This window comes from Oncorhynchus gorbuscha, linkage group LG24 (genome assembly GCF_021184085.1).
Source record: "Oncorhynchus gorbuscha isolate QuinsamMale2020 ecotype Even-year linkage group LG24, OgorEven_v1.0, whole genome shotgun sequence".
Classification (NCBI taxonomy): domain Eukaryota; kingdom Metazoa; phylum Chordata; class Actinopteri; order Salmoniformes; family Salmonidae; genus Oncorhynchus; species Oncorhynchus gorbuscha.
In genome coordinates, this window is record NC_060196.1 from 12,896,813 (window position 1) to 13,040,991 (window position 144,179).

General features: G+C 43.3%; 8 protein-coding genes and 4 pseudogenes across 9 annotated transcripts in view; 4 read left to right on the forward strand and 8 right to left on the reverse strand.

Annotated features, from left to right (window-relative positions):
* Positions 1 to 5,545, reverse strand: part of LOC124013039 (palmitoyltransferase ZDHHC5-A-like) — a 39,076-nt gene extending 33,531 nt beyond the window's left edge. The window contains exon 1 of one of the 2 annotated variants that reach the window (XR_006834807.1): positions 5,144 to 5,545. The gene's annotated coding sequence lies outside the window, so the exon portion shown is untranslated. The remainder of the gene's footprint in view (positions 1 to 5,143) is intronic. The other variant, XM_046327159.1, reaches the window with a different exon arrangement.
* A 6,732-nt stretch (positions 5,546 to 12,277) lies between these two features.
* Positions 12,278 to 33,852, forward strand: LOC124013334 (choline transporter-like protein 1). Its single transcript, XM_046327610.1, has 16 exons — positions 12,278 to 12,500; positions 12,910 to 12,999; positions 13,969 to 14,111; positions 15,522 to 15,658; positions 15,773 to 15,866; positions 15,962 to 16,131; positions 16,849 to 16,938; positions 17,375 to 17,523; positions 24,977 to 25,163; positions 27,490 to 27,658; positions 27,951 to 28,107; positions 31,094 to 31,177; positions 31,341 to 31,478; positions 31,632 to 31,868; positions 32,844 to 32,924; positions 33,056 to 33,852. Exons 1-16 carry the CDS (start codon positions 12,477 to 12,479, stop codon positions 33,080 to 33,082), a joined length of 1,977 nt encoding a protein of 658 aa, XP_046183566.1. The 5' UTR covers positions 12,278 to 12,476; the 3' UTR covers positions 33,083 to 33,852.
* A 10,479-nt stretch (positions 33,853 to 44,331) lies between these two features.
* Positions 44,332 to 46,775, reverse strand: LOC124013337 (annotated as a pseudogene).
* A 14,997-nt stretch (positions 46,776 to 61,772) lies between these two features.
* Positions 61,773 to 63,751, reverse strand: LOC124013335 (zinc finger protein RFP-like). The gene has a single exon (XM_046327611.1). It carries the CDS (start codon positions 63,621 to 63,623, stop codon positions 61,992 to 61,994), a length of 1,632 nt encoding a protein of 543 aa, XP_046183567.1. The 5' UTR covers positions 63,624 to 63,751; the 3' UTR covers positions 61,773 to 61,991.
* A 701-nt stretch (positions 63,752 to 64,452) lies between these two features.
* LOC124013336 lies at positions 64,453 to 67,939 on the reverse strand (annotated as a pseudogene).
* Positions 67,940 to 68,772: 833 nt separating this feature from the next.
* On the reverse strand, positions 68,773 to 77,386 carry LOC124013299 (annotated as a pseudogene).
* A 7,757-nt stretch (positions 77,387 to 85,143) lies between these two features.
* LOC124013282 (nucleolin 1-like) lies at positions 85,144 to 88,657 on the forward strand. The gene is made up of 2 exons (XM_046327547.1): positions 85,144 to 87,516; positions 87,610 to 88,657. Exon 1 carries the CDS (start codon positions 86,116 to 86,118, stop codon positions 87,193 to 87,195), a length of 1,080 nt encoding a protein of 359 aa, XP_046183503.1. The 5' UTR covers positions 85,144 to 86,115; the 3' UTR covers positions 87,196 to 87,516; positions 87,610 to 88,657.
* A 3,077-nt stretch (positions 88,658 to 91,734) lies between these two features.
* LOC124012915 (E3 ubiquitin-protein ligase TRIM21-like) lies at positions 91,735 to 94,259 on the reverse strand. Its single transcript, XM_046326971.1, has 2 exons — positions 94,089 to 94,259; positions 91,735 to 93,816 (listed from the first exon to the last, which is right to left on the reverse strand). Exons 1-2 carry the CDS (start codon positions 94,174 to 94,176, stop codon positions 92,183 to 92,185), a joined length of 1,722 nt encoding a protein of 573 aa, XP_046182927.1. The 5' UTR covers positions 94,177 to 94,259; the 3' UTR covers positions 91,735 to 92,182.
* A 10,235-nt stretch (positions 94,260 to 104,494) lies between these two features.
* LOC124013036 (pleiotropic regulator 1-like) lies at positions 104,495 to 110,532 on the reverse strand. The gene is made up of 15 exons (XM_046327155.1): positions 110,381 to 110,532; positions 109,972 to 110,078; positions 109,276 to 109,406; positions 109,106 to 109,159; positions 108,670 to 108,763; positions 108,309 to 108,402; positions 108,092 to 108,193; positions 107,737 to 107,829; positions 107,028 to 107,177; positions 106,782 to 106,883; positions 106,575 to 106,677; positions 106,170 to 106,278; positions 105,865 to 106,004; positions 105,279 to 105,472; positions 104,495 to 105,049 (listed from the first exon to the last, which is right to left on the reverse strand). The coding sequence occupies exons 1-15, from the start codon at positions 110,387 to 110,389 to the stop codon at positions 104,990 to 104,992; spliced, it is 1,542 nt and encodes a 513-aa protein (XP_046183111.1). The 5' UTR covers positions 110,390 to 110,532; the 3' UTR covers positions 104,495 to 104,989.
* Positions 110,533 to 115,754: 5,222 nt separating this feature from the next.
* On the reverse strand, positions 115,755 to 121,853 carry LOC124013272 (fibrinogen gamma chain-like). The gene is made up of 9 exons (XM_046327532.1): positions 121,704 to 121,853; positions 121,531 to 121,578; positions 120,855 to 121,038; positions 120,361 to 120,445; positions 119,815 to 119,945; positions 119,050 to 119,183; positions 118,603 to 118,787; positions 117,379 to 117,656; positions 115,755 to 117,086 (listed from the first exon to the last, which is right to left on the reverse strand). The coding sequence occupies exons 1-9, from the start codon at positions 121,764 to 121,766 to the stop codon at positions 116,896 to 116,898; spliced, it is 1,299 nt and encodes a 432-aa protein (XP_046183488.1). The 5' UTR covers positions 121,767 to 121,853; the 3' UTR covers positions 115,755 to 116,895.
* Positions 121,854 to 140,843: 18,990 nt separating this feature from the next.
* LOC124013001 (lecithin retinol acyltransferase-like) lies at positions 140,844 to 142,827 on the forward strand. The gene is made up of 2 exons (XM_046327105.1): positions 140,844 to 141,439; positions 142,062 to 142,827. The coding sequence occupies exons 1-2, from the start codon at positions 140,882 to 140,884 to the stop codon at positions 142,212 to 142,214; spliced, it is 711 nt and encodes a 236-aa protein (XP_046183061.1). The 5' UTR covers positions 140,844 to 140,881; the 3' UTR covers positions 142,215 to 142,827.
* LOC124013301 overlaps positions 142,495 to 144,179 on the forward strand; it is a 4,384-nt pseudogene continuing 2,699 nt past the window's right edge.

A 144,179-nucleotide genomic window follows, 5' to 3' on the forward strand; every position in this document is an offset into this window, starting at 1 on the left:
CACGGTTACCCGGCCGTCTCGTCTCCAGTCAGCTGTTCGTAAAATATAAAATATATATATATATATATATATATATATATATATATGCTTATTTTACAGTGAGAATATCCTGCATCTACAACACATTCAGAAAGGTATTACTTCCCCTATCACTTCTTAGGTGTGAGTGAGATCACCACCCTGCCCAAAAGAACTTGGCTTCAATTGGTTTCCATGGAGATGTCTGCCCTCAGCTGACCCGGATGCTGTAGAAAGGGGGCCTCGACACAAAAGTTGACCGATGACAAACAAAACACTGAGGTTAGGTGGAAAGAATGAGTGTCTAATGTGCATTGTATCCCACACAGACCTAATAAAGAAGGCAGTTGAGCACACTCATGAACACAATGAGTGTTTCCTCCTTCCCTCATCAGCCACAGTAGCGCCCAGCTGGCCGCGACCATTGGCACAGGCTACTCTCTTCACTAGCTAGGTTTCCATCCAATTGGCAACCGATGTGAATATTGAAAAATATGCATAGAAACAACATGCGTATTTTCCCCCACCAGCCATAGTGCACATAAAAATAACTTTTCGGTCAAATTCTCATGTACTGAATAAGAAGTACAAGTGAAACGGGTTTCCAATCACATTTTCAACTCTACTCATGGTTGTCGTCACATACGCTCTAGCCCATGTATTCCCAAACTGGGGTACGCGCAATGCCGTCGGGGTTATGCTAAATAAAAATGTGGTTCATATTTTTTAATTTCGCCTTCACATTTTCAAACAGTCCATTTATATTTTCCAACGGGACTATGCATTTGGGTGAGGTTCCCCCCCATGCGCCTGAGTAGCCTCGTTTCACTGCCAAAAATAAAATTAAACCATCAAGTATTAAGCAAAATAACAACACAATGTAAAAAAATACAGGTAGCCTAGTCAAATAATTGACATCCAATCACATTAACCATTACTCTCTCGCGGGAAACCTTCACTCTTGCACGGACACTTAGAAACAAAACATGACCATTTGAAAACTAAGCCACGGGAGTTTTTTTTGTGCGAGAATAAAGACGACTTTCAAGTAGTAAGACAGGTATAAAAGCAACAGTATATGGTGAGCTACCGAGTGGCTAGGACAGGCAATCCCCATACTATTGTGGAGGACTTAATTCTTCCTGCTGCCACAGATATGGCTGGGGGGAAAAGCCCCCCAAAAAAATATACAGACAATGTCTTCATCAAATAACATTGTTTCACGACGCATCAGTGACATGGCAGGAGATGTTTTGAAGCAATTACTGCTTTGCATACAAGCCAGTGAATTATATGCATTACAGCTGGAAGGGTCAACAGACGTGATGGGAATGGCACAGCTCCTGGTATATGTCTGTTACGTTTATGGGGCGGGGGGGTCAATTAAGGAAGACATCCTCTTCTGCAAACCAGGACAACATGAGAGGATATTTTTAAAGTACTGGACAGCTTTGTGACATCAAATGGACTTGGGGTTAAGATGTGTTGGCATCTGTACTGATGGCGCAAAAGCCATGACAGGAAGACACAGGAGTGGTAACGCGCGTGCAAGCAGTTGCTCCCGACGCCACTTGGGTAAACTGCAGCATCCACAGAGAGGCTCTCACTGCCAAGGGAATGCCTGACAGCTTGAAATATCTTTTGGACACTACGGTGATAATGGTTAAATTTGTTAAAGTAAGGCCCCTGAACTCTCGTGTATTTTCTGCATTACGCAATGATATGGGCAGTGACTATGTAATGCTTTTACAACATTCAGAAGTGCGCTGTTATCAAGAGGCAAGTATTGACACGTTTTTTTAATTGAGTGACGAGCTTAAATTTTTCTTTACTGACCATAATTTTCACGTTTGACCACTTGCCTGATGACTTGTTTCTCACCCGACTGGCTAATCTGGGTGATGTTTTTTCTCACCTGAATGATCTGAATCTAGGATTACAGGGACTCTCCACAACTATATTCAATGTGCGGGACAAAAATTGAGGCTATGATTAAGAAGTTGCAGCTCTTCTCTGTCTGCATTAACAAGGACAACACACAGGTCTTTCCGTCATTTAAATGATTTTTGTTGTGTGCAAATGAACTCAAGCTTACAGACCATGTCAAATGTGATATAACTAAGCACCTGAGTGAGTTGGGTGCGCAATTACACAGGTACTTTCCCGAAACAGACAAAACAAACAACTGGATTCATTATCCCTTTCATGCCCTGCCTCCAGTCCACTTACAAGACAAGAGAGCCTCATCGAAATTGCAACAAGGCAAGTGGTTCTGTGAACATCGGATTTAATCAGAAGCCACTGCCAAATTTCTGGATTGGGCTGGGCTCAGAGTATCCTGCCTTGGTAAATCGTGCTGTTAAGACACCGATTCCCTTTGCAACCACGTACCTATGAGAGAGTGGATTCTGGGCCCTCACAAACATGAAAGCTGAATACAGGCACAGACTGTGTGGAAAATGATTTCAGATGGAGACTCTCTCCAATACAACCCAACAATGCAGAGTTATGTGCATTCTTTCAAGCACACCCTTCTCATTAACCTGTGGTGAGTTATTCACAATTTTTGAGGAACTAATATGTAAGATGGTTCAAAAAAGACCAAAATGATTATTATTACTATTATTACTTGTGCCCTGTTCCTATAAGAGCTCTTTGTCACTTCCCTCGAGCCGGGTTGTGACAAAATCTCACACTCATTCTTATGTTTAATGAATGTATTGTATCGTGTGTGTGTGTGTGTGTGTGTGTGTGTGTGTGTGTGTGTGTGTGTGTGTGTGTGTGTGTGTGTGTGTGTGTGTGTGTGTGTGTGTGTGTGTGTGTGTGTGTGTGTGTGTGTGTGTGTGTGTGTGTGTGTGTGTGTGTGTGTGTGTGTGTGTGTGTCAGGCTTACAATGATGGCAAAAAAACAAACATTTGAGAGTGCGCTGACCCCGGTGCGAGAGGGTGTACGCAGCTGGAGGTTGAATGTTTGAAGGGGTACGGGACTATAAAAAGTTTGGGAACCACTTGGTCTACATGATGAGATTATTATGGACAAAATAGTGAGATTATTGATATTTTTCCAACGGTAACGAAGCATCAATCAAGTCAGCAGAATAAGACAGCAAAAGAAAATTGTTTGGAAAGGAGCATCAAGCTCATCACGTGCAACACCCTGTGAAGTTCATAACTCATTTCATCTGTAACCTAATAAACTGCATTCTTCCCCGAGTCCTAGCAGGAGGATCAAACAAAATATCACCACGTGACTCCAGATTTACTTCCATATGGATATATGAATAGTTCTGCGTAAATGTATTTCCACCGCCATTTCGTACATAATTAATTTTACCTACACAAAATGATATTTTGTTTTGGTCGGCATTTGGAAAGTTTACTGACAAATTTGCTGTTCCCATCAGGCCTGTAGTGACATGTTTTATCCAACATGTACTTCACTCGCATAAAAAGGGTTGGATGAAAACCTGGTTACCGTAATACATTAAAATCACCACCACTAACAACTTCTCCTGGACCAGGGGACAGCGGAGGAGGAGTGCATACATTTGCATTAAAATGGACTCTGCGTGGACTCTGCGTGCGTATCATGATCGATGAGGTGGCAGAGAGGTCTCTCCCTGAGAGTGTATCATTCAGTCCCCATTCATCAGAACGGAGGTGAGGATCAGATGTGTCCCATTTTCCTTTTGTTCGACACATGAGCAGAGTTGTAGAGAAGTCATTAGCTTCTATATCCATAGTCATAAACCCCACCCATTCCTACAATTTATCTTCTTCAAATTATATTTTAAACCTAACCCCACTGCTAACATTATGCTTAACCCCGACCTTAAATTAAGACACATGTGGAATCTGACTGCTAGTGGAAACCAAATACTCCTGAATAGCTTCCTCTCATCGTCTCCTTTTTGTTTGATTCGTGTACCTTCTATATTCCCTCTCTGAATTATAATTTCCTTCCTTTACAGGGAGGATCTTAATGTGACCTCATTGCTCATTTGCATCTTATTCACCACCCACTCTTCATCCTGCAAACTTCACAGGTTTCAAGGTGGACCCTGCCTGCAGGAACACACCATCTAAATAGCTGACAATCATGTGTTCGGTCCTCAACAGGATCACCTGTCAAGTGTTACCACAGAAGCTATGCAGGCATGTGCTGCTAGGGCTAGTCAACACCCTCACCCAAAACTACAGGTTGGTGTCTGGTCTGCCAAGGGATAGGCCTTAGTGCAGCATGTGATTTGACATTATGGGGGGACATCATTCATGTAGTCTGACAAATGGTTGGATAATCTAAAATGGTCAGGTAGGCTATATACAATTCTACCTTTATACTAAATCTGTAATACCGAAGCATCGTCAATCGATCGAAAAGGTTAGTTTGCGGTCACGTTCAGTGAAAAAAAAAGCGTTATGATTTGAACCCTTTCTCATTCTCTTCGACAAACCCCATTCCGCCTGTAATATTTTTTGGGTGTGTATCGCTGCGGTTCCACTCTGTCACTCTTCTGTATAGGCCTCAAAACTCATCCCCGAACTCACTCTTGTCTAGGTTGAGAAAAGATACCTTCAAAACTGGGGTCGACGCAGCGGCACAGCCCGATGTGTTCTGACGGCCCGGCCTTTTGCTCGAATCGAGATGTCACACTAAACCACACTCGTTACAGGTTAGCGTAATAAATAGGAGTTCGACTCATATCGAGCGAGGCATGGTTGGCTGTATGGACGTTGACTCCGATTCAACAACTTAGCCCCGAAAATACAGACATTAACGTTACTGTCAACCGGTGAAAGTCGGTTATGGGAACATTTGCGAACTATGAATTGACTAGCGTTACTAGTCTATGACTAGCTAAAGCCCCCCTTGTAAAATGTAACTCGCTTCAGTGGTACGGAATGGAGTAGATATTTTGCAAGCCAGTTAGCCATTTCTGGTGGCTAACTTCTAGCTAGCTAGCTTGGAAACTGTGCTAGCTTGGTGGCAACACCTGAGCGTTTGAGCTACTTAGCCAGCTAACGTTTGGATACCACCTTTAGCCTGCAAAGCTACAGTAACATTAAGTTAGCTTCTAGGTTTCATTTTCACAACAGCATTTTGTCAAACCTGGCTAACCATTTACCTGTAGCTATGTGGATTCACACCGGCTCCTTGAGTGAATAAATCCCAAAACGGTTGAATGTCCCCCGTTGAAAGATTAGATTTGATAACCGTTTTAATCTCCATACGAAGGTTTGGTGTTGGGTCCTCTGTGTTAGCAATTTGGCTAGATAGCTACATTTTCCTTATCCATTACGGTACAGTACACGCCTAAAAGATAAGTATCTAAAGCTGTTCGTTATCACTGGTCGATGGCTTCGTTGCATGTGTTTACATAACTAGGGCTAGTTACTTTTTTTTAATCGAAGACACGAACTATTGCAGCAGGTAGATTGTACTGAGATGCCCGAAGCCGATACATATTTTCAGGACCAACCAAGCGCAGATGTCCACGAACCTCTCTCCGAGAAGATATTGAAGTCCCGCCTCCTTCCTTGCTATTGGAAAGTTTATCTGTCAACCAAGAAGTTGAGTTTCTCGTGTACATTATGTGGGTATGTGGCCAATATACGACATACAGCTAGGACTGTTCTTACGCATCGCAGAGTGCCTGGACGCAGCCCTTAGCCGTGGTTTATTGGCCATACCACAAACCCCCGAGGTGCCTTATTGCTATTTTAAACTAGTTACCAATGTAAATAGAGCAGTAAAAATAAATGTTTTGTCACACCCGTGGTATACGGTCTGATATACCACGGCTGTGTGCCAATCAGCATGCAGGGCTCGAACCACCCAGTTTATAACGGACCCTATACCATGGGTATGACAAAACATGTATTTTTTACTGCTCTAATTACATTGGTAACTAGTTTATAATAGCAGTAAGGCACCTCAGGTGTTTGTGGTATATTGCCAATGTACCACTTCTAAGGGCTGTATCCAGGCACTAGTGGCATATTGGCCAAATACCACACCTCCTAAAATGATTGATTGATTAGACCATTTCATTGATCCTTAAATTAAATCTCCACACAGGGGACACCGGGCCATGCAAAACGAACTTGCCCACTCATCAGTAGAGATCAAGACCAATACATCATGTCATGTGCTTTTACTTTGTTGATCATGATGTCCATACAAGATACCCTTCCAAAATAAATAACCTTATTTTGACTCCCAACACTCTAATACAATCAGGTATGTATTGGGTAAGTGGTTTTAGCCTGGCTAGTCCTACTCCATGATTGACAGGTAGGCCTTGACTGAAAGGGGGGTGTTTAAAAACCCTCTGACACACTGACATACTAAATACTGTGTGTTTTGCGTGTGTGTACTGTCTCGGCGTGTGTGTGGGCCCGTAAACACACACACACGCCAGTGGGATTAAAGCGACAGCAGGAGTTTTGGATAAGCCCACCCTACCCCTCCTCTCCACACACACATATTCCCACAAAGCTCACATACATATATACACTAAGTTGACCAACATCTGCTGCAGCACCACCAGACATAATGAACAAATCTGAATCGCACTAATGAAATCACACACAATGGCATACAGTGTTTCCCCTAGGATTTTGTATGCAGCGGTGGCATGGTTAGTGTGGGGGGTCCCTCCTCTTTGCCTTAGAGACAAAATATTGCTTTTTTAAAGTAACTTCCCAGTGTTTCCAGATTTCTATGAAATATGACCTATAATTACTTACATTAAGAGTGAAATAATTCCCATTTTTTGGAATGAAAACTAAGTTAAAAAGCAGCTTTTCTGTGTTGGAATGGTGTGGGCATATCCCAACAACAGAATGGTGTGGACTATACCGGTCATAAAAAATATTAATGCAAGTAGAATGCTGATTGGCTAGCTCATCCTCCTCTATACCGCTAATTACCAGGACCCCAGTGTCCGGTCTGGAGTTTGAAGTCACGAGCTCCGCTGGTCAGCAACTGCGTACAACCTAAAGGTGCCAAAAGCCCTGTAATTATGATCGTCAGAACGGCCCAACATTTTTTTAGACAGCTGTTTTGGGCTCTAATATGTGTTTATTCGATCACCATGATGAGTTACTTAAAAGTTTGCTACAAACCGAGATAAGTAATTAAATAATGATCATGCTGAAGACTACAGGACCACGTGCTGACACAGACCAATCACGGATGGGCAGGCTACAAGAAGGCTCGCATCCTCATACACACTCTTTGCACTTGGTATTCACACCGATGTCACATCGAGCAGCATTGGGTTGACTGTCTCAAGCAGGATGAAAACGACGACATCAACTGTGATACTTTGCTAGTTACGGACACTTTCACCATGATCCTTAGTGATGCTTTGGTGCCGTTCAGCCCCATTCAGCAATATGGCACGCTTCAAATTAAAATACTACCAGCTTCACGCGCCATCGGGAGTTTTCCATAGGAATATGTGGATGATGTCAGCGCTGTCACTAGCTACTGGTTTTAATGTTAAGGGGTATTACAGCATACTCTGAAGAAATAGCTAACTTTAAAAAAAAGTTTGATGTGAGGTTTTTGAAGTAATTTTTCTCAAATGCATGCTTTGGCCACAAAACAAGTATAGGACTAGTCAACAACATTTTTGTATGAGTTAACAGAATATTAACTTTTAAAAGTGGGGTTTTCACTTTACATTTACTTTCAAACCTAGTTTCCTGCAATTCTATACATTTTCTCATGGGGCTGAGAGAGAAAAATTGCAGTTTTAAAGCTGATTTCCTGTAATTCTACACATTTTGCAATAGCATAAGAACATCACATAAGCCATCTGAGAGACTCAAACTTTAGCAAAATCAATGGGGACCCCATGCCATGACATTTTTGGAATTTTAGATTCTCCCTGACTGTCTATTGTTTTTTTATATACAGTTGAAGTCAGAAGTTTACATACACTTAGGTTGGAGTCATTAAAATTGTTTTTTCAACAACTCCACAAATGTCTTGTTACAAACTATAGTTTTGGAAAGTCGGTTAGGACATCTACTGTAAGTCGCTCTGGATAAGAGCGTCTGCTAAATGACTTAAATGTAATGTAAATGTACTTCGTGCATGACACAGATATTTTTCCAACATTTGTTTACAGACAGATTATTTAACTTATAATTCACTGTACCACAATTCCAGTGGGTTGGAAGTTTACATACACTAAGTTGACTGTGCCTTTAAACAGCTTGGAAAATTCCAGAAAATTATGTCATGGCTTTAGAAGCTTCTGATAGGATAATTAACATCATTTGAGTCAATTGGAGGTGTACCTGTGGATGTATTTCAAGGCCTACCTTCAAACTCAGTGCCTCTTTGCTTGACATCATGGGAAAATCAAAAGAAATCAGCCAAGACCTCAGAAAAAAATTGCAGACCTCCACAAGTCTGGTTCATCCTTGGGAGCAATATCCAAACACCTGAAGGTACCTCGTTCATCTGTACAAACAATAGTAGGCAAGTGTGTTCACTAATTGCTCCAATACATAACTTTATATTAGAAGATAAACAATATGCATGAAGAAGACATGCATGTGAAAACGCTACAATGTCTGTTATCTATTCCACTTTTGAAGAAACACAGACCCGTGGTTCGGATCACGGTGTCAGTGCAGGTGCCTGCTCGAGCATTGGAGTCCCGTTTCAGAGATGCTTGCTGCGATCCTGTGGTTCGAAACAGAATCGTGGCCACGACCGCTACAGAAGCCTTTCTGCTGCAATGTCACAACATTGCTATGTAATTGTAGCACTGCAGTTTCAGGGAACCCATCAAGTTAATGTCGTCTCAGCTTTTTCGCAAGATATCTGACTGTGTGGGGACACCAAAGGGAATTCCGGATAGCCTTCATAAAGTAGCCTGTGTTCATGATTTGATTTGATGTTTGCATTATCCTTAGAGATGATTATGAACAGTTCGTAGACAGCTTTTCTGATTATTCACTAAGAACCGTGGCTGACATAACAACCATCACGGGGCAGAGGTACATTTTATTACGGCTCATACCGGAGTATGTTAGCCCAATAATGGACTAAGGGAACCTAACGTTAGTCCTTATGGTCCAAGGACCTTGCATGTTCTGTTTTGAAGTGAATTGGCTCTGGAAGCCAAAAAAAGCCAAATGCAGTACGGTTGTAGAAAGATAAAGCCCTCTACTTTCACATCACATCAAAATCATTTCACAAATGCAAAATATACACTTACTGTACACTTTTTGAAACCGGGTTTTAACACAGTTGCGGCCGACAGTATTTTTCAGTGACATGTTTGTGCCCTCTGTCTTTTGCTATTGTGAGCTTCGATTTGTCACTCGTGTCGCAAAATCGCAGAGGATTCGAATAAAGTTCAGCTTTCCCCAACTTTAGTCCCGCCCTGTTCTGCTCCCTTGCACCATGCTCGCAGCGGCCCATTCCACTTCTCTCACTTTCCCTCCATGGAATATGAATTGCTTCCAGTGTTTCACAGAGCAATGCTGCTTCCTAGTGTAAATGTCCCACTCTGGGCCTCGACCCGCTTGAATACATTATGCCATTGAATACAGCCTGTCACAGTGACTAGATATACCCCCCCCCCCAAGATGTCGAAAGTATTCCACAGGTATGCTGGCCCATGTTAACTCCAATGCTTCCCACAGTTGTGTCAAGTTAGCTGGATGTCCTTTGGGGAGTGGACCATTGATACACACAGGAAACTGTTGAGAATGAAAAATCCAGCAGCATTGCAGTTCTTGATACACTCAATCCAGTGTGCCAGGCACCTACTACCTACCATACACTGTTCAAAGGCACTTAAATCTTTTGTCTTGCCTATTCACCCTCTGAATGGAACGCATACACAATCCATGTCTCAACTGTCTCCATTAAAAATAATTATATAACTTGTCTCCTCCCATTCATCAACACTGATTGAAGTGGATTTAACAAGTGACAGGATCAGAGCTTTGAGCATCTGGAAAAGCGCTATACTTTGCTATACAACCTGTCAATTATTCTCTCTCAGAATAACTTTACAGTGTACAGTTTATGAGAATAAACATACCAATAAGAATCCTAAATTCACTCAAATGTATAGTTTTTTTAATCAGAAAGAATAAAAAGTACTTTTTTTATTACATTTTTTTTGCATTCAGATGACAGTTGCAAAATGCATTTTAAAGTTCACAAAAACTTAAAACATCAGCTAAACTGCGACTTTACGTCAAGAGTGTCTTACTTGCTGCTGGTTTCCCGGACACAAACTACTGAGTGGGCTTGATCTGGGTGGGAAACAGACCCACAATCTCATAAATGTAGCCAACTCTTATCTGGTGTCGGGGTGCTCTCCAAATTAACCCCTCGGGAAGTATTACCCAAATTATATACATCAAAAGCATTATTATGGCCAGGAAAGTACTTACATTTATCATAGATATTCATAGTATTTATTCACGCCCATAGTATCCCTGTCTTTACAAGTCTCCAAGATGCATTAAGATATCCTAATGATATTTGTTTGTGTGTGTAGGGCAGACAATTGACTACTTGTATTCCAAATTGTTGTTGCAATATTGGATTACATCAGTTTTGTGGCCCATTCCCCCCCTCAGGAAGACATTTTCTGCACTTTTTGAGTTTAAGGGGCTCACAGTCTCACAGTGTCTATCAATTTAACAACTTGCAGTATAATATTTTTACACAACCATCCATTTCATAAATGAGAGACATTATAGATGTGAAAAATGCGGTTGTGTTTTGTTTTTCTAAACAAATCGAAACATTTTGCGGGCCTTGCCACTAGCCTACAGGTCATTGCAAAATAGGATATGCTGTTCTAGATCTGTGAATAAGAGGTTGATAAATTGAGCAAGTAGATTGAGTGTTAGTTTGTATTCTATTTGGTGACAAAGCATCCTTCACTCATACTGCTTAACATACCCTCATAAAATGGACTGTCCTACCGATTCTTGACTTCGGCGATGTCATTTACAAAATAGTCTCCAACACTCTACTCAGCAAATTGGATGCAGTCGATCACAGTGCCATCAGTTTTGTCACCAAAGCCCCATATACTACCCACCATTGCAAAAAATCACTAAATCTGGAGACTCATATCTCCCTCACTAACTTCAAGCATCAGCTGTCAGAGCAGCTCACAGATCATTGCACCTGTACATAGCCCATCGGTAAATAGCCCATCCAACTACCTCATATTGTTATTTATTTATTTTGCTCCTTGGCACCCCAGTATCTCTACTTGCACATTAATCTGATGCACATCTATCACTGCAGTGTTTAATTGCTAAATTGGAATTACTTCACCACTACAGCCTATTTATTGCCTTACCTCCCTAATCTTACCTCATTTGCACACGCTGTATATAATTTTTTTCTATTGTGTTATCGACTGTACGTTTGTTTATTCTATGTTTGTGTTGCACTGCTTTGCTTTATCTTGGCCAGGTCTCAGTTGTAAATGAAAAAAAAATGTCACCATGTTTGTTTTAGTCTGGATACCAGTCTTTTTAGCTAACATTCCACTCCTTGACATTCCTGCCATTTGCCAAAGAGACTGGCCTTTCGGAAATCTTCAAATATTAACATTCATAGCAGAACGGAGACAGCAACCAGGCGATGTTTCTGTGTGAATCATTAGCGATTAGTGTTATGCTTCAGAATGAAATCATGAGATGATGTCATCACTCAGGGCAGTGGGATTAGAATTCCCTTTCACACTGAATTGTCAGTTGACTTTGATACGCTCATTACAAATGGCTCTGGATGGTCAGTGCCATTGTCACTGAGGTTCTGGTGGAAGTTTATGGTGCTTTTGTTATGCCCTGTAGTAGCTGAAAGATTTTATTGGCCAAAATAAACAAAAGCACATTTGTTTCTTGGATAACAAAAGTCTGTGTCCACCAACACCCTAACATGAAAAAAAAAAGTTTTATTTAAAGCCGTTAGCAAATTCTGCAACTTGTATTCATGTCAAAAGAACATGAATTTGAATAGAAACATGTATTTCCATAAGTGGAATGTCTGCAATAAGCTCTGGGGTTTTCACAGTTTTAATGTATATGGGTTTTCAGTGGGGGTACCATTGCGTCCAACGAAAAGCCGACAGTGAAAGAGTATTCAGTGCCACAAAATAATATTATAAAAAACGTGTGATTGCAGCGACACTTCCGCCTCGGTCACAAGGAAAGTTGAACTCTTCCTGCTTTTTACCTGCAGAAAAAAAGTAGGATATACATATACATCCTTGCGAAGTATTCCATATTATAAATAGAGGCCATGGATGCAGCTGAGGGGAAGAGTTTGCTAAACAACTAATCTGTTTAGAAGCGCAGTGTAATATACAGCCAAGGAAGTGAGGCGGGCACTTGAAACTTAAACGATTGTTGTGTTTTGGGAGTTCCAGTCACTCCACAAATCGCCTGTTAACAATGGGATGCTGTGGCAGTTCAGAGGTAATCGGGGTTCGGGATATTTAAGCCAAAACTAACTAGCTAGACATTTTTGGATTTGCCAGATAAGTTGCTAACATTATCGGTTTGGGATATCCATTTAGCTACGAACACGTACACGTTGTTGTCGACTGCAGATCTTTCGAGGCGTTGTCTGTACTATATGTAGTTAGCCATAGTTGCTTACGTTTTAAACAACGGGCTACTTCCGTGTGTAAAAAGACGCTTGCGTGTTAATTTGGGTGAAAGTAAATTATTTACTCAATTACAGTACAGTAGTTGCTGTGTGTGAAACTGATTTTGAGGTTGTTGTTGTTTTTTTTAGAAAGCACGCCAGGTTAAAACAGTTTCGCGCATGCACCAGGTGTTCACAGTTGACCATTTTTGATTGTTTGTCATTTTTATTTGTTAGCAAAAGCAGCGCGAGTGGAAACCATTGGAGGATCGAAGCTGCACGGATATTCCATGGCTCATCATATTCGCATTGTTCTGTATCGGAATGGTGAGTTTGACTGTGGTTTCTTTGTAGATGACCATGGGCGCGTTCGAGCGGATCGCTTTTGTCAAGACGTTAACTAACCCTGGTCACGTTATTATAAAAAGTGTCCGATTTGGGACTGCATGTAGACTGCATGACTTTTACAACAACCATGTCATGAACTTTCGACTGCAGTCGACTGGACATTTTTTCAGTTGCGCCTCACCACAGATTATCCATTATATTGACCAGATACTCCAGTGGCGGCTCTAATGAAAATTACATGTCTTCAAAAATGGAAAGTAGTCAAGAGGAGGCAAGATCAGGTGGGACCATTCTAGCCAATGAGGGGGCAGATACGCGTGTGAATGGGCACTAGTTACCACAGCCACAAAGTGTATCGTAAAAATGAATGAAGACAAACATTTGTATTTCTGTCTTAATTTAAGGATTAGGGTTGGGCATAAGGTTAGCAGTGTGGTTAAGGATGAGGTTTAAAATCACATTTGAAGAAGATAAATTGTAGAAATAGGCAGGGTTTATGACTTTGTGTCTGTGTTAATTAGTGACTACCAGACACGACTCTTAATAGTTGCCGGGATGTAACGTGGCCTCATTATAGAAGTGCATTCATAACAACCTAATTATTACAAAACGTATATTCGAGCAAATAAGACATGTAGCAAATAAGACATGTAGCAAATAAGCCATAACATTTTTGTTCATGACATTTGACACAAGTTACATGCTGGAGAAGACAGACTTTGGGTCCCCCTCGCTTTGCCTCTTCCTCTCTGTCCTCACCAACTGCAACTTGAATTTGGAACAGAAGCATTGTGGGAGACAACCTTCTGTTTTTTTTTAAAAAGCAAAAGGCACTACATACTGATTATTGTATTTACCAGCATAGTTCAGTGCTACCCCAATATTTTATTTGGTGCATTGTCATGATGGTGACGATATCGTTATTAATGGAAGCTGCTTCCCCTGTAGGCCTGTATCGCTGGTTTCTCCATTTCCACGGGAGCTGCATCCAGGCTCATCTCTGGCTACGACAGCTACGGTAACACCTGCGGTCAGAAGAATAGCAAGATCGAGGGGGTCGAGCTTAGTGGCCGGGATCAGACCGACAACAAGTAAGTTGCGTTGGAAATGTGGAACATCTCGAGATGGGTGCTTACCAGTTATTAGCCTATCATGTAATTGCAAAGTAATAACAATGTTTTGGTTGAGCTGTCCACCCCATGACAATGTAGGCTCAGCAGGTTATGACTCCTCTCTCCTAGCCTGGTTAAACCAGACAGAATGTGGCCTTCGCCATTTTTCAGTGTGATTTAACCAGGCTAAATCTCTCCCCCTTCCTCCCCACAATCGACAAGCCTTTTTGTGGTAGTTTAACGCGCGCCATTTAACATTACCAGTGCACAAACACGGATTTCATAATTTGGTAATCCAGTTTGCCACTTATACTTTCTTGCTCATCTGATGCTAGGCCTGTTAAAGCCTGGATGCTCATTTGTTTTGTTGATGGGTTAACCAGTGAGATCAGTGGGTTACAGAGGATTATAAACTGGGGGGTTCGAGCCCTGAATGCTGATTTACCACGGGTATGACAAAACATTACATTTTTACTGCTCTAATTACGTTGGTAATCGGTTTATAATAGCAATAAGGCACCTCGGGGGTTTGTGGTATATGGCCAATATACCATTTCTCCAGGCACTCTGTTGTCGTGTGATAGAACAGCCCTTAGCCGTGGTATATTGGCCATATACCACGTCCCATCGTGCCTTATTGCTTAATTAACTTGCTAGCACAGGGTGTTACTGTAAGACACTTTACTCTAACTCTTACTATACTCACTTCTTGTTACCTGTGGTCAGAAAAGACTGATGTGGGTCTGAAATGGCACCCTATTCTCTATATAGTGCACTCTTTTTGACCAGAGCTGGTGTCAATAATAGTGCACTAGGTTATAGGGTGCCATTTCACATGCAGCCTGAGTGCAGCAGTGTTCTGCATTAATTCACGCCAGTGTTCTTTTTCTTTTTTTTGAATATATTCGAATAAATTATTCAAACACGATTCAACTTTTTTTTGGAGCTGCTCGTCCAGTAAGTTTCCACTCCAGCAGTCTCGAGGAACAGTTTCAATGAGACAATGGGCTTTGTTTCATAAGCTGGGCTGGTATGCCCATTGACGTTTTGAGTGAGGGGCAGCAGGGGCGTTTTGGCTACAGAGATTTGACTGTTTGATAAGCTGTGTCCCACATCACATTTTACTCAACCTACAACCTACATCACAAAGTCTACTATGAAAATATACTTAGGAAAATGTGCACTTTATTGTATCGCAAGATGGAAGTGAACATTCAAGGATGTTACTCAAATGTGCAGATGTTTAGTTCTGTCAGACTTGACTTGGGCCCTTGGCTTCCTTCAAGGAGCATGTGCCATTGACAGATGCTCTCCATCTCGCTCTCTTTTCAGGATGTTTCTCTACTTCCCTCCATCCTTATTGGAATCCTGTTCTTTGTCCTTTTCCAGGTATGTCTTCTTCCTAGACCCTTGCAACATTGACATCCTGAACAGGAAGATCAAGTCCATGGCCCTCTGTGTGTCCAGGTGTCCAGACATAGAGCTCAAGACGTACACTGACGTCAAAAAGTTTGCACTGCAAAATGGTGAGCGTTCCTCCTGCTCTCATCCGTACTTTATGCATGTATTCATTGGTCATTTCCGCAGTGTGGATGAATGAATTACACAATGTTTATTTCCCATTTCTCCTCTTGACATAGGGTCGGAGCTCTGCTCGTACGACATCCCAGTCTCCAAGTATCCAAGCCACGGAGAGAGATCCAAAAAGTGCCCCAAACTCCCCGTGCCACCAAGGTACGGCCCTTTTTTGTCGAGTCGACAGCGAGTAAATATAATGACACTAGCGAGACTATGCTGATGATATCACCTCATCCTCTGCCCTTGTGCAGTAATTCTCTCCCGGTGTTCCACCGCTGCACTCCCGTGGACATCTCCTGCTATGCCCAGTTCGCTGAGGCCTTCGTCACCTTCGTCAGTGACAACAGCATGCTGCACAGGGTCATCGCCGGGGTGATGGCCAGCAAGGAGATCATCATGGGCCTGTGCGTGCTGGCTCTAGGTACTGTACATCCTAAAGTGGTGTTTTATGTTCTAGCTGTCTGTGTAGCCTCGTTAAGCATTATAGTGTATGTCCTAAATGACTTCTCTCTCTGTATAACTGCCTGATTCAATTGTGCCAAAGAGGCCTCTGCTCTCCACCTAGAAAGTTGTGTTTCCTGGGACAGGGTCAGGAAATGATAGCAGGAAATTTCTCCAGGAGAGCTGACGGCATCCAGGGCTCTACGCTAACCTTTTAAAAAGAAAATAAGTAAAATGAAACACACAGAAATTTAGGAGAAAGATTTAGGAGCACACGTATAAATGTAGGAGCACAATGGAGAATATTTGAGGTAACAAGCTGTTTTCTTTGTAGTAATGGTGCAAGCATGACAGTCATGAATCTGCACTCGGGCTGCAGTGCCGTGAAGTAGCCTAATTATTGCAACGATTATCACCTGGGTGATTTTCATTCTAGGCGCACTGGTGCTCCTAAATGAAAATACCAGGTCAGACAGCAAAATATTTAAGCACATATACGAGTAAGAAGGTTGCACTGTAGAGCACTGGCATCCAAAAGAAGTAGTCGTGCCGTGCCGCCCCGCCCTTAAACGTACATGAAACATCACACAATTATGCCTTATGTTTCAATAAATATAGCCGTTATACAATAATAAGGCATTTTTTGTCATGACAATGGCATCGTTTCATTTATTTTATTTATATCCTCTGTCTGTAGTCCTCTCCATAATCCTGATGGTGGTGATTCGCTACATCTCTGTCGTGCTGGTCTGGATCCTCACCGCCCTCGTGGTTCTGGGCTCTATAGGTAATCTTCCTGTTCATTTTGCTCTCAAACGTCTCTTCCTTCATTCTGTAGTGCTTAAAAATGTATGAAGAAGCATGTATTATAGCACATTTCTATTGTAAAGCCTAAAATGTCACCAACCATGAGGTCAGATTGTGAAATGTGAGTTCAAATAAATTTTACATCACGAAATTAGATTGCTTACAAAAACACACTGCAAAAACTGAGCATGGACCAGAATGAGCCTCTCTCCTCACAATCCATTGTCCCTGCAGTGAGGAATTACTATCTGCAGATAATGTTTTACAACTGCCTCTCCGGATAATGTGTTTTTTCAACTGCTCTCCGGATAATGTGTTTTTTCAACTGCTCTCCGGATAATCATTGTAGGGAGCTCAAGTAAGAAGTAGTAGTAGCAGTATGAAAATCAGGGAGCCAAATGAACTGTGTGTTTCAGGTGGGACCGGGGTTCTGTGGTGGCTCTACGTGGACCACAGGACGAATCTGACCGACCAGACTGGTACCTCCCCAACACCCCAACAGCAGGTGGCCACAGACAACGTCCAAGCTCTGCTGGTCTACGCCATCTTTGCCACTGTCTTCACGGTACGTGTGTGTGCTTGTTGCCATGTGTGCTTGTTGCCATGTGTGCTTGTTGCCATGTGTGCTTGTTGCCATGTGTGCTTGTTGCCATGTGTGCTTGTTGCCATGTGTGCTTGTTGCCATGTGTGCTTGTTGCCATGTGTGCTTGTTGCCATGTGTGCTTGTTGCCATGTGTGCTTGTTGCCATGTGTGCTTGTTGCCATGTGTGCTTGTTGCCATGTGTGCTTGTTGCCATGTGTGCTTGTTGCCATGTGTGATTCCTGTTTTATATGGGTACGGTGTGTTGTGAGAGTGCATGTACTGTGTTATCAAGTATTTGCTCTTTCAGTAACAAGAAAAAGCCTGATGTTGACAGACAGGCAAGCTTTAAGTCTGGAAAACTGGAAAACATGACCAACGCTTTTGCAAAAATGTGTCTTGATTCTGCAACTATAAAAGCCATAGTTTCTTCTGTAATACAGACAGAAATGACCTGACCCACATTTACATTTTAGACATTTGGCAGACACTCTTACAGATTTTTCACATAGTGGGCTCGGGGATATTGAACCAGCGACCTTTCGGTTACTGGCCAAATGCTCTTACCCGCGCGCCTACCTGCTGCCCCACCATTCCGAATCAGTGTTTTCCACAACATTTACATTTAAGTCATTTAGCAGACGCTCTTATCCAGAGCGACTTACAAACAAGTACCTGAAGTAGCCAGACAAATAGAAAATGTACCCACACCTCCACGCTGACATGTTTTACAAGGAGCCCACAATTAAATTATTTGAAGAAGAGTGTTTTATGATAAAAAATGACTCTAAAGTTTATGAATAAAAGGTTTTTGGGGTGTTCCATGCTCAATTTAGTACAATCAATGTACCCTCTAATATATGACTCACATCTGAGACAAACATTTTCAGCTGCCACTTTAAGGGGCAGCTTTTACCGTGGTAATGTTGGGATTCACATTTTGTCTGAGAGCTAAGATTCTCCAACATCCTTTTGCTAGTAGCAGTTGAACAACCTAGTGTATGTGAACGAAACGATGTAAATAGCCCAAAAACACGAGGACAAAGTCACACTAGTACATTTTTGGGTAAATTCAACCAACTTCTGTGCACTTCTAAAAATGAATATTTCAGAACTTCACTCAGTGTGCACAGCACTCCAGGCACTGTTGATGTGGTCCAGGCACTGTTGCTGTGTGCGAGGTGGGATATTTCTACAGTGGCTTGTGAAAGTATTCACCCCCTTGGCATTTTTCTTATTTTGTTGCCTTACAACCTGTAAATAAAATATATATATATTTTTTTTTTTTTTGGGGGGGGGGGGGTTGTGTCATTTGATTTACACAACATGCCTACCACTTTGAAGATGCAAAATATTTGTTATTGTGACACAAATAAGACGGAGCATAACTGTCCCCCCCCCCCCCCCCCAAGTCAATACTTTGTGGAGCCACCTTTTCAGCAATTACAGCTGCTAGTCTCTTGGGGTATGTCTCTATAAGCTTGGCACATCTAGCCACTGGGAGTTTTGCCATTCTTCAAGGCAAAACTGCTCCAGTTCCTTCAAGTTGGATGGGTTCCGCTGGTGTACAGCAATCTTTAAGTCATAGCATAGATTCTCAATTGGATTGAGGTCTGGGCTTTCACTAGGCTATTCCAAGACATTTAAATGTTTCCCCATAAACAACTCGAGTGTTGCTTTAGCAGTATGCTTAGGGTCATTGTCCTGCTGGAAGGTGAACCTCCGTCCCAGTGTCTAATCTCTGGAAGACTGAAACAGGTTTCCCTCAAGAACTTCTGACCAGTTTCCCAGTCCCTGCCGATGGGGAAAAACTTCCCACAGTGATGGTGTTCTTAGGGTGATGAGAAGTGTTGTGTTTGTGCCAGACAGCATTTTCCTTGATGGCCAGTTTTAGTCTCATCTGTCCAGAGTACTTTCTTCTATATGTTTGGGGAGTCTCCCACATGCCTTTTGGTAAACACCAAATGTGTTTGCTTATTATTTTCTTTAAGCAATGGCCTTTCTCTGGTCATTCTTCCTTAAAGCCCAGCTCTGTGGAGTGTATGGCTTAAAGTGGTCCTGTGGACAGATACTCCAATCTCCGCTGTGGAGCTTTGCAGCTCCTTCAGGGTTGTCTTTGGTCTCTTTGTTCCCTCTGATTAATGCCCTCCTTGTCTGGTCTGTGAGTTTTGGTGGGCGGCCCTCTCTTGGCAGGTTTGTTGTGGGGCCATATTCTTTCCATTTATTTTATAATGGATTTAATGGTGCTCTGTGGGATGTTCAAAGTTTCTGATATTTTTTATAACCCTGCTCTGTACTTCTCCACAACTTTATCCCTGACCTGTTTGGAGAGCTCCTTGGTCTTCATGGTGCCCCTTGCTTAGTGGTGTTGCAGACTCTTTCAGAACAGATGTATATTGTGTGTTTTGTGTGTGTGTGTGTGTATATATATATATATTACACACACTGAGATCATGACAAAACTTAGCTTAAATATGCACACACCACTTTTCCATATTTCTATTATTTGAAACAAGTTTTTTTTTTTTTTTTCACTTCACCAATTGGAACTATTTTGTTTGTTTATTACATGAAATTCAAATACAAATCCATTTAAGTTACAGGTTGTAATGCAACAAAATAGGAAATGCCAAGGGGGATGAATAATTTTGCAAGGCACTGTATGTATTTCTTTACATGGTAGTAAGATGTATGGTTCTTTGTGTGATTAGCTGTCAGCTATGAAACAAAATGACAATACTCTTGAGTGTAGCTACAGCAGGAATGTGCTCATGCTTTACTTTTTCACTTCACTCATCTATTTATAGGTGCACATGCCAGTAAAATGGTCACACTCTAGAGCCCCGAAATGAACTCGCAGACCATAAAGAAGCATCACCCAATCCTCCATGTAAAGGAATTTGACTGCAAACATCCACAGCGCACACAAATCGTACTAACCACACGTACCGGGAGGCGGGACTGACAGCAGACTGTCACAACGTAACTTCCGTGTCAGACTGTACCTGCCATCAGTGTTTCTCTGTGTCTGTCCCATCAATAGGAAACTAGAAGATGCATATTGTTTATTCTAGTGAGCGAGGGCTTGACAGACTTTCTGACTGAAGTCAGAAAAATTCTGACTAGCAAATTGAAAAGTAATAATAATAAATAATATATGCCATTTAGCAGACGCTTTTATCCAAAGCGACTTACAGTCATGTGTGCATACATTCTACGTATGGGTGGTCCCGGGAATCGAACCCACTACCCTGGCGTTACAAGCGCCATGCTCTACCAACTGAGCTACAGAAGGACCACCATTGTGAATTTAAGTGGAAAAAGTAGCCGGCTGAAAATGAGTCTGTAATCTGATTTTAGCATACGGTCGGCACTAGTGGAAAACACTTAATTCCTACATACTCCTCTTCATTTGAAATGTATTCACAACCCTATCCTATAGCTGATAACCAGCATACAGTGCATTCTGAAGGTATTCAGACCGCTTGACTTTTTTTCACATTTTGTTACGTTACAGCCTTTATTCTAAAATTGATTTTTTTTAAATGGTCCCTCATCAATCTACCCACAATACCCCATAATGACAAAGCAAAAACAGATTTTTAGAAATGTTTGCACGTAAAAAAATATATATAAAAAAATGAAATATCACATTTACACGGGTCTTCATTTGTAAATCGGGAGGTGCCGGAACAAAAAGTGAGCACAAGGGGGGTGAACTGGGGAGCTCGGAGGTACTATTTTGCTTTTTAATAAAGCATTGAATGCTTATCGCATTTGCGTAATGGCATAGAGCAGTAGAGTAGAGGTACTTACAGAAGGTGCACACATTGGGAACATTTTTCCCAAACCCTAGGCTACTAAAAATCTGCCTTTTTATAAACTAATTTCATGCAATTCTACGTCATTTTACATGACTGGAGACTTTGGTAGAATATTGTATTGAATCCATCATTAGCCTAGGCCTAGGGGTGTAGAGACATTGTAGGCTACAATGTGAGGAAGAAATTATAGTCCTAAAAATGCTTTCCAGTTTCACTGACTTGCCCCATGATGCACAGCTCCCTCGCTGGTGATGGCAGAGATGCGCTTGTGCCAAAAGCCTCTCGCTCTCTCTCTTTTTTAAAACAATATTTGGAAGTTACCCAATACTTTGGTAGCCTTCAGGATAGTCTTCTCTTTTCAGCAGGAGCCATTTGCTTTCCAACCTGCATTTTGCCTCGATTGTATTTCAAATACCGCGATAGGCCTGTTTTGTCTGGCATGCTGTTTTTTCACTGACAGATTTGCTGCGTGTTCCCGACGGTAGGCTATTCCTTGTTATTGGGCTACAATCCACAGCTAGACAATTAAAAAAAATAAGTTATTGATCCTTTGTGACTAAATTTGAGGCCTTTTCATGGTGTAGTAGGCTATTCTGAATGATTTCCTTTGTTTCTGACAGACTGCAGTAATTCTATAACTTTTGGCTAATTTATTTCAATTTATCAAGGCTGCCGAAATGATGAAGTGCAACAATGGAGAGATGAGTTGCAGGCTCGTGTCTATCAGAACAGAGTGGGAGGGATCATAAAATGTTAATTTCATTGTAGTTATGTGAGGGACATTGGCGCTCTTCTCACACGGCCACGCGTTGGTCTCCAACAGGTTACAGTGTTGCGCAAACCATAAACCAGGATCGGCCGAACCTGAATCAACTCTTAGAATATTAGGCCCGGGCTGAAAAATGAACTTTTTAGCATTTAGTTTTTTTTGTGGGGGCAGAAGAATTAACAAATATTTAACTTGAATTAACTTGCAGTGGGACAAAAGTATTTAGTCATTCACCAATTGTGCAAGTTCGCCCACTTAAAAAGATGAGAGGCCTGTAATTTTAATCATAGGTACACTTCAACTATGACAGAAAATTTTGGGGGAAAAAATCCAGAAAATCACATTAAAATTAACATTTTAATTAATTTATTTGCAAATTATGGTGGAACATAAGTATTTGGTCACCTACAAACAAGCAAGATTGACCACTGATAATCTCCCTCGATCTGGGGCTCCACGCAAGATCTCACCCCGTGGGGTCAAAATGATCACAAGAACGGTGAGCAAAAATCCAGGAACCACACAGGGGGACCTAGTGAATGACCTGCAGAGAGCTGGGACCAAAGTAACAAAGCCTACCATCAGTAACACACTACGCCGCCAGGGACTCAAATCCTGCAGTGCCAGATGTGTCCCCCTGCTTAAGCCAGTACATGTCCAGACCCGTCTGAAGTTTGCTAGAGAGCATTTGGATGATCCAGAAGAAGATTGGGAGAATGTCATATGGTCAGATGAAACCAAAATATAACTTTTTGGTAAAAACTCAACTCGTCGTGTTTGGAGGACAAAGAATGCTGAGTTTCATCCAAAGAACACCATACCTACTGTGAAGCATGGGGGTGGAAACATCATGCTTTGGGGCTGTTCTTCTGCAAAGGGACCAGGACGACTGATCCGTGTAAAGGAAAGAATGAATGGGGCCATGTATCATGAGATTTTGAGTGAAAACCTCCTTCCATCAGCAAGGGCATTGAAGATGAAACATGGCTGGGACTTTCAGCATGACAATGATCCCAAACACACCGCCCGGGCAAAAAAATGAGTGGCTTCGTAAGAAGCATTTCAAGGTCCTGGAGTGGCCTTGCCAGTCTCCAGATCTCAACCCCATAGAAAATCTTTGGAAGGAGTTGAAAGTCCGTGTTGCCCAGCAACAGCCCCAAAACATCACTGCTCTAGAGGAGATCTGCATGGGGAAATGGGCAGTGTGTGAAGACTTACAGAAAACGTTTGACCTCTGTCATTGCCAACAAAGGGTATATAACAAAGTATTGAGAAACTTTTGTTATTGACCAAATACTTATTTTCCACCATAATTTGCAAATAAATTCATAAAAAATCCTACAATGTGATTTTCTGGATTTTTTTTTTTTCTTCTCATTTTGTCTGTCACACTAGATTTCTGAACTTTTGGTATTGTGCAAGTTTGAAACTGGGAAAAAATTGAACAAGAAAAGGAACATAATGGCAAGGATAAAGGAGAACACAAATTGATAAAAATTAAAGGCCTCATCTTTTTAAGTGGGAGAACTTGCACAATTGGTGGCTGACTAAATACTTTTCATTGCAAAAAGTGGAGAGAACAAAATAGTCCAAAACGGAGATGTGCCAAATCCAGATTAAATTAAGCACTGCATTTACATAAGTATTCAGACCCTTTACTCAGTACTTTGTTGAAGTACCTTTGGCAGAGATTACTGCCTCGAGTCTTTTTGGGTATGAGGCTACAAGCCTGGCACACCTGTATTTGGGGAGTTACTCCCATTCTTCTCTGCAGATCCTCAAGCTCTGTCAGGTTGGATGGGGAGCATCGTTGCACAGCTATTTTCAGGTCTCTCCAGAGATGTTTGATTGGGTTCAAGTCTGGGCTCTGGCTGGGCCACTCAGGGAAATTGTCCCGACACCACTCCTGGGTTTTCCTGACTGTGTGCTTAGGGTCGTTGTCTGCTCTGGAGCAGGTTTTCATCAAGGAGCTCTGTACTTTGCTTCGTTCATCTTTCCTTTGATTCTGACTAGTCTCCCAGTCCCTGCCACTGAAAAACATCCCCACCTCATGATGCTGCCACCACCATGCTTCTCCATAGGGATGGTGCCAGGTTTCCACCAGATGTGACGCTTGGCATTCAGTCCAAAGAGTTCAGTCTTGGTTTCTTCAGACCAGAAAATCTTGTTTCTCATGGTCTGAGAGTCTTTAGGTTCCTTTTGGCAAACTCCAAGCTGGCTGTCATGTGCCTTTTTACTGAGGAGTTGCTTCCGTCTGGCCACTACCAAGGCCTGATTGCTGGAGTGCTGCAGAGATGGTTGGGTGGCCAGCTCTAGGAAGAGTCTTGGTGGTTCCAAACTTCTTCCATTTAAGAATGATGGAAGCGACTGTGTTCTTGGGGACTTTCAATGTTGCAGAAATGTTTTGGTACCCTTCCCCAGTTCTGTGCCTCAACATAATCCTGTCTCGGAGCTCTACAGACAATGTCTTCGACCTCATGGCTTGGTTTTTGCAAGTGTGGGACCTTATATAGACGTGTGTGTGTGTGTGCCTTTCCAAATCATCTACAATCAAGTTGAAGAAACATCTCAAGGCTGACCAATGGAAACAGACTTGAGCTAAATAAAAAAATCTCATAGCAAAGGGTCTGAATACTTCTGTAAATAAGGGATTTCTGTTTTATTTATTTTTAAACATTTCTAAAAACCTGTTTTTGCTTTGTCACCATGGGGGATTGTGTGTAGATTGAGGATTTTTTTTATTTAAACCATTTTAGAATATGGCTGTAACATAACAAAATGTGGAAAAAGTGAAGGGACCTGAATACTTTCTGACTCCATTATATCGTGTAATTACCATTTTCAGGTGATCCTGCTGCTGCTGCTGTTCTTCATGAGGAAGCGCGTGGCACTGACCATCACCCTGTTCCATGTAGCGGGCAAGGTGTTCACTCACCTGCCTCTGCTGGCCCTGCAGCCCTTCTGGACCTTCCTCAGCCTCATGCTCTTCTGGGTGTCCTGGCTCGGTGTGCTCCTCTTCCTCGGAACCGCAGGTCAGAATAGAATACAACTTTGTCACGTTGTGAAGGACATTTTTGTTAATGTCTTTATTTTCTCCTTTTCAACAAGATATTTACATCTAAATGGACCGTTTTGGTGAGGATACCACATATTTATTTTCAGATTAGTTCCAATTATTTTATGCCCTGTAAAAGATTAAGGAAGTGGACTTGCGTCACTATTGAAAGTTTGGATACTGTACGTATGGAGTGTTTGGTTCACTTCATCCTGCTAATGATGTGGTGATTAACCATGTAGATCCTATTCAATTACTTAATGGGCTATGTCATGAACCCTCAAAGTTCCATAATGGGGTGAAAATGGCAGCCAACTTGGTCAGGGAGAAATCCAAAACCAGTTTAATGATGCATTTCCTGACTTTTACTTATGCAGGAAAGTAAAAGTAAGGTATGTGATGCATCAGATATTGTGGAATGGAATTATCGTCAACCAACAATATTGTCATATAAATAGAATTTCTAAGTGTTTTATACACAGTCTGTTCAAATAGCCTCTCAAATATATGTAAATGGACCATAAATGTCTGATTTTGTTTTCTTAGAGTGATATTATGAGTACATGTACATGCACACTAAATAATTGAATATTAAACAGATTACGGCAGTAGGCAGAGTATGGACATAAGCAGAGTAAGGTGTTTTTTTTACCTTTATTTAACTAGGCAAGTTAGTTAAGAACAAATTCTTATTTTCAATTACGGCCTGGGTTAACTGCCTGTTCAGGGGCAGAACAACAGATTTGTACCTTGTCAGCTCGGGGATTTGAACTTGCAGCCTTCCGGTTTCTAGTCCAACACTCTAACCACTAGACTACCCTGCCGCCCCACGTTTACATGACTATCTTGATTCTCCATACGCACAAAAAGCTTATTTCTCAAAAATGTTGTGCACAAATTTGTTTACATCCCTGTTAGTGAGCATTTCATCTTTGCCAAGATAATCCATCCACATGACAGGTGTGGTATATCAAGAAGCTGATTAAACAGCATGATCATTACACAGGTGCACCTTGTGCTGGGGTCAATAAAAGGCCACTCTAAAATGTGCAGTTTTGTCACTATACACAATTCCACAGACATCTCAAGATTTGATGGAGTGTGCAATTGACATGCTGACTGCCGGAATGTCCATCAGAGCTGTTGTCAGAGAATTTAATGTTAATTTCTCTACCATAAACCGCCACCAACGTTGTTTTAGAGAATTTGGCAGTACTTCCAACCGGCTTCACAACCGTAGACCACGTTTAACCACGCCAGCCTGCCCAGACATGTGAAATCCATACATTAGGGCCTAATGAATTTATTTAAATTGCCTGATTTCCTTATTTGAACTGTAACTCAGTAAAATCATTGTAATTGTTGTGCTTATATTTTTGTTCACTGCATTAATCTGTCCAACATAATCATCTTATTGTGTGCCTGTAACCATGCCCAATATCAGTACTTGTTGCGTTTACAACTTGTCTAAGGCCCATCATCAACTGATTTGAGCCAGTGTAGGACTGTGGATTGACATCATTGTTTGAATGGAATGTTGGCATATTGTCAGTTAATTAGAAACATTTATGGAAACATTCTTCTACCTACTGTCTGGCTAGCTAACACGCATACAGTGCAGATAAATTCCTCACATGCATTTTTTTACACACTATCTTATCACAGTGATGGCAAACCATGGTTGACCAACATAAGGTTTATGTCCATCCTAATTCTAGGTGATTAACACACTCATGGGACATTTTTGAACTGGAGGCGCATGGCTAGAAGTGGCATGACTCGACGCCAACTCTTATTTAGATTCTTGGGTCAGTCTGGTGCTGTGGGTGGCAGCTCGGGCGCACAGTCAAAGACCAAGTCTCTGAAATATACCCACTACATTCACGATCTCCCTCATCAACAAGACCACCACCAGAGAAGCCTCAATTACAACAAAGCGTCATGTTTTTGTCAGATTTGTCTGTCTACTATTTCACTCTGCCTGCCCTTTTATCTGTTTCTGGATGTTATTCAGATTAGAGTTCGACAAACTAGATCACTTTAAAGAGGGTCCATCAAACTCCTCCGTGCTGCAGTGTTTGTTGTTGCAAAATGGTGTCTTGCTGTCTTATATTTGATTCCACTTTATGAGTTAAAATATTTTTCCCCCCAAAAAATCTACCAGGAGCTTTCCAGGAACAAAATCGTTATCTGTGAATGCCTGGCAGATCAGAGGAGATCAGCCTACCCCTAAACCTGGCTGTAGGGAACCCTGTAAAGAACGAGAAGGTTGACCCCTGACCTTAGCTGTGTGCCCCTTACAGGTAGCCCAGTGCAGAGTGGAGAGGCAGGGCTGGTGGAGTATCGTATATCAGGCCCACTCCAGTACATGGTGTGGTACCACGCTGTGGGCCTCATCTGGATCAGTCAGTTCATCCTGGCCTGCCAGCAGATGACCGTGGCCGGAGCTGTGGTCACCTACTACTTCACAAGGTCAGGAGAGAGTGTTGTGATGAAATGTAGTAGATGTAACGGCATGCTTGTGATGTGTTTGAAAAGATTCTGTCAAATACATTAGCTGCACTTAATTGAGCTTGCCTGGTGCATTTGAACCAATGGAATTGTCCCAAAAGTGCAAAGTACATCAATCTTAGCTTCAGTACAGTGCCTGCTTTATTGGTCCATTTGTACGGATAATACTATTTAAACCCAAGTCTGTCCTGTATCAGTTAATTTGACTATTTCCAACTCTTCTTCTTTTCCTCTGTCCCGCGGTTGACATCAGGAATAAATCTGATCTGCCCATGACCCCCATCGTGTCATCTATGCTGTGTCTGACTCGCTACCACCTGGGCACCGTGGCCAAAGGCTCCTTCATCATCACCTTGGTGGAGATCCCTCGCCTCATCCTCACCTACATCCACAACCAGCTGAAAGGAAAAGTACGTCCTTTATCTCATTCAGCCCAGTCCCCTACGTCCACAATCATTCATTTTTTTTTTCATACTGAGACTAGGGTCTCTTTTACAGATGATTCCTGCATAAATACGTCAAACATATACAACATTACAAAACATATGAAGAAAAACATTTCATGCTTAAAACCAGCAAATCAAATTGTTTGAGTACAGACTTGGTGGAGACAACTGAGCACTGAAGGTGATCCTTGGTAAAGATTGCCACTCCACCACCTTTGGAAGATCTGTCTTGCCGAAAAAGGTTACAACCAGAAAGGTTAACATCAGTATTCAAAACACTCTTCCTTTAACCACGTCTCAGTAGTGAGCAACACATCTGGATTGGAGCTGTGAACCCACACTTTCAATTGATCCATTTTAGGTAATAAGCTTCTAGTCTTAACGTGCAGAAAACCCAGGTTTTTACGAGAGCAGAAATCAGTGAAGCAGATATCAGAGCACAAGTCAGAATTTGTCATTATGGGGAATTGTGTATAGATGGGTGAAATAAATTATATATTTAAACCATTTCAATTCAGGCTGTAACAACAAAATGTGGAGTAAGTCAAAGGTATGAATATTTTCTGAAGGCGCACTATGTAGATATGAATAATCAAAGCAACAACTTTTCATATTTCTTATTGAATTTAATTCCAGTTGAGTCTTGATTTTCAGTAAATACAAGCATGTATTATTGATGTTAGGGTGTACAGAACATTTCAGAGGACAATCTGGATATTCTAATCAATCTGACAAAATACGCTCATTTGATGATTTTGTAAATGGTCTGTTGCAAAAAAGCAGTTACCTCATCCTTTAATCAGTCTGGGTGATTGACATGAGGGGCTGAGTTTTTACCATCAGTATTATTACAGGATTCAAGGAATGGAAAGAGTTTCTCTTTAAAGGCTCAGTGAGTGGAAGAGTAGATATGAGACTTGGCCTCCACATCATAAAAGGAAACCCTCCTCATACTCCACAAACAACCCCACCTTCTGGGGCTTCTCTCTCAGGGAGAGGACGACTGTGGAACACAGCCAGGGTCCATTCTCAGGGCTCAGTGTGAATTTCCCCTTCCCGTCAAAGGACTCTGGCCACTCCTACATCCCAGTCAGTCTTCCCCTTAACCGTCCTTTTCAAGGGTCATGGCATAACAAACCTTTTTTGTATTGTCTGGAAGTTTCTGTGGTGTCTCCACGTCTTACTTGTTTCCCATCTTCAGACAGGATGAGTTTGTGATGTGCTGTATCAGGGTCCAGAGTCACATCCACTGCATACTGCTGAATCCTCTTCAGTTTGATTTCAGGCAGCTTCTTCATCTCTTTATTCAGGGTCTTCTCCAGCTCACAGTCCCCACACACAGATCGCTGTAAACACTCAGTGATTTCCTGCTCCAGATCTTTAATGAGCCCTTCAGCCTGCCTCTCTACTGCTTTCTGCTTCTCCTCTACTGCTTTCTGCTTCTCCTCAATCACCTCAATCAGTTCAGCCTGGCTTTTCTCAATGGAGCGCAACAGATCAGTGAAGAACTGCGCACACTCTGCTATCTTCCTCTATAGGGACAGTGTCATGATTCTTGTGGTCTGCCTCAGTGCAGAACTGACACACACATGTCTGGTCAGTCCTACAGAGCAGCTCCAGGAGTCTTTCGTGCTTCTTACAGATCCTGTCTTCCAGGTTCTCCACAGGGTCGACCAGTTTGTGTCTCTTTAAGGCTGGGGTAATCTGATGAGTCTCCAGGTGAGTCTGATAGTAAGAGGTTCGACAGAGCAGGCAGGACTTCAGGGCCTTGCACTTCGTCCCAGTGCAGACGTCACAAGGCACTTTTCCGGGTTTGGAAGGGGACCAGTCTTTACCTTTGTTTCTCATCCTTTTAAAATTCTCTACAACCTCTTTGTAGATTGTGTTGACACAAAAGTTAGGTCTGTAGAATTTCTCCTGACTCAGTGGACATTGACACAGGTCCTTGCTATCCCAGTACTTTGTGATACAAACCATGCAGAAGTTGTGTCCACATGAAGTGGTGTTTGGCTCAGAGCACAGGAACTGCTCTTCAGACTGCTTGAGGAAGCCATATCTAGAGAGAGCGCAAAGTCGAAACTGTAAAGAATAGTTTTGTTTTTTACTGCAAACACACTCTGAAATGCTTCCGATCAAAATACTAATAGACTCCAGCTCCAGATTATAATCAATCAAACAATAATGCATTAAATATGAAGGCTCCCGTGTGGTGCAGCGGTCTAAGGCACTGCATCTCAGTGCTAGAGGCGTCACTACAGACACCCTGATTCGATTCCAAGCTGTATCACCACCGGCCGTGATTGGGAGACCCATAGGGCGGCGCACAATTGGCCCAGCGTCGTCCGGGTTTGGCTGTGTAGGCCGTAATTTTAAATAAGAATTTGTTCTTTGCTGACTTGCCTAGTTAAAGAAAGGTTTTAATAAAAAAACATTTTTTAAATTTAAAAAAAAAATATATATATATATAACAGGGCATTTTCTGTAATGACTCCGCTCTCAGTAGTTTTAGTGCCGTTGTCAACAGGGCATTAAGGAATACTAACCAATCTTGATTCAAGCTGTTTAACCCTACAACATAGAGTAGAAATGAGTAAATATACTAAATATATTGCCATAAACTGTACACCAGTAACATTTCTTCACCCATCCCATCCCACCAATCTCTACTCGTCTGTGTAAAAGACTGTGGGCGTGTTTTCAGATTTTTATTTTCCTGTGCTGAAGTATCAAAAAACCACCGGAGAGTCGGGGTCTTTTAGGAGACTTTTCTGAAGAGTTTGAGGGCGTTTACTCGTGTGCACTAGGTATATCCCACCCAGTGCTGCTCTGGAACAGAATGAGCTCTTCACGTGGCTGATGTGCCGTTTTTAAAACATTCTCGCTTTCACTTATACCGACCACCAGTTTGTCAAGCCAGACAACTAAAGCTCAGTGTATTCTCTGTTTGTAGGAAAATGCCTGTGCTCGCTGTATGTTGAAATCCTGCATCTGCTGCTTGTGGTGCCTGAAGAAGTGTCTAATGTACCTGAATCAAGTAAGTGTTCGATCAGAATCAGATTGATTGTCATCTGAGATGTTGATTAGGTCACATCATTGACAACAATCTATTTGACAAGGGAGACTCGTTCCAAGAGGACAGCAGTCACACATTGTTATTGATGATACTTCTTTCTCTTGTTTGTCTGTTTTCACCACAGAACGCGTACACGGCGACAGCGATCAACAGCACCAGTTTCTGTACGTCGGCGCGTGACGCCTTCGTCATCCTGGTAGAGAATGCCCTCAGAGTGGCCACCATCAACACCGTGGGGGATTTTGTCCTCTTCCTGGGAAAGGTAACGGCCGCACAGCAACGCCATTTTAGGATTGTTTATTATCAGTTCATTTTGTGTGTATTTTACAAGCATACTAATACGATTCAATCTGTCTCTTTCCCTCCCTCCTTTCTCTCCATCTGTCTCTTCATCCGTGTGTGTGTGTGTGTCCAGGTACTGATCGTCTCCTGCACTGCGTTCGTCGGCGTATTGTCGCTCAACTACCAGCGGGACTACACGGTGTGGGTGCTGCCCCTGCTCATCGTCTGCCTGTTCTCCTGGCTGGTGGCCCACTGCTTCCTGTCCGTCTTTGAGATCGTGGTGGACGTGCTCTTCCTCTGCTTCGCCGTGGACACCAAGCACAACGACGGCAGCCCCGGCCGAGAGTTCTACATGGACAAGGCCCTCATGGTGAGGAGAAGGGAGGCTGGGTGGGTGGGAGATTATGGGAGATTATGGCTGCGTCCTGATTTTCCACCTGAATGGACTGGTGTAATCACAGATAATCCATTATATTGATCAGATACTCAAGTGGCCGCTCTAACAATGAAAATAAATGTGTTCAAAAAGCAGTCGGGACATAGCAAGATCAGGTGGGACCATACTAGCCAATGAGATAGCAGATACGCGCGTGAACAACAGGCACAACTCTGATATAAAATGTTTTTTCTTGACGTTGTCATGATGTCACGTGTCCCACTTAAATCAGTACAATCGTGACAACCTAAGCGTTACGATACTTCTATTTGATCAAATAATCCTCACGTAGTAAATAAGTCGTTAATTTTCTTGAATTCTACACTCATTGACCTCGTAAAACTCTTAGCTTGATGAGCGACAAAAAAAACACAAAAAAAACGCCATCTGCTGGAGAAGACAAATGTTGGGCCCAGTTATACATCTCACGTCGCCTTTTCCTCTCTAATAATATAATAATAATAATATATGCCATTTAGCAGACGCTTTTATCCAAAGTGACTTACAGTCATGTGTGCATACATTCTACGTATGGGTGGTCCCGGGGATTGAACCCACTACCCTGGCGTTACAAGCGCCATGCTCTACCAACTGAGCTACAGAAGGACCACTCTGCTGTAATCGTTGGCTAGAGGGAGTTTCCACCGTTGTTAAATTCAAACTGTGCCTTTTGGTAGAAGGTGGAGAATCGGTACGTATACGTCTCTGTTCCATTATCCACACTAACATTCCAATGTATCATTCTAACTAGTATGCTAATGTGGCTAATGGAACATAGCCTTTGTTTTTACCCTGTGCTACTTTTGCTACATTTCTATATGGTGAATAGTGATTATGCACGTATTACACCAGACTCGCCTTGTTTTCTCGACACCCAACACAGTCACTCTCTCTCTTCTCCCTCTTTAGGAGTTTGTAGAGAACAGTAAGAATATGGCGGGAAGGGATCGTCCGGATGCAGATGGAGACGGTCGTGAGATGAAGCCTATGGTGAGTTAACCAAACGTTTCCAACAGAGAATACATTCATTTACCTTCCATAATCTAGAGTCATATACCCAAAATGATGGTGCTGATGAAGACAATAGTGAAGTTTAACACTCCATTTGTTTATTGTTGTAGACTCATGGAGGAGGGACTTTAGCTTGACCAAACCAGAAGACGGAAACCAAAAGGCATTCCTAACCGTTTCCATGATATTACTCCAGTCCCACGACTACAATATTTCTGATAACCTGTTTGTTAATTTATGGCACATTTTAACATGAAAGCTTTTTTTTTTTTTCATTTTAAGCACAATATCTTTTTGTTACACATCCATCAAGGATATTGTTAATGTAGTTTTGTGCTATTGTACAGGCTGTAGAGTTGGTGTTCTGTAGTTTAGCTTCTTGTGTGTGGAAGTGTTGTGTGAGAGATTCAAATGCATCATGACATCACTGTATTTTTTTTTAACTACTAATATTGTACAACACAAGTGTTTTTGTATATCAATGTCTTTTTAGGTTTTTGGTAATGAGGATCATGGTCTCTTCTAATGCTGTGTTGGTACATCTAATACAATTGTGACGACTAACTTGCATAACAGATGATCAACAGGCACTTTTCTCTGTGGGAGAACTCTATCCTCTCAATGTATTTTGACCCTGTTGAAAGATTTCCTTTATGGAATAGAAGACATTTTCAAAAAGTTAGCATTTTGGAGAAATCAGAAGCCATCTTCCAATGTTTACCATAACTGAAAATCCCTATGTTGTGGTAATATTGAGTCATTACTCCTGATTTGAGTTTGTAATACTGTATCTATAGAAAAAGTGATTCCCTATAACTGTATCTCTATTCATGAATGTTTTAACCCAGAATGTTTTGGATAATGTTTTTATGCAGAGAAATAAAATGACAACGACAACAAAAATGTCCATCTGTGATTGTGAGAGATGATCAGTTCGAATAGGGACGTGGGTTTGCGTCTGGATGTCATTAAGATATCCACACAGGGAGAAACATTCAAACAAATTACCCATACATGTACACACACAATGCCAGTCAAAAGTTTGAACACACCTACTCATTCAAGAGTTTCTTTATTTGTACTATTTTCTACATTGTAGAATAATTTCTACTATTTTCTACATTGTATAATAATAGTGAATACATCAAAACAATGAAATGGCACTGATGGAATTATGTGTTAAACAAATTAAAATAGATGATATATTCTTCAAAATGGCCTCCCTTCGCCTTGATGACACCTTTGCACACTCTTTCGGATTCTCTCAACCAGCTTCACCTGGAATGCTTGATCGGGTTCCCACGTATGATTAACAGTTGGTGGCTGCTTTTCCTTCACTCTGCGGTCCAACTCATCCCTAACCATCTCGATTGGGTTTAGGTCGGGTGATTTGTGGAGGCTAGGTCATCTGATGCAGCATTCCATTAACTCTCGTTCTTGGTCAAATAGTCCTTACACAGCCTGGAGGTGGGTTGGGTCATTGTCCTGTTTAAAAACAAATGATGGTCCCACTAAGTGCAAACCAGATGGGATGGTGTATCACTGCAGAATGCTGTGGTAGCCATGCTGGTTCAGTATGCCTTGAATTCTAAATAAATCACTGAGCGTCACCAGCAAAGTACCATCACGCCACCACCTCCATGCTTCATGGTGGAAACCACACATGCAGAAATCATCCGTTCATGTGATGTTCTGGATGTTTGTTTTAGATTCCGTCTCACAGTTGAAGTGTACCTATGATACAAATTACAGACCTCTACATGCTTTGTAAGTAGGAAAACCTGCAAAATCAGCAATGTATCAAATACTTGTTCTCCCCAGTGTGTGTGTGTGTGTGTATATATTACTTTATTATCGGATATTGTGTGTAGATGGGTGAAAAATATATATTTTGAATTCGGGCTGTAACACAAAATGTGGAATAAGTCAAGGGGTGTGAGTATTTTCTGAAGACACTGTACAAGCAGGTCAAAATAAAAGTATGCATTTTATCATATTCTGTCACTATCCTAAATCGAAAAACCAGCTCATAGGCACATTACTTCCTATTCCACACACAGTCTTTGATCCACAGCCAGCTGAAAGAAAAAGTATGTCCTTTATCAAAGTACAGAACTGTGGAACCAGGTCAAAGGCTGAGTATGTACTTTACCATATTCACTTATGCAGTAGCAACAATCAGCTTAAGTCCTTTTTCACAATTACCCACATCCAGATCAAAGGAAAAGTAAGTCCTTTATGACATTCACTAACAGTTGAAGTCAGAGGTTTACATACACCTGAGCCAAATACATTTCAACTCAGTTTTTCCACAATTCCTGACATTTTAATCCTGGTAAAAATGTCCTGTTTTAGGTCAGTTAGGATCACCACTTTATTTTAAGAATGTAAAATGTCAGAATAATGGAACTATTTATTTCAGTGTTTATTTCTTTCATCACTTTAATCACATTTTTTCTCATAATGCTGGACTATCGGACCACCATTTTATTACGTTTGCAATCGCAACAAATAATCTGCTCAGACCCCAACCAAGGAGCATCAAAAGTCATGCTATAAATTCTCAGACAACCCAAAGATTCCCAGATGCCCTTCCAGACTCACTCCGCCTACCCAAGGACGTCAGAGAACAAAAATGTGTTAACCACCTAACTGAGGAACTCAATTTAACCTTGCGCAATACCCTAGATGCAGTTGCACCCCTAAAAACATTTGTCATAAGAAACTAGCTCCCTGGTATACAAAAATACCCGAGCTCTGAAGCAAGCTTCCAGAAAATTGGAACGGAAATGGCGCCACACCAAACTGGAAGTCTTCCGACTAGCTTGGAAAGACAGTACCGTGCAGTATCGAAAAGCCCTCACTGCTGCTCGATCATCCTTTTTTTTCTAACCTAATTGAGGAAAATAAGAACAATCCAAAATGTATATTTGATACTGTCGCAAAGCTAACTAATAAGCAGCATTCCCCAAGAGAGGATGGCTTTCACTTCAGCAGTAATACATTCATTAACTTCTTTGAGGAAAAGATCATGATCAATAGAAAGCAAATTAGACTCCTCTTTAAATCTGTGTATTCCTCCAAAGCTCAGTAGTCCTGAGTCTGCGCAACTTTGCCAGGACCTAGGATCAAGGGTGACATTCAAGTGTTTTAGTACTATGTCTCTTGACACAATGATGAAAATAATCATGGCCTCTAAACCTTCAAGCTGCATACTGGTCCCTATTCCAACTAAACTACTGAAAGAGCTGCTTCCTGTGCTTGGCCCTCCTCTGTTGAACATAATAAATGTCTCTCTATCCACCGGATATGTACCAAACTTACTAAAAGTGGCAGTAATAAAGCCTCTCTTGAAATTGCCAAACCTTGACCCAGAAAATATAAAAAACTATCTGCCTATATCGAATCTCCCATTCCTCTCAAAATTTTTTTGAAAAAGCTGTTGCGCAGCTACTCACTGCCTTCCTGAAGACAAACAATGTATACGAAATGCTTCAGTCTGGTTTTAGACCCCATCATAGCACTAAGACTGCACTTGTGAAGGTGGTAAATGACCTTTTAATGGCGTCAGACCGAGGCTCTGCATCTGTCCTCGTGCTCCAAGATCTTAGTGCTGCTTTTGATACCATCGATCACCACATTCTTTTGGAGGGATTGGAAACCCAAATTGGTCTACACGGACAAGTTCTGGCCTGGTTTATATCTTATCTGTCGGAAAGATATCAGTTTTTCTCTGTGAATGGTTTGTCCTCTGACAAATCAACTGTAAATTTTGGTGATCTTCCATGTTCCATTTTAGGACAACTATTGTTTTCACTATATATTTTACCTCTTGGGGATGTCATTCGAAAACAATGTTAACTTTCACTGCTAAGCGGAGTACACACAGCTGTACATTTCAATGAAACATGGTGAAGCCCAAAAATTGCCCTTGCTAGAAACCTGTGTTTCAGACATAAGGAAGTGGATGGCTGCAAACGTTCTACTTTTAAACTCGGACAAAAAAGAGATGCTTGTTTTAGGTCCCAAGAAACAAAGAGATCTTCTGTTGAATCTGACAATTAATCTTGATGGTTGTACAGTTGTCTCAAATAAAACTGTGAAGGACCTCGGCGTTACTCTGGACCCTTGATCACTCTTTTGACGAACATATCAAGAGATTGTTTCAAGGACAGCTTTTTTCCATCTACGTACCATTGCAAATATTCAGAAATGTTCTGTACAAAATTGATGCAGAAAAATTAATCCTTGCTTTTGTTACATCTAGGTTAGACAACTGCAATGCTCTACTTTCCGGCTACCCGGATAAAGCACTGAATAAACTTCAGTTAGTGCTAAATACGGCTGCTAAATAATGGTCTGCCTACCCATGTGAGAGACGCAGACTCGGTCTCAACCTTTGTCTTTATTGAAGACTCATCTCTTCAGTAGGTCCTATTATTGAGTGTAGACTGGCCCAGTAGGGTGAAGGTGAACAGAAGGCACTGAAGCAACGAACCGCCATTGCTGTCTCTGCCTGGCCGGTTCCCCTCTCTCCACTGGGATTCTCTGCCTCTAACCCTATTACAGGGGTTGAGTCACTGGCTTACTGGTGCTCTTCCATGCCGTCCCTATGAGGGGTGCGTCACTTGAGTGGGTTGAGTCACTGACGTGGTCTTCCTCTTTGGGGGGTCGCCCCCCCCCTGGGTTGTGCCGTGGAGGAGGAGATCTTTGTGGGCTATACTCGGCCTTGTCTCAGGATGGTAAGTTGGTGGTTGAAGATATCCCTCTAGTGGTGTGGGGGCTGTGCTTTGGCAAAGTGTGTGAGGTTATATCCTGCCTCTTTGCCCCTGTCTGGGGGTATCATCGGATGGGGCCACTGTGTCTCCTGACCCCTCCTGTCTCAGCCTCCAGTATTTATGCTGCAGTAGTTTATGTGTCGGGGGGCTAGGGGCAGTCTGTTATATCTGGAGTATTTATCCTGTCTTATCCGGTGTCCTGTATGAATTTAAGTATGCACTCTCTAATTCTTTCTTTCTATCTTTCTCTCTCTCGGAGGACCTGAGCCCTCGGAGCATGCCTCAGGACTACCTGGCATGATGACTCCTTGTTGTCCCCAGTTCACCTGGCCGTGCTGCTGCTCCAGTTTCAACTGTTCTGCCTGCGGCTATGGAACCCTGACCTGTTCACCGTGATTACTATTATTGGACCATGCTTTTCATTTATGAACATTTGAACACCTTGGCCATGTTCTGTTATATTCTCCACCCGGCACAGCCAGAAGAAGACTGGCCACCCCTCATAGCCTGGTTCCTCTCTAGGTTTCTTCCTAGGTTTTGGCCTTTCTAGGGAGTTTTTCCTAGCCACCGTGCTTCTACACCTGCATTGCTTGCTGTTTGGGGTTTTAGGCTGTGTTTCTGTACAGCACTTTGACATACAGTGGGCCAAAAAAGTATGTAGTCAGCCACCAATTGTGCAAGTTCTCCCACTTAAAAAGATGAGAGAGGCCTGTAATTATCATCATAGGTACACTTCAACTATGACACAAAATGAGAAAAAAATCCAGAAAATCACATTGTAGGATTTTTAATGAATTTATTTGCAAATTATGGTGGAAAATAAGTATTTGGTCAATAACAAAAGTTTATCTCAATACAATACTGGTTATATACCCTTTGTTGGCAATGACAGAGGTCAAACGTTTTCTGTAAGTCTTCACAAGTTTTTCACACACTGTTGCTGGTATTTTGGCGCATTCCTCCATGTAGATCTCCTCTAGAGCAGGGATGTTTTTGGGGCTGTTGCTGGGCAACACGGACTTTCAACTCCCTCCAAAGATTTTCTATGGGGTTGAGATCTGGAGACTGGCAAGGCCACTCCAGGACCTTGAAATGCTTCTTATGAAGCCACTCCTTCGTTGCCCGGGCGATGTGTTTGGGATCATTGTCATGCTGAAATTCCCAGCCACGTTTCATCTTCAATGCCCTTGCTGATGGAAGGAGGTTTTCACTCAAAATCTCATGATACATGGCCCCATTCATTCTTTCCTTTACACGGATCAGTCGTCCTGGTCCCTTTGCAGAAAAACAGACCCAAAGCATGATGTTTCCACCCCCATGCTTCACAGTAGGTATGGTGTTCTTTGGATGCAACTCAGCATTCTTTGTCCTCCAAACACGACGAGTTGAGTTTTTACCAAAAAGTTATATTTTGGTTTCATCTGACCATATGACATTCTCCCAATCTTCTTCTGGATCATCCAAATGCTCTCTAGCAAACTTCAGATGGGCCTAGACATGTACTGGCTTAAGTAGGGGGACACCTCTGGCACTGCAGGATTTGAGTTCCTGGCGGTGTAGTGTGTTACTGATGGTAGGCTTTGTTACTTTGGTCCCAGCTCTCTGCAGGTCATTCACTAGGTCTCCCCGTTCTGGGATTTTTGCTCACCGTTCTTGTGATCATTTTGACCCCACTGGGTGAGATCTTGCGTGGAGCTCCAGATCGAGGGAGATTATCAGTGGTCTTGTATGTCTTCCATTTCCTAATAATTGCTCCCACAGTTGATTTCTTCAAACCAAGCTGCTTACCTATTGCAGATTCAGTCTTCCCAGCCTGGTGCAGGTCTACAATTTTGTTTCTGGTGTCTTTTGACAGCTCTTTGGTCTTGGCCATAGTGGAGTTTGGAGTGTGACTGTTTGAAGTTGTGGACAGGTGTCTTTTATACTGAGGACAAGTTCAAACAGGTGCCATTAATACAGGTATCGAGTGGAGGACAGAGGAGCCTCTTAAAGAAGAAGTTACAGGTCTGTGAGAGCCAGAAATCTTGCTTGTTTGTAGGTGACCAAATACTTATTTTCCACCATAATTTGCAAATAAATTCATTAAAAATCCTACAATGTGATTTTCTGGAGAAAAAAAATCATTTTGTACCTATGATGAAATTTACAGGCCTCTCTCATCTTTTTAAGGGGGAGAACTTGCACAATTAGTGGCTGACTAAATACATTTTTGCCCCACTGTAGGTGTGCGTTTCTTTTTCTTCTAAATAGTAACTACGAAGGCACCTACCCATTTCCTGATTTAGCCTTTTCACCTGCCCATTTGATTGGGGATGGTTTCCGGAGTTGAGGCTGACCGTGACCCCCAGTCGTTCCATGAAGGTCTTCCAGACACATGAAGTGAACTGAGAACCACAGTCAGACATGTACTCCGGGATCCCATAGTGCCGGAAGATGTGAGAGAAGAGAGCCTTTGCCATAAGTTTGCCATGAGGGAGGTGTCTAGATGTCTTGCTCTGTGCGCAGGTGGAACAGGAAGAGACATAAACCCGGACATCCTGGGCCATGGTGGGCAACCAGTAGTTGGTGGAGAGACAGACGATAGTACGGCTATACCCGGGTGCCCCAACACAGATGCTGTGTGTGCCCAGGCGAAGAGACGGTCTCGCACATCAGAGGGTACGTCCCTCAGTACAGTGGGCAGTTGAGGGCTCCTGTCGCAGGGCTCGACAGATGTCCATGTCAATGAGGGACAGGGGAATAATGGGTGTCACTTTCTCCCTCCAAACCTCTGGGTCATCAACCTGACACAAGGCATCGGTCATGACGTTCGTAGGTCCCGGCCAGTAGGAAAGGGTAAAGTCAAACCTGGTGAAGAATAGGGCCCACCTGGCCTGAAGCGGGTTCAGCCTCTTCGCTGCACGTATATACTCTAGGTTCCGGTGGTCTGTCCAAACCAGGAATGAATCCAGCCAGTGCCGCCATATTTTCAGCGCCTTGACGGCCAGCAACTCACAATCTACCACGACGTAATTCTGCTCTGTGGGAGACAGCTTCCGTGAGTAGAAGGCGCATGGTTGGAGTTTAGGTGGCGATCCAGTGTGTTGGGAGAGAACAGCCCCTACTCCAACCTCGGAGGCATCCACTTCTACGATGAAGGGCAGAGGCGGGTCAGGATGAGCCAGAACAGGTGCGTTCGTAAAACGTTCCTTGAGCGCACGGAAGGCTCCAAAGGCCTCCTCAGTCCAGCGAAGCTGTCGAGGACCTCTCTTCAGGGGGGAGTTGAGAAGGGCTACCACTGTGCTGAAAACCCCTAATGAAGTGCCTGAAACAGAAAACCTAGGAAGCGCTGCACCGCCTTTGTGTTGGATGGAACAAGCCACGACCGTACTGCACTGACTATCTGCTCTTCCATCTCCACTCCCGCGGTGGATATCCGATAGCCCAGGAACGAGTCTGCCTGCTGGAAGAAAAGGCACTTCTCCGCCTTGGCGTATAGGTGATGCTATCAGCTTCTCCAAAACGGACCTGACATGAGAGTTTGTTGGAACCTCTACACCTTGCTGATAATAAAGAATGATTCATTTAAGTTTGAATTTGAGTCCCTGGTGGTCATTTCCACCACACTGCGCCATTTTGTAATTGTTTATTGTCAGTTTGTCATCTGTGTGTATTTTACAAGCATAATATTACTATTCAATCTATCACTGTCTCACTCTTTTTCTCTCTCTTTGTCTCTTTCCTCTGTTTTCCCTTTCCCATCCCCTTTCTCTCTGTCTTTTCCTTCGTATGTGTCTATCCAGGTACTGACCGTCTGCTGCACGGTGTTCGCCGGTGTGTTGGCGCTCAACTACCAGCGGGACAACATGGTGTGGGTGCTGCCCCTGCTCATCGTCTGCCTGTTCCCCTGGCAGGTGACCCACTGCTTCCTGTCTATCCTTGAGATTGTGGTTGACATGCTCTTCCTCTGCTTCGCCGTGGACACAAAGCACAACGACAGCAGCCCCGGCCGAGAATTCTACATGGACAAGTCCCTCATGGTGAGGGGAAGGGAGGCGAGGCTTCATGGGAGGCTATAGGTGCGTCCCGATTCTCCACCTGTCATGGACTTAAAAGCAATGGATTGGTGTAATCATTTTCGAGAGGGAGTTTCCACCATTGTTAAATTAATGTTGTGCTCACTTTGAGAAAGAATCGTGACGCAGCCTTCTATACACTACCGTTCAAAGGTTTGAGGTCACTTAGAAATGTCCTTGTTTTTGAAAGAAAAGCATATTTTTGTCCATTAAAATAACATCAACTTGATCAGAAATACAGTGTAGACATTGTTCATGTTGTAAATGACTATTGTAGATGGAAAAGGTAGATTTTTTTAAATGGAATATCTACATAAGCGTACAGAGGCCCATTATCAGCAACCATCACTCTTGTGTTCCAATGGCACGTTGTGTTAGCTAATCCAAGTTTATCATTTTAAAAGGCAAATTGATCATTAGAAAACCCTTTTGCAATTATGTTAGCACAGCTGAAAACTGTTGTCCTGCTTAAAGAAGCAATAAAACTGGCCTTCTTGAGACTAGTTTAGTATCTGGAGCATCAGCATTTGTGGGTTTGATTACAGGCTCAAAATGGCCAGAAACAAAGACCTTTCTTCTGAAACTCATCAGTCTGTTTTTGTTCTGAGAAATGAAGACTATTACTTGCGAGAAATTGCCAAGAAACTGAAGATCTCATGTAACAGTGTGCACTACTCCCTTCACAGAACAGATTAAACTGGCTCTAACCTGAATGAAAAGAGGAGTTGGAGGCCCCGGTGCACAACTGAGCAGGAGGACAAGTACTTTAGAGTGTCTAGTTTGAGAAACAGACACTTCACAAGTCCTCAACTGGCGACTCCGAGATGCTGGCCTCTATCCAGTGTTAATTTTTTATATTTTCTATTGGCCAGTCTGAGATATAGCTTTTTCTTTGCAACTCTGCCTAGAAGGCCAGCATCCCGGAGTCGCTTCTTCACTGTTGACGTTGAGACTGGTGTTTTGCAGAGTACCAATCCATTTATATATGGCGAATAGCAGTTTTTGCACATTTTTAACAGCGCTCGTTATCTTTTCTCTCTCTCTTTCGGAGTGTGTCGAGAACAGTAAGAATATGGCGGGACGGAATCGGTCCGATGCAGATGGAGTCTGTACTGAGATGAAGTCCATGGTGAGTTAACAAAATTTGTCCAACAGAGAATACATTCATTTACCTCCATAATCTAGAGTCATATACCCAAAATGATGGTGCTGATGAAGACAATAGTAAAGATTAACACTCCATTTGTTTATTGTTGTAGACTCATGGAGGAGGGACTTTTACTTGAAAAACCAAACCTGAAGACAGAAACCAAAGGCATTGCAGAGGTTTTCTTGAATCCATGTGCAATAGGTTTAACATGATATCACTCCAGTCCCAGAGACTACAATATTCATTGATAACCTGTTTACACAGTTTTTTTAAGCACAATGCCTTTTTGTAACAAATATTTTATGAGACATAAGTACATACGTCAATAATATTGTTAGTGTAGTTTGGTGCAATGTTTTTTAGTTAAGCCTCTTCTGGGTCAAAGTATTGTGAGAGAATATTCAAATGCATTCCATGTCACCACTGTTATTTTGTAAACCACCACTACAAGTGTTTTGTATCTCAAATGACTTTTGGGGTTGTGGTAATGATGATCATGGTCACTTCTTGACTTGCATTTGTACATCTAATACAATTTTGAGAAATACAACTGACTAGCATAACAGAAAAGTTCTTACATGGACATGTTTTGAAAGTTAGTGATTTGTGTTCTCCCTCACCTGTTAACAGGATCATTTTACTCATTACTACAGTGGATCAAATAAGAAAGAGGCATTTACTCTGATGATTAAATGTTTATAGTAGTTGAACATATTAAATGCAGGTCCTACAAGTGCTTGGTTTGTCTTATGTCAAAGGCAATGGATGATCATAACTGACAATCCCAAAATGATGGCTTGAGTTTGTAATACTCTGTAGAAAAAGGAATTGCCTGGAAGTGTATATTTATTCATAAATTAAAGCAGAGTTCAACCCAGAATATGTTGTATAACATGTTTATGCAGTGGACTTCATTGATCTCGCCTGATGTGGTTGAACCAATGGAATAGTCCCTAAAGTACAGACCCTGCCCATCTGGCACTCCATACCGGCTCAAAGAAAACAAATACTATTTCAACCCAGGTCTGTAGTGTACCACTTATACTATTTCAAACTCCTCTTTACCTGTACCCTGTGGTGGACATCAGGAATACATCTCAGCTGGCCCTGTCCCATCCTCTATGATGCAACTGTCCCACTAAAACCTGGGCAACGTGGCCAAAGGCTCCTTCATCATCCCCCTGGTGGAGATCCCTGGCCTTATCCTCACCTACATCCACAACCAGCTCAAAGGAAAAGTACGTCCTCTATTACCATTCACTGTCACAAACCAAAAACCAGCTCAAAGGCAAGTACTTTCTCACATTCAACTACATGCACAGTCAGGAGGAAAAGCTTCATTTCCAATATTTCCAAGCGGTGAAAACCATCTGGTTTTGAGACAGGGTGACACCAAAGCTGTGTTGTATTCATTAAGTATACCTTTATATAAATGTTTAAAGATGCATTATGGTACATTACAAGCTCAAAACATTTTTCAACACAAATGACAATTTAGGGCAATAACCGAAAAATGACTCTCTCTCCATTGTTTTATCAGCCTGTGTGATTGACAGGAGAGATGATGAGAGGAGCGGAGTTTTTTCCATCATCATTATTACTGGGGATGAAGAAGGGAAAGAGTTTATCTTTAAAGGTGCAGCCAGTGAAAGAGTAGATATGAGACCTGGCCTCCACATCATAAAAGGAGACCAGACCCTCCTCATAGTCCACAAACACCCCCACCTTCTGGGGCTTCTTTCTCAGGGAGAGGATGACAGGGGGAGGCACAGGCTGTGTATTGATTCCCATCCATTAAGACCACAGTCCAGAGTCCATATTCAGGGCTAGGTGATACAGACCCATTCTTGTCTATGGACTCTCTGGCCACTCCTAAAGTCCACCTAGTCTTACCGTTAACCGTCACCTCATAGTAAAATCTCCCTGAGGAGAAGCCATCCTTTCCAAGGACAATGGCAAAACGATCAAACCTTTTTGGATTGTCAGGAAGATTCTGTGGTATGTCTCCACGTCTTACTTGTTTCCCATCTTCAGACAGGATGAGTTTGTGATGTGCTGTATCAGGGTCCAGAGTCACATCCACTGCATAGAATCATTTCATTTACATCCACTTATGCATACAAATTGGTGCATTCACCTTATGACATCCAGTGGAACAGCCACTTTACAATAGTTCAGATTTTGACTTCAGGCAGCTTCTCCATCTCTTTATTCAGTGTCTCTTCCAGCTGAGACACAGCTCTCATCACAGTCCCCACACACAGATCACAGTGAACACTGATCTCAGACATGTTCTTGGTGGGTGGAGGTTTGCACTCTAGGGATAGGAAGCTCTGGAGAAGTTGGAGGTGGTCCTCAGTCTGTGAGAGCTGCTTCAGATCAGTTCTTCTCCTCTTTAGCTCAATGATTTCCTGCTCTAGATCTTTAATGAGCCCTTCAGCCTGCCTCTCTACTGCTTTCTGCTTCTCCTCAATCACCTCAATCAGCTCAGCCTGGCTTTTCTCAATTGAGCGCACCAGAGCAGTGAAGACCTGTATGCTGTCTGCTATCTCCCTCTCTGCATCTCTCTTGCTGAGATCTACGAAGACTTTGATCTCTTTAGCCTTCTCCAGTCGCTCCTGGATAATCTGCTGCATTTCTGCCTCAGTTTTCTCCAAGTGAGCCTTCCTCTCTCCAAACGCTTCCTCTATAGGGACTGTGTCATGAGTCTTGTGGTCTGCCTCAGTGCAGAACTGACACACACAAGTCTGGTCAGTCCTACAAAACAGCTCCAGGAGTCTGTCATGCTTTTTACAGATCCTGTCTTCCAGGTTCTCCACAGGGTTGATCAGTTTGTGTCTCTTTAAGGCTGGGGCAATCTGATGAGGCTCCAGGTGAGTCTCACAGTAAGAGGTTAGACAGAGCAGGCAGGACTTCATGGCACTGAGCTTCGTCCCAGTGCAGATGTCACAAGGCACTTTTCCGAGTTTAGGAGGGGACTCATCTTTACCTCTGTCTCTCATCTTTTTAAAATTCTCTACAACCTCTCTTAACATTGTGTTGACACGAAGCTCAGGTTGTCTGTAGAATATATCCTGACACAGTGGACATTGACACAGGTCCATTCTATCCCAGTACTTTGTGAGACATGTGATGCAGAAGTTGTGTCCACATGAAGTGGTGACTGGCTCAGTGAACACATCCAGACATATAGAGCACAGGAAATGGTCTTCAGAAAGTAGAATGCTGGAGGAAGCCATATCTAGAGAGAGAGAGAGAGAGAGAGAGAGAGAGAGAGAGAGAGAGAGAGTGAGAGTAAAGTCGAAACTGTAAAGCATAGTTAAAGTTCAACATTTTTATTTAGCAAATTGCAGAAAACCTTCAGATCAAAATAATAATAGACTCCAGCTCTAGATTATAATCAATCAGTCATTAATACAATATATATGTTTTTTCAAATGAGCCCATTTCATTTCCTGGAATGAGTCGGCTATCGATAGTTTCAGTGCCGTTGTCAACACGGCATTAAGGGAAATGAACCAATCTTGATAAAAGTTGTTTAACCGTACTACTTACAGAGCAAATGAGTCAATTTACGAAACATAGTTAAACATAGGTACTGTAGATACAAACAGGAGATTACCATCAAATAAATGCACACAGTCATATTTATTCACCGATCCTTGTGAATCTCTACTCACCCATGTCTGTGTAAAATAGTGTGGGCGTGTCCTCAGATTTCTCTCTAGTATTTACTGTGATTAACCACAGGAGACTGTGTAGCGGTTTAAGAGAGATGTCTGAAGTGTTTTAGAGTTTACTCATGTGTGCAGCATACAGCACGTCTAGCAACTGTAGTTTCACTTTAGCAAAGTGACGTTGTCATGCTCCTCCCCACCCAGTGCTGCTCTGTGCTCTGGAACAGAATTAACCCTTCACATGGCTGATACATTGTTTTACCTCAATACAAACAAGGTTGAACAGTTAAACAAGAGGATTGTAATTGTTTTACTGATCTAGGCAGAATGAGTGTGAATCAGAAATGTGAAACAAGTACCTATTGCAGGTGTATGGAAGGTTTTCAGACATCAACAACAATATAATTCTAATTCCACATTGGGATGAAAAAGTAATTGCTGTCTTGGCAGATTTGACAATTAATTATGAAGCAAGAAATGTCCCAGATTTTGCCTTTAAACATACTCACTTTGACATATACCAACTACCAGTTTATCAAGTCAAGCCAGACAATGGGTGAAAGGAGAAAATGCAGAATTACTTTTCTGTTTGTAGGAAAATGCCTGTGTTCGCTGTACGCTGAAAGCCTGCATCTGCTGCTTGTGGTGCCTGAAGAAGTGTCTAATGAAATGCAGGTCCTACAAATATTGAGGTTGTTTTATGTTAAAGGCAACGCATGATCATAACTGACAATCCCTAAATTGTGGCAATATTGGATCATTACTGCTCATTGAGTTTGTCTCTTTCATATATTCTATTGGAGTTTATAAAACATAAATGCAGGACATGACAAAACATGCCACTTGGTGGCAGACAACCCACACAGCATCCATAAACAACAACAGATAAAACAACGCTGACAGACAATTGACAACAAAAACAAAGAGCAATAATGGTAATACAGTTATGGTCCTTTACGATGCCCAGACTGTGATCCTGAGCTTGGGTTCAAATACAATCAAATAGGTGCATCGTTCTGGACCTGTACAGGACGTACATCCCTGAATCGTGGCAACGTTGGGTCATTACTGCTTACTGAGTTGGTAATTCTGTATTCATAGAAAAAGGGATGTCTAAACTACAAATTCCCCCTTTACGGTGCACATTACCATCATCAGTCAACATGTGTCGGGTTCACCTAGGGGTCATGAAAAGGGTTGTACCAAAATGTTTGATGTATTAGAATAATTGGTTATTCTTATGTTGTATTAATAGAAGGGGAGGGGTTATAAGATCCCTCCCTCCTTACATTTCTAGGGTCCTAGACTACAGATTAACAATATCTATTCATTGTAGAGGTTTAGTATTCCACAATTGTTTTTTTTTAGTTCTCTCTCTCTTTCTTATAAAGTGGCCCCTCTGAGAACGTGACTGTGAAGAAGGAACTCTGCAGGGGAGTGGAGGAGATAAGACTAGTCAAACATTCCACAATAAATCAACTTTGGGGAGTGTACATTTCCTGCTAATTTTTCGATGGCACTAAAAGCCGTTGTTTAAATAGCTTGGTAGGCAGGGTTTTGGTCTCAGGAGTAAAAAGCTAATGACGTAGGTAGTGACGTCACCAGGCTAGACTGAGCGTGTAGCAAAACAACTGGAGACCTTTTTGTTTGATGCAGAACTTACTCGGAAACATGCGTGCTATGTTCTTGATTGTCAACTTCTGTCTGTAATTGCGTTAATAAAGATCTTTGAATGATTTCATTCAATATATTGTCATAATGCTAATTTCACCAATAATGATCAACAAGGACGAAAGGAACGAACCCTAACACATGCTTTGGAGGCATCAGAGAGAATGCTAAAATATAATGTGCGTTAGGTACATATTTCACACACTGTGCATCTCTAGAGTAAGCAGGTGTCCCTCATCCCATTGGTCTAAGTAGGCCTACCGTGCTCCCTGGGAAACCAAGCCGCGTACGCATCGTCTTAGGCACATTCTCATGCTACCTCCCTCTTAATTAAAAGACAACCAACAGGAGCTACAGCCAACTCTGCCAGAATGTCCTTATTTTGCTTGTGTCAACTGCATTCTATCTGGAGGGGAGCAGATGCCATCTCATGTGATGCCGTCATACCAGTGGCACGACCAGGCCCTGGTGAAAAGGATCTTTGATCGTCCCTAAGAAGACAACCTGCCCGTGTGGATGGATATCGAAGGAGGGGTGACTGGGAACATCAACGACGTATAAATATTGCCCTTTGGATCAATCAATCATATATAATGCAGACAGTATTAAGTGATATTGTCCAAAAATGTGTGTAAAATACAATCAATGCACATTAGGCTGAATCAAACACAAATAATTATTTTTAGAAAACAAATAAAAATATTTGAATCACCCATGTGAAGTTCAACATTTCAAACCCAGAGACTTCCAAAACGCTTGCGAAACAGACCAAGTAGACCAGGCCTGGGTTTTGAAAAATCAACAATTCTTCCCTACCTGTCCATTATCTCTAACTCTAAAGACACAACCTCGATTCTAACCAATCTCTTCAGCTATTTTCTTTTGTTTCTTTTCTTCTTTTCTTTTCAGAGTCCTTGACCACTGCGCCACCTTGGAGGCCCCATGTCTTCAGTAGTTTAACATGTTATTAATCCAACCTCGTGAAAGTGACAAATTAACATGTTTTCATTTGTCAAAAACAACTTCATATCGAAGGACTGCCTTTGATTTGACGGCTAGCCAACGTCAACATGACATCGCCAACAAGTGTGACCGGGGATTTCTATTGGAGAAGCAGTTTCTGCCTATCTTCATACTCTACTGTCTTTGCTAACATAGTAAAAGCGTGAAATAATTTGATCAGTGTTATTTCCTGATGGTTTCTGGTTTTAAATACAATCTACACAGGACCTTCTAATCAACAGGTGTTGCATGGGTGGAGTTAATAGACCAATAACAGAGCGTTCCAAACCTCTCGGCCAATAACAGCTAGTTTTCAGGTTACATCTCCCTCCCATTAGGCCCCTCCAATTAGGTCCCTCACTCAGACCACTCCCAGACAGTCCTAGCAAAATTCTTGCCTGTGCAATTGTTTTTTTTGCAAAATATAAATTCAAAAAATATATATTTGTTTTTACCATTTTAATGGAAACTAATTACAGTAATGTTATCAAGCAATGATTTGATATTGAGATGAAAACGGCTACATTGGGCCTTTAAAGGCACAGTACGTCCCTTGTCATATTCAGTGTCTCAGATCCAGAGCCAGCGCAAAGGCTGAGTATGTCCCTTGTCACATTCACTTACGAGTATCAATAACCAGCTTTAAGGCAGAATAAGTCATTTGTCACATTCACCTACATCCACAAACAGTTCAAAAGCTGAGTACGTCTCTAATCATCAACTCGATTCAGCAGCGGGCCATTTTGTTTTGAGTGGATGGTTGAGGGCCAGAACATAATTACACATCATTTCTAGATTGTACATTTTTAGAATGGGTGGCCGGTAATGATCTGGTCCTGATCATCTCTAAAACTAAGAGCATGATATTGGGTTCAAATCATTCCCTAAATTCTAGACTTCCGTTGAATCTGGTAATGAATGGTGTGGCTGTTGAGCAAATTGAGGAGATGAAATGACTTGATGTTAGCTCATGGTAAAAACATATCGATTCAATGGTTGTAAAGATAGGGAGAGGTTTGTTTGTAATAAAGAGATGCTCTGCGTTTAAGATACCACACTCCACAAAGCAAGTCCTGCAGGCTCTAGTTTTATCTTATCTTGATTATTGTCTAGTCATATGGTCAAGTGCTGCAAGGACGGATCTAGTTTAGCTGTAGCTGCTCTTCATTGTAATCAGAGGGCTAGTATTAATACGAGGCATGCCAGTCTCTCTTGGCTAAGAGTTGAGGACAAACTGACTGCATCACTTCTTGTTTTAATAAGAAACATACAGAGCCATGAATGCATGGAGCTCCCTTCCATCTCATTAGCGCAAGGATTGAAGAGCAAAGCTGGTTTCAAAAAACAAATAAAGCAACACCTCGTGACACAATGCCTCTCCCCCATGTGACCTACTTTTTGTGTGTATGTACTGACATGTATATGTAACTGATAGATGCACATTAGATGTTAATATTTTAAATGAATGTACATTTTCAAGTATTTTGTCTGTAATGTATTTTTTGTTATGTGTCGGACTCCAGTAAAACTAGCTGTTGCCATTGACGACGGTTAATGGGGATCCTAATAAACTAAAATCAAACATTACTGCACAAAGCACAAACAGATATCAAATTTGATTTCAAACCTTGCTCACATTTGTATACGATCAAGTTTAAATTATGCATAAGGAATACTTTGGAACAGGTTTCCAAAATTTAAATCAATTGGAGATTATTTCCTGGTGTTTTTACACTCTTTTATGTCCAACACTTGGGGAACCCTGCTTTAAAGTAGAATTTTCCCAAAAACAATTGTGGGTAAATTATATAAATAATCAAAGCAACATAACTTTTGATTTAAATACACATTTGATTTAAATTCATTCCAGTTGATAGTCTTCATTTTCAGCAAATACAAGCATTTATTATCCATGGTTTAGATGTACAAAACAGTTTACAAAACCGTTTCCATTTTCATTTGTTGACACTATATCAGAGGACATTCTAATCGTGTGCCATGTCACCTGAATAAATATACTATTTTGTAAATATTGATGTATTTAATGATTTGTAAGTTAGTTCCATCGTTTAATCAGTGTGTGTGATTGACAGGAGATATGACGAAAGGAGATGAGTTTTTACCATCATCATTATCACAGGGGCTGAAGTATGGGTAGAGCTTCTCAGCGAAGGTGCAGCCAGTGAAAGAGTAGATATGAGACTTGGCTTCCACATCACAAAAGGAGACCTGACCCTCCTCATAGTCCACAAACACCCCCACCTTCTGGGGTTTCTCTCTCAGGGAGAGATACACTTGAGGGGAGGCACAGGCTATGTACTGATTCCAATCCCTCAGGACCACAGTCCAGACTCCATCCTCAGAACTAGGTGATATAATCCCCTTCCTGTCAGTGGACTCTCTGGCAACTCCTAAATCGCAGTCAGTCTTCCCCATAACCGTCACCTCATAGTAAAATCTTCCCGAGGAGAAGCCATCCTTTCCAAGGACAATTCAATACTGATTAAACTTTTTTGGATTGCTAGGAAGATTCTGTGGTATGTTTTGAAGTCTTATATGTTTTCCATCCTCAGACAGATAATAAAAATCCCTCTAAGGTCAGGGCGTGAAAGTGACGTTGACATGCTGCTCCCCACCCAGTGCTGGTTGCTCTGTGCTCTGGAACAGAATTAACCCTTCACATGTCTGATCTCTCTTCATTCTTGATACATTCTTGGTGCAAAAGTGTGAATCAGAAATGCTAAACAAGGAATTACTGCAGATGTAATAAGTTATTTTTAAAGACATCAACTACAATAGAATTCACAGGGGATAAATACATAGGTACACCTCACACACATGGTTATGGGATTAGCAAAAAATAAGACACCTGTACCAGTTCAGATATAGAATTTAAATGTAATCAAGATTGAATTTGCATCCCAATATTACATCACAGAAGACTGAAATATTGCAAAACTGTTTGACATAAAACACCAGAATTTCGGCTATAAAAAAAAGAATGTTTATTCATTCTGAAATTCTGAAAAATATGAATAACATTCCATCCATGAGGCCATTAGGTAATTGGACTGCAGGAAGGGCTACATAAGCAGCAGGAAAAATCCCAGATTGTGCCTAAGGCTTGGGGTCAGTATTCGGAAGTTTGGATGACTGAGGTGCCCAAAGTAAACTGACTGTTACTCAGGGCCAGAAGCTGGGATATACATGTGCATGATAGTATTGGATAGAAAACACTCTAAGGTTTCTAAAATTGTTAACATAATGTCTGTGAGTATAACAGAACTGATTTGGCAGGCGAAGCCCCGAGGACAATCCATCCAGGATTTTTTTTAGGTCATTGAACTTTTCAATGCTTTTCTATGGGAAGGCCTAATTATTAGGACCCAGATTGCAGTTCCTGTGGCTTCCACTAGATGTCAACAGTCTTCAGAAATGTTTAGATGTTATCTTTGTTGAAAAATTTTAAAGTATTCGTATTCTGTCACTCAGAAGGACTCTAGTCTTTTGGTGCACGTGAATGAGTGCACGCTCATCGTTGTTTTTCTCTGGTATTGAAAACAGTTTATTCTGTCTTAAATTGTATTGATTATTTACATACTAGGGTACCTGAGGTTGGATTAGAAATGTTGTTTGAAATGTTTGGACCAAGTTTACAGGTAACCTTTTAGATTCCTTTGTAGGCATGTTGGGCGAGTTGGAACAGGTGTATTTCTGAATCAAACGCACCAGATAAACCACATTTTTGGGATATAAAGAAAGACTTTATCGAACAAAACGACCATTCATTGTGTGACTGGGACCCTTGGGATTGTAAAAAGATGAAGATCTTCAAAGGTAAGCGATTTATTTTATCGCTATTTCTGACTTTCGTGATGCATCTGCTTGGTTGGAAAATGTTTATGACACGCTCCGGTGAGGGCGAGCGCTGGTTATTTATCTCCGTTATTGAATATACTATTTTCCATCTTAAATTTGATAATTTATTTACATATTAGGGTACCCGAGGATTGATTAGGAACGTTGTTTGACATGTTTGGACCAAGTTTATTTGTAACGTTTGGGATTAATTTTGTATGAAATTTGAACGGGGGGAAACAGGTGGATTATTGAATGAAGCACGCCAAATTAACTTACTTTTTTGGGATATAAAGAAGGACTTTATCGAACAAAAGGACCATTTGTTATGTAACTGGGACCCTTGTGATTGCAACCAGATGAAGATCTTCAAAGGTAATGGATTTCGCTATTTCAGACTTTCGCGATGCATCTGCTTGGTTGGAAAATATTTTTAATGCTTTTGTATGCGGGGCGCTGTCCTCAGATAATTGCATGGTATGCTTTCGCCGTAAAGCCTTTTTGAAATATGACAAAGCGGCTGTGTTATGCTGGTGAATGAGGACCCAAAAGCGACTTAACAGAAACAGAGTCTTTATTCCAGTCTATAACAAAAACGATAATCCTGGATATAATCACAGGTAAAGTCAAACAGGAAAACTGAAATCCTCTAGGCAGTAGAGGGGAACAACTGGAGACGCGACCACAGACTGCAGGTCGCTTCGGGAAGGCGCAGGCCGTAGCTGATATAGATACCTGCTCACACGCAGCATCTGAAGAAGGCAGAAACACGACAGGGCGGAACAAGGACACAGAACAGCAAACATCAAACAAGGATCCGACAAGGACAGAAGAGGAAAACAGAGGGAGAAATAGGGGACAGGTGTGAAAGAGTAAATGAGGTAGTTAGGAGAATGAGGAACAGCTGGGAGCAGGAACGGAACGATAGAGAGAGAGAGCGAGAGAGGGAGAGAGGGAGGGGGAGAGAGAGGGATAGAAAGAGGGAAAGAACCTAATAAGACCAGCAGAGGGAAACGAATAGAAGGGGAAGCACAGGGACAAGACATGATAATCAATGACAAAACATGACAGTACCCCCCCCACTCACCGAGCGCCTCCTGGCGCACTCGAGGAGGAACCCTGGCGGCAAGGGAGGAAATCATCAATCAACGAACGGTCCAGCACGTCCCGAGATGGAACCCAACTCCTCTCCTCAGGACCGTAACCCTCCCAATCCACTAAGTACTGGTGACCACGTCCCCGAGAACGCATGTCCATGATCTTCCGTACCTTGTAAATAGGTGACGAACGGGGGCGCGAAGAAAAGGCTTGACACAGGAGACATGGAAGACAGGGTGGACGCGACGAAGATGTCGCGGAAGAAGCAGTCGCACAGCGACAGGATTGACGACCTGAGAGACACGGAACGGACCAATGAACCGCGGAGTCAACTTGCGAGAAGCTGTCGTAAGGGGAAGGTTACGAGTGGAAAGCCACACTCTCTGACCGCGACAATACCTAGGACTCTTAATCCTACGTTTATTGGCGGCTCTCACAGTCTGCGCCCTGTAACGGCAAAGTGCAGACCTGACCCTCCTCCAGGTGCGCTCACAACGTTGGACAAAAGCCTGAGCGGAGGGAACGCTGGACTCGGCGAGCTGGGACGAGAACAGAGGAGGCTGGTACCCAAGACTACTCTGAAACGGAGATAGCCCGGTAGCAGACGAAGGAAGCGAGTTGTGAGCGTATTCTGCCCAGGGGAGCTGTTCTGCCCAAGACGCAGGGTTTCTAAAAGAAAGGCTGCGTAATATGCGACCAATCGTCTGATTGGCCCTTTCTGCTTGACCGTTAGACTGGGGATGAAAACCGGAAGAGAGACTGACGGAAGCACCAATCAAACGACAGAACTCCCTCCAAAACTGTGACGTGAATTGCGGGCCTCTGTCTGAAACGGCGTCTAACGGGAGGCCATGAATTCTGAACACATTCTCAATGATGATTTGTGCCGTCTCCTTAGCGGAAGGAAGCTTAGCGAGGGGAATGAAATGTGCCGCCTTAGAGAACCTATCGACAACCGTAAGAATCACAGTCTTCCCCGCAGACGAAGGCAGACCGGTAATAAAGTCTAAGGCGATGTGAGACCATGGTCGAGAAGGAATGGGAAGCGGTCTGAGACGACCGGCAGGAGGAGAGTTACCTGACTTAGTCTGCGCGCAGTCCGAACAAGCAGCCACGAAACGCGCGTGTCACGCTCCTGAGTAGGCCACCAAAACCGCTGGCGAATAGAAGCAAGCGTACCCCGAACGCCGGGGTGGCCAGCTAACTTGGCAGAGTGAGCCCACTGAAGAACAGCCAGACGAGTAGAGACAGGAACGAAAAGAAGGTTACTAGGACAAGCGCGCGGCGACGCAGTGTGAGTGAGTGCTTGCTTTACCTGTCTCTCAATTCCCTAGACAGTCAACCCGACAACACGCCCTTCAGGGAGAATCCCCTCGGGGTCGGTAGAAGCTACAGAAGAACTAAAGAGACGGGATAAGGCATCAGGCTTGGTGTTCTTATTTCCCGGGCGATAAGAAATCACGAACTCGAAACGAGCGAAAAACAACGCCCAACGAGCTTGACGTGCATTGAGTCATTTGGCAGAACGGATGTACTCAAGGTTCTTATGGTCAGTCCAAACGACAAAAGGGACGGTCGCCCCCTCCAACCACTGTCGCCATTCGCCTAGGGCTAAGCGGATGGCGAGCAGTTCGCGGTTACCTACATCATAGTTGCGTTCCGATGGCGACAGCCGATGAGAAAAATAAGCGCAAGGATGGACCTTATCGTCAGAATGGAAGCGCTGGGACAGAATGGCTCCCACGCCCACCTGAAGCGTCAACCTCGACAATGAATTGTTTAGTGACGTCAGGAGTAACAAGGATAGGAGCGGATGTAAAACGCTTCTTGAGGAGATCAAAAGCTCCCTGGGCGGAACCGGACCACTTAAAGCACGTCTTGACAGAAGTAAGAGCTGTGAGAGGGGCAGCCACTTGACCGAAATTACGAATGAAACGCCGATAGAAATTAGCGAAACCGAGAAAGCGCTGCAACTCGACACGTGACTTAGGAACGGGCCAATCGCTGACAGCCTGGACCTTAGCGGGATCCATCTGAATGCCTTCAGCGGAAATAACAGAACCGAGAAATCTGACAGAGGAGACATGAAAGGCGCACTTCTCAGCCTTCACGTAGAGACAATTCTCTAAAAGGCGCTGGAGTACACGTCGAACGTGCTGAACATGAATCTCGAGTGACGGTGAAAAAAATCAGGATATCGTCAAGGTAAACGAAAACAAAGATGTTCAGCATGTCTCTCAGTACATCATTAACTAATGCCTGAAAGACAGCTGGAGCATTAGCGAGACCGAACTGCAGAACCCGGTATTCAAAATGCCCTAACGGAGTGTTAAACGCCGTTTTCCACTCGTCCCCCTCTCTGATGCGCACGAGATGGTAAGCGTTACGAAGGTCCAACTTAGTAAAGAACCTGGCTCCCTGCAGAATCTCGAAGGCTGACGACATAAGGGGAAGCGGATAACGATTCTTAACCGTTATGTCATTCATCCCTCGATAATCCACGCAGGGGCGCAGGGTACCGTCCTTCTTCTTAACAAAAAAAACCCCCGCTCCGGCGGGAGAGGAAGAAGGCACCACGGTACCGGCGTCGAGAGAAACAGACAGATAATCCTCGAGAGCCTTACGTTCGGGAGCCGACAGAGAGTATAGTCTACCCCGAGGGGGAGTGGTCCCCGGAAGGAGATCAATACAACAATCATACGACCGGTGAGGAGGAAGGGAGTTGGCTCTGGACCGACTGAAGACCGTGCGCAGATCATGATATTCCTCCGGCACTCCTGTCAAATCACCAGGTTCCTCCTGAGAAGAGGGGACAGAAGAAACAGGAGGGATAGCAGACATTAAACACTTCACATGACAAGAAACGTTCCAGGATAGGATAGAATTACTAGACCAATTAATAGAAGGATTATGACATACTAGCCAGGGATGACCCAAAACAACAGGTGTAAAAGGTGAACGAAAAATCAAAAAGGAAATGGTCTCACTGTGGTTACCAGATACTGTGAGGGTTAAAGGTAGTGTCTCACATCTGATACTGGGGAGAAGACTACCATCTAAGGCGAACATGGGCGTGGGCTCCCCTAACTGTCTGAGAGGAATGTCATGTTTCCGAGCCCATGCTTCGTCCATAAAACAACCCTCAGCCCCAGAGTCTATCAAGGCACTGCAGGAAGCTGCCGAACCAGTCCAGCGTAGATGGACCGACAAGGTAGTACAGGATCTTGATGGAGAGACCTGAGTAGTAGTGCTCACCAGTAGCCCTCCGCTTACTGATGAGCTCTGGCTTTTACTGGACATGAAATGTCCAGCAGAACCGCAATAGAGGCAAAGGCGGTTGGTGATTCTCCGTTCCCTCTCCTTAGTCGAGATGTGAATACCTCCCAGCTGCATGGGCTCAGTCTCTGAGCCGGTGGGAGGAGATGGTTGAGATGCAGAGAGGGGGAACACCGTTAACGCGAGCTCTCTTCCACGATTCGTCGTTCTATGCGGATGGCGAGTGCAATCAAAGAATCCACGCTGGAAGGAACCTCCTGGGAGAGAATCTCATCTTTAACCTCAGCGTGGAGTCCCTCCAGAAAACGAGCGAGCAATGCCGGCTCGTTCCAGTCACTGGAGGCAGCAAGAGTGCGAAACTCTATAGAGTAATCCGTTATGGATCGATCACCTTGACATAGGGAAGCCAGGGCCCTGGAAGCCTCCTTCCCAAAAACTGAACGATCAAAAACCTGTATCATCTCCTCTTTAAAGTTCTGATAATCGTTAGTACACTCAGCCCTTGCCTCCCAGATAGCTGTGCCCCACTCCCGAGCCCGACCAGTAAGGAGTGATATGACGTAGGCGATCCGAGCTCTCTCTCTAGAGTATGTGTTGGGCTGGAGAGAGAACACAATATCACACTGGGTGAGAAAGGAGCGGCACTCAGTGGGCTGCCCAGAGTAACATGGTGGGTTATTAACCCTAGGTTCCGGAGACTCGGAAGACCAGGAAGTAGCTGGTGGCACGAGACGAAGACTCTGAAACTGTCCTGAGAGGTCGGAGACCTGAGCGGCCAGGGTCTCAACGGCATGACGAGCAGCAGACAATTCCTGCTCGTGTCTGCCGAGCATTGCTCCCTGGATCTCGACGGCAGTGTTGCGAGAATCCGTAGTCGCTGGGTCCATTCTTGGTCGGATCCTTCTGTTATGCTGGTGAATGAGGACCCAAAAGCGACTTAACAGAAACAGAGTCTTTATTCCAGTCTATAACAAAAACGATAATCCTGGATATAATCACAGGTAAAGTCAAACAGGAAAACTGAAATCCTCTAGGCAGTAGAGGGGAACAACTGGAGACGCGACCACAGACTGCAGGTCGCTTCGGGAAGGCGCAGGCCGTAGCTGATATAGATACCTGCTCACACGCAGCATCTGAAGAAGGCAGAAACACGACAGGGCGGAACAAGGACACAGAACAGCAAACATCAAACAAGGATCCGACAAGGACAGAAGCGGAAAACAGAGGGAGAAATAGGGACTCTAATCAGAGGGCAAAATAGGGGACAGGTGTGAAAGAGTAAATGAGGTAGTTAGGAGAATGAGGAACAGCTGGGAGCAGGAACGGAACGATAGAGAGAGAGAGCGAGAGAGGGAGAGAGGGAGGGGGAGAGAGAGGGATAGAAAGAGGGAAAGAACCTAATAAGACCAGCAGAGGGAAACGAATAGAAGGGGAAGCACAGGGACAAGACATGATAATCAATGACAAAACATGACAGGCTGGATTAACAAGAAGTTAAGCTTTTAAATGATGTAAGACACTTGTTCTACATGGACAAGTCCCTCATGGTGAGGAGAAGGGAGACGAGGCTTTGTGGGAGGTTATGGCTGCGTCCTGATTCTCCACCAGTCATGAATTTAAAAGGAATGGATTGGTGTAATAATTGGCTTGAGGGAGTTTCCACTGTTGTTAAATTCATGTTGTGCTCACTTTGGAAGAAGGATGGAGAATCGGGACATTGCCTTATAAATGCCGAGGTGGAAAAAGTACCCAATTGACATACTTGAGTAAAAGTAAAGATACCTTAATAGAAAATGACTAAAGTAAAAGTGAAAGTTACCCAGTAAAATACTACTTGATTAAAAGTCTAAAAGTATTTGGTTTTAAATATACTTGTACTGAAGTATCAAAAGTAAAAGTATAAATAATTCCTTACATTAAGCAAACCAGACGGCAGAAATTTCTTTCTTGTTTTTATTGATGGATATCCAGGGGCACACTCCAACACAAACAAAGCATTTGTGTTTAGTGAGTCCGCCAGATCAGAGGCAGTAGGGATGTCCAGGGATATTCTCTTGAATAGTGTGTGAATTAGACCATTTTCCTGTCAAAATGTAACGAGTACTTTTGGGTGTCAGGGAAAATGTATTGAGTAAAAAGTACTTTATTTTCTTTAAGAATGTAGTGAAGTAAAAGTAAAAGTTGGCAAAAATATAAATAGTAAAATAAAGTACAGATACCTAACAAAACAACTTAAGTAGTACATTTTATATAGTATATTTTTGATTAAGTACGAATAGCGTTTGTGCAGTTTACACTAAACTTACGCGATTATCTCATTCTTTCTCTCTCTCCCTCTTTAGGAGTTTGTACAGAACAGTAAGAATATGGCGGGAAGGGATCGGCCGGATGCAGATGGAGACGGTGGTGAGATAAAACCCACGGTGAGTTTAAAAAACTTTTCCAACAGAGAATACATTCATTCACCTCCATAATCTAGAGTCAGATTTAATATTTTTAACTAGGCAAGTGTCTTATTTACAATGGCGGCCTGGGAACTGTGAGTTAACTGCCTTGTTCAGGTGCAGAACAACAGATTTTTACCTTGTCAGCTCAGAGATTCGAGCCACCAACCTTTCGGTTAGTGGTCCAATCACTAGGCTTCCGGCCGCTCCGGATGTAGGTGAGGATATACCCAAAATGATGATGCGGATGAAGACAATAGTGAAGTTTAACACTCCATTTGTTTATTGTTGTAGACTCATGGAGGAGGGACTTTAGCTTGACCAAACCAGAAGACAGAAACCAAAAGGCATTTCCTAACGTTTCCATGATATTACACCACTTCCGGGGACTACAATATTTTTGGTAACCTGTTTATTAAGTTATGGAACACGTTACATAAAAGCTTTGGACTTTTTAAAAGCACAATGTGTTTTTGTGACAAATGTTGTCGGTAACAGAAGTACATCCATCAAGAATATTGTTAGTGTAGTTTGGTGCTATTTTACAGATTGTAGAGTTCATGTTTTTAAGTTTAGCCTCTTGAGCGAAAGTACTGCGATTGATTTTGAAAATGCATTCTGTGTCATCACTGTTATTTTGTCACCACTACCACGGTACACTACAAGTGTTTTGTATCTCAAATGAATTTTTGGATTGTGGTAATGATGATCATGTTCGCATCTTGTGTTGAATTGGTACATCTAATACAACAGAGACATTCCTACATGGACATGTTTTAAAGTTTGTGATTTTGATTTGTGAAAAGGTGTTCTCCCTCGCCTATTAACAGGATCATTTTACTACAGTGGATGAAATATGAAAGAGCCATTTACTCTGATGAGCATGTTTTATATTAGTTTAATATATGAAATGCAGGTCCTACAAATATTGAGGTTGTCTTTTGTCAGAGGCAATGAATGATCATACCTGACAATAGTTAAATTGTGGAAACATTGGGTCATTACTGCTTATTGAGTTTGTAATACTGTATGAACAAAGGGATCGTATATGACTGTATCTCTATTCCTTTCATACGTTTTAACCAATCATATATTTTTGATAACATTTTCTGCAGGGTAATAAAAGAAAGTAAAACAAGCTATGTCCATCTGTGTTTGTGAGAGCTGTGGGGCAGGAGAGGATCCATTCTATGTGGGGCATGGGTTTGTGTCAGGATGTCCTAAAAACAATATATATATATACACCCAACAATAAAACAGTATATTTAATTTAATTTATCAAAATCACTATCCTAAACCAACAACCTGCTGAAGACAGGTTATATTATATTCACAGTCTTGGATCCACAGCCAGCTCAATGGAAAAGTATCCTAAACCAACAACCTGCTGAAGGCCGGTTATATTATATTCATCAAGCTAGAAGGGGTCTTGTTACAAAATCCACGAAATGAATGATGTACACCAGCTCAATGGAAAAGTATGTCCTTTAAATACAAGCTTGTTTCTCTCCATTTTTTGTAAACATATTAAATGTTCAAATAAACTGTATTGCCTCAATCCAGGCACATCCCTCAGCTTTTTACCAAAGCACTTTGTTACCGTTTCAACTGTGGATTTGAGCTTTATAAAGTCCTTTGTCACATTCACCTACATCCAAAACCAGTTCAAAGGCTGAGTACGTCTTCAATCATCACATTCACTTAGAGACACAATAAGAGGTTGAGAGAAACAGAGAAAAGGAACGTCACTTTAAAGGATAGTTTTCAGTCTGTGATAATTATGGGTAAATTATATGAATAATCAAAGCAACATAACTTTAATTCCATTTAATTCCATTTAATAGTCTTCATTATTCAGTAAATACACACATTTATTATCCATGCTAAGATGTACAGAATACTCTACATTCTCATTTGAGGATACAACTTCAGAGGACAATGTGGATATTCAAATGATGTGACCTGTCAGTATGTTTACAGTATGGAAATGTGCATTTTAAAATATCTGGGAAAAACAGTTCCCTTTCCGTTGTTTAATCAGTGTGTGTGATTGACAGGAGAGATGATGAGAGGGGCTGAGTTTTGACCATCATCATTATCAGAGGGGCCGAAGTATGGAAAGAGTTTCTCGGTAAAGGTGCAGCCAGTGAAAGAGTAGATATGAGACCTGGCCTCCACATCATAAAAGGAGACCAGACCCTCCTCATAGTCCACAAACAACCCCACCTTCTGGGGCTTCTTTCTCAGGCAGAGGAGGACAGGGGGGGAGGTACAGGCTTGGTACTCATTCCCATCCCTTAGTATCACAGTCCAGAGTCCATGTTCAGGGCTCAATGTGATATTCCTCTTCCTGTCAGTGGACTCTCTGGCCACTCCTAAAGTCCACCTACTCTTACTGTTAACCGTCACCTCATAGTAAAATCTCCCTGAGGAGAAGCCATCCTTTGCAAGGACAATCCAATACTGATTAAACCTTTTTGGAATGTCAGGAAGATTCTGTGGTATGTCTCCACGTCTTACTTGTTTCCCATCTTCAGACACGACGAGTTTGTGATGTGCTGTATCAGGGTCCAGAGTCACATCCACTGCATACTGCTGAATCCTCTTCAGTTTGACCTCAGGCAGCTTCTCCATCTCTTTATTCAGTATCTCCTCCAGGTGAGACACAGCTCTCCTCACAGTCCCCACACACAGATCACTGTGAACACTGATCTCAGACCAGTTCTTGGTGGGTAGAGGGGTGCACACTAGGAATGGGAAGCTCTGGAGAAGTTGGAGGTGGTCCTCAGTCTGTGAGAGCTGCTTCAGATCAGTGCTTCTCCTCTGTAGCTCAGTGATTTCCTGCTCTAGATCTTTAATGAGCCCTTCAGCCTGCCTCTCTACTGCTTTATGCTTCTCCTCAATCACCTCAATTAATTCAGCCTGGCTTTTCTCAATTGAGCGCACCAGAGCAGTGAAGACCTGTATGCTGTCTGCTATCTCTCTATCTGCATCTCTCTTGCTGAGATCTACTGAGAGTTTGATGTCTTTAACCTTCTTCAGTCGCTCCTGGATAATCTGCTGCACTTCTGCCTCTTTTTTGTCCAAGTGAGCCTTCCTCTTTCCACACTCGTCCTCTATGTGGACAGTCATGTGAGTCTTGTGGTCTGTTTCATTGCAGAACTGACACACACACGTCTGGTCAGTCCTACAGAAAAGCTCCAGGAGTCTGTCATGCTTCTTACAGATCCTGTCTTCCAGGTTCTCCACAGGGTTGACCAGTTTGTGTCTCTTTAAGGCTGGGGCTATCTGATGAGGATCCAGGTGAGTCTTACAGTAAGAAGCCAGACACACCAGGCAGGACTTCAGGGCCTTGCGCTTCATCCCAGGGCAGACGTCACAGGGCACATTTCCAGCTTTTGCAGGGGACTCATCTTTTCCTCTGTGTCTCATCGTTTTAAAATTCTCTACAACCTCTCTTAACATTGTGTTGACACTAAGTTTAGGTCGTTCTGGGAATTTCTCCTTACACAGTGGACATTGGTACAGGTCCTTGCTATCCCAGTAATTTGTAATACAGACCATGCAGAAGTTGTGTCCACATGAAGTGGTGACTGGCTCAGTGAACACATCCAGACAGATAGAGCACAGGAACTGGTCTTCAGACAGGAGACTGCTGGAGGAAGCCATATCTGGAGAGAGAACAAAGTCGAAAATATAAACGTTTTAATTTAGCAAATTGCAGCAAACCCTCTCTGAAAAACTTCAGATCAAAGGAATAATAGACACCAGCTCTATATTATAATCAATGAGTCAATAATACAATATATGTTTTTAACGGAGTTAAAAAAAAAAAAAAATGAAATAATAGCCAATCAGTGCTAAACTGAGTGAGCTCTACTATGAATGGTCCTGGCGCACCAACATAAAGTGTCAATAGAAGCCGGTTTGGAATTGTCTTCTCTCCAATTGCATCGAGAGCATACGTCATTGACAGAAACAACTTGAATTCTTGCATCTCTTTGTGTTGTTGTCCTCCGGTGGCTAGCTAGCTAAAATGGCCTCTTTCCTGGAGATAGGGATTTGGACTTGTGGTTTTACTTAATTCTCCATACTGGACACTGATTTAAATGGCAATTCTGATCCAACCATAAATACATACATATTGCCCCTGGCCTGAGAGGATGGAAGTTCAATATGTTGCTAGATATAGAAGGCTAATCTTACTGTAACTAGCTAACGTTGCCCATGAAATGAAGTTAAACTAGCGATCAAGCATTGTAGCCAAGTAGCCTAGGATGGCAAAAAATAAAGTGTGTACTGTTTGACAGAGTGATAGACCGTTTCCTCTCCATGAAAGAGAGGATGGCATTGGAGTTTCTGTACATACACACAGAAATTAGAACCATAGACAGCCACATCATATTTAGCTTACGTTGATTGGACTAAATTGTTTTTGGTATCTTTTAGTTGTCACTGAATTAGACTAAGCATCAGATGATGTTGAAATGTTTAAGTTGAAATGGTGCTGGAATAGTAGAGGCAGCTCCTGTTTTCTTTGCTTCTTGCGGTAACTCTCTGTGGTTCTAAATCATTAGAGGTCTTAAAATGTCAGAAATGCTAACTTGCTGTAGGTCATGTAACTGTTTGTTCCATGCAATATGCTTTGGGGACTTCACTGGACAAAGGTTGCTCTCCGGGTTTTGTGATGAAACAAAGGTTTGTTTGAATTTATTCTAAAACCTTTTTCAATGTGCCATTTCTGGCTCTGGACAACATGACAGGAAAATCTTTAATTTACCAGATATTTGAGAAATGTAACATCTATATGCATTCAAATCCAACCTGGACAGCCAGCACCTTCAATAAATTAGGAATGTTGGCTAATTAAACCATATTTACATGTAACTAAAACCAGACTATAACAATTTACAGAAACACTATTGATTGTGTTTCGATGTGTAGCATATGCAAAACTTTATAGCCAAGTATTTTTCTTTATTTTTGGGGAGGTACTTTCCTAAAATAATAGTTGTCCACCTCACGGTTCAGCTGTCAGAGATTTGATTACTAAATGTATCAAGGCATTGCATATGCAAAGGCCAATAGGCTTAGGTGTACACTGTATGATATTAACATTTAAATAAATATATATATACGTAGCATATATATAGGAAAATAAGCTTAGGCCTAACCCCAGAGAGAGAGATGCTGGTGGCATGCTACGACACTGACATGCATTTCTTTATGGCAGATGGCTACTGCGTCTTCTACACGGATATAGACACACAGAAGGAGGGCAAATTTATAGGCTTTCAATCTGAATATTTTGTATAACGATGAGCATTATATTGGTAGATTAATGGAGTAACTCTGGTAGGCCTGAAACTATCTCCCTCACCTGGAGCACAGGGGGACACTGCCTTCATAGCACAGGCCTGCAGTAGCTAAGGCTTAATGATAGCCACACCATACCAATCCTTCCTAAACGTTTCTAAACTTTATTAGGGTAATACCAAAAGTAAGTCAAGCCATTGTTTGTATGGAAAATACGAGCAGAATGGTGAATGTAAATCTGGGAAAAAACACACTACCCTCCCCCTGTAACCCCCAAAACCCCACACAACCAAAGCAATGAAAAAGGTTTGACAAAGCTCCCATATTTTGGACCGCCCCTCTCCAGTAATATTCAATCTGTCCCTAACAGAATAAAGAAGTGTACATGTTCATTTGATGATGAGATTACAGAGGGCATCCATGGAAATTCCAATCATGTGTCATGTCGGCTGGCAAAATATGATAATTTCTAAACTGATATATTCAATGATTTGTGAATGTAATTAGTTTAATCAGCCTGTGTGATTGACATGAGAGATGATGAGAGGGGCTGAGTTTTGACCATCATCATTATCAGAGGGGCCAAAGAATGGAAAGAGTTTCTCTGTAAAGGTGCAGCCAGTGTAGGAGTAGATATGAGACCTGGCCTCCACATCATAAAAGGAGACCTGACCCTCCTCATAGTCCACAAACACCCCCACCTTCTGGGGCTTCTTTCTCAGGGAGAGGAGAACAGGGGGGAGTTACTGGCTTTGTACACATTTACATCCCTTCGGTACACAACACAGAGTCCATCTTCAGGTGTCAGTCTGATTTCCCCTTTCCTGTCTATGGACTCTCTGGCCACTCCTAAAGTCCACCTAGTCTTACCTTTAACAATCACCTCATAGTAAAATCTCCCTGAGGAGAAGCCATCCTTTCCAAGGACAATGGCAAAACGATCAAACCTTTTTGGAATGTCAGGAAGATTCAGCTCCCTGTCTCCGTGTCTTACTTGTTTCCCATCCTCAGACAGGATGAGTTTGTGATGTGCTGTATCAGGGTCCAGAGTCACATCCACTGCATACTGCTGAATCCTCTTCAGTTTGACTTCAGGCAGCTTCTCCAACTCTTTATTCAGTGTCTCCTCCAGCTGGGACACAGCTCTCCTCACAGTCCCCACACACAGATCACTGTGAACACTGATCTCAGACATGTTCTTGGTGGGTGGAGGTTTGTACACTAGTGATGGGAAGTTCTGGAGAAGTTGGAGGTGGTCCTCAGTGTGTGAGAGCTGCTTCAGATCAGTGCTTCTCCTCTTCAGCTCAGTGATTTCCTGATCCAAATCGTTAATGAACCCTTCAGCCTGCCTCTCTACTGCTTTCTGCCTCTCCTCAATCACCTTAACAAGCTCAACCTGGCTTTTCTCAATTGAGCGCACCAGAGCAGTGAAGACCTGTATGCTGTCTGCTATCTCCCTCTCTGCATCTCTCTTGCTGAGATCTACTGAGAGTTTGATCTCTTTAACCTTCTGCATTCATTCCTGGATAATCAGCTGCACATCTGCCTCAGTTTTCCCCAGCTGAGTCTTCCTCTCTCCACACTCTTCCTCTATAGAGACTGTGTCATGAGTCTTGTGGTCTGCCTCAGTGCAGAACTGACACACACATGTCTGGTCAGTCCTACAGAAAAGCTCCAGGAGTCTGTCATGCTTTTTACAGATCCTGTCTTCCAGGTTCTCCACAGGGTCGATCAGTTTGTGTCTCTTGAAGGCTGGGGCTATCTGATGAGGCTCTAGGTGAGTCTTACAGTAAGAGGCCAGACACACCAGGCAGGACTTCATGGCACTGAGCTTCTTCCCAGTGCAGGTGTCACAGGGCACTTTTCCAGGTTTGAGAGGGGATTCGTCTTTACCTCCGTCTCTCATCTTTTTAAAATTCTCTACAACCTCTCTTAACATTGTGTTGACACGAAGCTCAGGTTGTCTGTAGAGCGTCTCCTTACACAGTGGACATTGGTACAGGTCCCTGCTATCCCAGTACTTTGTGATACAGGCCATGCAGAAGTTGTGTCCACATGAAGTAGTGACTGGCTCAGTGAACACATCCAGACAGATAGAGCACAGGAACTGCTCTTCAGACAGGAGACTGCTGGAGGAAGCCATTTCTAGAGAGAGAGAGCGAAGTTCAACATTTTTATTTAGCAAATTGCAGCAAACCTTCAGATCAAAATAATAACAGACTCCAGCTCCAGATTATAATCAATCAGTCATTAATACAATATAATGGAGCATTTTCCATTTCCTGGAATGAGTCAGCTCTCGATAGTTTCAGTGACATTGTCAACACGGCACAGGTCCCTGGACATTATCCAATCTTGATTAAAGTTGTTTAACCGTACTACATGCAGTATAAATTTGTGAATTTACTAAATATAGTTAAACATATTTACTGTAGATGGAGATTACCATAAAATTAATATACACAGTAATATTTCTTCATCGATCGTTGTAAATCTCTACTCACCTGTGTCTGTGTAAAATTGTGAGGGCGTGTTTTCTGATTTTTCTCTAGTATATACTGTAGTTTAAAAAAATCAACGGAGACTGTGTAGCTGTTTAAGAGAGATTTCTGAAGAGTTTGAAATAGTGTATTCATGTGTGCAACATGCAGCACGTCTAGTAACTTCAGTTTCACTTCAGTAAAGTGACATCAACATGCTCCTCCCCACCCGGTGCTGCTCTGTGCTGCTCTGTGCTCTGGAACAGAGTGAACCCTTCACATGGCTGATCTCTCTTCATTCTTGATACATTGTTTTCTTATCTCAATACAAACAGGGTTGAAGAGTTAAACAAGAGGATTGTAATTGTTTTACTGATCTAGGCAGAATGAGTGTGAATCAGAAATGTGAAACAAGTACCTATTGCAGGTGTATGGAAGGTTTTCTGTCATCAACAACAACAGAATTCTAATTCCACATTGGTTGTCTTGGCAGATTTGACCATTAATAAATAAGCAAGAAATATCCCATACTGTGCCTTTAAACATGCCCACTTTCACTTATACGAACTACCAGTTTATCAAGTCAGATGATGGGTAGGGACAAAAATGCAGAATATCCTTTGGCCCTTTACTGTTTGTAGAAAAATGCCTGTGCTCGCTGTATGCCGAAAGACTGCATCTGCTGCTTGTGGAGCCTGAAGAAGTGTCTAACATACGTGAATCAATTTAGTGTTTTATCAGAATCCGATTTATTGTCATCTGAGTTGTGGATTGTTCTTACGATTCCACACCATATCATTGACAACAGTCTATTTTACAATGGAGACTAATTTACAATGGAGATGCCTCTACATCTTCATTGCTTGCCGTTTAGGGTTTAGGGTTTTAGGCTGGGTTTCCGTATAAGCACTTTGTGACCTCTGCTGATAAAAAAAGGCTTTATAAATTAATTGAATTTTATTCCAAGAAGACAGCAATCACACATTGCTATTGATGATACTTTTGTCTCGTGTTTGTCTGTTTTAGAACGCGTACACGGCGACAGCGATCAACAGCACCAGTTTCTGTACGTCGGCGTGTGACACCTTCATCATCCTGGTGGAGAATGCCCTCAACACCGTTGTACTCGCTGTACTCATAACATACAGCAGAACTATCGCTTTATGGTGAAGATAGCCGTGTTGCAAGCACAGCTTCAGATGCAATCGTTAGGCACGGGCAATTTAAGTGTAGGAAAGGATGAAACAGCATCTGTGCCACCAGTAAGAGCCTCTGACCCTATTACGGGGGATGAGTCACTGGCTGCCATGCCGTCCCTAGGAGGCGTTCTTCACTTGAGTGGGTTGAGTCACAGATGTGATCTTCCTGTCCGGTTTTGCGCCCCCTCTTGCTCGTACGTTGGAGGAGTCTCAGGGTAGTAAGTTTGTGGTCTGTTGATATCCCCCTAGTGGTGTGGGGTCTGTGCTTTGGAAAAGTGGGTGGGGTTAGATCCTGCCTGGTTGGCCCTGTCTGGTGGTATCGTTGGACGGGGCCACAGTGTCCCCCGATCCCCACCCCTGTCTCAGCCTCCAGTATCTATGCTGAAATAGTCTATGTGCCAGTGGGCTAGTGTCAGTCTGTTATATCTGGTTTAATTATCTTGTCTTATCTGGTGTCCTATGTGATTTTAGGTATGCTCCCTCTAATTCTCTCTCTCCCTCCCCAGAACCTGAGCCCTAGGATCTTGCCTCAGGACTACCTGGCCTGATGACTCCTGGCTGTCCCCAGTCCACCTGGTCGCGCTGCTGCTCCAGTTTCAACTGTTCTGCTTGCGGCTAGGGAACCCTGACCTGTTCACCGGACGTGCTACATCCACTGTGATTATTATTTGACCCTGCTGATCATCCATGAACGTTTGTTCTTCAAGATGTTCAATCTGAACTGAGGGTGAGGGGTGGACTGGCCACCCCTCAGAGCCTGGTTCCACTCTATGTTTCTTCCTAGGTTCCTGCCTTTTCAGGGAGTTTATCCTAGCCACCGTGCTTCTACATCTGCATTGCTTGCTGTTTGGGGTTTTAGGCTGGGTTTCCGTATAGCACTTTGTGACATCAGCTGATGTAAAAAGGGCTTTATAAATACATTTGATTGATTGATTGGTTTTTACCCAGTGCTACTTTTACTGCTTCTCTATATGGTAAATAGTGTTTATGCACTTATTACAGTAAATTAGACTATCATATCTACATGCACACACGGTCACTCTCTCTCTCCATTCTCTCTCTTTCTCCATGAGTTTGTAGAGAAAAGTAACACAATTGATTGAGATGAAGCCCATAAACAGTAAACAAAACCATTCAATCAGAGAATACATTTTTTTTTGGTGTTAAGCCTGTGGTAGCCCTTTACATTCGTACCTGTATACAGGTTGACAATTTCAGGACTGATAAGCACTTAAATTGGAACTCAGTGGCTTTACACTAACATGCTATAAATGGTGTCAGAGCTCAGGCTCTGCACCTTGCATTCCTGTACGGGTTTTGACTGACAGCCATTCTGAAGTGCCACACTGCACGTGACAAGAAGTTGCCCCCATCCCTCCCGTTAATTGGGCAACTTTTGGATGTTTGAGTGAGGGAAATGCTGTAAATGAAGAGGACTCTATGTATTCTCGAAGATGAGGCATTGAGGATTATAATAAGTACCGCTTTGATGTCATACAAGCAAACCAAACACCTGTACGTCCAAAATGTGCACTTTATATTTCCATATCATATATCTCAAGTCTATACAGTGTCAACGTTTTTGATCACTATGTATGTAGGTGTACAGTTACAAGATGACATGGCATCATACCCTGTTCTGAACAGAATGAGCCTATGTTTGTCTAATGTGAAGCAATTTTGCAGCAGAACAAGCACCTGAATGCACTCATGGCTAGTCCTAGCTAGTCGTGTTGGCAATAGAACAAGCGTTATTTCTGGACTGCATGAACAACAACAGCAAGTGTGTGATGGTGGGGATGCAGGGTTGTGTTCCAAACAAAACAACTACTCTAGTTCCGTAATGGCACGGCTCGGAGAGCCTAAAAAGCACCTTATAGTTAAAGACTCTTCTTTGAGTCCTAAATGTGCATTGGCAATACTTTGGAGATGTGTGTGTCCACTTGGAGACACCAGTTAGTTCTCTGTTTCAAACCCATTTTTTCTTATATTGTGTTTCACTTACCCCACATTGTCCAGGACTAGTCTGATCGTTTACTGAACGTAACAAATGCAGCAAAACTATTTAAATGTTTTAAATAAATCAAATCCATTTTTATTTGTCACATGCATGTGTATAGCAGAAAAAACATCCCCACATCATGACGCTGCCACCACCATGCTTCGCCGTAAGGGATGGTGCCAGGTTCCACCAGACGTGACGCTTGGCATTCAGATCAAAGAGTTCAATCTTGGTTTCATCAGACCAGAGAATCTTGTTTCTAATGGTCTGAGAGTCCTTTAGGTGCCTTTTGGCAAACTCCAAGTGGGCTGTCATGTGCCTTTTACTGAAGAGTGGCTTCCGTCTGGCCACTCTACCATACAGGGCTGATTGGTGGAGTGCTGCAGACATGGTTGTCCTTCTGGAAGGTTCTCCCATCTCCAGAGACAAACTCTGGAGCTTTGTCAGAGTGACCATCGGGAGAATGGTCACCTCCCTGACCAAGGCCCTTCTATCCTGATTGCTCAGTTTGGCCGGGTGGCCAGCTCTAGGAAAAGTCTTGGTGGTTCCAAACGTCTTCCATTTAACAATGATGGAGGCCACTGTGTTCTGGGGACCTTCAATGCTACAGAAATGTTTTGGTACCCTTCCCCAAAGCTGTGCCTCTACACAATACTGTCTCTGAGCTCTACCCACAATTCCTTCGACCTGATGGCTTGGTTTTTGATCTGACATGCACTGTCAACTGTGGGACCTTATATAGAACAATGTGTGTATTTCCAAAGCGTGTCCAATCAATTGAATTTATCAAAGGTGGACTCCAATCAAGTTGTAGAATCATCTCAAGGATGAACAGTTGCCTATCTAATGTCTTCGAAAGCCTAGTCAACAAACAGATCACTGACCATCTCGAATCCCACCGTACCTTCTCCGCTGTGCAATCTGGTTTCCGAGCCGGTCACGGCTGCACCTCAGCTACGCTCAAGGTACTAAACAATATCATAACCACCATCGATAAAAGACAGTACTGTGCAGCCGTCTTCAATGACCTGGCCAAGGCTTTCGACTCTGTCAATCACCATATTCTCATCGGCAGACTCAGTAGCCTCGGTTTTTCTAATGACTGCCTTGCCTGGTTCACCAACTACTTTGTAAACAGAGTTCAGTGTGTCAAATTGGAGGGCATGTTGTCCAGTCTTCTGGCAGTCTCTATGGGGGTGCCACAGGGTTCAATTCTCGGGACGACTCTTTTCTCTGTATATATCAATGATGTTGCTCTTGCTGTGGGCGATTCCCTGATCCACCTCTACGCAGACGACACCATTCTGTATACTTCTGGCCCTTCCTTGGACACTGTGCTATCTAACCTCCAAACGAGCTTCAATGCCATACAACACTCCTTCCGTGGCCTCCAACTGCTCTTAAATGCTAGTAAAACCAAATGCATGATTTTCAACCGTTCGCTGCCTGCACCCGCACGCCCGACTTGCATCACCACCCTGGATGGTTCCGACCTAGAATATGTGGACATCTATAAGTACCTAGGTGTCTGGCTAGACTGTAAACTCTCCTTCCAGACTCATATCAAACATCTCCAATCTAAAATATATGCACACATGACTGAGATAAAAGCGTCTTTCTAAAATTCCGCAACAAAGCCTCCTTAACTCATGCCGCCAAACTTACCCAAGTAAAACTGACTATCCTACCAATCCTCGACTTTGGCGATGTCATCTACAAAATAGCTTCCAATACTCTACTCTGCAAACTGGATGCAGTTTATCACAGTGCCATCCGTTTTGTTAATAAAGCGCCTTATACCACCCACCACTGCGACCTGTATGCTCTAGTCGGCTGGCCCTCGCTACATATTCGTTGCCAGACCCATTGGCTCCAGGTCATCTACAAGTCCATGCTAGGTAAAGCTCCTGCTCTTTTGCACACCAGTATCTCTACCTGCACATGACCATCTGATCATTTATCACTCCAGTGTTAATCTGCTAAATTGTAATTATTCGCCTACCTCCTCATGCCTTTTGCACACAATGTATATAGACTCTTTAAAAAAAATGTCTACTGTGTTATTGACTTGTTTATTGTTTACTCCATGTGTAACTCTGTGTTGTTGTCTGTTCACACTGCTATGCTTTATGTTGGCCAGGTCGCAGTTGTAAATGAGAACTTGTTCTCAACTAGCCTACCTGGTTAAATAAAGGTGAAATAACATAAAATAAATAAAAATCAATTGAAACAGGAGACACCTGAGCTCAATTTTGAGTCTCATAGCAGTTTTCGGTTTGTCATTATGGGGTATTGTGTAGATTGATGTGGATAAAAACATTTTTAAAATCTATTTTAGAATGAGGCTATAACGTAATAAAAGGTGAAGGGGTCTGAATACTTTCCGAATGCACTGTATACCCAACAATAAAACAATATATTACATTAAATTAAACGCTTGTGATTGTGATGTGTTAATAAATGTAACTGCATTTAATCTAAAATGTAATCTACATGATCCCCGAAAGTATTTATAATGAGAAGACAAGCAACAACTAGCAATGCTGCATACTCCAAAAGACGGTTTAAAAGCTAACCTTTCTTGTAAAAATAATTATAAATTGCTGAGGTATAGTCACTTTTGAGGGCACAAGCTAAAATTTTAATAAAATATTTAAATATTAAATATTTTATATGACATAGTTCCTATTAAACAAACTGGAGGAATGAGACTTGAAATTACTTAGATTCTTTCTAAATATAGTATCATCAAATTACAAAACCACTCTCTTTAACCCACCCATCGTCCTCGTATAGTGTCTAGACCCCGCGTCCTCCGGATCACCCTGTCCCGTCTTGGCTAAAGGCCCAATGTGCGCAAGTGTGACAGTATGCGTGTGAACAGCCTTTGCAGATGTATTTTTTACACCTGCAGCACACCGTGTGTGTCTTGGAGTCCTTCTTGGGTGGACAGAGCTGACACCTCTTCCTCTTACTTGCCCTGGTGGCCGGGGCAGCGAGCGGGGCAGCGGCCGGGCCAACGGCGGGCTCCTCACGCTGTTGATCACGAACCGCCGTAGCACCCTGTAGGACTTTGACGAGCGCTGACGCCGCTTCGGTGCTTCGGTGGGAGATGCTGCCTTCTTTGGATCAACGGCTTGACGAGCGCCTTTCCCAGCTGCTCCAGGAACAACCTGCGCTTGTTCCGCTTGCGAGGCATCCAGTCAGGCTTGATCTCGCGCCATATGACAAAGGCGTTGTTGGAGGACACGTCGAGGATGTTGTGGAAGGTGACCAGGGGCCAGCGGGCAGTCATCCGTCTGCAGCTGTACGTGCCGACCACCTTGTTCAGGTTGTCCACGCTACCCTTGTTGCAGTTGTAGTCTAGGACGTGGGCTGGCTTCCTGTCACGGCGGTCGCTAATGTCGGCCTCTGTGTGCAGCGTGCTCAGAAGTAGCATGTTCTTGTTTTTCTTTGCCAGGTAGGACACTAGAGTGGCGAGGGGCATGAAGGCAAACCTGGAGGACAGGACCTGACAGGGCGGGAGCCCGGCCTTGTTCTTTCTCACCGTGCCCACCATGGTGAGGTTCCTTTCGAGTTCGTAGGAGGTGAAGACGTTGTTACAGGTGACATTGCGACAGCTCAGTCCCGTTGTCAGATCAAGGACGACGCGCATCCCCTGGTTCTTCTCAGGAACTCCGCTGGCCACCTTACCAGTGTACACTTGCATCTTCCAAGCGTAGCTGGACTTGGCGTCGCAGGCCACCCACGACTTGATGCCGTATTTCACCGGCTTGCTGGGGATGTACTGACGGAAAGGACAGAGGCCTTTGGCAAGGGGAGAAGAGATTGGCTTCATTACCGGCTCGTTGAGGCCAATGAGTGCTATGCTACATGCACACGCACGCACACGCACACACACACACGCACACACACACACACACGCACAGTACCTCTGAACGGGAGCAGTTGCTCGTCCACCGTCACGTCAGGCCCCGGGTAGTAGAGGGCCGTCAGCCGCGCAGCCCAATGGTCCCAGACGTCTCGTATGGCTGCGAGTTTGTCAGTGGTGAGTCTGGCGGGCCTTGACTGCCGATCGTCGAATCGCAGCAGCCTCGAGTACCTGTGAAAGACCTTGAGTGGCATGGTGGCTCGGAACACGGTCCTGCTGCTCTCGGCGTCCAACAGGCTGGCCACGGCCTCGCCTCGGGACCTGGTGACGCCCGCTAGGATCAGCAGCCCTACGTAGCCACGCAGGTCCGTAGCGTCCATGGCTCGTCAGCCGCCACCGTATTTTCTGGCCCCGTGCAGGTTTGTCATTTCCAGAATTATCCTTTCTATCGCCGGTGGGACAAACAGGTGGAAGGTGGACGCGATGTCGCGGGCAAGGGTCGCGGAGTCACGTCCGGTCCGGCAGATCACACGGGCCCTGTGGATGCGGCCGTAGGTCACGGGGGACCATTCTATTTTGCTGTTTTTCGACAGCAACGTCTCCCTTTGGTCCGGAGCCGAGGAGATCTCTTCCTCGCATTGGTCCTCGTGCTCGTCCTTGCGTTGGTCCTCGTGTTGGTCGTCATGCTCATCCTCGGGGGCTTCCTCGGGGTCTTCCTCAGAAGAGGGAGAAGAAGCATCGTCGACCTCGCGGCTCTCGGGTTTGTATTCCTCCCCGTCTTTTTCTTCTGAAACCTCTTCCTCCTCCTCCTCCTCCTGGGAACCTGAGTACTCTTCTTGGTCCACGCTGGACACGATCTGTTCTAGAACTTGCGCGGCTGTGAAACGCGCGGCAATGGCCGCTCGGGTCCACTGAGTGGCGGGGAAGAGCACACTTTGCATGGATGGGGCGCCAGTCACTTTGTGCGACGCTGACAATATTAGTATATTGGGGAGCCACACACAACCTTGCCACACTCTCGGACTCTCTACACTCAATGGCATACGCCTCGCCAGTGGCTGGCTGGGTCGCTCTGACTCACGAGCGCAGAGCGGGAGCCCTGGAAACACAGGGCCTGGGTCGCTCTGACCCATGAGCACAGAGTGCAGAGCGAGGAGCCACACACAACCTCGCCACACTCTCAGACTCTCTACACTCAATGGCATACGCCTTGCCAGTGGCTGGCTGGATCGCTCTGATCCCAGGACGACGGGAGGGTTATTTAACCACAAACACATTTCACTTATATTATTCAACAGTACCCCCGCGTGGACACTAGCGGGAGGTCCTGCCTCAACTCACATCCTGGAGATTTCACAGACAGGACACTGTGATTTCCAGCAGTCTGTCCCTTTACACCTAACTCTTTCTCAAACTTTTCTAAAACTATATCAATAACATATCTCTTGGTTAGGAACACTGTGGCGGGTGAGCATAATAGTAATTGTGAGCAGCCGAAAAGCCTGTGTGCTTCGGCATGTGCTTTCCCATCATCTTCCCCTACTGTTGGTCTCACGTCCTGCTCTATCCGATCCGGGTAATAGTCCCTGCACTTGGCTGCCACAGTGGTGCTGTCGAATTGAGGGTGGAGTTCAGCTCCTCTCTTTTCACTCCGATGCGGCACATGAAATAGTTGTCACGTATACCAGGACCGTTGGTAGGTTGTGTTTACAGCACAGGCACCGGGTTGTGTGTGAACTTGGCATAACAGTGTTATTGGGCCACATAACACAAGGCCTGTGATATGAATAATGTCTGGGGGTTCTCACTGGTGGCAATTGTGGAGTCTCTATGAAACACTGTCCTGTTCTCTGTCTAAATGTCTCTGTGGCAAAAAATGTATGCAACTGACTTAGGCAACAATATGCTACTCAACCCCAGTCACCACATGTCACAGTCTCACAGAGTGCATTCGGGGGGATTTGCTTGGCAGGACTGACTAATCAACCGTATCTCTGTCAGGGGTGGTTTATGCTGCTTTCCCCTCCCAATGAAAACACCAACCTGGAGCTGAAAATATAAGTGATGGGAGTGCAAAGCCTATCCTATTTGGGATATGAAACACTGCGAGCTATGCCTTGCATAGTAATGAGGGAGAGACAGGTGTAGGGGTAGCGATACATAGTCAATGTAACAACAGACACGGAACTGTGAGATGGACTGTTGAACAATTTATTCATATTCTTTTTCATGGCCATAGTACGTACGTACATACATACATCCAAATGAGACACAGTTTTCAGTAGCTGGTGGCCAAGTCAATGTCTTGAGGTTTGCTTCCTGACAGAATAAGGATAAGTGGAACAGGTCCAGGGTGGAATGGGATTTCCGCTGGTGGGTGTATCGTGAATAGGATGTTAATATTCACTTTAGCATTATGGTATCTATACTTTCCTTACTCTTCTCCTCTCCCCTCTGACTTGACGGGGGATTGTGATGCGTGGTCGGGCGGCTGCCCCACCGTGAACTTGTCTCACGGGATAGTCATAAGAACCTTCCACTCCTGGGTAGAAGTAGCACGCCATGATGGCTAGTAAGGTGTCGAGATGGTGGTAGTGTGTCAACTGCACGTACATGGCTCTGGTGAAGAGACTCCTATGACACGCCTGTAATTCGCTATAAGTTAGACTCCCTGGCAATGGCAAGGACTGCCTTGTTCTTACTTATGGGGTGAGGTGGGTTCTTAGACCCTTCTTCTCCACATAATTGTTGTAATCTCTGTGGCAGCCTGTTGTAATGACGAAACTAGTAACTCACATCTCTGTCATTCCCTAGGTGTGTGGTGGGCTGCTGCATGTACCCGTTCATGTACCCGTTCTTCAAGAATGAGTTTATGGACACCGTCTACCACTGTCCTACCCGCAACGATGTTCTGGTTATAATAAAGAAGTCAAGTGTGGCACCGATATGGACCGGACCAATGTAGCGGTTCCTATCACCCTAAAAACCTATTCAAACCTATGTGCCTATTCAAAATGTATTCCTTTGAACATGTGTCAATAAAAGACTGAACAGAAGCTCACACATTGGATCCTTGTCATTTATTCAAATAGGTAGCACAGCTTCGCCCACTGCTACACACACTATATACCTGTGACATGTGAGAAAAGCCAGAGGGCTATGGTAACATCACACAGGACAATATACTGCTGTTTGGACAATGGTTTTACTTGTTGCCTCCAGTCTATTATTCGGTTCCATGAACTAATAAAGAAATAGATATACCATACACAACATGTTACTTAACAAGTCATTAGAAGAAGATATAGGGTCCATTCTTGGGAGACTGCTTTCAAGGTTGGTTTCATGTCTTCAGACGCACCCAGGTACAGAGCATCCGCTTCTCGCTATTGCTGATGCAGCTCCTGACAATTGGAATGTAACCACAATGCAGCAGGACACACTTAGGGTTCTTTGCAAAATATCATGATAGCTACACCTATTAGGCAAAGGTCTCCCAATGATGCCCTCAGGGTGAGCCTGAGAGGTTGGGTCCTGCGTGGTTGGGTCCTGCGTGGTTGGGTCCTGCGTGGTTGGGCTGCGGTCCTGCTCCACGTTCCCCTTTGCCACTCAGCCCAAGCGGCGGAGACTTCAGGGAGAGGCTCGAGGTCCTTAGATGAAGCTCGACTGTGAATTGTACGAGTTGACGCTTCTGCTGATGCAGTCACGAGCTGAGGAGGGTATCGCCACAGCCTCAGGGATGTCTCGTGGACCATCAACCGTGATCACCTTGTGCTTCCCCTTTAGAACAGTCGAAGTCAGCACCATGGTCATCACGTACATGATGTAGATTATGATGTTGAACACTGCGATAGCGCACTCCATTTTATGCAACCTTTGGGCGTCGCTGATCATAGGTTGGTAAAGCAGCTCCATGCAGCCCGAGATCACGGCCATGAACAGCTCGATGTTCATCATGATGAGGCATGCCATCACGGTCCTGGTGCTCTTGACGGACTCCGGACGCTTGTAAAAGCCATCAGAGTCGTCCATTTTTTTTGCACTTGGAGGCGAAGTAGCTGAGCACTATGCTCACCACCATGGCAAGATAACCAAGCGTGACGAGGGCAATCCCAGAGTGGATGTACACATACTCATAGTCAGGTCTGCCTTCGGAATGGGACGACTGCTGCGAGTCTGAGGTCCTTGTACCGTGTTTGTTGTTGATGAAGTACAGAATGTTGTTGGAGATGGTAAGAAACCCCACGATGAGAGATGTGATGACTGCGATGGAGGCTCCCAACTTGCCCCTGAAACGGGCAGCGCTCAGTATGGGGCCGTTCGGGACCCCTAACCTTCTGTTATTAAACTGGTTTCTTGCGATTCAAATCTCTCAGAGGGGATCCCTGGGGCCTTGTTCCCCCTTCTGCTTTGAACTTCCTTACTTACTGGCGTTGCAATAGTACGGGTACCTTAGTTGTGCCACTTCTGTTTCTCACAAAGGGACAGGGTTATCACAGCAACCTAACAATCCTAGAACATTTAATACAATGAAGCTCCAGGACCCTGTCATCGAGTTCCGGGGCTACGGTGGTGCGCTGTGTGCCAAGTCTACAGCTGACCACTGTTGGTACAATCACCAGAACCTTGGTGTCTACCATGTGCTGCAGGAAGTGCTCAACGGGCCACAACATGATAAGCATGGATCTGTTCACCAGGGATGTGCAGGACCTGAACGCCATCCCCGAGAGCTCGCTGGAGTGGCTGCCTGAGTACCTAAGAAACCTTAACGCGCCCGAGTCCAAGGGATCGGTGGTCAAGGAAGCCATGATGCAACTGTTCAAGTGTAGACCCCTGACTCCAGCCGCTTGCAGACGCTTCTGAGATATGAGCCATATGTCCACAGTCATAGGCATTGCGGTAGATGTGCAGTGCAAGGACGTGTTCAACGGAAAGGAGAGACTGCGAGACGTCGGCCCCATGTGGCGCCTCATTCTCACGCAGCTTGAGGCTCTGCGTCTTGCTCCCATTTGCGCAGGCCTCAAGGTTGCCGGTGTGCTAAAGCCCGATAGGTTATGTAAACCCGGATCGTACACGTACCACAATGGCTGTAGGCAAGGCTGCAAGTTCATCCGGTGCACATGGGGCTTCTACACCGAGGTGGACCTAGTGGCCAACGACACCGTAAAGGGAGACGTAGCCCTGCTGGAGCTCAAGACCAGGAACAAAGACGTTCTAGACCAGGCCACCTTGTGGCGATACAACACTCAACTGTGGCTTACGTGGCTGATGTTCTCGCTCACGTACCCCGGCATGGCAGAGCGGTCTGCTGCGTATCTGATGATAGGCCATGCACCAACCAGGTTACCATACGGAGTTGTTTAAGGCCCACGATCTCTAAGACAATGCGACGGAAGTTCCAGTGACTGAACTGTTTCTGCTCCCAGGTGCTTAACTGTCTGGCACCTACGTGTGTCAACATGAGAGTGGAGAGGGTCGAGGCCAGCGGAGCCTCAACTGCAAGGGGAGAGACCCCAAGGCTAGAGCCTACCGATTTGTGTTACAGGAACATACTTTTCAACCAGGAGAAACTGAATATCAGGAAGAGTGTACAGGTGACAATCACCCGAGACACCGATGTTGTTTCTCCTGTTGGAATCGACCACGATGAAGACGAATAAACGTACATGTAGTGTCCTTGCTCCTGCAACGCAATAGCTCCCTTGCGACCATCCAAACAGGGCTCGAGTCGCCAACACTAGAGCAGTTCCTTGTAGCAGGGCTCATTTTAATTTATTTTTTTATTTTTTTACCTTAATTTAACTAGGCAAGTCAGTTAAGAACAAATTATTCTTTTCAATGACGGCCTAGGACGGCCTAGGAACAGTGGGTTAACTGCCTTGTTCAGGGGCAGAACAACAGATTTGTAGGCTACCCTGCCGCCCCAAGACTCCAACCGTACAGCATTTGCCCAGAGGTGCATGAAAGACCCAACCAAAGGGTGACCCGCGGCTACATATTGCCCGGCTACACTGTCCCTGTAGACATACTTTAGACTTATGCCATCCCTCTTCTATTCGATGGTATAACGCATTGATGGACATGGGGTTGAAACACAAGGCCCTTCACGCGATGCTCGCAAACCCTCACCTGGCGTTTTTTGAATTGATCGACAGACCGTGGCAAAAACAGGATTGGACTCTGATAGACCATCTCATGGTAATCCACAAAGTCAAGGACAGTGACTATATCGAGGATGATCCTCAGGCGTCCGTAGTTAGCATGGCCAGAACCCTGGCGTCTTGTTACATCTCGGAAAATGCACACAGCCGGTGTGTAGTGCTTGTAAAGGAAGGCGTGGGCCGGCCGTGAGGGAGATCAGACAGAACGGCCCTCCGCTACCTCACATAGCATTCTGTAAGCGTAATCTGTGCGCAATAGAATACACCATGATGAAGCTTTTGGCCGACATGGGTATGAAAAACAAGTTGTTCCTAGTGACCGGCGTGAAAGGAGACTCCTCTGAGGACGAACCCCTAGAGGGAACCTCGGTCGATAACCTGGTGTCCTTCCACCAGACGTACCTGGTGTACCGGGAGTGTCAGGACGACATTCTATTCGTGAACACGTTCCAAGATCTGAACCCTCCTGAGGGTGGTGAGCTGTCAGACCTAGATCCCGGCTATGCTGACGGTTCGATAGACAGGCCTGAGGGACATGAGGGCGTCTTTGTGGCGACTTCCGCCGACCCCGAGACTATACAATTGTTTACATTGAGCCGACATGCAACTCGTGGAGTTGGCCAACGTTCTGAAAGGTAGCGTGACCGTGTGCACCGGAGACTCGGACCTGGTGGCCGTGCTGACGGCTTGTGGCCGTGAGGGCATTACTATGAGGCTAGACAACAAGAGCTAACACGAGGATCGAGACATGCACATGTCCACCTTCGGGGAGCTGCTGTTTGACAGTCCAGACAATCGCCCACCCAAGCTTCAGTGTAGGGAACTGGCGGATGGTCAGTCCCGAAGGGCTACACCTAGAGCCTCAGCCCAGCTGTCCCGTTTATTAATTAAATGTTAAACTGTGTCCTGACGTCGGGTTGCCGGAGGTGTGCATAGATGGCTATCCAGGTTACCTTGTCAACTTTAGAGGCTCATTTACCCGGATACCAGTTACCTGGATACCATTTACAAAACACTGAGGGAAATGAACCAAAACAGCCTGGCAGACCAGTTGAAAAAGTACATAGCTGGCCTCAGTCCCTAGGATATGTAGTCAATGATAAACTGTTTTACTACACTGAACAGTATTAGTTCTATAAATGTGCCATTGCAACATGTCTCTATTGAGCTGCAGCTGATATGTACCACTGATTTGTTTTGTGATATACTGCTCAATAAAGCAGAGTGACAACAATGTATACTGTGCATGTCTCACGTACGCACGCACGCACGCACGTACGCACGCACGCACGCACGCACGCACGCACGCACGCACACACACACACACACACACACACACACACACACACACACACACACACACACACACACACACAAGTAGAGTACAACTTGCATTATAATGAAGTGCAGCCTTTTGTAATTACACATCTTTTCATGTCACACCTCTCACTCAAAGTGCAAAACTACACACCAAATATCCATAACCATAAGCTATTTCTCAGCTTTTGACTCAGTTGTCAATTGCATAAAAAGCGTTTTTCAAAACACTACACACACAATTCTCTACCTAAAACACAAAACTCTAACAGGAAGTGACTTGCTTTCCTTTTCCAAACACAAGCAAACAAAATACTACACTTATTCACCAGGTCACACACACACTCCTCACATGTGCAAACACTAATAGCTTAACTGATCACTAACCAATCTTTGCTTTACTGTAGTATAGGCCTATAAATAGGTCAAAGGTCAGATTACCTGTTTTGAACAATGGATGCCAACAATGAACAGAGAGCAAGAGGAGTAGGAGGGAGAGGAAGAGGAAGAAGAGGACGAGGGCAAAGAAGAGAAGGAAGGAGAGCCATCTCTGATGAGATTAGGGCAACACTAGTTGATCATGTGATCAACCACGGTTGACCATGAGAGAGGCTGGACTGAGAGTCCAGCCCAACTTGAGTCGATTTACAGTGGCGTCCATAATTCAAACCTTCAGAAATGAGAACAGGTATGCAACTATCTAATTACTATTTTAGCATTACAGTAATGTACTGTAAAATACATATGACTGTATAGTATTGCATAAACATTTGTAACTCTAAGCCATCCATTTACTGCACTGCATTGAATGAATGAGGTTGGTTATCATGCTGTACTACATTTTTTTGTACATTGTTTATAGTTCCTATGCTGAACACATACTGTGTTTGAATTCTGTACAGAGTGTAAAGGCAAAGACATCATGGAGGATGAGGACACTTGTTTACAGATGTACAAAAGACTGCAATTATAAATATGGTTTTGGCCAACAATGCAATTAGGATTCGAGAGATAAGAGAGCATATCTTGAATAATGACACCATATTTAACAACATCAATGCTGTAAGCCTGTTGACCATACAACGCATCCTCCAACGGCACCGAGTGACGATGAAACAACTTTACAAGGTGCCATTCGAGAGAAAATCTGACAGAGTCAAGAATATGCGACATGACTTTGTAGAGGTATGTATGCAACACTACTTCCAGTACTTCAGACATACCATATTTACTCATCTGTAAATCCTTTTGTCTGTTACAGAGAGTATTGGAGCTGGATCGCCATGAATTTATTTATGTGGATGAGGTTGGCTTCAACCTCACCAAAACCAGGCGCCGCAGAAGAAATGTAATAGGACAGAGGGCAATTACCAATGCCCCTGGACAGCGTGGGGGTAATATAACTATGTGTGCTGCCATCACTCAAAACGGGGTCCTCCATCACAATGCCACACTGGGTCCGTACAACACATATGCTCACTTTTCTGGATGCAATTTACACAATGCTTGTCCCTGATGCAGATCAGGAGCCTGCTAGATTTGTGGTTTTATGGGACAATGTTCGTTTTCACCGGGCTGTTCTGGTCCAAAACTGGTTTGCCACCCATCCACAATTTGTAGTTTTGTACCTACCCCCATATTCATCTTTTCTAAATCCCATAGAGGAATTCTTCTCAGCCTGGCGCTGGAAAGTGTTTGATCGCCAACCCTATGCCCGCATGCCGATTCTCCAGGCAATGGATGACGCATGTGGGGACATAGAGGTTGCCTCTGTCCAAGGTTGGATACGCCACGATAGGAGATACTTCCCTCCATGTTTGGCAGGAGAAAATGTATCTTGTGATGTGGACGAAGCATTGTGGCCAGACCAAGGCCGGAGAAGAGATGAAGCGTAGCTTAGCACTGGTGACTGCCCCCCCCGGGACCCCAAACACACAATTGTGTTCTTTACTGTATTCTAAAGAAAATATTTTTGGTTTACATATGTTAATGGTTTTGTTGTATGCTACTGTATACAACAGTAATGTTTGGCCTAATAAATATTTTCTGTTTCTACATTGCATTGGTGTTTACAGTGAACTTGTTACCCCTCAGCAGATTACTTTCACTGTAGAACATTGTATTGAAATGTAGATATAAGCCTATGAAAGACCAAAGAGCTTTAGATTTGTTTACATGGTATATCCAAAAATGTACTATTATGAAAGCAGTGTTTGCCATTTGACGCAAATGCTTCATTCTGACATGTGTTTATGGCATTTTGAATGCAGTGTTACATTTTGAAGGAGATGTGAGACATTTTGCATTCTGTGGGTGCAGTTTTGGGAATTGTGTGTAGAGTTTTGAAAAAAAAAGGAGACAGTTTTAAAAACGTGTGTGAGCAGTTGGAAAAAACTGTAATAGACCCGTGACCATTGATTTGTCAGAGTCATCGTTATCGCTTACCATCATTTAAATGTGTAACCGGTAGACATATAGCACTCTCCAATGTTCTCATGCAGGTCACCTTTATTGTATCTGTTCACACGGAAAATGTGCTGGATGAACAAACATACCTTATAGATAAGGTCCCCCTTGTTTACACCAGATCGTGTTTGGGTAGCACGGCAACAGGTCCAAAGTCAATCAGTTACTAACAGCTTCCACCTTAGACTCCCAAACAGAAAAGCTTGTTATTCTGTAGTTGAAATAGCTAAACGAATGACCTATATTTCTGGTGTGGATGTTTGCTCACCATGGAGATAGCAGTAGCTGGGTGAATCATTCACACTTGGACAGTCTGAGCTTCATTGACATAAAAGCTGTTGGAAACCCCTGCAGGTGTCGGATGTTTCCGAGCCCCATATACATAACAGTGGTTGGACGATCTACCTTGCTCTGGATGTTTGAGCCCCGTGGAGATAACATTAGTTGGGTGAGCCACGTGTACTTGGAAAGTGTGAGTTTCATCTGCGTAACAGTGGTTGGAAGACCCAGCTGCGGCCGGAGGTGTCAGCTCTGTTTGGATTGTATGAGCAATGTTCGATGAACAGCGGTTGGACGACTCGGGAGTTATTGGACAATTCGAGGTTATGTGCATAACATCGGAATGGACAATTCAGCAGCGGTTGTACGTATCGGAAGCCTGTAGAAACAGCAGTTGGTTGGATACACAGTGAGACATTGAAACAAGCTCACCTCAGGTTGACACCTAAGCAGTGAAACAGGAAAGATACAAATAGTCTACCTGATGCCACATTGTGATGATTACTTCAAAGGCCTTGAAGCTTTTAGGAGGAGCCTCAGCTACATATATAAGATTAGTTACACAGACAGTGGATAATTCAGTATATATTTGCAGCTGAACCATGAAGATGGTCCAGTGCTAGTGTGATGTACTTTACAAAACAACAAGAATGAGAAACAAAAGATAGAATGTCACATGACATTGATTCAACATACCATAACAGAGGCGAATGGTACTACCAGCATCACAATATGGCCCTAAGAGTTGAGGAATATACACAGTTGAGAGAATCTACACCCTCTCCCTTGCGCAACATACAGCAGAGAAGGAGGCATGAAAGAGTCTCTAATGACAGGCTGTATAACACAGAGAACACATATCAACACCACCTTCTGGTTCCACACAATGTACCTGTGTATCCTAGACACCCCCAACCCTTTGACTTAAGATGTAGGTCTGACAAAAACAGGTTACAACAAGTTAGTCATGACATAGGACTGTCACCGAAGACCAAGGTTTACAATGGACCGCCAACTCGGTACAACAAACGGCCACAAAACGTTTATCATGCTCCTACTACAGCAGAGACATGACCCATTGTTCTGTCAACTGTAGGCGAAGCAAAGAACCCAATACAGGCCTTAAAGCTCAAAGGTTGTGTCCCGAAGTCTCCTGTAGCAGCGGCCGCAATGGTGGTCTTGGTAGCAGCGTCACATCGGCAAAGATTGGCAGATATGAAAAGAGGTTTTCTTCACAAAGGAGACCGAACAACAGTGAGGAAGTAGACAGTGGCACATCAGAGGTTCTACACCATGTCACGGATACCAATGAGGAGGCTAACCTACCTAGAGAACCCGGTGCAGATGATAGCGGAGATGAAAGCGTCAACTCCAGCAGTGGAATCGTGACAAAAGTACCTACAGAACCCAGTGCAGATGATAGCGGACATGAAAGCGTCAACTCCAGCAGTGGAATCGGGACAAAAGTACCTACAGAACCCAGTGCAGATGATAGCGGGGATGAAAGCGTCAACTCCAGCAGTGGAATCGGGACAAAAGTACCTACAGAATCCAGTGCAGATGATAGCGGACATGAAAGCGTCAACTCCAGCAGTGGAATCGGGACAAAAGTACCTACAGAATCCAGTGCAGATGATAGCGGAGATGAAAGCGACACAAGTTCCTCCAGTGACTCTGTTCACACTCGCGATGAGGACAAGGATGACGGTCACAATTCTGTACCCAAACATGTCGCGGAAAGGGTATCCTCTCCAGTCAAACATAGTGTACCTATCAAACAAAAAAGTACCAGAGTGACTGGAGTCCAACAAGACGCTGATACTGAACCATGTGTATCTGCTGAGCCAGAGTATCAGTATACAGAGGATGCTGCCTGTTCTGGGACGGTATGCACTGTGCCTAATTCCCCCACGACGCAAACCCAGGAGCCAGACTCTGATGAGACTCAGACCAAGGAGGAAGTGTCCGCTGAGACTCAGACCCCAGAATCTGCTGAGACGCAGACCGAGGAGCCAGACTTGGATGAGACTCAGACCAATGAGGTAGTGTCCGCTGAGACTGTGTCTGCTGCGACTCAGACCCCAGAATCTGCTGAGACACAGACCGAGGAGCCAGACTCTGATGAGACAGACCAAGGACCCAGACTCTGATGAGACTCAGACCAAGGAGGTAGTGTCTGCTGTACCCAAGCCCCAGTCTACAACTGAACCATCGTTCCAACAACCTATTGGTGAAACATGTGAAATGTCTCACAATGTGCCTGAATATAGAGTTGACCATGCAATTGTATTAGCTGCGCCCGGGTATCAAGATAGGGCTGATGAAGTTGTCTCTGCGACAGAGCACGTAACCAGGGCCGGGTGTGCTACCTCAAAGGAACCTGAGACTGCCGTGGATAGCATCACAGCCATGTCTGGGTGTGATACATCAGAGGAGGTTGATGCTGCCCTTGATAGCATGACATGTGTCACGTAAGTGTATCTATCACACACATTGTGTTATTACTGAACAGTAATCTATTGCCTTTAGGTAGAGGGGTGACTTGTTTCTGCCTTGTGTTACAGGGGTACCGAGAGAGTTCCGGATGATATGCTAACCGAGGGGGAATATGCAAACGCCTTTCAAGAGTGTGAAGTGTCTCAATTCTATTTCCTCCCGAGCCGCATTTCAGTAGGCCACAGTTGAACGTTGACTCTTGTCCAGGTTCAATATTTTCTGCTACAACCGATCCCCTTCCCACTATGATACCACCTTCAAGCGCCATCTCTAATGTGGTAACCCAGCCTAAAGATGTGGAACTCAACGCCTTCAATGCCTGTATTGGTGACATGGACCCTCTCGGGTACCCAGACAACTCCATGTTTGCTCTTGAGAGGGTCTGTGGTGAATATGTATTTCAACAACAACATCAGTCGGCACAGCCTCTAGAGGCCCAGCAGGTTGAGGTGCAGCTGGAAACGTTTCATCAAGTGCCTTGAACGCCGCAGGAGGCCAGGGTCCTACATCCCGAACAACCAGCATCTCAAGTGCCTAAAACGTCACAGTAGACTGTTGATATACACGGGTTCAAACTCAAGCCAGTGACATCTTTACAGTCGCAAAGGACATTGTTCCCCACACCACCACAATCCGAAGCGGCTGTCACCTATGAAGAACCCGTGCCTGGTCCCAGCCGATATAACCTGGACTACTTTGGTCCATGTCATAGCTTTGTTGGCCTCCAGGATTGGGATGGAAACAGTAACACCTCACCTGGCCCAGCAACGGGCCAAAGATGATAGCAGTTGTCAATGGCAGGAATGCCAATAACATGTTCACATGCCCCTCAGATGGTAATTCAGGAGGTAATTACATCGATATTGTTGAGGAGTTTAGCTCCTTCCACAACAGTGGCGATGATGGTATTGGTCTCACTCGCGTGTCCACAACCATAGAGTATTACAGTTTCCTTTAATGTAGAGCAATGATGTTTGTATATTGTTACCAATTTCACGTGTGTACGATTTTATACCTTACTTTAATCGACCATATTACACCTGAGTAATGTGTATACCCTTTTGTACCTACCCTTTTCTACTTTTCTATCAGCCAACTGTATATCTCTATTGCCTTGAAATAAAATATGTCTTGCACATACATATATCTTGGTTGTGTTTATTTGAAAGATGACAGCGACACCACGTTTTGAAAGACAATTGACGTGACAGTAATTGAGAATGAACTGCCTATGATCGGGTGCACATCTATGTGGATTACTCAGTAGACACTGGTTCTGTGTTGCATTCCCTGCCTTAGTTCTACACGGCCAGAGGAATCAGACGCTATTTCATTCAGCACAGGGACCTATCTGTGTACTGTCTATTTAGAACTTACAAAGGATGGTGCTACTCGCCCCCTTATGCCAGTGATCCTGCTGGTGTTTCCATGTGATAGGGTAGTGGGATATACAGTGGGGTATGACAGACAAAAGGAGAAGAAAAAAATCCAGAAAATCACATTGTAGGATTTGTAATGAATTTATTTGCAAAGTATGGTGGAAAATAAGTATTTGGTCACCTACATACAAGCAAGATTTCTGGCTCTCACAGACCTGTAACTTCTTCTTTAAGAGGCTCCTCTGTCCTCCACTCATTACCTGTATTAATGGCACCTGTTTGAACTTATCAGTATAAAAGACACCTGTCCACAACCTCAAACAGTCACACTCCAAACTCCACTATGGCCAAGACCAAAGAGCTGTCAAAGGACACCAGAAACAAAATTGTAGACCTTCTCCATGCTGGGAAGACTGAATCTGCAATAGGTAAGCAGCTTGGTTTGAAGAAATCAACCGTGGGAGCAATTATTAGGAAATGGAAGACATACAATGGTCCTGTGTAGCTCAGTTGGTAGAGCATGGCGCTTGTAATGCCAGGGTAGTGGGTTCGATCCCCGGGACCACCCATATGTAGAATGTATGCACACATGACTGTAAGTCGCTTTGGATAAAAGCGTCTGCTAAATGGCATATATATATATATATACAAGACCACTGATAATCTCCCTTGATCTGGGGCTCCACGCAAGATCTCACCCCGTGGGGTCAAGTTTGCTAGAGAGCATTTGGATGATCCAGGAGAAGATTGGGAGAATGTCATATGGTCAGATGAAACCAAAATATAACTTTTTGGTAAAAACTCAACTTGTCGTGTTTGGAGGACAAAGAATGCCGAGTTGCATCCAAAGAACACCATACCTACTGTGAAGCATGGAGGTGGAAACATCATGCTTTGGGGCTGTTTTTCTGCAAAGGGAACAGGATGATCTGTGTAAAGGAAAGAATGAATGGGGCCATGTATTGTGAGATTTTGAGTGAAAACCTCCTTCCAACAGCAAGGGCATTGAAGATGAAACGTGGCTGGTTCTTTCAGCATGACAATGATCCCAAACACACCACCCGGGCAACGAAGGAGTGGCTTCGTAAGAAGCATTTCAAGGTCCTAGAGTGGCCTAGCCAGTCTCCAGATCTCAACCCCATAGAAAATCTTTGGAGGGAGTTGAAAGTCCGTGTTGCCCAGCAACAGCCCCAAAAACATCACTGCTCTAGAGGAGATCTGCATGGAGGAATGGGCCAAAATACCAGCAACAGTGTGTGAAAAAGATTTACAAAAATAGTTTGACCTCTGTCATTTCCAACAATGGGTATATAACAAAGTATTGAGATAAACTTTTGTTATTGACCAAATACTTATTTTCCACCATAATTTGCAAATAAATTCATAAAAATCCTACAATGTGATTTTCTGGATTTTCTTTTTTCATTTTGTCTGTCATAGTTGAAGTGTACCTATGATGAAAATTACAGGCCTCTCTTGTCTTTTTAAGTGGGAGAACATGCACAATTGGTGGCTGATTAAATACTTGTTTTGCCCCACTGTATATATCACGCTGGCAAGGCATATGAATTATCATGTTATACACCAAACAACACAATTATCATAATTGTTGTAATATGCCTTTTTTTCTAGCTTGGCTTCCCCAGTGATTTACCTACGCACAGCTACAGTGCACCACTCAACCAATAAACAAAGCATACTGACTTCGAGCACTTCAATATCATGGCATGCATTTTCAACAACAAAATAAACAGACTATGTCACTCTCAACAATCATAAAATACATCCCTTGCAACCTTGTAGGCTTACCCGTTATTGAAGGCTTGGCAATCTCTGAACGTTACAAAACTTTTAAGGTGTTTTGTAACAGATGTCTCTTTCTATTCACCAATTGGCCGCTGCACAGTTTGGATTGATTGATTTTATTTGTCAGTTTAAAAAAACACATAAACAAAGATTTTTTTAAATGAGCGGGATTGATCAATAAAGTCAGGGACTTATTTCCATAACTACATGCACATATATAATGAGATAGATACAGACATATTACAAAGATAGACAAAACATTTTCAACATCCAGACAAATATGAGGGGGGAGTTTAAGTGCAATTCTTATCAGCTTGTTTGGCTGGTAGCTCATTCTTTAGAAGTTTGGGGCTGCTGGTATTAGTGCATCTCTTTATGTCAGATGGCTACCGCGTCTGTTATACAGAAATAGATGTACCGAAGGAGGGTAATTCATAGATTTTCGATCCAAATATTTTGTATAAAGATGAGCATTATATTGTTAGATTATAGGGGAAACTCTGGTTGGCATGAAAGTCTTCCTCACCTCAAATTCAACTGTCGAAATCAGTTTAAAAAGCCCGGGCGCACTGCCATCACATCAAAGGCCTGCAGTAGCTAAAGCTTAATAATAGACAAACCATACCAAATTTCCCAAACATCTCAAAACTTTATTAGGGTAATATCAAAAGTAAGTCATTGTTTATAGAGAGAATACGTGTCACGCCTTGGTTAATATGTTTTGCGTTTTCGTTATATATTTTGGTCAGGCCAGGGTGTGACATGGGTTTATGTGTTGGGTTCGTATTGGGGTTTTATTAGCATTGGGATTGTGTATGATTAGGGGTGTGTCTAGTTAGGCTTGGCTGCCTGAGGCGGTTCTCAATTGGAGTCAGGTGATTCTCGTTGTCTCGGATTGGGAACCGTATTTAGGTAGCCTGAGTTCGCTTTGTATTTCGTGGGTGTTTGTTCCTGTCTCTGTGTTGTAGTCACCAGATAGGCTGTAATTAGTTTCACGTTCCGTTCTGTTGTTTTTGTATTTAGTTTCAGTTATTTTATGTACCGCGATTCTTTCATTAAAGTCATGAGTAACCTACACGCTGCATTTCGGTCCGACTCTCTTCTTTCAACAGACGAACGCCGTTACAATACGAGCAGAATGCTGGATGTAAACGAGGAAAGATTGCACTACCCCCCTTCCCCCCAAAAAGAAAACACACAACCATCCCCAAAGCAATAAAAAAGGTTGGACAACCCTCCCCTATTTTGGACCACCCGTCTCCTAGTAATATTCAATCTGTCCCTAACAGAGTAAAGAGGTTTCACTTTTCATTTGATGATGAGATTTCGGAGGACATCCATGGAAAATATAATCATGTGTCATGTCGACTGACTAAATATAGTCATTTCTAAATTGATATATTTAATGATTTATTAATGCAATTAATGAATGATCCATTCCCTTTCCGTTGTTTAATCAGTGTGTGTGATTGACAGGAGAGATGATGAGAGGCGCTGAGTTTTGACCATCATCATTATCAGAGGGGCCGAAGTATGGAAAGAGTTTCTCTGTAAAGGTGCAGCCAGTGAAAGATGAGATATGAGACCTGGCCTCCACATCATAAAAGGAGACCAGACCCTCCTCATAGTCCACAAACACCCCCACCTTCTGGGGCTTCTTTCTCAGGGAGAGGAGGACAGGGGGAAAGATCCAGCTCACGTACACATTTACGTCCCTTCGGGACACAGTCCAGAGTCCATCCTCAGGTCTCAGTATAATGATCCCCTTCCTTTCTATGGACTCTCTGACCACTCCTAAATTCCATCTAGCCTTCCCCTTAACAATCACCTCATAGTAAAATCTGCCTGTTGAGAAGCCATCCTTTCCAAGGACAAATCGATGACCGTAAAACCTTTTTGGATTGTCAGGACGATTATGTGGTGTGTCTCCAGTTCTCACTTGTTTTCCATCTTCAGACAGGATGAGTTTGTGATGTGCTGTATCAGGGTCCAGAGTCACATCCACTGCATACTGCTGAATCCTCTTCAGTTTGACTTCAGGAAGCTTCTCCATCTCTTTATTCAGTGTCTCTTCCAGCTGAGACACTACTCTCATCACAGTCCCCACACACAGATCACAGTGAACACTGATCTCAGACATGTTCTTGGTGGGTGGAGGTTTGTACACTAGTGATGGGAAGTTCTGGAGAAGTTGGAGGTGGTCCTCAGTCTGTGAGAGCTGCCTCAGATCAGTGCTTCTCCTCTTTAGCTCAGTGATTTCCTGCTCCAGTTCGTTAATGAACCCTTCAGCCTGCCTCTCTACTGCTTTCTGCCTCTCCTCAATCACCTCAACAAGCTCAGCTTGGCTTTTCTCAATGGAGCGCACCAGAGAAGTAAAGACTTGTACACTGTTTTCTATCTTTCTCTTTGCATCCTTCTTGCTGAGATCTACTGAGGTTGTGATCTGTTTAACATTCTTCTGTCGGTCCTGGATAATCAGCTGCACTTCCGCCTCAGTTTTCCCCAGCTGAGCCTTCCTCTCTCCACACTCTTCCTCTATAGAGACAGTGTCATGAGTCTTGTGGTCTGCCTCAGTGCAGAACTGACACACACATGTCTGGTCAGTCCTACAGAACAACTCCAGGAGTCTGTCATGCTTCTTACACATCCTGTCTTCCAGATTCTCCACAGGGTTGATCAGTTTGTGTCTCTTTAAGGGTGAGGCTATCTGATGAGGCTCCAGGTGAGTCTCACAGTAAGAGGTCAGACACACCAGGCAGGACTTCAAGGCCTTGCGCTTCATCCCAGTGCAGACGTCACAGGCAACATTTCCAGGTTTAGGAGGGGGCCCATGTCTACCCTTTTCTCTCCTCTTTTTAAAATTCTCTACAACCTCTCTGAAAGTTGTGTTGACACGAAGTGTAGGCCGTCTGGAGAATTTCTCCTGACACAGTGGACATTGGTACAGGTCCTTGCTATTCCAGTACGTTCTGATACAGGCCATGCAAAAGTTGTGTCCACATGAAGTGGTGACTGGCTCAGTGAACACATCCAGACATATAGAACATAGGAACTGCTCTTCAGATAGGAGACTGCTGGAGGAAGCCATATCTAGAGAGAGAAGGTGGAACTATAAATTATTTCCTGGAAAGAGTCAGCTCTCGATAGTTTTAGTGCCACTGTCAACATGGCATTTTGAAAATCTAACCAATGTTGATTAAAGTTGTTTAACCATACAACATACAGTATGAATCAGTAAATGTACAAAATAAAGTTAAACATAGGTACTGTAGTCAAAAACTGGAGAATAAAGGAATTCATTAGAATACAAGAATTCACACACTAGAATGCATCTTCACCTGCCCTTGTAAATCTGTGCTCACCTGTATCTGTGTGTGAAAGAGGTGGGCACTTTCTCCGATTTATCGGTACTGTCTTAGATTTTCCACAAGAGTGTGAGACTGTTTGCATTTGTGGGCAACTTACAGTACCTCTACACACTTCAGTAACACTTCAAGTGACGTTGCATGCACCTCCCCACCCAGTGCTGCTCTGTGCTCTGGAACAGAATTAACCCTTCACATGGCTGATCTCTCTTCATGCATGAAACATTCTTGATACAAAAGTGTGAATCAGAAATGCTAGACAAGGAATTACTGCAGATGTATTGAAGGTATTCTAAAATCAACAACTACAATAGAATTCTACAATAGACTAGTTGAGTCTTGTCGAATCCCTAAGCGTCATTTCCGGTCACAACTTGCAGACTTGTTTACGTGTGCGGCTGTGCGTTTTGTTGCCAACCTTACTTTGCTACCTGACAACTTTACGGTTTTTACTTTTGAATTACCGTTTATATTTTTATTTTTTCCTTCACTCAACTGTTTTTACTCCGGACATTGTTCGTCAAGACTTCCAACAGCCGAAGCTAAGTAGTCACATAACATGATGCCTTCTAATAGGCTCTATGCATTATACCGCCTCCAACGTTCTAATTTACTTCCGATCGCGTTGATGACTTCCGGAGTGAGTTCTGATATTGTTTTTAGCATTAGCTTACTAGCTATCGTCGATGCATCTCTGACTGAAATAGTTAGCAATGACTATGTTTAAATTACTGAACATTGTTCAGTGCCTCTGTGTTCAGTTTATTCCAAATGTAATGGTATTGTGAGCTTCCATCGTTTCCCGGTCGACGTAGAGCTCAGAAAAAGGTGGTTGGTGGCAGTACGTCGTGACAACTTTACTGTCACCAAACACACAAAGGTGTGTAGTACACATTTCATCAAAAGTGACTTTGTTGAGGGAAAATTGGAGGGCGACAATACCTAAAAAGAGGTGTTGTTCCTACTGTCTTCGCGGTGAACTGGCACATTAAAAAGAGACCTGATGTTTGGGAAAGAAGACTGAAACCTCCTGCTCCAACGGAGGGGGATGAAGAACCAGGTGCGCTGCCTATGGACTGTGCCGTCTCTGATCCGGTCCAGACCCATGATTACTGTGCAGTCCCTGAACCCGCAGCCCTGGACATGGCCCTGGCCCTAATGGCCAGGGCCATTTTTGCCCGCTTTGAGGACAATACAGTGCCACTGACACGGCCTGCAACGGAAACATGCGGTCTCTCCTTCACTGCAGCTGAGGTGAGTAAGACATTTAAACGTGTTAACCCTCGCAAGGCTGCAGGCCCAGACGGCATCCCCAGCCGCGCCCTCAGAGCATGCGCAGACCAGCTGGCCGGTGTGTTTACGGACATATTCAATCAATCCCTATACCAGTCTGCTGTTCCCACATGCTTCAAGAGGGCCACCATTGTTCCTGTTCCCAAGAAAGCTAAGGTAACTGAGCTAAACGACTACCGCCCCGTAGCACTCACTTCCGTCATCATGAAGTGCTTTGAGAGACTAGTCAAGGACCATATCACCTCCACCCTACCTGACACCCTAGACCCACTCCAATTTGCTTACCGCCCAAATAGGTCCACAGACGATGCAATCTCAACCACACTGCACACTGCCCTAACCCACCTGGACAAGAGGAATACCTATGTGAGAATGCTGTTCATCGACTACAGCTCGGCATTCAACACCATAGTACCCTCCAAGCTCGTCATCAAGCTCGAGACCCTGGGTCTCGACCCCGCCCTGTGCAACTGGGTACTGGACTTCCTGACGGGCCGCCCCCAGGTGGTGAGGGTAGGCAACAACATCTCCTCCCCGCTGATCCTCAACACGGGGGCCCCACAAGGGTGCGTTCTGAGCCCTCTCCTGTACTCCCTGTTCACCCACGACTGCGTGGCCACGCACGCCTCCAACTCAATCATCAAGTTTGCGGACGACACAACAGTGGTAGGCTTGATTACCAACAACGACGAGACGGCCTACAGGGAGGAGGTGAGGGCCCTCGGAGTGTGGTGTCAGGAAAATAACCTCACACTCAACGTCAACAAAACTAAGGAGATGATTGTGGACTTCAGGAAACAGCAGAGGGAACACCCCCTATCCACATCGATGGAACAGTAGTGGAGAGGGTAGCTAGTTTTAAGTTCCTCGGCATACACATCACAGACAAACTGAATTGGTCCACTCACACTGACAGCGTCGTGAAGAAGGCGCAGCAGCGCCTATTCAACCTCAGGAGGCTGAAGAAATTCGGCTTGTCACCAAAAGCACTCAAACTTCTACAGATGCACAATCGAGAGCATCCTGGCGGGCTGTATCACCGCCTGGTACGGCAACTGCTCCGCCCTCAACCGTAAGGCTCTCCAGAGGGTAGTGAGGACTGCACAACGCATCACCGGGGGCAAACTACCTGCCCTCCAGGACACCTACACCACCCGTTGTTACAGGAAGGCCATAAAGATCATCAAGGACATCAACCACCCGAACCACTGCCTGTTCACCCCGCAATCATCCAGAAGGCGAGGTCAGTACAGGTGCATCAAAGCTGGGACCGAGAGACTGAAAAACAGCTTCTATCTCAAGGCCATCAGACTGTTAAACAGCCACCACTAACACTGAGTGGCTGCTGCCAACACACTGTCATTGACACTGATCCAACTCCAGCCACTTTAATAATGGGAATTGATGGGAAATGATGTAAATATATCACTAGCCACTTTAAACAATGCTACCTTATATAATGTTACTTACCCTACATTATTCATCTCATATGCATATGTATATACTGTACTCTACATCATCGACTGCATCCTTATGTAACACATGTATCACTAGCCACTTTAACTATGCCACTTTGTTTACTTTGTCTACACACTCATCTCATATGTATATACTGTACTCGATACCATCTACTGTATGCTGCTCTGTACCATCACTCATTCATATATCCTTATGTACATGTTCCTTATCCCCTTACACTGTGTATAAGACAGTAGTTTTGGAATTGTTAGTTAGATTACTTGTTGGTTATCACTGCATTGTCGGAACTAGAAGCACAAGCATTTCGCTACACTCGCATTAACATCTGCTAACCATGTGTATGTGACAAATAAAATTTGATTTGATTTGATTTGATTTGATCCATGAGCACGTAAGAGAAATTGAGGAGCTTCGAGCCAAGCTGGAGAAACTGACCACCCAACGCGGCTTGCTGGATCTGACGATGATATACGTTTTTACACAAGGTACAGTAAGAATTTATTATCCAGCATTATTATTATTTACTATTAATTATTAGTATTATTATCCTAAAGTCCATCTTACCTTTAAGTACATGTTCATTGTTATTTGATACTGGGCTAGCATATCTTACCCAAAGTAGGCACATTGAATGTATATTGTCTTTACATTATTTTTCAGTTAACCCCCAAAAATGCTCCCAGGTCGTTGCTTCAAATAAGATTTGGTTCTTAGTCCACTTTCCAGGTTAAATAACAGAACATTGAAAACAAATTCACTGCTGTGATGATAGCTGCTGTGAATTACAGTACGGATTGCAGTAACAAGAAAACAGGCTACAATAGCAGGTAGGTCATGTCTAGTGCTAGGGCTTAGAGAAGATGGGCAATAACAGTAATGAGCCTTTTTGGTATTCAAATACTCCATCTTTAGATTTGCAAGCTATACCCACTTGATGACCTTCTGGCACTTGATTGAGCGGGCAGCAGAGACCAAGTTTATAAGAGTCACAAGCACCAATCCATCTGAAACAAGTGTTACTCGAAGAAAACCGGTAAGGGACAACTTCATTAAATACTTAAGAGTATATTATTTGATCTTACTGTAATTGTTAAATATAATTTAATTTTTTGTTAGGGACCGAATATAAGGACTATTGTACTAAAATGGGTTTCTTTACGTTCAGACACTGCCACCAATCGATGAGTTCTTCTTGTTTATGACTCATCTGTCGCTGGGTCTGAAGCAGAAGGATTTGGCCCATCGGTTCAGCATCCACCAATCGACAGTGAGCCGGATTATCATCTCTTGGGCCAACTTCCTCTACTGTCTGCTTGGATCAGCACGGATATGGATCCCAAGAAAACCATCAAAGCCCACCTACCAGTTCAAGGACTATCCAGACACCCAGGTAGTGATCGACTGCACTGAACTCCGCTGCCAAACACCATCTTCACTACTACTGCAGAGTGAAGTGTTTTCTTCCTTCAAGTCACTCTGTACCTTTAAGGGCATGTTGGGAATGTCACCACATGGAGCTGTCGCTTTTGTGTCATCCTTGTGTGCTGGATCTGTGAGTGACAAGGAGATTTTCAAGCAGTCTGGAATTATTTCCTTACTCACACATCAACAACTGATGGGTAACGATGGGTAACGATGCGTCGAGGGTGACTGTTGATGTGTGCAGAGGGTCCCTAGTTCGAGCACGGGTAGGGGCGAGGGGACGGACGAAAGCTATACTGTTACATTGGTGCCGTGACCCGGATCACTGGTTGCTGCGGAAAAGGAGGAGGTCAAAAGGGGGGTGAGTGTAACCGATGTGAAATGGCTAGCTAGTTAGCGGTGGTGCGCACTAATAGCGTTTCAATCGGTGACGTCACTCGCTCTGAGACCTGAAGTAGTTGTTCCCCTTGCTCTGCAAGGGCCGTGGCTTTTGTGGAGCGATAGGTAACGATGCTTCGTGGGTGTCAGTTGTTGATGTGTGCAGAGGGTCCCTGGTTCGACTAGACTGACCGGAAATTGCCAAACCGATAGGAAGCGTATTACAAAAAACAACAACTAAGTTTTTGTCTTTTGAGCTTCTAGTCATGATATCTATGCAGCCTACTCAATCACTTTTTATAGCTACTGTTTACAGGCCTCCTGGGCCATATACAGCGTTCCTCACTGAGTTCCCTGAATTCCTATCGGACATTGTAGTCATAGCAGATAATATTCAAATTTTTGGTGACTTTAATATTCACATGGAAAAGTCCACAGACCCACTCCAAAAGGCTTTCGGAGCCATCATTGACTCAATGGGTTTTGTCCAACATGTCTCTGGACCTACTCACTGCCACAGTCATATTCTGGACCTAGTTTTGTCCCATGGAATAAATGTTGTGGATCTTAATTTTTTCCTCATAATCCTGGACTATCGGACCACCATTTTATTACGTTTGCAATCGCAACAAATAATCTGCTCAGATCCCAACCAAGGAGTATCAAAAGTCGTGCTATAAGTTAGAGGTCGACCGATTAATCGTCAGTGGCCGATTTAATTAGGGCCGGAAATCGGAAATCGGTATTTTTGGACACAGATTTGAACGATTTATTTTAATTTATTTAACTAGGCAAGTCAGTTAAGAACACATTCTTATTTTCAATGACAGCCTAGGAACTGTGGGTTAACTGCCTCGTTCAGGGGAAGAACGACAGATTTTCACCTTGTCAGCTCGAGTGATCAATCTTGCAACCTTACAGTTAACTAGTCCAACGCTATAACAACCTGCCTCTCGTTGCACTCCACAAGGAGACTGACTGCCTAGTTAACTACACATGGTTGATGATATTACTAGTTTATCTAGTGTGTCCTGCGTTGCATATAATCTGACTGAGCATACAAGTATCTGACTGAGCGGTGGTAGGCAGCAGCAGGCTCATAAGCATTCATTCAAACAGCACTTTCGTGCGTTTTGCCAGCAGCTCTTCAATGTGCATCAAGCATTGCACTGTTTATGACTTCAAGCCTATCAACTCCCGAGATGAGGCTGGTGTAACCGATGTGAAATGGTTAGCGGGGTGTGCGCTAATAGCGTTTCAAACGTCACTCACTCTGAGACTTGGAGTGGTTGTTCCCCTTGCTCTGCATGGGAGAGGGACGGAAGCTATACTGTTACACTGGCAATACTGGCAATACTAAAGTGCCTATAAGAACATCAATTAGTCAAAGGTTAATGAAATACAAATGGTATAGAGGAAAATAGTCCTATAATAACTACAACCTAAAACCAATACCCTAGATGCAGTTCCATCTAAAAACTAAAAACATCTGTCATAAGAAACTAGCTCCCTGGTATACAGAATACCAGAGCTCTGAAGCAAGCTTCAGAAAATTGGAACGGAATTGGCGCCACACAAAACTGGAAGTCTTCCGACTAGCTTGGAAAGACAGTACCGTGCAGCATCACTGCTGCTCGATCATCCTATTTTTCCAACTTAATTGAGGAAAATAAGAACAATCCAAAATGTATTTTTGATACTGTCGCAAAACTAACTAATAAGCAGCATTCCCCAAGAGAGGATGGCTTTCACTTCAGCAGTAATAAATTCATGAACTTCTTTGAGGAAAAGATCATGATCAATAGAAAGCAAATGACAGACTCCTCTTTAAATCTGTGTATTCCTCCAAAGCTCAGTAGTCCTGAGTCTGCGCAACTTTGCCAGGACCTAGGATCAAGGGCGACATTCAAGTGTTTTAGTACTATGTCTCTTGACACAATGATGAAAATAATCATGGTCTCTAAACCTTCAAGCTGCATACTGGACCATATTCCAACTAAACTACTGAAAGAGCTGCTTCCTGTGCTTGGCCCTCCTATGTTGAACATAATAAACGGCTCTCTATCCACCGATGTGTACCAAACTCACTAAAAGTGTCAGTAATAAAGCCTCTCTTGAAAAAGCCAAGCCTTGACCCATAAAATATAATAAACTATCGGCCTATATGGAATCTTCCATTCCTCTCAAACATTTTAGAAAAAGCTGTTGCGTAGCAACTCACTGCCTTCCTGAAGACAAACAATGTATACGAAATGCTTCATTCTGGGTTTAGACCCCATCCTAGCACTGAGACCGCACTTGTGAAGGTGGTAAATGACCTTTTAATGGCGTCAGACCGAGGCTCTGCATCTGTCCTCATGCTGCTCGACCTTAGTGCTGCTATTGATACCATCGATCACCACATTCATTTGGAGAGATTGGAAACCCAAATTGGTCTACACAGACATGTTCTGGCCTGGTTTAGATCTTATCTGCCGGGAAAGATATCAGTTTGTCTCTGTGAATGGTTTGTCCTCTGAAAAATCAACTGTAAATTTCAGTGTTCCTCAAGGTTCCGTTTTAGGACCACTATTGTTTTCACTATATATTTTACCTCTTGGGGATGTCATTCGAAAACATAATGTTAACTTTCACTGATATGCGGATGACACACAGCTATACATTTCAATGAAACATAGTGAAGCCCCAAAATTGCTCTCGTTAGAAGCCTGTGTTTCAGGCATTAGGAAGTGGATGGCTGCAAATGTTTTACTTTTAAACTCGGACAAAACAGATGCTTGTTTTAGGTCCCAAGAAACAAAGAGATCTGTTGAATCTGACAATTAATCTTAATGGCTGTACAGTTTTCTCAAATAAAACTGAAGGACCTTGGTGTTACTCTGGACCCTCATCTCTCTTTTGAAGAACATATCAAGACTGTTTCAAGGACAGCTTTTTTCCCCATCTACGAAACATTGCAAAAATCTGAAACTTTCTGTCCAAAACTGATGCAGAAAAATGAATCCATGCTTTTGTTACTTCTAGGTTGGACTACTGCAATGCTCTACTTTCCAGCTACCCGGATAAAGCACTAAATAAACTTCAGTTAGTGCTAAATACGGCTGTTAGAATCCTGACGAGAACCAAAAAATGTGATCATATTATACCATGCTAGCCTCCCTACACTGGCTTACTGTTAAGGCAAGTGCTGATTTCAAGGTTCTACTGCTAACCTTCACAGCATAACATGGGCTTGCTCCTACCCAGCTTTCCAATTTGGTCCTGCCGTACATACCTACACGTACGCTACGGTCACAAGACGCAGGCCTCCTAATTGTCATTAGAATTTCTAAGCAAACAACTGGAGGCAGGGCTTTCTCCTATAGAGCTCCATTTTTATGGAATGGTCTGCCTACCCATGTGAGACGCAGACTCGGTCTCGACCATTAAGTCTTTACTGAAGACTCATCTCTTCAGTAGGTCCTATGATTGAGTGTAGTCTGGCCCAGGAGTGTGAAGGTGAACGGAAAGGCTCTGGAGCAACGAAGCGCCCTTGCTGTCTCTGCCTAGCCGGTTCCCCTCTCTCAACTGGGATTCTCTGCCTCTAACCCTATTACAGGGGCTGAGTCAATGGCTTACTGGTGCTCTTCCATGCCGTCCCTAGGAGGGGTGCATCACTTGAGTGGGTTGAGTCACTGATGTGGTCTTCCTGTCTGGGTTGGCGCCCACCCCCTTGGTTTGTGCCGTGGCGGAGATCTTTTGGGCTATACTCGGCCTTGTCTCAGGATGGTAAGTTGGCGGTTGAAGATATCCCTCTAGTTGTGTGGGGGCTGTGCTTTGGCAAAACTGACCAGCATAACAGGCACTTTTCATGTCTGAAATAACTCCATCATACCTTGTTCAAAGTCTTCTTGCAAGGACATTATTTTTTATTCTAAATTTGTGCAAGCTGTTGTCCCACGCCCGATAACAGGATCAGGTTACTACGGTGGATCAAATATGAATGAGCCACTTACTCTGAGGATGTTTGATATTACTCTAATGTATGAAAGGCAGGGCCTACAAGTACTGAAGTTGTCATGTCAGAGGCAATGCATGATCATAACTGACAATCCCTACATTGTGGCAACGTTGAGTCATTACTGCTTACTGAGTTTGTAAAACTGTATCCATAGAAAACGTGCTTCCCTATTATTGTATCTCTATTCCCTTCATGAGTTTTTGTTATTTAACAGAATTGTTCAACCTTTTGCATACTAATTAAAGAAAACAATCAATGTCCTCTTTTCTCTGTGAGAGCTGTGGGGCAAGAGAGGATCAGTTTAATCTTGAACATGGGTTTGTGTCTGCATGTCACTGTATGTTATTTAATCGTTTTGATGCCTTCACCATTATTCTACAATGTAGAACATGGTAAAAAGTAAAAACCCTTGAATGAGTAGCTGTTCTAAAACTTTTGACCAGTAGTGTATATATATATATATATATCCATTGATTCTTGAATAACTTATGAGTTCAGTTCAACTGTCACACTCCTTGAGAACCCAAAATATAAGCTTGTTTTTCGCCAATGTTTGTAAACATTGTTAAAGTGAACAAACACTGTATAGCCTCATATCATGGTTAAAACATTCATTTTTATATCACTGATGGTCAGTCCTTGTAACCATAGCTGTCTATTCATCTGAGAGTGTTTACATTTCTCCAGGCCCATCACTCAGTTGTTACCAAAACAGAGGCAGGGAATTCGTTTTGTTGTTTCATCTGTGAACTTGCCCTTTTAAGAGCTGCATATTATCAAGATATCAAAGTGGACTGGATTTATGAGTTATATTCTTCAAGAATGAATGGGTATTTATAATTCATTTAAAAGGCTAACAATTGATGTAGAAACTGCATATTTCCCCTTTAATGCACGTTGGTGAGTTAATTTACACTGTAAAGGGGTTGCTGAATTTGACAGTAACTTACTGTGGCAAGTCAAATTCTGTAATATAAATACAGTATCAAAGCAAGTACTGTGTAATGACAGTACAATACCGTAACATTGATTATTATACTGTTAGAAAAGTGAATATTAGCATAATCATAATGAATGTTAAAAATGGTTTACTGTAATTACAAGGGATTGGTGCAAGCAGGTTGGCTGCTAAGTGTTTACACATTACTGCATATTAATGAATAGTTGGTGTCTTATAACGTTTGCACTTCTGGAAGCTTCCAAACTGGCAGCGACTACAGGGGAAAACAGAACACAGGACATGGCAAAATGTGCAACCATTTCAGGTTGAGGACTCGCCCCACTCCAATCTGTCCCCTATACATTTTACATTGATGGGGCACTATAACCATATAGGACTTAAATTGGTACAGCATTCAAACTCACAGGTGCAATATAGCCTCTTACAAAGCCTCAAATGTGTTAATAAGCCAGAAACAACAATACCATTTTTGGCACTCCCAATGATACAGTACAGATACTGTATTATGTGGGTTGGAATTATAGTACCACTCAAAATAGACCAATTATTTCCCCGCCCACATTTTCCCACAATTTACAATATGCTACAGTAAAACTGAGTATTTCACTGTTGATAATACCCCAAATTACCGTATAAAGTAGTTTTGTTACAGTGAACATCTGCTTTGTCTAACAGGTGAGCAGAAGTTCCATGTTATCAGTGAAACCAGGAATACAGTTGAGCTCCAGGACCACCCAGGAGATGACGGATACTGGGAGATCAATGCAAACAGCTCCAAACACGATGGGAATGTTGTCACCAATGGTTACATGGGTGAGTCACTCTTCACGGAAATTCTAAATGAGATGCAACATGTTTTTTTTTTAATGGTTCTGTTAATCATAGTGATTTATTTCATACACCAGATTGCACAACAAATTACGTTTCTCTTGTATATACAGTTGGTGTTTCTGAAATAAAGAAATAAAAGTAAACCTTTCTAATGATGAGAAAATCTTGGAATTTTCCACACGTTTACTAGATTTGACCCGAGTGGGGACTATGTGTAAACTAAGGCGAGCTCTTACGGAGCTGAGAAGTGGCTTCTCATGGTGGACGAGAGTGACCAGAGATATGAGAGAGCATTCATCATCAAGAACAAACATTCGGGAAGGTTATTGACTGTCCAAAATGGCTGCTTTGTTAGACTAACATTGTACATTGAAGATGGCAAAATGGTACTTAGAATAAGGACTACTTTGAAACCCCCCAAAATTACAGTAAAAATAAAAGCCAACTTGTTTTTGCGCAAATATTCTTCTTTAAAAAATGATGGGAATATTGACAACAGAAATGAATTAATGTATTTTTTTGTTTGTTGCAAAACTAGAATCTTTTCCTCTTGAGGATTTCCGGTTTCCAGTTGATTGGGTGGCTTTCCTCGGTCTGAAAGAAAAAAACAATCCCACCCTAGTCAGAAACAAGGAACGTATGAAGTACTCAAAGTAATACCACAGTTTCATTAGCTTAGCGATGTTTTAGTGACTGTCATTTTCCCTGACTGAATAAACATCCACTTTGTATGAGGTTGTAATTAACACGTCCATTACTGAATCACATCTCAAATCAACAAAAACGTGTGTTTTTACAGCACAGGATACAAGTATTTCCCTACCGCCGTGTCGTCCTCTTTGTACACCTTGATGGTCTTGTCGGCCTCGGCCGTGATCAGCCTGCTCTCCGAGTGGTCGAACATGCAAGCGAAGATCCCCGATTCGCTGTCCAGTGAGCCGGGCTGCACGGCGGCGTGGATACGCTGGAAGTTGTAGCCGGTCCGCCAGTCCCACAGGTGAATGGTGCCGTTGTCAGCTAACGGAGACAATAAAAAGATGTAAGGATTCGCTGTATCTAGATCAAGACATCGGCATAGATGGACAGCGGTGTCTAGGATCTAGCCGTATGTAGGATTTCCTATCACTTAGCCATTCAATATATTTGCTTCCAGCCTCTGCAGTTACCACTTCCCTTTCATTTCATTTGTTGCCCATCTTTAGTAGTGCGCTTTCGAAGCAACAAAGCCCTTCAGAGCCATTCAATGTACTATGACTAGAAATAATCTGACCCAGTCATCCTGACAGAGGCTCAAAACTGTCTATTTCAATCGCAACATATATACAAGATATTTTTTGTTCAAACACGAGTCATAGTGCGCGACGGGACAAGGATATCCCTGTTGGAAAAAGTAAAAGACCTTTTCATACCTCCTGATACCAGCACGCCGTCTGAGTTGACCGCCATTGCGTTGATGATGGCGTTGTGTCCAGAGAGGTTCTGGATGAAGTTGCCGTCTGGGAACGTCCACTGCTTGATGTTGTCGGCAGAGCCAGAGGCTAAGGTATACCTGTAACATTCAGCCAACCAATGGTTCAGTGCCATAACTCAAAACGCACAAATAAAACGAGCGAGCCTATCAACCCTGTCATTAACTACAACTAGATAACAAAAGATGGCGAACTTGGGTGCAACATATGCATCACTGTTTACTACGTATGAGGAAGTGACGTACTGTCTGGGATGTAGGGCCAGCGCTCTGACAGACTTCTTGTGATTGGTGAGAGTGGCTCTGGTCTTCCCAGCTATCAGATCCCATAGCCTGATGGTAGAGTCGTGGCTCCCTGGAACGGAAAAAGCCAGGTTGTGTTCAGGTGACACCGTGGCAATATGTTTTGAAACTAACAATAAAACGCTGCGTTCTTATTCGGACAAGTTAAAGTATTCTATCCTATTTTTTTCCCTACTGAACATGACCCAGGAGAAAAGGTCAAAATAAAAAAATCCTGATTTCTCCTTGCGCCAGCTCATAATAGAATGTAACAAGATGATAAGCCATTGATGGTAGTTTGGAGTGAGTCAACTAGCCAATATATGAACACAGCAAGGCAAAGCAGTTGTAACATATCCTTGTCCGTACCTGTGATGATCTGCGGTTCGGCGGCCTGGCATCTGACTGTGGCCACTGTGTTGGTGTGTCCGGACAGGGTGTGCACGTTGGCTTTGCTCCTGATATCCCACACCTGTAGACGTAGAGATATCATATTGATCTCCCAATACACTCCAAAATGTTCCACTAAAATAACGTTTTTAAAAGTTAAGACAACCAGTAATTAGCAAGACTTACCCTGGCTGTGGCATCTCGGCTGCATGTGACCAGCACGTCGATGGTTGGGTGCAGGTCCAAGTCGTACACGGCGCTGAGGTGGCCGTGGTAGTGCCTGATAACCTAAAAAGAGAAGTGAAAGTGAGGTAGAGCAGAAATGAGTGGGCGTAACTATACTAAATACTTAACTAAATAATAATGGACCAACAGTCCATTGAAACGCATCATATAAAGTAAAGCAGAAATGAAAGGGTACTAGTACAATACCTTGTTGTACTCCAGATCCCAGCACTTGACCTGCTTGTCCTCGCCGCAGGAGAACAGGTAGGGGCTCCGGGTGCTCACGGCCACGCCGCGCACTGTGCTGATGTGTCCCGTCAGGGAGAGCTTTAGCTTCCCACTGGCTAGGTCCCAGATCTGTCAGGAGAATGAGAAACAATGGGGATTTGACGTCAAGGGCGAACTTATAGCTGACGTATTACGAGATACATGACTAAATGCCACCAGTTGACTGACATTGAATAGATCAAATGGGTGTCCCAAAACCCTTATGATGTCACTTCTTATATTATCATATCTGTTTCACTGGCTGCACCCTTACAGAGGCGATCTACGCATTCTTCAGTCCCTGTAGTGATGATTGTGGTAAAAACGTAGCCACTCTCATCATCTCAAATCAAATCAAACACATTGTATTGGTCACATCTCTCCTGTCAATCACACACACTGATAAAACAAAGGCGTTACTCTTCCTTTAAAGCTGCAAAATGTAACTTTTTGGGGGGACCCGACCAAATTCACATAGAAATGCTAGTTGTAGATTTCTCATTGAAAGCAAGTAGAAGAAGCGGTATATCTGTTTCTATGCGTCCCATTCTTAAGTTGAATTTTTGCATCTTTTACTTTCGGTTTTGTACACCAGCCTCAAAACCGCTGTTTAGAAGTTACAGATCTCTCGGTCTCTCTCTGTACTCACCTTAATGGTTCTGTCGCCAGCGCCTGTCACAAACCACTGGTTGCCGGGCTCTACGGCAATGGACCTCACCCAGCCAAGATGACCACTGATGACCTGGAAGGGATAAAGCAAACCTGTATCAGCTACCACACAAAACAGGGAGCAAGTCAATACACCTGAAGTTATCTTAAAACGCATAGGCCTTGCATGAAGATATTCTACGATTATTGTAGTACGTCCAAAGGACGAGGGACAGTGCCTTACAAAACATCCAAGCTTTTTGTGAGTGTGCCCTGTGCATTTGATAAAGTGTGTGGACTGTAGAGGAAATAAGTGCATTCAGAAGCCCTTGACATGACAAAACGACATCCTTTACCCGAAACAGCTTCCATGGAGCGTGCCACTGGGGCTTGGGCATAGTGGGGGCTTTTCTGGCAACGAGGGACGAGTTTTTGGTGCCGCCTCCTTCCAAAAGAGACTAGAAATAAGGCAGAAAACAATTAGTATTATTCACAGTGGTAGCATTATATCATACAAGTGGTGCAGAAATGCATGCGATGTGGAATGATACGTATCGGAGAGCGTTACCCCACCATAGCGTGTGAGTGAGGAGCAGGAGACCTCTCGGCCCCCCCTGCGTTTCTGTGAATGTCCCCGACACCGGCCGCTGTGCGACTGGCGTCCAGCCTGCAATTACACCCACGCAAAGAAATTGATGCTGGATGGTGTCAAAGTGCACTCCAATAAGATAGGCAACCCCGATTGGAGTCCCGTGTTGCTTGGATACAATAACACTTTGTTCATGTCTCTAACATCTGGGGTCTGTACAGGAGGTTGTGGTGCTACGGAATTGCGGGGAAGTACAGACTGTCTGACTGTGGACTATTGAATTCCGTTTGCTCTGGTGTCTTCTCACTTCGACACATCTACCTTGCATCATCTGAAAGGAAGTACCTGGCTTGTGATGGCGGCAAGGCAAGAGCCATGGCGTGAACTCCTCCCTCACTGGGGTTCCTATGTATCTGAGTGTCCGCCGTCAGAGCCACCCCTGGGGAACAACAATACACACAGCGTTATAAAGGTCACGTAACACCCCCCCCCCCCCCCCCCCCAGGACACAATATGAACGAATGTGGTTTTACATGCAACAGTAGCATTGTATGGGGTTAGACCAGAGGGAGGGTTCTCCAAAGTCTGGCCCTGGAGAGATACTGGGTGTGCAGGGTTTTGTTCCGACCCATCATTTAACACACCAGATTCAAATAAGCATGATCTTCAGCCATTATTCGCTGAAATCAGGTGTTAGGATAGGGCTGGAACGAAAGCCTGCACCCCCAGTACCTCTCCAGGACCAGAGTAAGGGAACCCTGGGTAAGACTGTTGTAATTACCAGGTCCTGAGGGGTATGCGTGTGTCCCAGTGATCAAGTACTCTGGATCATCACCTGGAAGACCAGAGGGTTATAAATGAGAAATACTTGGGAGGTATTGCTCTCATTCGTTGCCCATGAAATCAATAATGATTTGTCAATGATTGATGTTGAAGTGATGGCATTCTTACCAGGTTGGGCATAGTTCTGATTGGCAGGCATGTTGGAGCCCAGTGGTCTGTCCTTGCCCTCTTTCAGAATGGGCATGTGTAGAACGGCACTGTAGTCTGCCCTGAGCTTCGCTGCCATCTTCACCTTGTGACTACGAAGGGAAACGCTAGTTAACTCAGTTGAACATATCAGAGCATGAAAGTAGGGGTGGGCGATACGGCCTAAAAATCACATCTTGATCTTTTCAAACGTATAGGTGATTCACTATATATATACACAGTACCAGCCAAACGTTTGGACACACCTACTCATTCAAGGGTTTTTCTTGATTTTATACATTGTAGAATAATAGTGTAGACATCTTGACTATGATATAACACACGGAAGCATGTAGTGGCCAAGAAACTGTTAAACAAATGAAAATGTATTTAAGATTTTAGATTCTTCAAAGTAACCACGCTTTGCCTTGATGACAGCTTTGCACACTCTTGACAAATAACATTGTATTTTACTGGATGATGGGCCAATTCGGAGTACAACGAATTTCTCATCCCTGGGTGGAGGTAGGGTTTCTAAGATGCGCTGGGTCCCGGTATCTTAATCTAAACAGAAAGCCTGTACGACCCCCTGCGCAGCTGTAAGCAAGTGTAGGGTCGGAAACTATTATGTCTATCCTGAACACACAGACAGTATATTGTTTTACAAAACACGAGTACCTTGTTTCATCCAAGGAGACTGGTTTGGCATGGTCAGCCACAAACATATCATGAGTTCTCTTGAGGGACCTGAACACGAGCGTGTGCACAGAGTGCTTTTGCACATCCTGAAAAATAAAATACACGGAAACATTACTTTCGACAACAGCAATATCTGTCATTGCTAGTTAGCTACATATTCATGATACATTCTAGCTTGCCAAGTATATCTCAACTCCACGATACCACATCCGCGGATGTTACTTGGGCTAGATGTATATATAAAGACTAATATTAATTTTCCAAATTGAATTATTTAAGTGTGCTTCAAATAGGCTAGGCATCATGCTAACGTTAGGTAGTGGCGCGTCAGCTACACCTATTGTTATTTCAGCTATACTGACATGAAGATGCACGAATGAGCACACACCTCGGTCATTTCTGATGTTATTTAGCCAGATACCTTTCCGATCTGTAAAAAAAGACTTTAGATAAAACAGATGTATAAATTTAGCTAGGTCCAGCTTTCTAAACAAACGCAGATGCTGTTCCGATGCACCGGATGTAAACAATACGGTTCACGTGTTCATTTCCGGATTAAATTTGTTTTTCTCCCCCTGACGATGAGCGCCACTCCATGGCCACATCTAGTAACATTTACGGTACAAGTATTTGATTAATTCTGCAGCGCTGCTTAACCCAACATAACAATTCAGGCCTTATTTTCAAGGCCTTATTTACAATTTAAGCCCTAATCACATGTAAAGCCTAGGCCCGTTGTTGTTGTTGTGGCTTTCGAACACTTCAAATTGTCTATTTGGATTTCATCCTGACTTTATCAAATCAAATGTTATTGGTCACATACTTTTTTTTTTTTTTCACCTTTATTTAACCAGGTAGGCTAGTTGAGAACAAGTTCTCTTTTGCAACTGCGACCTGGCCAAGATAAAGCATAGCAGTGTGAACAGACAACACAGAGTTACACATGGAGTAAACAATTAACAAGTCAATAACACAGTAGAAAAAAGGGGGAGTCTATATACAATGTGTGCAAAAGGCATGAGGAGGTAGGCGAATAATTACAATTTTGCAGATTAGCACTGGAGTGATAAATGATCGGATGGTCATGTACAGGTAGAGATATTGGTGTGCAAAAGAGCAGAAACGTAAATAAATAAAAACAGTATAAAAACAGTATGGGAATGAGGTAGGTGAAAATGGGTGGGCAATTTACCAATAGAGTATGTACAGCTGCAGCGATCGGTTAGCTGCTCAGATAGCTGATGTTTGAAGTTGGTGAGGGAGATAAAAGTCTCCAACTTCAGCAATTTTTGCAGTTCGTTCCAGTCACAGGCAGCAGAGTACTGGAACGAAAGGCGGCCAAATGAGGTGTTGGCTTTAGGGATGATCAGTGAGATACACCTGCTGGAGCGCGTGCTACGGATGGGTGTTGCCATCATGACCAGTGAACTGAGATAAGGCGGAGCTTTACCTAGCATGGACTTGTAGATGACCTTGAGCCAGGGTGTCTGGCGACGAATATGTAGCGAGGGCCAGCCGACTAGAGCATACAAGTCGCAGTGGTGGGTGGTATAAGGTGCTTTAGTGACAAAACGGATGGCACTGTGATAGACTGCATCCAGTTTGCTGAGTAGAGTGTTGGAAGCCATTTTGTAGATGACATCGCCGAAGTCGAGGATCGGTAGGATAGTCAGTTTTACTAGGGTAAGCTTGGCGGCGTGAGTGAAGGAGGCTTTGTTGTGGAATAGAAAGCCGATTCTTGATTTGATTTTCGATTGGAGATGTTTGATATGAGTCTGGAAAGAGAGTTTGCAGTCTAGCCAGACACCTAGGTACTTATAGATGTCCACATATTCAAGGTCGGAACCATCCAGGGTGGTGATGCTAGTCGGGCATGCGGGTGCAGGCAGCGATCGGTTGAAAAGCATGCATTTGGTTTTACTAGCGTTTAAGAGCAGTTGGAGGCCACGGAAGGAGTGTTGTATGGCATTGAAGCTCGTTTGGAGGTTAGATAGCACAGTGTCCAATGACAGGCCGAAAGTATATAGAATGGTGTCGTCTGCGTAGAGGTGGATCAGGGAATCGCCTGCAGCAAGAGCAACATCATTGATATATACAGATAAAAGAGTCGGCCAGAGAATTGAACCCTGTGGCACCCCCATAGAGACTGCCAAAGGACCGGACAGCATGCCCTCCGATTTGACACACTGAACTCTGTCTGCAAAGTAATTGGTGAACCAGGCAAGGCAGTCATCCGAAAAACCGAGGCTACTGAGTCTGCCGATAAGAATATGGTGATTGACAGAGTCGAAGGCCTTGGCAAGGTCGATGAAGACGGCTGCACAGTACTGTCTTTTATCGATGGCGGTTATGATATCGTTTAGTACCTTGAGTGTGGCTGAGGTGCACCCGTGACCGGCTCGGAAACCAGATTGCACAGCGGAGAAGGTACGGTGGGATTCGAGATGGTCAGTGACCTGTTTGTTGACTTGGCTTTCGAAGACCTTAGATAGGCAGGGCAGGATGGATATAGGTCTGTAAAAGTTTGGGTCCAGGGTGTCTCCCCCTTTGAAGAGGGGGATGACTGCGGCAGCTTTCCAATCCTTGGGGATCTCAGACGATATGAAAGAGAGGTTGAACAGGCTGGTAATAGGGGTTGTGACAATGGCGGCGGATAGTTTCAGAAATAGAGGGTCCAGATTGTCAAGCCCAGCTGATTTGTACGGGTCCATGTTTTGCAGCTCTTTCAGAACATCTGCTATCTGGATTTGGGTAAAGGAGAACCTGGAGAGGCTTGGGCGAGGAGCTGCGGGGAGGGCGGAGCTGTTAGCCGAGGTTGGAGTAGCCAGGCGGAAGGCATGGCCAGCCGTTGAGAAATGCTTTTTGAAGTTTTCGATAATCATGGATTTGTCGGTGGTGACCGTGTTACCTAGCCTCAGTGCAGTGGGCAGCTGGGAGGAGGTGCTCTTGTTCTCCATGGACTTCACAGTGTCCCAGAACTTTTTGGAGTTGGAGCTACAGGATGCAAACTTCTGCCTGAAGTAGCTGGCCTTAGCTTTCCTGACTGACTGTGTGTATTGGTTCCTGACTTCCCTGAACAGTTGCATATCACGGGGACTATTCGATGCTATTGTAGTCCGCCACAGGATGTTTTTGTGCTGGTCGAGGGCAGTCAGGTCTGGAGTGAACCAAGGGCTGTATCTGTTCTTGGTTCTGCATTTTTTGAACTGAGCATGCTTATCTAAAATGGTGAGGAAGTTACTTTTAAAGAATGACCAGGCATCCTCAACTGACAGGATGAGGTCAATGTCCTTCAATGTCAATGTCCTTCCAGGATACCCGGGCCAGGTCGATAAGAAAGGCCTGCTCACATGATTAGCAGATGTTATTGCGAGTGTAGCGAAATGCTTGTGCTTCTAGTTCCAACAGTGCAGTAATATCAAACAAATTACACAACATATACCCAATACACACACATCTAAGTAGGAATGAATTAAGACTATATACTGTACAGTATATGGACGAGCGCTGTCAAAGCAGAACGGACTAAGATCCAGTAGAATGGTATAGAATACAGCATATACATATGAGATGAGCAGTGCAAGATATGTAAACATTATTAAGTGAATGAGATACCGTAGAATAGTATAGAAAACAGTATAAACATCAGATGAGTAATGCCAGATATGTAAACATTAAGTGGCTAACATACCTTAGAATAGTGTAGAATACAGTATATACATATGGGAAGAGTAATGCAAGATATGTAAACATTATTGATTAAGATACCGTAGAATAGTATAGAATACAGTATATACATATGAGATGAGTAATGCAAGATATGTAGACATTATTAAAGTGACTAGTGTTCCATTCCTTAAAGTGGCCAGGGATTCCTGGTCTATGCCTATAGGCAGCAGCCTCTAATGTGCTAGTGATGGCTGTTTCACAGTCTGATGGCCTTGAGATAGAAGCTGTTTTTCAGTCTCTCGGTCCCAGCTTTGACGCGCACCTGTACTGACCTCGCCTTCTGGATGATAGTGGGGTGAACAGGCCGTGGCTCGGGTGGCTGATCTTTTTGGCCTTCCTGTGACATCGTGTGCTTTATGTTCTGAATACGTCAACACTGCCTTTTGAAAACCTCTGGAAACTAAAGGTACTTGGACAATGTTTGCCAAGGAAAGTACATTGATTAATATGTGTCTAATACACTCCATTCTAAGTCACCCCCATTCAAGACACACCTCTGCATTTGGCAATTTGCATTTGGCAATTTTCAAGGTGTATTTCAAATCAAATCCAATGTCATTGGTACAATACACATACTTAGCAGATGTTATTGTGCGTGTAGCGAAATGCTTGTGTTCTTAGCTCCAATAGTGCAGTATTATCTATCAATTCACAACAATACACACACATCTAAAAGTAAAAGAATGGAATTAAGAAAATATAAATATTAGATTGAGCAATGTCGGAGTGGCATTCACTAAAAGACAGTAGAATAGAATACAGTATATAAATATGAGACGAGTAAAGCAGTATGTAAACATTATTAAAGTGACTAGTGTTCCATTATTAAAGTGTCCAGTGATTCCAAATCTATGTATAGTTCAGCAGCCTCTAAGGTGCAGGGTTGAGTAACCGGGAGGAAGCCGGTTAGTGGTGGCTGTTTAACAGTTTGATGACGTTAAGATAGAAGCTGTTTTTCAGTCTCTCGGTCCCAGCTTTGACGCACCTGTACTGACCTCGCCTTCTGGATGATAGCGGGGTGAACAGGCCGTGGCTCAGGTGGTTGTTTTCATTGATGCTTTTTTTGGCCTTCTTTTGACATCGGGTGCTGATGTGAACTGGAGGGCAGGTAGTATTTCGATCACAATCAAGAAGCAAACAGAAATCTCTTAATCTCTACTGTAGATTCTAGAATATTTGTGTTATTTCCCTGCAGTCCAATGCTTCGAAAACATGATTAAGCATATTGCAGCTAACATAGTTGACTCAATATGAGTAACAAGTATGGAATGTCTGTCAGAGACGTGGACTTCTATTCAACCAACATCGATACTACTATCCAAAAGTGTTGAATAAAAGTGTTCCCTGATCCCATTTATCTCCTAGATGGAAAAGTGATTGTAAATTGATGACAATTGCAGCAGTACGTTATGAAATACATTCATTTACTAATTTTGGCTTTTGGTTGACTCCATAAAAATGCTGATAGGAAAATGCAATGCATGTTGGGTAATATTGACATAAAGAGTGTTCACATAGGGGACCTGTGCAATGTACAAACAAAGACAAATAAACACCCACACATAGCCTACTTACCAGTCAGCAGAAACCCACACAGACACACACAGACACACACACACACACACACACACACACACACACACACACACACACACACACACACACACACACACACACACACACACACACACACACACACACACACACACACACACACACGCGCGCACGCACACACACACACACATGCACACACCCATACACAAGGCCTTTCTGAGATCCCTCTGATTAGACGGGAGAAAGAGCGAGAGGCTTTTTGGTCATAGTGCCACATCTACCGAATGACATCCAAACATGGTTTTGTCCATGCACAGTCAAGTAAATCACATGCCAATGATTACAACATGTTCTTCTCAAAACATGTATGGAGAACATTTGTCTTGGTAATGCCACGCACCAATGGGACAACAACAGTATAGGTTCTAATTCCTGTACTGTTGGTGTTGTAGGAAAGAAAATATTGACTGAGTCGTATGTTCAGGTAGGTATTTATTTTGTAATAGAACAGCATAAATGACAAAACAGGATTTGTAATAGTTTCACTCTGTCTCAGAACGTTTTGTCCATACTGAACATGACCCTGGATTTGGTGGGCAAAACACACATACCCTCTTTAATACGGTAAATTCCTACTTAACATTCCTACCTAATAGTGTCAGTTTGTTTCCCCGTTGACACATCCTCTCAGAATTCAAACCAAACCATTTGAATATTGGTTCAAAGAACTTCCAATAGATGATTTCCAAGAACTTCAAAATAGCAGTGAATCAGAATAGCTTCTAAAAATCGTTGAACGAATTGATTGAGTTTGGTCCTCCCAGCACAGAGCCTTCTATTTCAAATCCTTTCAATGCCGCCACCAACTTCCATGGTTATTAAATTTATCATCCGATGCCTATGTGCAATTCATCATATACTGCTTGTTCGATTTCTAAATGAAATGTATATCATATAAATGTGGGTATCATTTATCACATTTAGAACAATTACAAGTGTTACCAGGAATGGATATCAGGGAAAGTACAATAAAGATATTGGCATGGTCTTTTAAATGCTATTTGAGGTGATTCGGCACCTTGGCCTGAGACCTGAAGACGTGTGTTATCTCCCTGTATTGGCTTTTAGCTTAGAGGGCTTACACAGTCTTATGGCTTTCAGACCACCCAGGTTCAAACCCTGTCTTAGATCATGTAGTCGGGGCAGGGGTATCTAAAACCAGCACAAAATACATCTTACATGTAGACAAATACAACATTTATTCACTGGTTAAACCAACCAGATCCAATTATTCTCCATAGACAGTAGATCAAGTTTGTTCTAAGATGGTGCTAAATAGAAGAAGTCGAACCAATCTTCCAAGGTCCAACAATAGCGATTTGATCATAGACAATATTTTTGGCAAGAGGGCAAAAAAAAACTAAATTGATCGAACCAATAAAAACAAGTTACAAGACAGAGGGCCTTTTTCCCAGACACAGATTAGGCCTAAAGTTAGTCCTGGACTACATGTTTAATAGAGATTCTCCATGTGCGCTTTAGGACTTGGCTTAATCTGTGCCCGGAAAAATTCAAGGAAGTTCGAGCTTCCTTGAACTATCCCAGGACAGAGTATGTGTTTTAGTTGTCTCCCAGGCCTCCAAACTGTTTGACCCCTCCGACCTGCTGTCCATCTCCCGCCGTGATCCTGTTGGTGGGGATGATCTTCATGGTCGTCTCCTTCATGGAGTACCAGCGGCTGTGCCACGTGGCCCAGATGATGCCATTGTCGTAGCCTGACTCGCCGGCGTCCTTCTCCGTGTACTTCCCACCTAGGGATGGAAAGACGGAAAGAGAGAAGTGTCAATGAAACGTTTGTAACAAGTAAGAAAATCACAGTGTTGGGCTCCTAAATGTGGCCTTCTCGGAAAGGTAACAGTAGAAATGTCAGAGAAACCCCAAAACTGACATTGGTATAGGTTGGTAGCGACTTGCATAAATGTATAACTGTAGTATGGTTCATGTTACTTGGAGAGTAGTATTTTTTCAAAGAAAAACAGAAAAACGCAAGAACGTGCACATGTCTATGTGTGCACGTGTCTGTGTACGTGTGTGTGTCCTTACCCGGGTAGTATTTCCCGTTGAGGTGGGCGGCGTGGCATCGGTTCATCCACCAACCGGAGCCGTCCTGCTTAGCACAGTTGCCCTGGAACTTGTCGTTGTCCTTGTCGCTGGTACTAAACTGCATGCCGTTGTGAGACGTGTAGAACTTGTCGCTGGGGTCATCGCCGAAGTCAAAGCCGTCAAACGCGTCACCCGCGTCGCCGCCGAAGTAGAACGCATAGGTCAGACGGTACATGTCGACTTCCGGACCCACTTTGAACATGGCGTAGTCGGCATGCCTAAAGAAAGAAAAGAAATACATTATATTTTTTACGCGTGTGGTTTTATTGAATCAATAAGACAAGAAAAGCATGAGCGGCGCAGGTCAGAAAGGCATTTGAACCCATGCCTACTGTGGTGTGAGTACCGGGGTCCGCTGCACAAAGCACTAGACCACACAGGCCACAAAGTATTCATTTAAAATGCAGCATACTATCCTGGCGGCTTGGGTCATGGCCTCCAAAAACCAGTGTCATGAAGTAAAATACGTTGTTTGCTTTGATTGTGGAGGTCAGTTCTTTCAGTGATGTAACTTGGCACCAGAAAATCTATTCCACAAACTAAAGTCCAGAGTTTTGTGATGTGTGGAGATACATGTTCTTTTTAAGTTAGACACCTCACCAAAGAAAAGGCTTACCGCTGCTTATTTCCACAATTCATCATATAAAATAGCACTAAATGGCACTAAATATTTCAGGACTAAATATATTAAAGGGGAAAATCCTAACTTCCACTTAAGTGTCAAATGTCAACTTAGTCTCTTATTGACATTAATGACTAAGTGAAAATTTGACTTGCGGAAATATTTAATTAATTTAGTGGAGAGAATTGCGCGAGTAAATGTGTCATATAGGCAAGAGCAATGGTGCCAAGCCCCCAATAACTTTGAGGGGGAATTGATAATAGCAAAATCTGGTATTTATAGCATTTCTATAGCGTGAAACCTAGACACCACAGAATTGGATTGGTAAGCATCCCAGTGGGTCAAGATGGTTACAATGATGTCATTATAACGGCCTTACAACGGTTTGCAGTGACATCATTGCAACCAGTTTTACCTGCTGGGATAAGACTTTGAGCTGTTCCCACTACATTTTGAACACCATTTTCTATTCAGGAGAGGGGGAATGTAGGCCCTAAGTGTGCACTAGCAGTAGCCTTAGTAGAGAACTTAGTAGTGCGTACTTCTTGTTGCCCTGCCAGTCGGTGAGCTCGATCCTCAACACGTATGGGATGGAGGACTGGGTGGAGAGCAGGTGCATCTTCTCATTGCCCAGCCAGAACTCGGTGGTGTCATCTGGGCTCAGGTAGCCGAAGCCCTCCTTATACTGGATCCAGTCCTTGTTGAAGTCCACGCTGCCATCACGTCTCTGTGGAGATATATGTTGGACGGTGCTTATGGCAATAATACAATATGTGGTTCCAATCGGGTGTGGGTCAATACCATTTCACTTTAGTCAATCCGGGAACTGAAATCCCAATTGGAATTTTTACTATCTGAAATAACTGAAATGGAATTAGCCCCCAATGTCTCAGTGGGTTGGAGCCTGGTGGGGTTGGGGGTTTGAATCCTGCACGGGCCAACCATAATGAATATGCTACGTGTCACTTGCAAGGGAAGAACACACGTACCCGCTGCAGGACGGTAAAGCCGCGGCCGAAGCTGTCGATCTCGCAGTAGACCAGGAACTGCTCCTTAGCCTTCAGTGGCTTCACGTAGAACAGACCGCTGCTTTTGGCACCCTTGTTGGCAATATCCTGGCAATCTAATACGGGGGAAAACGACATGCCATGACCATGTAGTTACGTGTTAATAACAAAGATTACTGTCCCATAAGGCAATGCGCTAGGCACAATGTTTTTTGTCGTGTTTTTAGCCTGTTCCTGGACTACAGATGGAAATGAGCTCTGGCTCTATTACATTGCTGATTATGTTCTTATGATCTTGAGCATTGTTGATTTATTGTCCCTTGTCCCTGGTAATGATCCACTCTGTGGTATTTATTAACAGCCATTTTTGATCATTTCAATTAAATTAAAGCTACAGTATACCTATTTATGGAAGAATCCCTTATAAAATGCCAATAAATACTTCATTAAACTAATCTAAAGTACATCCATATAACTGGATTGATACCCCTCACTGAAAGAATATCACTTAGAAATGCCAACAAGTGATGTAAACAAATACATTCATGAACCATTGCTAAAGTGCATCCATATAACTGGATTGGGACAAATCGGCTCAGCCTCTATTGATTGATGCCAATGATTCGCTTCTGACTAAACAAGCAACAAGGACAAATGATGGGTACGTAGAGCGATTTCTCCAGGAGCAGGATTGAGCAACCTCTCTGATGAAATGGGGAACGACCTACAGAACGTTGTCGATTTTACCTTTCCCTGTAATGGGTTTGATTTCCACGGTGTCCTTGCAGGGATCTTGGCATTTCTGATCCAGCTGAATGGACATCTGTTTGAGGTCTAACATCCTCTTCTTATTGGATTCCAGCATCCCCTGGAGTTGACTGAGCAGAAGGGGGGGGGGGCGACAGACGGATAATGTTTCTCAGGTGATTTGGACATAAACTTAGATTGCGGTTTATATCGTAGGTCAGCCAGCGGGTGTGTGATTTGACTATCAATGTGTTTGAAGTACACAGCATTTGACACTTGTACCTATTACTTAGTCCAGGTATTTCCAATTTTAGCAGGTAATTCGTCCCCAGCAGGGAATGATTGTTTGTAATGATGTCATTGAATGGTTTCAACCAGCTTTAGCCGCTGAGAGACATACAAGCATTGGGGTCAATTCCAACTGAATCCCAATCAATTCCAGAAGTGAATGGCTCTACTAAGGAAAAGTTCTGAGTCCAATTGTAAGTGAATTGAGACCAAATTAGATTCTGATGTAAAAAAAAAAGGTTTAAAAGAAGGACTTACTATATTTGCTCCTCCTGGGAGATGATGGTCTTCTCGAAGCGCAGGACATCATCCAGTATGCTGGCTGACCTTTTGTAGTGGACGTCTGTGGAACAATCACAATACCTGCTTCAGTTACAGTAACCTAAATGAGTGGCCAGAGTCTATACTTCTTGTAAAATGAGCCTAACACCTGGGTGTCTTCAGCAGGGCAAACTGTAGAAAGTTCAGACACTACCTCCCGGATTCACTCTGTTTCAAAATGTTTTCTCCCTATTGAACACAACCCCGATGACGGTTCGAGACAAACCATTTGTGAAGTGATATAAAATCAAATCCTGTAGCAATGAAAAGTGGAGTGTGCCACTGATATATTCCTTTAAAGTTTGGACTTCTCTGCTACTGACTTCTCCACCTCTTCGCACCACATCTAATAGTGTTGATTTTTTTTCATCATTTTTGTGATAGCCAGGTTAACACAGTCAAGTAACCAAAGATACAGAAAAGTCCATTACCTCCACCAGACTTCTGATGTTGTGTTGCCGAATCCTTCATGTAGGTGACTTTCTCTGTGGCCCCCGTGGTAAGGTTGGTTATTCTACCCAGGATGTCCTCCATTTCATTAAGGTCCTTGTCTACCACCGGCTTGTACCTGTTGAGGTAGTCAGCCACGCCACATGTCGTCGGGCAGTACTTGCCCTACAACAGGCACAGAACACAGATGCTTTCATTTTAACACTCTGTGAGAGATGTGTCTATGTCGCAAAGGACACCCTATTCCCTTTATAGTGCGCTGCCTGTTGACCCGGGGCGCATTGATCTATGGTCACAAGTAGAGCACTTTATATGGAATAGAGTGCCATTGGGGACACATATTTACAATATATTGCTATATTGTGACAGTGGGTGTGCATTGGAAAACGTCATTGGATTCAAAGAAACTAGAAAAGGTTTAATGACGTGTGTTCTTTGAAGAGGCACCAACTAAATTGGTTGTAATGTCCCAGCATTAACTACATATCATATTGCGTGAGAGGAATATCATTCAGCAACAAATCCATCTAAATAACAATGTCAATAAGTATTCGGCACGAAGAGGATGAAATAGGAAGACGGGGCTAATTTCTTCCTGAACACACACCGCTTAACGAGTAGAGTACCTGGGCGCATCCCCTCTACAATCATACTTACAAATCCGTCCCTTGGTGTGCAGTCCTCAGAATAGTCTCCCCTCGTTTGCTGTGGAACAGAAGCAAAACAGCACAGTCTGTAATCTTAGTCGATGCCACTGTATCTCTTGTTGCAGAACACTGTTTACGAGAACACGCTCAATTCAGACAGGTTCGCCGAAATGTGACACTTACTGCGGAGGAGAGGGAGAACAGCAAAAGAACGCCTGCGGCTGCGGACAAAAGGGACGGAGCCATGTTTTACTGGCCTTTGGTACACCAGTTGTGGTGTTGTCCAGTTTGGAGAATGAAGAGCCTCTGGCCCCTGATGGTATATTTATGCGATCAAGGTCCTCCTTTTTTTGTTGCAGATAAGGGGTCCGCGTGTAAACAGAAGCGGGTCATCCAACTCGTGTCCTAGTAGATGACTCAACAACGTTGTGACTCAAATGTCCCGCTACTTGTCATTTCCCAGATGTGACAGGGATTGATTAACAGGTTTGATTAACAGGTTTGTTTGGTGTGGTTCCTTCCATGGCTTTGTGATCACAGGGAAAGTCGTGGGCAGCAGGCCTGCGTGGTGAACTTCATTGGGGTCAAAACAACACTGGGTCAATCGTGCCATATCGTTACCTTGCAAATTCCAATCCAACCAGTATAAAACACACGCCAAGATACTACATTAGATATTATATTAGAGTGTTTTCTAAATAAAAGGTATATAATTTGTGTGCCCCGTTTAAGGTTATTTTAGGACCGCAATCACTCCTCAAGTTACAGTCCTCTACCCTTTGGCTGTTTTTGTGGCAAGAGTGATGCTCTATATACACAAAAGTATGTGGACAACCCTTCAAATGAGTGGATTCAGCTATTTCAGCTACACCTGTTGCTGATAACTTTATACAATCGAACACACAGCCGTGCAATCTCCATAGACAAACATTGGCAGTAGAATGGCCTTACTGAAGAGCTCAGTGACTTTCAATGTGGCACCGTCATAGGATGCCATCTTTCCAACAAGTCAGTTCATAACATTTCTGCCCTGCTAGATCCCCCGGTCAACTGTAAGTGCTGTTATTGTGAAGTGGAAATGTCTAAGAGCAACAACGTGAAGTGGTAGGCCACACAAGCTCACAGAACAGGACCGCCGAGTGCTGTAGCGCGTAGTGAGTAAAAATAATCTGTCCTCGGATGTAACACTCACTGCCGATTTCCAAACTGCCTCTGGAAGCAATGTCTGCACAATAACTGTTCGTCAGGAGCTTCATGGGATGGGTTTCCATGGCCGAGAAGCCGCACACAAGCCTAAGATCACTATGCGCAATGCTAGGGATTGGCTGGAGCGGTGTAAAGCTCACCGCCATTGGACTCTGGAGCAGTGGAAACGCTTTCTCCGGAGTGATGAATCACGCTTCACCATCTGGCAGTCCAATGGACGAATCAGGGTTTGGCAGATGCCAGGAGAACGCTACCTGCCCCAATGCATAGTGCCAACTGTAAAGTCTGGTGGATGAGGAATAATGGTCTGGGGCTGTTTTTCATGGTTCAGTCCCATTAGTTCCAGTGAAGGGAAATCTTAATGCTACAGCATACAATGACATTCTAGATGATTCTGTGCTTCCAACTGCATGACAATGCCCCCGTGCACAGACGAGGTCCATACAGAAATGGTTTGTCGAGATCGGTGTGGAAGAACTTGACTGCCCTTAGATGTTGGAATTAGATGTTCGACGAACAGGCGTCCACATAGTTTTGGTCATGTAGTGTATAAGCTTTGTTTGTAAACAATGTGATTGTAAACAGCGGCTGTTTAACCTTAACACATGGTTAAAACTATCATGTGGATATCATGGACGATCAGTCCTTTCATCCATAGCTCTGTCGATGAATTTGAAAGTGCCAACATTTCTTCATGCCCATCACTCAGCTGTTTACCCGAAACAGTGACGGCTTTGTTATTGTTTAAAGTGCAGATTGACCCTTTAACCCCAAATCCTTCCATTGAACATTAGGAGAGTAAAAAAAGACCTAGCCCCGGATCAGCAGTTAGGAACAACTTGATCCATCCTCTCCCAATACCAACACAACTTGTGGGCACAAAGCCACTGTTCTGTAGGCAGCCTCAAGCTAATGATTACCACTAATGCAATATTTATTTTCCAAACATTGGAAGTAGTGCCCGACTGTTCCTCTCTTCAAACCTTCCAGCAAGATGTGAAAATGAAACAGAAAAAACAGCAACTTCATTTGAAAAGAGTTCCACTTATAGTAGTTTCACAAGTACTAGTAAGACAATCTCCGTAACTTCGTTTGTTTACAACTGTTTCCTAACAATGGTCGTTGTGAAAGTGGTGTACATTTCAGATGTGCTCATTTGCAACAGGCTGAAGTTGTTCTCTAGCATTATGGAGACTCATTTGTGTTAATATTAGTAACCAAGTAGATTATGATAGGCAATGCTGAGGCAGACAGTTGGAGCAATGTTGCTGATGCTATTCTGTTTCTTGCTGATGATTGTAGGAGACATTGGTATGGATCAATACTCTGGCATACCATAGGAGAATCTCAATTGCATACTTTTTGAGACTTCTGGCTTTCTGATCCAATGGGTTTTGAAAAAGAGCTGAGGAGAGTAGGAATTACTATTAACCACAGATCAGATTATCCTTGATCCCCCTAATGGAAGGGGTCACTTCCCCCAATACTAATTTGAACAAATAGGGGGATGAAAAGCATCTGTAATGATGAATAATAACCAGAGGTGTAAAGTAACTAATTACAAAAACTCTCATTACTGTAATTGAGTAGCTTTTCGGAGTACTTGTACATTTTTAAAATTAACTTAGTTCCTGCTGTACATTTGATTTACTCTCTTCCTTTTTCAATTTAATGCATGGAAAATATAATTTGTAACAATGTTCGGGTAACCTTAGCGAAATTAGCTAATTATCAAGGTCAATGTTTTTATTTAAAAAGTAACTCAATTACTTTTACTCTGAGTACTTTTTAAATGAATGTACTCGAGCAACTTTTTTATAGCAGTGATTTTACTTCTACTTGAGTAAAATGTCATTAAAGTAACAGTACCTCTACTTGAGTAGGATATTTCAGTACTCTTTCCACCCCTGGTAATGAGCCTCTGTCAGTAGTAGGGCGGGCAAATGTGTCCTATTCCAACCATGGCTGCATTTCTTAGGATAACCACCAGAGGGAGATGAGCTACCATGATCTGATGAACACTGGAGAGGCCATAAACAATTCAGCTGTTGGATGAAGTTGCCTCTAGATGCTGATCTGGGGTCAGTTTAGCATTTTCCATACTAATGGTAAAGGTTAGGATTGGGTGAGAGAGAGCTGATCCTAGATCTGTACAGAGGGGAAACTTCACCCAGGAGCTAAATTTAAGACAACGGTGTCCATATTATAACAGCCTCAGTTTGGATCTCAGCTTCTTACAGACAGTTACAAAAAGAGGGAACATTCCTACAACCCTTCTTTCTACAGACATAGAAAAATAGGAAACATTACCACAAACATTCGTCTTACCGACACTGAAAAATAGGAAACATTTTCACAACTATTCTCAGAAAATAAGAAATGTTCCCACAACCATTATTTTTACAGACAGTGAAAGAGGAAACATTCCCACAACCATTCTTTTTACAGACAGTGAAAGAGGAAACGTTCCCACAACCATTCTTTTTCCAGACAGTGAAAATGAGGAAACATTCCCACAACCATTCTATTTACAGACAGCGAAAAAGAGGAAACGTTCCCACAACCATTCTATTTACAGACAGCGAAAAAGAGGAAACGTTCCCACAACCATTCTATTTACAGACAGCGAAAAAGAGGAAACATTCCCACAACCATTCTATTTACAGACAGCGAAAAAGAGGAAACGTTCCCACAACCATTCTATTTACAGACAGCGAAAAGAGGAAACATTCCCACAACCATTCTATTTACAGACAGCGAAAAAGAGGAAACATTCCCACAACCATTCTTTTTCCAGACAGCAAAAAAGAGGAAACGTTCCCACAACCATTAAAAAGGCCTGTGATTCACAGCATGACAGAGACATCTCTTTAACCCGTCAATCTATCTGAATGAGCGTTGTTAAGCCTGTGAAGTGAATGAAACCGAATGAACAAACACACAAATAATGTTCATGGTGCTTCTGAAAAGACCTTTGTGTTCCGTTGAGAAAGAACGAGGCGGGTAAAGACGGCACGGTCGGTGGTGATGCAATGTCAACACAATAGTCCACGTCAGTTTCTCACTGCCATCAAACGACTGTTTTACGAGAAGGGCCTTGAATTATAGTTTCAGCAACATGTGGACATTTAATTGTTAGTTTGGCTTCGGGCCTGTTGGGCAAACACATTTCCATGTGTTGATGATGCGCAAAAACAAAGCAGCTTTTTGTTGTTGAAGAGCTTAAAAAGTTTTTATTTTGTATTCTTGAGACACTCTCACAACAACAATTAGGCTATTGGGACTCTGTGATTTGGATTGGAGCCGAGCAGAGCACGTAGGGGGTAAATAGGGTAGAGAAAAGTAAGAATGGAGGCTGCTTCCAAAGCTGTACCCCCCCCCCCCCAAAAGAAGAAAAAACTGACCTGCCTACGTACATCGCATGCAAATGTCCCCACTCGAAAGGGACACAGGGACAATGCAGTATGTTCAAGAGTGCCTTGTTTGACGTCAGTGAATTGTAGCAAAAGCACGCCGACTGGTAAGAGAGCGAAACGATTACAGGTTTCTTTCGTTTCACAGTTAAGGTGAGCTACAGTCAGGTCCAAAATGATTGGCACCCTCGATAAAGATGAGCAAAAAAGACTGTCAAATAAATAATACACATACTGAAGCTATATTTGTGTGCTCAACATTTTTGGAAAATTATATGATTTTTTCCAAAGTAATAAGTCATGTATTTATTTTTTAAGATAAGAGTTCAAAATGATTTGCACCACTGTTTTCAATACCTTTCAATACTTCACCTTGAGAGGATAAAGACACTGAGCATTTTTCCTAAAATAGTTCATTAACCACAAAATCAACATTTTGCAAAGGCCATCTCAGTCTCCGGACGTGGAAACCTGTGGTTTGAATTGAAGAGGGCAGCCCAAATGAAGGGTATCAAGGATCATATCACCATATCACCTGACACCCTAGACCCTGACACCCTAGACCCACTCCAATTTGCTTACCGCCCAAATAGGTCCACAGACGATGCAATCTCAACCACACTGCACACTGCCCTAACCCACCTGGACAAGAGGAATACCTATGTGAGAATGCTGTTCATCGACTACAGCTCGGCATTCAACACCATAGTACCCTCCAAGCTCGTCATCAAGCTCGAGACCCTGGGTCTCGACCCCGCCCTGTGCAACTGGGTACTGGACTTCCTGACGGGCCGCCCCCAGGTGGTGAGGGTAGGCAACAACATCTCCTCCCCGCTGATCCTCAACACGGGGGCCCCACAAGGGTGCGTTCTGAGCCCTCTCCTGTACTCCCTGTTCACCCACGACTGCGTGGCCACGCACGCCTCCAACTCAATCATCAAGTTTGCGGACGACACAACAGTGGTAGGCTTGATTACCAACAACGACGAGACGGCCTACAGGGAGGAGGTGAGGGCCCTTGGAGTGTGGTGTCAGGAAAATAACCTCACACTCAACGTCAACAAAACTAAGGAGATGATTGTGGACTTCAGGAAACAGCAGAGGGAACACCCCCTATCCACATCGATGGAACAGTAGTGGAGAGGGTAGCTAGTTTTAAGTTCCTCGGCATACACATCACAGACAAACTGAATTGGTCCACTCACACTGACAGCGTCGTGAAGAAGGCGCAGCAGCGCCTATTCAACCTCAGGAGGCTGAAAAAATTCGGCTTGTCACCAAAAGCACTCACAAACTTCTACAGATGCACAATCGAGAGCATCCTGGCGGGCTGTATCACCGCCTGGTACGGCAACTGCTCCGCCCTCAACCGTAAGGCTCTCCAGAGGGTAGTGAGGACTGCACAACGCATCACCGGGGCAAACTACCTGCCCTCCAGGACACCTACACCACCCGTTGTTACAGGAAGGCCATAAAGATCATCAAGGACATCAACCACCCGAACCACTGCCTGTTCACCCCGCTATCATCCAGAAGGCGAGGTCAGTACAGGTGCATCAAAGCTGGGACCGAGAGACTCAAAAACAGCTTCTATCTCAAGGCCATCAGACTGTTAAATAGCCACCACTAACATTGAGTGGCTGCTGCCAACACACTGTCATTGACACTGACCCAACTCCAGCCATTTTAATAATGGGAATTGATGGAAATGATGTAAATATATCACTAGCCACTTTAAACAATGCTACCTTATATAATGTTACTTACCCTACATTATTCATCTCATATGCATATGTATATACTGTACTCTACAACATCGACTGCATCCTTATGTAACACATGTATCACTAGCCACTTTAACTATGCCACTTTGTTTACTTTGTCTACACACTCATCTCATATGTATATACTGTACTCGATACCATCTACTGTATGCTGCTCTGTACCATCACTCATTCATATATCCTTATGTACATGTTCCTTATCCCCTTACACTGTGTATAAGACAGTAGTTTTGGAATTGTTAGTTAGATTACTTGTTGGTTATCACTGCATTGTCGGAACTAGAAGCACAAGCATTTCGCTACACTCGCATTAACATCTGCTAACCATGTGTATGTGACAAATAAAATTTGATTTGATTTTGATTTGATTTGATCTTGAAAGATATTGTACGGAGGACCTGTAGCAGGCACGTCTGTAGCCATGAGGTGCTTTGAAAGGATGGCCATGGCTCACATCAACACCATTATCCCAGAAACCCTAGTCCCACTCCAATTTGCATACCGCCCCAACAGATCCACAGATGATGCAATCTCTATTGCACTCCACACTGCCCTTTCCCACCTGGACAAAAGGAACACCTATGTGAGAATGCTATTCATTGACTACAGCTCAGGGTTCAACATCATAGTGCCCTCAAAGCTCATCACTAAGCTAAGGACCCTGGGACTAAACACCTCCCTCTGCAACTGGATCCTGGACTTCCTGACGGGCCGCCTCCCCAGGTGGTAGGGTAGGTAACAACACATCCACCACGCTGATCCTCAACACGGGGTGCGTGCTCAGTCCCCTCCTGTACTCCCTGTTCACTCATGACTGCATGGCCAGGCAAGACTCCAACACCATCATCAAGTTCGCAGATGAGACAACAGTGGTAGGCCTGATCACCGACAACGATGAGACAGCCTATAGGGAGGAGGTCAGAGACCTGGATGTGTAGTGCCAGGACAACAACCTCTCCCTCAACGTGATCAAGACAAAGGAGATGATTGTGGACTACAGGAAAAGGAAGACATTGCACACCCCTGCTCGGCTCCAACCTCAAGTCACTACAGAGGGTATTGCGTACGGCCCAGTACATCACTGGGGCCAAGCTTCCTGACATCCAGGACCTCTACACCAGGCGGCGTCAGAGGAAGGCCCTAAAAATTGTCACCCTAGTCATAGACCGTTCTCTCTGCTACAGCAAAGCAAGCGGTACCGGAGCGCCAAGTCCAAAAGGTCCAAAAGACCTCTTAACAGCTTCTACCCCCAAGCCATAAGACTCCTAATCAAAGGGCTACCCAGTCTATTTGCATTGCCCCTCCTTTTACACTGCTGCTACTCTCTATTTATTATCTATGCGTAGTCACTTTAACTCAACCTACATGTATATATTACCTCAATTACCTCGACTAACCAGTGCCCCCACACATGGACTCTGTACCTGTACTCCCTGTATATAGCCTCACTCTTGCTATTTTACTGTTGCTTTTTAATTATTTGTAACTTTTATTTCTCTATTTCTTACTTATCTATTTTTTACTTAACACTTCTTTTTCTTAAAACTGCATTGTTGGATAAGGGCTTGTAAGTTAGCGTTTCACTGTAAGGTCTACACCTGTTTTATTCGGCCCATGTGACAAATACAATAAGATTTGACTGGTTTAAGATCCCCTAAACCATTTGAGAAAAAGGATCCGTGCTGTTATCCTCAGAAGGTGAGGTCTCGCAAGCTATTGAAAACAGTGGTGCCAAATTATTTTGACCCCAATCTTTTTTTAAGAGAAAAAAATATGACTCGTTCAAACAAAGTCAATTCTTCTGAGCAGATGATTGTATTAGTTTAAAGGTGAAATCCGTAATGGTGAAACAGCCGCGTCTGTTTGCAATATTACCACAACAAAGAAGCTGCTGCATACAGTAATACTTTTGACGATACGGTGCGACATCTCCACAGCTCGGCAACAAAAACAACAACAATGGTGGTAGTGCGGCCGTGGCGCTGTTTACTCCTACTGCGTATTCCATCTTTAAATCATGTAATCATACAGTAGCAGTCAAAAGCCTAGGCACACTAATAGACACACGCTAAAACTTACACACTTTTGATAGACTACTCAGTCAAGAGTTTTTCTTCATATTTGACTATTTTCTACATTGTAGAATAATAATGAAGACATCAAAACTATGAAATAACACATATGGAATCATGTAGTAACCAATCAATTGTTAAACAAATAATAACACACGTAGTAACCCCAAAAAATGATAAACGAATCAAAATATATTATACATTTTAGATTCTTCAAAGTAGCCACCCTTTGCCTTGGTGACAGCTTTGCACACTCTTGGCATTTTCTCAACCAGCTTCACCTGGAAGGCTTGAAGGAGTTCCCACATTTGCTGAGCACTTGTTGGCTGCTTTTTATTCACTCTGTGATCCAACTCATTCCAAACCATTTCAATTAGATTGAGGTCGGGTGATTGTGGAGGCCAGGTCATCTGATGCAGCACTCCATCACTCTCCTTTTTGGTCAAATAGCCCTTACACAGCCTGGAGGTGTGTTTGGTTGATTGTCCTGTTGAATTTTTTTTAGTCCCACTAAGTGCAAACCAGATGGGATGGCGTATCGCTGCAGAATGATGTAATAACAATGCTGGTTAAGTGTGCTTTGAATTCTAAATAAATCACCAACTCTGTCACCAGCAAAGCACCCCCACACCTCCTCCTCCATGCTTCACGGTGGGAACCACACATGCAGAGATCATCCATTCACCTACTCTGCGTCTCACAAAGACACGGTGGTTGGAACCATAAATCTCACATTTGGACTCGTCAGACCAAAGGACAGATTTCTCCTGGTCTAATGTCCATTGCTCGTGTTTCTTGGCCCAAGCAAGTCTCTTCTTATTATTGGTGTACTTTAGTAGCAATTCGACCATGAAGGTGTGATTCACCCAGTCTCCTCTGAACAGTTGATGTTGAGATATGTCTGTTACTTGAACTCTGTGAAGCATTTATTTGGGCTGCAATCTGAGGCTGGTAACTCTAATGAACTTATCTTCTGCAGCAGAGGTAACTCTGGGTCTTCCTTTCCTGTGGCGGTTCTCATGAGAGCCAGTTTCATCATCATTTCAAAGTTCTTGAAATTTTCCCGGATTGACTAACCTTCATGTCTTAAAGCAATGATGGACTGTCATTTCTCTTTACTTATTTGAGCTGTTTTTGCCATAATATGGACTTGGTATTTTACCAAATAGGGCTATCTTCTGTATACCACCCCTACCTTATCACAACACAACTGATTGGATCAAACGCATTAAAGAAATTCCACAAATTAACTTTTAACAAGGCACACCTGTTAATCGAAATGCATTCCAGGTTACTACCTCAAGCTGGTTGAGAGGATGCCAAGAGTGTGCAAAGCTGTCATCAAGGCAAAGGGTGGCTACTTTGAAGAATCTCAAATATAAAATATATTTTGATTAGTTTATCACTTTTTGGGTTACTACGTGTTATATTTCATAGTTTTGATGTCTTCACTATTATTCTACAATGTAGAAAACAGTCAAAAAATAAAGAAAAAACTCTTGAATGAGTAGGTGTGTCCAAACTTTTGACTGGTACTGTAGCTGGGGCGGCAATGTAGCCTAGTGGTTAGAGTGTTGGACTAGAAACCGGAAGGTTGTGTTCAAACCCCCGAGCTGACAAGGTACAAATCTGTCGTTCTGCCTCTGAACAGGCAGTTAACCCACTGTTCCTCTCATTGAAAATAAGAATTTGTTCTTAACTGACTTGCCAGGTAAAATAAAAAGCTCATTTTATTACTTATTTTGTATAGTCTTGTTTGATCATCTTTAAAAAGAGCACTGCCCCCTCTCATTGAAGCCACGAGGTTCAATGCCGCCCTCTGTACTGCAGGCACTGATAGACAAAAACAGGATCCCCATATAAATATACACCATTTTCAAAGACAATCATGGTACTAACATTTGTTTCCAATACACCAGATGTATGTCCTTGAACCAATTATTTGGAAATAATTTCTGGGGAAATCATAATAAGTTGATAATTTCTCATCTCAGCCTGCAGCACAAACTGTTCCCGACCGGAGACGCCATCTTAACCGACTTCATTTGGCTTCAATGTGCTATTGAGTCTTCACACAGGTATGAGTGGTGTCACGTGATAGATGGCTTTGTCTATTCATAAATACATTCACTGATCAAGGGTGACAATAATCAAGGGTGACAAGTATTTCAATGTATAGGCCTTTACACATTGATTCAACATGAATTCCTATTGAAAAGAGAAAGACTTGTTTGTTATGGAAAATTGGTAAAGCATTTAGCCCTCTGGATATATTGCAAGATGTCATTCACTATTTATATTCCGGAATATCCATGCATCTCCTGCCCTGTCGAAAAGAATAAACATCACTGTAGCCCGTTCTTGACCTAACATGGCTTTGAACCTCCTGAGAAAGTTTTTCAGACATACTGACACACCAAGTTTTCCCATGAGTCAGGATGTGAAAGCTATGACACATTTGTCCAAAATCAATCACCGGTCTGTAATCAATTACTTGAACCACCGTTGTGAAAACAACCATTCAAAAAATGTTGTGACAGTCCTTTTCATTGTGGTCCTCCTGGGAAGAGAGTTGTTCTGAGCTACACACATTGTTAGCCTTGAAGCTAACACTGAAGCTACACACATTGTGTGTACTGTGTAGCCCCAACGCTACACACATTGTTAACCCTGAAGCTAACACTGAAGCTACACACATTGTGTGTACTGTGTAGCCCCAACGCTACACACATTGTTAGCCCTGAAGCTAACACTGAAGCTACACACATTGTGTGTACTGTGTAGCCCCTACGCTACACACATTGTTAGCCCTGAAGCTAACACTGAAGCTACACACATTGTGTGTACTGTGTAGCCCCAACGCTACACACATTGTTAGCCCTGAAGCTAACACTGAAGCTACACACATTGTGTGTACTGTGTAGTCCCAACGCTACACACATTTTTAGCACAAAGCCTATGAACAAAAGCAAAGGCTTCCAGTGGGCAATTTGCTGCTAATTGGCTGCGGTATCTGGTATGTATTCTTAAAGAACTTTTGAAGGATGGAACCAGATGGCCATTTGTTTCTGGCATCGAGACCATAAACAACACATCAGTGTCCTCATATGTCCCAAGACTTGAAGAGGAATACTTGGTTCATTTGAGGCCACGGAAGAGACAATATTTCCTGTTTGTTTCTTAAAGGCCTACTACTGAATATGAACCATCAGGGCGTTCTAGGTCTTTGTTATTTCAGTCGCCTGACACAGATTATCAGCCCTGACCCTAGCCTAAACGGCCTGGTTATGATCTCCAGAAGTATCTCATTTAGCAGACACGTTTATCTAAAGTGACTTAAAGTAAGTGCCTCCATACATTTTTCACATGGGTGGCCCAAGCAGGAATTGAACCCACGACCCTGGCGTTTGCAAAAGATCCGCAAGGGGGTGTTTCCCTGTCACCGTTCGCTATAGTGGTGTGCTGCCTGCGAGGTCATCGGAGATTCGTGTTCATGTGAAGGACTTGGTGTCATGAAATGCAGTATCAAGACCCTTGCCTCGGTAGGCTTTCGATCTGGGAGACCAGGGGTTCGAGACCCACAAGGGACATTCCCCTGTCGTTGTTTGTTACAATACGATACAGCAATGTACTGAGATTCCCAACTAGACTTCAATAAAGATGACTAGGAATGCAATGTCAATGTTGTAGCTCTCACGTGCTTTTATTTGACCATGGACAAAAGGGTCGTGGTGGAAAAAAATCCAGAATGAGAGTTTGATTGAATTGAACTCGGTGTTCTGATACGTTGGACACCCCTCTACGCTGTTTTCCAGGGGATTTCAAGCATTCAGGGGATCGAGAAATCGGAGGAATTGGGATCTCTGACTGGGCAAGTAGTTCTGCTCTAAGCACTGCCATCTGAATGCAATCAAAGGTTTAAACAAAGACAAACTGTGCCAGTGCAACCAAAACCAGTTTTGTTACTGAGGGGAGAAACTGTCACATCTCGGGTTTGTCTCAGACAGTAATGGGTCGCTTATAGCGTTTCCACAATGGAATGTATTCAAAGGTTTAAATGAGGACAAACTGCGCCAGTGCAGTCAAAACACCTCAAACTAATTTCAGATTTGTCTCTGTCTCAGACAGTAATAGGTTGCTTGGAGCGTATCTACGTGGTTCTGTTGGGTTTTGTGTAGTTGCGTGTTCCACCACATAACCCTATACTTGGAATACTTTTTGGGGGTATCTTTTTATGCTTCACTTAGACCGATTAGAAGAAGAGGGAGAGATAGAGTAGGTAGGGTGGACATGGTAATCGAACCACCAGTTTCAGGGGTCGACCAACACCGAATGTACAAAATATTAGGAACACCTGCTCTTGCCATGACATAGACTGACCAGGTGAATGCAGGTGAAAGCTATGATCCCTCATTGATGTCACTTGTTAAGTCCACTTCAATTAGTGTAGATGGAGCGGAGGAGACAGGTTAAATAATTATTTTTAAGCCTTGAGGCAGTTGAGACATGGATTACGTATGTGTGTCTTTCAGAGGGTGAATGGGTTTGACAAAAGATTCAAAAAGTTTCAAAGTGCCTTTGAACCGAGTATGATAGTAGGTGCCCGGTGCACCAGTTTGTGTCAAGAACTGCAACGCTGCTGGGTTTTTCATGCTCCCGTGTGTATCAAGAATGGTCCACTACCCAAAGGACATCCAGCCAACTTGACACAACTGTGGGAAGCATTGGAGTCAACATTTGCCTAATGACTTGCCTGGTTAAGTAAAGGTTAAATAAAATAAATAAATACATTGTGGAATGTATTTGACACCTTGTTGAGTCCATGCCTCAATTGAATTGAGGCTGTTCTGAGGGCAAAAGAAGGTGGCAACTGAACATTAAGAAGGTGTTCCGAAGGTTTTGTACACCCAGTGTATAATTGCTAGGAGTAGTATGTTATAGGGTAGGACGATATTTGGGGAGACCTCTTCTACGATGTGCTACTCCAAATATCGCCATATCTGATAGAATCGTTTTGCACCGTTAATGACTCCATCATTGCAGACTGTCCAATTGTTATCCTTATTTACAATATCATAGTCACCCTCTCATTAAAACATGTTTGTGTGGCGGGAAAAAAACAAGGCTTTAGATAAATCTTAGAACGGCACAGTTTTGATTTGTGAAGTTCAAATAGAGTATAGTCTTCCACATTGTCAATGTCCAATATCACAATATCCGATTGAGTTATATAATCGGCCGAGTCGGCCCAAACCCTTGTCTGTTACCACTAAAACACAGACCATAGGCCGCTAGACCACATTTTTAAAATGCTGTTCCTGTGAGAGATCTGGGTGACCACTTTCTCAGAACTGCTTTCGCCCAATAGGGGCCCATTATATTCGACATACAGCATGCTGGGAGGTCAGTCGGTGGGTCGGTAAACCCGGCTGTGCTCCTTTACTTCGTCCCACTTCCACCTATAATACATGGCATTCTCAATGGTATTCCTCTCCAGAAAATGCACTCACTGTTCTCTCAAGAACATGGCTATACTGGGGTAGCACTTGCCTGTGCTCTTGTAACCATTACAAAACTAGGGCATTATAATATTTATAGTCTCAAGAGAGCATTGCAATTGTTTTTATTTGTACAAATAGGCCTATGCATATTCACCCAGGCAGTGCTCCAGCATTTTCTGATTTCCCACCAGGGTCTCTGTTTGACGGATCAATATGTAATATGCTGTAAATGAACGGTAACTGACTCTTCACACCACCATAAACACAATGCTAGTTGTATATTATTTACTGGTAGCCAGGCTACATTTCTGGCAAGGGTGTCCTAGATCTTCTTTCACTTCTGTTTCGCTTTCCACACCAAAGCAAACAGTTGGCGGAGTCATAACGATACCTAGTGGGATATAAAGTTACATCTGTAGCCCCCGTTGTTGACATAGGTGATAAATCACACCGTGGCTACCTCTCGATGACCCACTCTTACTATGGGAAACAACATGTGAAACCCAGGCACCCAGACAGATAAGGCCTGGCTGACCTGGGAGTCAACTGTCGGGCCCCCAAACCTAAACAACAGTAAACTCTCCCTGAACTCTCGTTGAACTGCCCTCTTCCTCCTCCTTGAAACTGGAGAGACGCCAGATGGAAAGTGTTTCCTAGTGCTCTCGTGCTCTCTCAAGTGCCAGGAAAAATACTTATTTTCTAGGCTTGGGACCAACTGATTAGATAGGGCTTGGATGCTCTGTCATGTGTTGGTGTGACTGTCTGTTGAAGGGAATTTGTGTTGGAGAGTTTTCAGTCACGTATGCATTAACATGAGAAAAACAGAACACCTCATCTAGTTCATTAGTTAGTTACACTGAGGTAACTATATGGATATTTGAACCGGCAATCGGCCCTTTTCCAGTCCTGTATTTAGTCTGCTGCACCCACTGATGCGTATAAACCGTGGATGACTGTCAGGGGCGCTGTATTGAAGACACCACACAGCCATTTTGGCGGTACGCCTCCATTGCATATTTTTTGGGGGGGTGCGCTATAATTTTCTTAAATGCTGCTCCTTCTGGGGGTACCAATATGGCGGCCGACGGCATCAAAGCCTCTCATTGGCCATTACATAAGGCTTCACCACAAAGAGATAGCTGTGTTTCATTTTTCATTAATATACAGTACAGTTAGCTGTTCAGCCAGTTAGTCTAATAATTTTAAGTCTCAGTATGGGGGGGGGGGCTTGAACTTCAGTCAAATATTAATTTAGTCTCCCAATGACATCAATTCACGACCAAGTGGAAAATCTGCTTAAAGATGGAATCCGCTGGAGGGGGAAAGAGCGTCACTGGGGATTTGCCGTATCTTCTTTGTTGTTGTATCACACACAGACCTGGCAGTTTTATCATGAAGGATTCCAGCTTTAAGTGGAAGTTAAGGTTCACCCCTATTTGCCTTTGCAACCCTAAATGGTTAAATGAGTCATACAGTGTATATCACTGACAGTTCGTTCAAAAGAAGTGCATAAACGAGACGTTTTTGGCTTATCCTCAAACTGGTGACACGCTTCTCTCAGTAAAACTCTCAAGTGTATGGAGTCAAGAACAAAGCCGACACTGACTATTGGTGGCCCTCACGGAATTACCTTTCAGGACCCTTGTTAAAAGTCCCCCAGTGGTGACTGCTATAACTATGGGGCCATTTGACTGGGAAGTAAATCTCTGAGTGGGGAGAGGCCAAAGGTTTGCTTTAATGCCACCCAGGAGTTCAATGTATGGTCATGAACTGTAAACGCATTCAACTGAATGTGGAACGTGAGAGCGCTGGTTGACATGTGGTTATCATAAAATCATCTTAATTTTTATACCACATTCTGCATATGATCATTTCTTAAAATATGACACCATTTGGTTTTTGTAATAATATATACAGCCATGAATAAAGTTGTTATTCACAAATAAGTAAGCCTGTGTTTCATTTCCAAAAATGTCAGGCAAAATCGATGTAAATGGCATAATTCTATGTAAACGTCAAGGTTCACGAATCACTCCAACCACGTTTCTATCCACAGTTGTTATGCAAGTGAAGTCACACAGTGATGGAAGCAGGAAGTTGTGGTATAGTTGTATAAATGCCGACGGATAACTTGTTCATTTGACATGGTGGGATCTTTTTGTGACGGTAAAATAACGTATGAAAGAAATGGAGGTGGAACTTCCTTTATTCACAAATATTGATATAATAACCAACATGTCAAAGTAAACTTGGAGTCACACGATGACATGCTGTGTGGTCCTCCCACTACGACTCGGGAAAACATGTATTTTATCTGTTTACAGATTAAATTCATTAGGAACTTCACAGGGTGGTGAAAGTGCACTGTGATGAGCTTGATACTCCTCCTCCAATAAATGTTGAGGGTCTTATTCTGGTGACGTGATGATCGATGCTTGACTGAAGTTTGGCTATTGTAGACTAACCTACCCACACTGTATCTGCAAGCTGTTGGCTAGACCAGACCTGGCACATTGCAATTTAACACAACAGTTTTTGTGACACAACTATCAGTAGAGTTGAAAATGCAATGGAAACATATTGAACATTAGATTTGTATTTGGTGCATGAAAACTTAAACGAAAAAGTACATTTTGTGTTATCAGGCACTGATGTTTATCTGCAACAAGTCTGTTTTGTGGAAACACCACTGGTGGGAAAATCGGGATTTTTGAATATTTCACTCGAAAATCTGTCGCCAATTGGATGGAAACCTAGCTATTGTTGCTGTGGATTTCGTCGTATGCACAATTTACGAACAAATCTGTGCTCCAGAACGTTTTATCAATGAAGCCCTTGGACTCTCATTTTGACTATTACTAAATGTCACGTTACTTTCTAACACAATGGGAGCAGGGTGCATTTACACAGGTTCTGCGCATGTGTTATGATCGTTAGTGGTTCATGATAAGTCTACACTTCTCCAGGCACTGTCCAGATCTGAACATCTCTCCAGACTTAGACCAGCACTGAACTGCAAATCCTGTTGGATTTGATATCTTAAGACGCCAGTCAGTTAATGTTGAGGGGAGTTTGATGTCAACAGGGTCTTGACTTGACCTGGATGTGACCACAACACAACCCTTTTCTGACCCCAAAAAAGATCACTTCACATCTGCAGTCTTCCAGCGGTCAGTGATGGTCAGGCCTCAACTTTTAACCCCAAATATGTTGGTTGATAAGAGGACGGTTAGAAGTTCGTGCAAGACATTTTGACCTCGTCTTTGTTGACTTTTGTATTATACAACATCGACCCACTTTGGAGCCTTTCATCTGTCCAGACTTAGAGAAACACAGGCACTGAACTGCAAATCCGGTTGGATGTATTATCTTAAGACGCCAGTCAGTTAGGGTTTGAGGAGAGTTTGATGTCAACAGGCTCTTGACTTGACCTTGATGTGGCCACAACACAACCCTTTTCTGACCCCAAAAAGATCACTTCACATCTGCAGTCCTACAGAGGTCAGTGACGGTCAGACCTCAACTTTCAACCCCAAATATTATAGTTGATAAGAGGACGGTTAGAAGTTCATGCAAACACATTTCAACCCTATCTTTGTTTACTTTTGTATTTTCCAACATTGACCCACTTTGGAGCTTTTGTCATGGACCTCTAGTTAATGTACAGTTTCAATGATAACATCATAAGTCACTAGTTTTGGGGTTGATGGGGGTCGTTGGAGCAAGAGCGAAGGCATACCGAAACTGGACTGTCAGTGATATCCCCACTAAGGCAACCTTACCAAGGCAGCCCTCCTAACCCTCTATTAGCCTGTATGTTGAGGACAATAAAACCCAGTTCTCCTGTTCAACTTCAGGTATCATCTCCTCATTCTTTTAGGTAGTTAGCTAGCTAGCCGTTTATGCTAACATATTATACATGTTAACAGGGAATGCTTGATGTTTGTACAGCGGTCGATGCAAATTTAAATAAATGTAAACAAAATTACCAGATTTAGTCATTTTAAATATTACTATTATACATTTTATACATACAAATTATACCCATCTACAAAAAAACAAACATTTTGTGTCGGTGGAAACACCTTACACCTGGCACCCACAGGTCGCTACAGGGCGATGGGACAAGGACATCCCAGACGGCATAACTCTCCCCTCTAACTCGGACGACACTGGGCCAATTGTTAGTCGCCTCATGGGCCTCCCGGGCGTGGCCGGCATTGGTCTCGAACCAGCATCTGTAGCAATGCAGTTTGCACTGTGATGTAGTGTCTTAGAGCGCTGCGCCACTCGGGAGGCTCCATCCACAGAGTTGTTAATGCTTTTATCAATTGCATTGCACAAAGTATCAAAATACGACATAGTAGTGTTAGTGTTAATGTTAATTATATATAAAGCAGCCCATGTAATCATCTGACAGAGAGTAGCCCGAGCCCCAAGTAATACATTTGGGCCAGATAACCATCAGCGGAATCGGCCCAAGCCATAAGTAATACATTTGGGTCAGATAACTCACACCGGAATTGGCCTGAGCTCAATCCCCGCATGCTAGCCATAAGTAATACTGCTGAAGGCGGCCCAGACTCCGGCCACATGACGTCGGCCGAGTCTAGCTCTCAGCAGGGTGCCCCGACTCTCAGCCGGAATGGTCCCGGATCCACCGTGCTAGCTGGGTAACTCCCAATTGTATATCACGAAATTGTTGAGAAAATGGGGTAAAAGTCCAATTGTAGCACAATGCTTGGCAGACAAGGTTAATGTAACGATCCCTGAGTTAGATTAGATTAAAAGACAATATAGGCATAATTGGCAAGACAAGGTGCTCTTCAAAATGTTGTCTTGACTGTCACATTGGGCCTACTGTCATTGTAAATAAGAATTTGTTCTTAACTGAGTTGCCTAGTTAAATAAAGGTTAAATAAAATACTGTATGTAATAAAATAATAAAGTTAGATCATTTCAAGAATCTAGGCACAAGGTCATCATTTTTTTATTTAAAAAATCTGCGTTTCTGATTATAACATTGTAAATAACAAAATCGAATGTATTTGTTCAATATGATTCCAACGAGCCTGTAATTATAGGCTTATAATATAATATTTGATTTATATATCCTACAAATGTAATGGTTGTGAACTTAAATTATATAAATGAACTTACACCTTAAGCATAAATAATAAATGATTTAAAGTAAAGTAAACAATATGGCATTTTCTGTAGACTAAAGAAAAACGCCATACGTGCCATAAACACCACGGGAATGTCCTTTGTGGCCAATCGTGTCTTCTGGGTTTACCTTTAAGCTGCACTAGTCCCCTCCTAGTGTGCATATAAACCCACTTCTCCCAGACAACTCTCAGAAAACTTTGGACAGGAACTTTCACCATGCTCTACTCGTTGACATTTCTCGTCGAAAAGCTATCCCTTCTCTCGAACTTCAAACTTTTTGAGTTTAAATGGACTGATGGGAAACGCAAAGGGGCGGGATGCACAGAGCGCACGACATATAGTCCTGCAGTCGCGCCGTTGCCTCTCCAGAGAGGGGACCTTTTGGAGGTGCCGAGGACTTTGTTCACGCACTTCGGTATCTACTTGGGTGACAACAAAGTCGCCCACCTGATCCCAGATATCATGCCCGTGCTAACCAATGACAAGATGATAATCAAAAAAGTTATCACAAATAAGAGACTCATCATGGGTTGCTTGTACAAGTGTGCCGCGGTGCGCGTGGACACCTTGGATGACTTTGTATATGGCTCAAACATATTGGTGAATCATATGGATAGAAAATGCAAGGCGCAACAACCGTTACCTAATGAAGAGGTTGCCGAGAGGGCAGAACAACTCGTCGGCGCCATCCCTTACAGTTTACTATGGAATAACTGCGAACATTTTGTTACATACTGCAGATACGGTTCAGCGAAAAGTCAGCAAACGGAAATGGTAATTTTATTTTCCTTGAATTATATATATTTCATTTTTATTTTCAATACAATTACGTTGTGCATAATTCTGATCCGTTAACTTTTACGCTACATGAGATAATGTAGTGTCTTCTTAAAATATTTTGCCTATGCATGACCTGTATCACAGCGAGGACTGTAATCTTTAGATTATGGCATAGATCATGTTTTCAGAGATTTGCATTTAGATTCAAATTATTGCAAATGCATCGGATTGAATTGTTGATTTATGTTAGACCTGGTTGTAATACTTACTGGGCACAGCATCTTCAACCTTTGATATTTCCATCCCATATTTTGAATTTATATTCATGACAATGCATCTCCATTTTAAATTATGTTATGCCATGGTTAATTTAATAAGCAACTATATTCAGAAACATTGTGTTTTATTCAGTATTACTGAAAATACAGGTATTTGTGCTTTGGTTTGTTGTTTTGGTGTTTTGGTGTTGTTGCATCCAAGGTCGTCTTCTCTCTTTTCTTCCATAATTCATACAAATTTAGATTTATAACATAAATAAATGAAATATGCCTAAAAGTAATTGTTCATAAAAATCCTAAATGGGTGGGTATGAATTATTTATCTCCTTTCTTTGCAGTTTTGTGAGTTCCTGAAATCAATCATCCGAGACCAGAGGAGTGTCTTTCTCAGTGTTCTCCTGGGAATGATCTACATCATCTGCTTTGGCCTAGCGCCTTCAACTACGTTACCCACAATCCTCATCCCCTTCACTCTGTGGATGGCCAGCTGAGAAGCCAATGTTCAAAGCCTTCAAACACTCCTATATGGACATTTCAATAGAAACTATTTGGGATGGTGTCTTTTGTTTGGTCCTTGTGATGACATCGATTGGCACCTCCCAACTCATTTGACTTTGGTATAGGCCTATAGTGGAATGTCATATAATAGTCGATTGTTACAGCAAGCGCTAGCATCCACTCACTTTTGATTTGATCCTTGCCAGCCAAAAGTAAACATAGAGCAATGTGGCTGCAGACCTAGCAATTTTACATGTGAGTGTTCATGTCAACATGTATGTAGGTCATTAAGGCATTATAAAGCCTTTATAAAGGCCATATGATCCCTCTGTGAACAATGTATTATCCATATTTCCCCCAAAAGATTGGCCAAGGCGCACTTTCTACTTTGTATCTTACTGTGTAAGTCACTGTCGTCTGTAAATCATTTATTTTCTTCAATGATGATACTCTAGTATAATTTTTTTTTTTAAATAGATACAGTTTGAAACTCTAAGAGTACTACGCTGATTAATACAATACTTATGTGTTTTGAGAGCAGATCATTTTGTTTTCAATCAAATACATTGTAAATATCAGAAATGTTAATAAAGATATTGGAAGTTGTCATTTGGTTTGTTTTGGTCTGGTTCCAGGAAATATGTGAACAAAGCATTTTCCCACACAGTTAGGTACATGCAGTCACAGTGCATCTTACTACTCACATTGGATCTCTGTCAATACCACCCACAGCATTTTCAAATGATCATGTTATTGACATGATTGGCCACATAAAAAAAACAATATATCCCCATTATATTTCCAAACACAAATATTTAATCATATAGGGTCAATTTACGCAAAGGCTACATTGATAAAATATACACATTCTCTGGATAATATTGCTGAGTAATGACTATACATTATTATTTTCTTTCTACTGTACGAGGTATTCACAGTTCCAGACATATCAAGAGTGAGTCAGCATTATACAACTCAACCTGACTGTTTATTCAAGCAATAAGATATTTCTGACCTTTTAAACTGGGGGTTGTTATTTCTGATTTGCCAATGAAAGCCACATAACTGGAACATATTCCCCCCGATTAAACCCCCCCGGTTGTGAAATTAAGCCGCCCTTGAAACCACACGATTAGTGGAAAGCTCCTTTATTTCTGTCAAAATTGCACTGCAACGTTGAGAAACCTCTAATCCCACGTGCTTGGCTCCTCCCAGACCCTTAGCCTCGATAAAACGGCCAGGTGTCAAACCATAGTTTAGTTCTGCCACCACGGTTCCCTTACTCCAACTGCTCAGCCGCTTCTCCGTCGCTTCTAAAGTGGACGAAGAGGACAAGGCTCAAAGACTCTAAGTATGACCCGTCCCTGTACAAGCGTGGGGACCTTTTTGGAGGTTCCTAGAACTCTCTTCACCCATTTCGGCATCTACCTGGGCAACAACCGGGTGGCCCACTTCATCCCGGACATCCTTCCGGTCTTCACCAAGAACAAGGCTGCCACCTGCAAGATGGTGACCAACAACTGGCTGATTCTAGGGATGATCGCCAAGTCGGCGAGCGCCAGGGTGACTCGTCGGCGGATTTTGCGTATGGCTCGGAGATCCTGGTCAACCACATGGACAAGCTGTGCAGCCAGCCCCCCCTGGAAGGGGACGAGGTGGCCAGGAGGGCAGAGAAGCTCATGGGCTCCATGACCGACAGTTTGCTGTGGTACAACTGTGAACACTACATCATCTACTGCCGTTACAGCATGGCCATCAGCTACCAGACCTACCAGGTGGAGTATGGGGTTCTCCTTTGTCAAAGGGCGCTGTTCTTACACGTTTTGTGGTTAGTATGTGATCGGAAAATCTATGGTGATTTTCGGACGACTAAGATCAGGGAACTGTAAAGGAGGGTGTCACTTTAGACAATAGGGATTACCAAACGCCCCCTCAACTCTCAGTCCACTGACTTGACC

What these genes read in the sequence shown, in the direction of transcription:
- LOC124013335 (XM_046327611.1), bottom strand. Translation starts at nt 63,623, where the DNA reads ATGGCTTCCTCCAGCAGTCTCCTGTCTGAAGACCAGTTCCTGTGCTCT.
- LOC124013282 (XM_046327547.1), top strand. Translation starts at nt 86,116, where the DNA reads ATGACCCATTGTTCTGTCAACTGTAGGCGAAGCAAAGAACCCAATACA.
- LOC124013036 (XM_046327155.1), bottom strand. An exon ending in CTCCTCACTCACACGCTATG is followed by an intron (nt 108,194 to 108,308) that starts GTGGGGTAACGC and finishes CCTTATTTCTAG; the next exon opens with TCTCTTTTGGAAGGAGGCGG. An exon ending in ACAAAGAGGACGACACGGCG is followed by an intron (nt 105,050 to 105,278) that starts GTAGGGAAATAC and finishes TTTTTCTTTCAG; the next exon opens with ACCGAGGAAAGCCACCCAAT.
- LOC124012915 (XM_046326971.1), bottom strand. Translation starts at nt 94,176, where the DNA reads ATGCAAACAGTCTCACACTCTTGTGGAAAATCTAAGACAGTACCGATA. An exon ending in TCTTTCACACACAGATACAG is followed by an intron (nt 93,817 to 94,088) that starts GTGAGCACAGAT and finishes TTCTCTCTCTAG; the next exon opens with ATATGGCTTCCTCCAGCAGT.
- LOC124013334 (XM_046327610.1), top strand. Translation starts at nt 12,477, where the DNA reads ATGGGATGCTGTGGCAGTTCAGAG. An exon ending in CGTGGTTCTGGGCTCTATAG is followed by an intron (nt 16,939 to 17,374) that starts GTAATCTTCCTG and finishes TGTGTGTTTCAG; the next exon opens with GTGGGACCGGGGTTCTGTGG. An exon ending in TTGTCCTCTTCCTGGGAAAG is followed by an intron (nt 31,479 to 31,631) that starts GTAACGGCCGCA and finishes GTGTGTGTCCAG; the next exon opens with GTACTGATCGTCTCCTGCAC.
- LOC124013001 (XM_046327105.1), top strand. Translation starts at nt 140,882, where the DNA reads ATGCTCTACTCGTTGACATTTCTCGTCGAAAAGCTATCCCTTCTCTCG. An exon ending in AAAGTCAGCAAACGGAAATG is followed by an intron (nt 141,440 to 142,061) that starts GTAATTTTATTT and finishes CTTTCTTTGCAG; the next exon opens with TTTTGTGAGTTCCTGAAATC.
- LOC124013272 (XM_046327532.1), bottom strand. Translation starts at nt 121,766, where the DNA reads ATGGCTCCGTCCCTTTTGTCCGCAGCCGCAGGCGTTCTTTTGCTGTTC. An exon ending in CAAACCCATTACAGGGAAAG is followed by an intron (nt 119,184 to 119,814) that starts GTAAAATCGACA and finishes CCCCCGTATTAG; the next exon opens with ATTGCCAGGATATTGCCAAC. An exon ending in GCTTTACCGTCCTGCAGCGG is followed by an intron (nt 118,788 to 119,049) that starts GTACGTGTGTTC and finishes ATATCTCCACAG; the next exon opens with AGACGTGATGGCAGCGTGGA.